Source organism: Colossoma macropomum, unplaced genomic scaffold (assembly GCF_904425465.1).
Source record: "Colossoma macropomum unplaced genomic scaffold, Colossoma_macropomum, whole genome shotgun sequence".
Classification (NCBI taxonomy): domain Eukaryota; kingdom Metazoa; phylum Chordata; class Actinopteri; order Characiformes; family Serrasalmidae; genus Colossoma; species Colossoma macropomum.
This window is the reverse complement of record NW_023494808.1, coordinates 7,899,543-8,043,721: the sequence shown is the minus strand read 5'-3', so window position 1 is coordinate 8,043,721 and position 144,179 is coordinate 7,899,543. Positions and strand designations below refer to the sequence as shown.

At 39.6% G+C, this 144,179-nt stretch overlaps 6 protein-coding genes across 6 annotated transcripts in view; 5 read left to right on the top strand and 1 right to left on the bottom strand.

Moving 5' to 3' along the window:
- Positions 1-647, top strand: part of LOC118797951 (CMRF35-like molecule 8) — a 1,604-nt gene extending 957 nt beyond the window's left edge. The window contains exons 2-3 of the mRNA XM_036557250.1: positions 64-375; positions 490-647. Of these exons, the coding sequence (XP_036413143.1) occupies positions 64-375; positions 490-647 (470 nt within the window). The remainder of the gene's footprint in view (positions 1-63; positions 376-489) is intronic.
- Positions 648-32,731: 32,084 nt separating this feature from the next.
- Positions 32,732-36,026, top strand: LOC118797950 (CMRF35-like molecule 8). Its single transcript, XM_036557249.1, has 5 exons — positions 32,732-32,884; positions 33,719-34,027; positions 34,141-34,329; positions 35,493-35,545; positions 35,955-36,026. Exons 1-5 carry the CDS (start codon positions 32,836-32,838, stop codon positions 36,024-36,026), a joined length of 672 nt encoding a protein of 223 aa, XP_036413142.1. The 5' UTR covers positions 32,732-32,835.
- Positions 36,027-45,273: 9,247 nt separating this feature from the next.
- On the top strand, positions 45,274-48,577 carry LOC118797831 (CMRF35-like molecule 6). Its single transcript, XM_036557105.1, has 4 exons — positions 45,274-45,305; positions 46,086-46,397; positions 46,511-46,699; positions 48,314-48,577. Exons 1-4 carry the CDS (start codon positions 45,281-45,283, stop codon positions 48,451-48,453), a joined length of 666 nt encoding a protein of 221 aa, XP_036412998.1. The 5' UTR covers positions 45,274-45,280; the 3' UTR covers positions 48,454-48,577.
- Positions 48,578-56,840: 8,263 nt separating this feature from the next.
- Positions 56,841-60,384, top strand: LOC118797829 (CMRF35-like molecule 6). The gene is made up of 4 exons (XM_036557102.1): positions 56,841-57,085; positions 57,866-58,177; positions 58,291-58,479; positions 60,092-60,384. The coding sequence occupies exons 1-4, from the start codon at positions 57,037-57,039 to the stop codon at positions 60,229-60,231; spliced, it is 690 nt and encodes a 229-aa protein (XP_036412995.1). The 5' UTR covers positions 56,841-57,036; the 3' UTR covers positions 60,232-60,384.
- Positions 60,385-70,087: 9,703 nt separating this feature from the next.
- LOC118797828 (CMRF35-like molecule 6) lies at positions 70,088-75,646 on the top strand. Its single transcript, XM_036557101.1, has 6 exons — positions 70,088-70,180; positions 70,992-71,300; positions 71,414-71,602; positions 72,702-72,806; positions 74,845-74,894; positions 75,191-75,646. Exons 1-6 carry the CDS (start codon positions 70,132-70,134, stop codon positions 75,311-75,313), a joined length of 825 nt encoding a protein of 274 aa, XP_036412994.1. The 5' UTR covers positions 70,088-70,131; the 3' UTR covers positions 75,314-75,646.
- Positions 75,647-78,791: 3,145 nt separating this feature from the next.
- LOC118797949 (adhesion G protein-coupled receptor L4-like) lies at positions 78,792-140,196 on the bottom strand. The gene is made up of 20 exons (XM_036557248.1): positions 140,118-140,196; positions 133,950-134,003; positions 130,961-131,335; positions 130,795-130,854; positions 128,160-128,579; positions 122,599-122,787; positions 88,195-88,275; positions 87,915-87,980; positions 86,745-86,776; positions 86,545-86,622; positions 86,256-86,442; positions 85,878-85,991; positions 85,385-85,566; positions 83,180-83,347; positions 81,450-81,656; positions 80,077-80,309; positions 79,807-79,873; positions 79,457-79,551; positions 79,074-79,230; positions 78,792-78,905 (listed from the first exon to the last, which is right to left on the bottom strand). The coding sequence occupies exons 1-20, from the start codon at positions 140,146-140,148 to the stop codon at positions 78,792-78,794; spliced, it is 2,910 nt and encodes a 969-aa protein (XP_036413141.1). The 5' UTR covers positions 140,149-140,196.
- Between the last annotated feature and the right edge of the window lie 3,983 nt (positions 140,197-144,179).

The window sequence follows — 144,179 nt, the reverse complement described above, 5'->3', positions numbered from 1 at the left end:
CTGTGTTTTCTTTTAGGCTACTTTAATTGCACATATGTTTTTCTGTGTGTGTATTTGTGACAGAAGTGACTGTTGAGGCGTCAGATATCAGAGTGTCAGGACAGGTTGGAGGATCAGTGGAGATCCAGTGTTCTCAACTGTTTGCTGACACCAACACAAAGTATTTCTGCAGAGATCCATGTAAAGAAGATCAGCACAATTTGATTAAATCTGGTCAGTCACCTACTGGAAGATACAGACTGGAGGATTCAGGGAATGGAGTCTTCACTGTGGTCATCACTGACCTCCAAAAATCAGACAATGGAACTTACTGGTGTGGAGTGGAGAGATATCTGAAGGACACATATCACAAGGTGCTACTCACAGTTACAGATGGTAATGGACCTTTATTAAACTGCCCTTCACGCATGACTTCATTAGTGTGTTTTTGTGAATATTAATCATATAACTTGGAAATAACATTTGTTTATCTACATTTCTCAAATGCAGCTCCCTCCCCCGACACATACCCACCCAAAGCTAGTATAACAGCAGCTGCTGTAAGAACAGCGAGATCTAATGAGATCTTCACCTCCTCTTCATCCACTGTCCCTCCCTCCACCACCTCACCATCCAGCACCCAGGACAAACAACAGAGTCCAACGTAAGCGCACAAATATTCACCAGAATTTCTTGCACAAGGACTCTGTGCATAGCAGAGGTACCCAAATGTTTTGTCTTGAGAGGCCGACCAACCTGTGTGCATTTTTCACCAAGGCCCTGTAGGAATATTGTTTCATTCCACTGTAAACTTCTGTATGGCTGGGGTGCCAAAGTTCTTCCTGATCTTGATCTTGAATAAGTCCTAACCGGTAGCAACATATGTGTTGTTACATCTGCACAAATGGGGAGGCAATGCTCTTATGCCCTTATTAAGCCTTGACAGTCAAATAGTTGGTAGATAACTGGTTGATACTGAATACTTTATTAAGAAATTACCAGGGTAAATTTAACATTTTGCAAAGCATTTTCACCTTACATGCATCATAATCTTGGGCACAATTCTGAGCATGAACACTGGGTCTATATGGAATGTGCATATTAATGAACTCAATAATTAATATACCCCTGTAAAGCTTTTAGTAAGCCTTAACTAGCTAGAAAAGAATTGGCTGCTTATTACTGGCTTATTAAACAATAAACAAAATTAACACTTTCTTTGTAACTGTTAACTAGAAATCTAAGGTTTAAAAGGTTAAATTTGATGCAATCAATTAATTACTAAATAGGAAAATAAAGAGGAATCAAAATGAAACCCCAAAATAAGACACCATAGCCTGGACAATTCTGATCTTTGTTTGTAGAGGCAAATTGTTGCATTAGAAGATCTTTTCAAGCTTTTTCATTCTTATTCATTGCCCACTGACAATCTGTAGCATATTTCTCAAGTGCTGGATCCTCTGCTCATCATAATTATTCTGTGTAGGCAAAATCTGCACAGTATTTCCACATCTTCTCCATCAGTGGTAAACTTAGCTGTCTTTCCTGTTGTCATAACCTCGTTTGTCCTCATATTAAGCTGAAGTCCAATGTTTTCACTCTGCTCTTTATTCTAGTTCCTGCTTAATGAATCAGTAAAGAACAGCCAGTTAAATACCAGCTGCTGACTTTTTAAGCTTTAACAATGACTTTATTAGGACATTATCAAGACACTAAATACTGATGTTGTAAAAAAAAACATGTATTATATAACATTACACTATGTTCTTAAAAAAATAAAAATGATAAAATGGTTATTTGGAGACTTTGGATGATTTGGGTTCACTGTAAAAGATTTGAAGAAAGTAGAAGAAACATTTTCAAGCTTTTCTCTTGAAACCTTTACATTATGTGAAGGTTATTTAAAATTCATATTTACAAAGAAGATCAAATGGAATGTCCTCCTCCTGTAAACAGCCTTGGTCTATAGGTTTAGTTTATTTTTCCTCTTTCATTTTTCAGGTCCTGAATCATATATTGTGTATGCAGAGGTAGAGAGAGTTCAGACTGAAGTAAGTGGGCTGTAATATGTTCTATTTTCACAGAGTTTTCTTGTCTAGATTGTGTGTGTAGTGACATGGTCCTTATTTTGCTGTCACTTTCCTCAAATGCAGCTTAACAGTTTAAGGTTTTCATTTCTCACCCCTTTATCTTTCTTTAACCACTCACACCAAGAAACACAAACCACATGTAATGCAGTCTGCCAACCAGCATAAAACTGCTGTCACTAAGGAAGCGAACCCTACCTTTGAACGTTTTGTGTTGCTCCCCCTAGTGGGCGAACCAGCCAATAACTTATATATGTTTAACTCTGTCTTTACTCAGTATCTTAAGGTCAACCAACCAAAGAGATCGTCACAATCATCCACTGCAGAATTTGAGACTCTGGAGAACCCGCTGTACGGCACCTGGACCTGAAGGAAAGACTAGATTCAAACATCTACTCTCAATGCCTACTGACATACTTACTAATCACTCTGATAACCCGCTCATCATGTTGCAGGAATCTTCTCATGCTTATGTAGTTTAGAGCTGTTAAGTATCAAAATCAGATATGCTGATGTTAAAGCATCTCATTTTTGTTTCAGTGTCAAATGTAGCTCATATTAGGGGAAATGCCCATAATAAATCCATACATTTAATAAATTCACTTGCATGTTTATTGTAAAATATTTGGAAAACTTTCAGTACATAAAACTACTGAGAATGTCTGCCAGTAACAAACATCTCTTCCTGAACTGTTATAATTCTTTCAGTGTGATGTATTTGTATGAATGTGGAGGAACTGTTCTGATTATATGTCAAACTCACTGTGAAAACCTTGCTTTAAAAGGTGGCCCAGAATTCTGTTGGACAAACATGATGAATGTTAATATTATTCGCTAAATATAAATATTAATGAGTAAATTAATACATACAGTACTGTGGAAAGCAAGAGACCAACTTTTATGTATTTGTCTTTCAGTCAAAACAAGTGTTTTGACCCTTGCCTTGGTTCCTAGTTATTTGTCACTGAGTACAGGAAGTTTGTCTCCACACCATGGGCAGATATTTAATTTTACTGACAACAAACAAAAAAGGAGCAATTGCTGAAGGGGACACCAAAGGTGCCAGCAAAAATACTGTTAGCTCACTGAATTTGAGCGTGGTACTGTAATAGGATGCTACCATTGCAATGAGTAAGTTTGTGAAATTTCAGCACAAAAACTGTGCCAGGAGCTTCATAGCATGGGTTTCCATGGCCAACCAGCTGCATGCAAGCCTAACATCACCAAGCACAACGCCAAGCGTCAGATGGAGTGATGTAAAGCAGCTGACACTGGACTCTGGAGCAGTGGAAATGTATTCCGTGGAGTGACCAATCACACTTCTCTATCTGGCAGTCTGATGGACGAGTCTGGGTTTGGTGAATGCCAGGAGAACGTTACCTGCCTGACTGCACTGTGCCAACTGTAAAGAACTTGACTGGCCCACTCAGAGCCCTGATCTCAACCTCATCAAGCACCTTTGGAAATAAAATAGAGTGGAGATTGTGAGCCAGGCCCTCTCATCAAAGATCAGTGCCTGACTTCACAAATGCACTTCTGGATAAATAGGCAACAATTCCCACAGACACACTCCAAAATCTCTATCTTGTAGAAGCTAGAACAGTTATAGCTGCAAAGTGGGGACCAACTCCATATTAATGCCTATGATAAAAGCTTCTGTCAGGGCGTAGGTGTTCCAAAACTTTTGTCCATAAAGTGTATATAAAGGTTTTTGTATGCTAAACCAGCAATGCCAAGAATGGCCTGTAGGTGGCAATGTTGGTCAATGTGTAAAAGTCATGCCATGTTTTGGGTTGTTTTGTGCTTCAACACGGGAAGAACTGGAGAGTTGGGCTGGAGCACTTGAGCGGAGCAGACGTGCCACAGGCTCTTCCCCCTTTTATAAAAATAAAAATTAACACAAATTTTCATGGTGACTGTATACATTTTTTCATATTATTGATATTCTCACAATGAAGAAGCTCACATACATACTGCAAAGCAAAAACTGATCTTGTACTGAAATTTAAAGGGACAATGTAAAATAAAATTATAAGCCTTGTGGCCTAATACAAGATATACAGTACTGACAGGAGAGACTGAGAAAGAGAGTGAAACTTGTTTCCTGGTCTAAACCACACATTTGTGGTCAAGACGATGCTGCTGTTTGTCTGTCTGTTCCTCATTAAGACGCCACAATACAGAAACAAAGAAAGACACAGAAAGGTCACAAAAAGCTTCTGATGTTAACAAAACTACTGAAAGAGAATACATCGATCCAGAATGGTCAGAATGAGGTGCTTTTGTATGGTCATCTGGATTCTTCTCTCTGGTAAGTCCTGACGTGCATACAAGAATAAACACAGAATGTACGTCTAAGTGCAAAAAAGTTTACATCTGTAATATTTTCATGGTAATGTTGAGAGAGACTGTAGAGCATTTATCTGAACGCTGAGAGACTGTATGGTGATGCAGTTAACAGCAGAATGATAAAGTGCAGCTGACTCTGCTAACAGAAAAAGAAGCCAGACAAGCCCGTGTACAATCAACCTCAATGTGCTCAGAGAAAATCTGTATAATTATCACAAACTACATTAATGCACAATACTCAATTTCTCTCAAACATCAAAGATTTCAGCTGTTTTTGACTTCTGCAGTTTGTCAAGTTTGTGCGCTGATGTCTCTACATTGTATGCATGTGTAAATACTGTATAATTAAGTGTATTTAACCCCTTATTACACAATTCTGTAACCTAAGAAAAGTTCTATTAGTTTGCATTGAAGTCCCTGTAGTTCATGAATAATAAGCCTTAGTATGCAATAAGCCTGAAATGTAAGGGGTTAATCTGTGTATATAATGTTCCATGTTATTTAGCTACTGAAACACCCAAATTTCCCCTTGAGGATTAATAAAGTCCGTCCAGCCATCCACATATTTCATATAGTAACTGTATTTATACAATAAAGCAAACATGTTTAAGCCTGAAGCAACAGTCGTGTACATGATGGCAGCACTAATAGCACTCTAAACCACACTGACTCTGCAGCCAAAGCAGTTCTACAAAGTTTACAGTTCTACAAACTCCGCCTCTAACGCTTTGTCATTTCCTCTGAATCGTCAAACATGTGAGGAGAGAGCTGTATGACTGGACCTTAAACCTTAATGGCCTTTGTTTGATGAACCTGTGTTTTCTTTTAGATTACTTTAATTGCACATATGTTTTTCTGTGTGTGTATTTGTGACAGAAGTGACTGTTGAGGCGTCAGATATCAGAGTGTCAGGACAGGTTGGAGGATCTGTGAAGATCCAGTGTTCTCACCTGTTTGCTGACACCAACACAAAGTATTTATGCAGAGATCCATGTAAAGATCAGCACATTTTGATTAAATCTGGTCAGTCACCTACTGGAAGATACAGACTGGAGGATTCAGGGAATGGAGTCTTCACTGTGGTCATCACTGACCTCCAGAAATCAGACAATGGAACTTACTGGTGTGGAGTGGAGAGATATATGAAGGACACGTATCACAAGGTGCTACTCACAGTTACAGATGGTAGTGAGCCTTAATTAAACTGCACTTCACACATGACTTCATTAGTGTGTTTTTGTGAATATTAATCATATAACTTGGAAATAACATTTGTTTATCTACATTTCTCAAATGCAGCTCCCTCCCCCCACACATACCCACCCAAAGCTACTCCAACAGCTGCTGCTGTAAGAACAGCGAGATCTAATGAGATCTTCACCTCCTCTTCATCCACTGTCCCTCCCTCCACCACCTCACCATCCAGCACCCAGGACAAACAACAGAGTCCAGCGTAAGCGCACAAATATTCACCAGAATTTCTTGCACAAGGACTCTGTGCATAGCAGAGGTACCCAAATGTTTTGTCTTGAGAGGCTGACCAACCTGTGTGCATTTTTCACCAAGGCCCTGTAGGAATATTGTTTCATTCCACTGTAAACTTCTGTATGGCTGGGGTGCCAAAGTTCTTCCTGATCTTGATCTTGAATAAGTCCTAACCGGTAGCAACATATGTGTTGTTACATCTGCACAAATGGGGAGGCAATGCTCTTATGCTCTTATTAAGCCTTGACAGTCCAAAAGTTGGTAGATAACTGGTTGATACTTAACACTTTATTAAGAAATTAAAAGGGTAAATTTAACATTTTGCAAAGCATTTTCACCTTACATGCATCATAATCTTGGGCACAATTCTGAGCATGAACACTGGGTCTATATGGAATGTGCATATTAATGAACTCAATAATTAATATACCCCTGTAAAGCTTTTAGTAAGCCTTAACTAGTTAGAAAAGAATTGGCTGCTTATTACTGCCTTATTAAACAATAAACAAAATTAACACTTTCTTTGTAACTGTTAACTAGAAATCTAAGGTTTAAAAGGTTAAATTTGATGCAATCAATTAATTACTAAACAGGAAAATAAAGAGGAATCAAAATGAAACCCCAAACTAGGACACCATAGCCTGGACAATTCTGTCTAAAAATCTGTTTGTAGAGACAAATTGTTGCATTAGAAGCTCTTTTCAAGCTTTTTCATTCTTATTCATTGCCCACTGACAATCTGTAGCATATTTCTCAAGTGCTGGATCCTCTGCTCATCGTAATTATTCTGTGTAGGCCAAAGCTGCACAGTATTTCCACATCTTCTCCATCAGTGGTAAACTTAGCTGTCTTTCCTGTTGTCATAACCTCGTTTGTCCTCATATTAAGCTGAAGTCCAATCTTTTCACTCTGCTCTTTATTCGAGTTCCTGCTTAATGAATCAGTAAAGAACAGCCAGTTAAATACCAGCTGCTGACTTTTTAAGCCTTAACAATGACTTTATTAGGACATTATCAAGACACTAAATACTGATGTTGTAAAAAAAAACATGTATTATATAACATTATACTATGTTCTTAAAAAAATAAAAATGATAAAATGGTTATTTGGAGACTTTGGATGATTTGGGTTCACTGTAAAAGATTTGAAGAAAGTAGAAGAAACATTTTCAAGCTTTTCTCTTGAAACCTTTACATTATGTGAAAGTTATTTAAAATTCATATTTACAAAGAAGATAAAATGGAATGTCCTCCTCCTATAAACAGCCTTGGTCTATAGGTTTAGTTTATTTTTCCTCTTCCATTTTTCAGGTCCTGGATCATATACTGTGTATGCAGAGGTAGAGAGAGTTCAGACTGAAGTAAGTGGGCTGTAATATGTTCTATTTTCATAGAGTTTTCTTGTCTAGATTGTGTGTGTAGTGACATGGTCCTTATTTTGCTGTCACTTTCCTCAAATGCAGCTTAGCAGTTTAAGGTTTTCATTTCTCACCCCTTTATCTTTCTTTAACCACTCACACCAAGAAACACAAACCACATGTAATGCAGTCTGCCAACCAGCATAAAACTGCTGTCACTAAGGAAGGGAACCCTACCTTTGTACGTTTTGTGTTGCTCCCCCTAGTGGGCGAACCAGCCAATAACTTATATATGTTTAACTCTGTCTTTACTCAGTATCTTAAGGTCAACCAACCAAACAGATCATCACAATCATCCACTGCAGAATTTGAGACTCTGGAGAACCCGCTGTACAGCACCTGGACCTGAAGGAAAGACTAGATTCAAACATCTACTCTCAATGCCTACTGACATATTTACTAATCACTCTGATAACCCGCTCATCATGTTGCAGGAATCTTCTTATGCTTATGTAGTTTAGAGCTGTTAAGTATCAAAATCAGATATGCTGATGTTAAAGCATCTCATTTTTGTTTCAGTGTCAACTGTAGCTCATATTAGCGGAAATGCCCATAACAAATCCATACATTTTAATAAATTCACTTGCATGTTTATTGTAAAATATTTGGAAAACTTTCAGTACATAAAACTACTGGGAGTCTCAGACTGTAAACAAACATCTTTTCCTGAACTGTTATAATTCTTTCAGTGTGATGTATTTGTATGAATGTGGAGGAACTGTTCTGATTATATGTCGCTTTAAAAGGTGGCCCAGAATTCTGTTGGACAAACATGATGAATATTAATGTTATTCACTAAATATAAATATTAATGAGTAAATTAATACATGCAGTACTGTGGAAAGCAAGAGACCAACTTTTATGTATTTGTCTTTCAGTCAAAACAAGTGTTTTGACCCTTGCCTTGGTTCCTAGTTATTTGAAACTGAGTACAGGAGGTTTGTCTCAACACCATGGGCAGATATTTCATTTTACTAACAATAAACAGGAAAAAGAGCAATTCCTGAAGGGGACACCAAAGGTGCCAGCAAAAATACTGTTAGCTCACTGAATTTGAGCGTGGTACTGTAATAGGATGCTACCATTGCAATGAGTAAGTTTGTGAAGTTTCAGCACAAAAACTGTGCCAGGAGCTTCATAGCATGGGTTTCCATGGCCAACCAGCTGCATGCAAGCGTAACATCACCAAGCACAACGCCAAGCGTCAGACGGAAAGCAGCCGACACTGGACTCTGGAGCAGTGGAAATGTATTCTGTGGAGTGACCAATCACACTTCTCTATCTGGCAGTCTGATGGACGAGTCTGGGTTTGGTGAATGCCAGGAGAACGTTACCTGCCTGACTGTATTGTGCCAACTGTAAAGAACTTGACTGGCCCACTCAGAGCCCTGACCTCAACCTCATCAAACACCTTTGGAAATAAAATAGAGTGCAGATTGTGAGCCAGGCCCTCTCGTCAAAGATCAGTGCCTGACCTCACAAATGCACTTCTGGATAAATAGGCCACAATTCCCACAGACACACTCCAAAATCTCTATCTTGTAGAAGCTAGAACAGTTATAGCTGCAAAGTGGGGACCAACTCCATATTAATGCCTATGATAAAAGTTTCTGTCAGGGCGTAGGTGTCCCAAAACTTTTGTCCATAAAATGTATATAAGGTTTTCGTATGCTAAACCAGCAATGCCAAGAATGGCCTGTAGGTGGCAATGTTGGTCAATGTGTAAAAGTCATGCCATGTTTTGGGTTGTTTTGTGCTTCAACACGGGAAGAACTGGAGAGTTGGGCTGGAGCACTTGAGCGGAGCAGACGTGCCACAGGCTCTTCCCCCTTTTATAAAAATAAAAATTAACACAAATTTTCATGGTGACTGCATACATTTTTTCATATCATTGATATTCTCACAATGAAGAAGCTCACATACATACTGCAAAGCAAAAACTGATCTTGTACTGAAATTTAAAGGGACAATGTAAAATAAAATTATAAGCCTTGTGGCCTAATACAAGATATACAGTACTGACAGGAGAGACTGAGAAAGAGAGTGAAACTTGTTTCCTGGTCTAAACCACACATTTGTGGTCAAGACGATGCTGCTGTTTGTCTGTCTGTTCCTCATTAAGATGCCACTATACAGAAACAAGCAAAGACACAGAAGGATCACAAAAAGCTTCTGATGTTAACAAAACTACTGAAATGCATCTATCCAGAATGATCAGAATGAGGTGCTTTTGTATGGTCATCTGGATTCTTCTCTCTGGTAAGTCCTGACCTGCATACAAGAATAAACACAGAATGTATGTCTAAGTGCAAAAAAGTTTACATCTGTAATATTTTCATGGTAATGTTGAGAGAGACTGTAGAGCTCTTATCTGAACGCTGAGAGACTGTATGGTGATGCAGTTAACAGCAGAATGATAAAGTGCAGTGGACTCTGCTAACAGAAAAAGAAGCCAGACGAGCCCGTGTACAATCAACCTCAATGTGCTCAGATAAAATCTGTATAATTATCACAAACTACATTAATGCACAATACTCAATTTCTCACAAACATCAAAGATTTCAGCTGTTTTTGTCTTCTGCAGTTTGTCAAGTTTGTGCGCTGATGTCTCTACATTGTAAGCATGTGTAAATACTGTATAATTAAGTGTATTTAACTCCTTATTACACAATTCTGTAACCTAAGAAAAGCTCTATTAGTTTGCATTGAAATCCCTGTAGTGCATGAATAATAAGCCTTAGTATGTAATAAGCCTGAAATGTAAGGGGTTAATCTGTGTATATAATGTTCCATGTTATTTTGCTACTGAAACACCCAAATTTCCCATTGAGGATTAATAAAGTCCGTCCAGCCATCCACATATTTCAGATAGTAACTGTATTTATACAATAAAGCAAACATGTTTAAGCCTGAAACAAAAGTTGTGTACAGGGTGGCAGCACTAATAGCACTTCAAACCACACTGACTCTGCAGCCAAAGCAGTTCTACAAAGTTTACAGTTCTACAAACTCCGCCTCTAACGCTTTGTCATTTCCTCTGAATCGTCAAACATGTGAGGAGAGAGCTGTATGACTGGACCTTAAACCTTAATGGCCTTTGTTGGATGAACCTGTGTTTTCTTTTAGGTTACTTTAATTGCACATATGTTTTTCTGTGTGTGTATTTGTGACAGAAGTGACTGTTGAGGCGTCAGATATCAGAGTGTCAGGACATGTTGGAGGATCTGTGAAGATCCAGTGTTCTCACCGGTTTGCTGACACCAACACAAAGTATTTCTGCAGAGATCCATGTAAAGATCAGCACATTTTGATTAAATCTGGTCAGTCACCTACTGGAAGATACAGACTGGAGGATTCAGGGAATGGAGTCTTCACTGTCGTCATCACTGACCTCCAGAAATCAGACAGTGGAACTTACTGGTGTGGAGTGGACAGATCTATGATGGACACATATCACAAGGTGCTACTCACAGTTACAGATGGTAATGAGCCCTAATTAATCTGCACTTCACGCATGAGTTCATTAGTGTGTTTTTGTGAATATTAATCATATAATTGGAAATAACATTTATTTATTTACATCTCTCACATGCAGCTCCCTCCCCCCACACATACCCACCCAAAGCTACTCCAACAGCTGCTGCTGTAAGAACAGTGAGATCTAAGTTCTTCACCTCCTCTTCATTCACTGTCCCTCCCTCCACCACCTCACCATCCACCACCTCCTCCTCCACACCTAAACCAGCATTTCCAGCTCAGCACAATGTCTCATCACCTACCAGAGGTATCTTCATCATTACTTATTAACTCTTCTTCACCTAAAAATGCATTCATATGATAATCATTTACAACATTATATTATAATGCCAGTCCATTTAGTTAGACAACATATATTTATAAATATGTTATAAAGTCAGAACTTCATAATAAGGCCCCAATTTCATGATAAAACATTAACCACTAAATAAATATTATTTAATCATTAAGAAAAAGGTTTATGCATCAAAAAGTAGCACTATATTAAATAACTATGTAATCATTTAAAACAAAATATAGATAATTTTAATATTATTCATGTTTTACTCATTTTTTATAATGAAAATAATTTATATTTGTATGACACTGCTAAAGGGTTAATAATTCAAGTGGTACTATTTATTTATGAATATGTAACTATTAAATAATTGTTAATCATTAATCATTGCATTTACTGAAAATAAAGATTTATTCAAAACTTATATCACCCATGTGAAAAAGTAATTGCCTCCCTAATAACTGGTTGTGCCATCCTTAGCAGTAACAATTGCAATCAAATGTTTGTGGTAACCAGTGATGAGTCTTTTACATCACTGTGGAGGAATTTTGTCCCACTCTTCTTTGCAGAATTGTATAAAGTAGGCTACATTTTAGGGTTTTCAAGCATGAGCTGCCCGTTTAGGGTCTTGCCACAGCATTTTAATGGGATTCAAGTCTTTGACTTGGCCACTCCAAAACCTTAATTTGGTTTCTTTTGAGCCATTCAGAGGTGGACTTGTTTGTGTCCTTCAGATCATTGTTCTGCTGCATAACCCAACTGCTCTTAAGCTTTAGGTTATTAACTTATCTAAGATATTTTCTGATAGAGAGCAGAATTCATGGTTCCATCAATCATAAAAAGTAGTCCAGATCCTGCAGAAGAAAAGCAGCCCAAGACCATCACACTACCACCACCATGTTTGACTGCTGGTATGATGTTCTTATGGAGGAATGCGCTGTTAGCTTCATGCCAGATCTAACAGGACTCATGTCTTCCAAAATGTTCCAACTTTGACTCATCAATCCAGAGAATAGTGTCCCAAAAGTCTTGGAGGTCGTCTAGGTGTGTTTTGGAGAATAAGAGCCTTTGTTTCCTTGTTGGTTATCAGTGGTTTGTGCCTTGCAGCTTTCCCATGGATGCCGTTTTTGTGCAGTGTCTTTCTTATTGTGGAATCATGTACATTGACCTTAACAGAGGCAAGTGAGGCCTGCAGTTGTTTGTCTGGGTTCTTTTGTGACCTCCAGGATGAGTCGTCAATGCACTGTTTCCTGGTTCAACACTGTTCCAAGTTTTCTTCATTTGTGGATAATTGGCTCTCACTGTGGTTCTCTGGAGTCTCAGAGCCTCAGGAATGACTTTGTAACCCTTTCCATACTTGTAGATTTCAATGACTTTATTTGACATCTGTATTTAAATCTCTTTAGAATGTGGCATGATGTGCTGCTTATTGAGACCTTCTAGCTGCTTCACATTGCCAAAGAGGTTCTGGTCATGGGATCTTAGATTCAACATGTCTAGCAGCAGTAGCTCAACATGATTCATAAGCCTCGGCCTTCTGACTCCCCCTTCCCTCATCTGACAAAACCCAGCCTAGTTTACCGTGTCCTCTCCTAAAGTATTGCAAAAGTTAAGAAACAAAAAATAACATTAATAATGTTAATAATTAAACTTTAATAATTATAATTAATAATTAATAATTAAACAATAACAAAATTCAGCCTTAGAAATGCAATAAGCAAACAGCTCAGAGAGGGTTATCACCTAAACAAAATAGCTAATTTCTTAAGCAAAATGAAAATCCTCCTTACAAATAATCACATATTAAGCAAGCTTTGTGTGCACTTCAGAGGAATATGGAGATGACGGGCCAGGGTTCAAAATGCATGACAGTCACAGCCTCCTACCACACAAAACCAACATACAAGCCGTCACATCACGACAGCGTGCACACAGCCAAGCAGCCAGGAGCGTCAGATACACTATCGTCAGAACAATGAACGATAATTCCACATAATAGCTATTTTCCCAAATAAACCTTTTCATTACACAGACAGTGTCAGCGGCAACCGGAATAAAATCAGCTGGCACTGTAAGATTTTATTCTTTAATCAGGGCATTCCTTGAAAATGAAGTCCATCCTCCTGTCCTTTTGGATAAAGTGGTTGATGGCAGGGTCATGCAACTAATCCTTTGCTTTTAAATTCATCAACAATTCCTTTCTCAGTGAAAATTAAGGCCAAGTCTGACAGTTGGGCCTGCTCAGTCGTGTTCCTCGGGAAGGTTTTTATGCGCTTCAGCACAGAGAATGACCTCTCTATAGAAGCAGTGGACACAGGGGTGATGGGATAAGGCATGCGAGAGTGAACACTTGTGTCATGGTTTCTTTCAGGTCTTTTTTAAAGAAGAAAGTGATGAATTTTGGCTGGGCTGTTACCCACAAAGTTAGAGTTCTGGGTAGGTTTGAGGCTGATCAAAATATGCACCATAGCTCTCCATCAAATTTGAAAGTACACCTTCAAAGACACCACAGTTCTTCCTAATCTTTTCTTTATGAGCAATGACATCCAAGCGTTGTTGTTCATCCAGCTGGAGCTCTGGTGCCCCCTAATGTTTTAAGATGAATAGTAACTTTTAGATGACCAGAAGCATTCTGATGGTGATGAGCTGACTTGGATAAACTTCCTAAATCACAAAATCCATCTCTGGCCCGGGGCCGACTCTCCGCACCAAGCAGCAAGCAATTCCAGCAGTAAAGCTTTTGCTCCTTGGTCAATCCTGTCATCCAGGGGTATCGTGTGTAATTGCTGGAGATGAAATGCCTCTCAAGCACCAAAGTAAGCTCTGATGTAGGTCGTCCTTTGCAGATTAACTGCAACCTTTTATTAAAAGTTAATCTAGAAAATAGTATGGATATTAAATTCGCAACAATGTCCTCCTCACTAGCAGAAACACGACTCTTGGCTTCCATCATGAACCAACACCATTCTTTGTGTCCCTTTAGCAGGTGGAACTTGTCATAAAGTTAGAGATAACAAAGCTGACCCATTTAGAGAGAAGAAATTATCGGTCATTTTTACTGTCATTTGATATTGGTCTCCCATTGAATTACCATTGCTTGGCCCTCTGTAAATTTATAGCTGGACCACTAATCACCAACATTATTTCCAGCAACAGCAGAGGTGGCGAAATTCTGATAGAGAGACAAAGAGGGCTGATAGAGCGCCTCCCTATCCCTTCACATTCCAATACAAATTGAATAGGCAGGTTAGAAGGATTTCTTTGTTTGGTTTTGCGTTTGTTTAGATATTGATGATCAAATTATAAGTAGATAAAATTAGAATTGTGGGTGGAGGTCATGACAATTCCCCACTGTCTGGTAGTAATCATGCCTGGGTGTGGCTAGTGAAATTGAACCCAATAGTCAATTGAATTTGGTTAACTGCTTAATTTAGTAGCTAAGGGGGCAATTACTTTTTCACCTAGGGCCAGGTGGGGCAGAAGAGCATTTTTCCTTCAATAAATTAAACTAACACTTAAAAACACCATTTTGTGTTTATCTTTGTCTAATAGTAAAATCAGTTTGATGATCTGAAACATCCAAGTAAGACAAATATGCAAAAGTAGAAGAAACTGGAAAGGAAGCAAATACTTTGTCACAGCACTGTACCTGTTAAAATGGTCAGTGAATGCAGATGTATGCACATCATAGGCGGACCTAAAAAACTGGCACTCACTGTTGGAAGAAAAACTTATATCTCCAAAATGGTAACTTTACAGGAAAAGGGAAAAACCTACTTTACTTTGAATGTACATTAATGGAACTAGACTTTTTTCCAAGTCATTTTGGACCATTCCTTTTGGTCCATTCCTCATGAAATTTACACACAATGTAAAGGGCAAAATGCATTTTTGTAAAACTGAAAAATGGAATGGAGAACCTCCAATAATACAATGGCAATAAACTATTGCCAATTATTGCCTTTCTCTTGCTGTTTCAAGGCTACTTTATTATCTTCACTTTCTTTAAGCCTCAAGACATCAGTACTGGGAGGGTCAATGCAAAATATTAGAGACCACTCTCAGTGTAATCCTGTTTTTTTTGTTGGCGGGGGTGATCTTTGTTCAGGGACTCCTTTGTATGTTGCTGCTGGACTTGTCACTATGATGATTGTATTCAGCATTGCTGCTGTCATCTACACTGTTAGAGGATCACAAAGGCACTCAAAAGTAAGTACACAATGTTCAGTCATGAAGATTATTATTCGATTATTGTTCTATTAAAATATTCTATACTTTTAAGACAATATTCTCCTATGTGATGTATATGTCAGTTGACAATAGAAAGACTAATACTTTTATATATATATATATATATATATATATATATATATATATATATATACTGATCAGGCATAACATTATGACCATTTCTCTGCATGCTTTGTTAGCCCCCTTTTACCCTGCTCTTCAGTGGTCAGGACCCCCATGGACCCTCACAGAGCAGGCACTATTTGGGTGTTGTGCTGGTATGAGTGGATCAGACACAGCAGTGCTGCTGGAGTTTTTAAACACCTCAGTGTCACTGCTGGACTGAGAATAGTCCACCAACCACAAATATCCAGCCAACAGTGTCCTGTGGGCAGCTTCCTGTGACCACTGATGAAGGACTAGAGGATGACCAACACAAACCGTGCAGCAGCAGATGAGCTATCGTCTCTGACTTTACGTCTACAAGGTGGACTGACAAGGTAGGAGTGTCTAATAGAGTGGACAGTGAGTGGACACAGTGTTTAAAAACTCCAGCAGCACTGCTGTGTCTGATCCACTCATACCAGCACAACACACACTAACACACCACCACCACCACGTCAGTGTTACCGCAGTGCTGAGAATGATCCAGCACCCAAATAGTACCTGCTCTGTGAGGGTCCATGGGGGTCCTGACCACTGAAGAACAGGGTAAAAGGGGGCTAACAAAGTATGCAGAGAAACAGATGGACTACAGTCTGTAACTGTAGAACTACAAAGTGCACCTATACAGTAAGTGGAGCTGATAAAATGGACAATGAGTGTAGAAACAAGGAGGTGGTCATAATGTTATGCCTGATTGCTATATATATATATATATATATATATATATATATATATATACATATATATATATATATATATATATATATATATATATATATATATATATATATATGTGTGTGCAGCTATCTACTCAAATGGGTACCAAACTTGCTGCCCTCTTCAGGTTAAGTCATTGAATCACTCTAGATAATTATCTGAAGATCATATCTAGTAATGTTGGTTAATTGTTTCAGTTAATTGTTTCCTCAACAGCTTCAAAGTGATCTAAATTCAGCGATGTCCTCCACTGCTGGTCTAGAAGAAGAAGATCGACACTCACCGGTCAGTTTTACTGTCAGCAACTGCTCTGCTAGCTTCACCTCAGAGACTCCCAACAACCAAGCTTTGGACAACCTGCTGTACTCCGTAGAGGAAGGACAACTCACACATGTGCTCTACAGCTTAGACTGCTAATTATTTATCTTTCACCACAGTCGAGATGTGCAATATACAAGGATTGATTACATTTTTTTTTGCATTGATTTCAAAATTCTTTTACTGACATATAAAGCTCTAAACAGCCTCACCTCTCAGTACGTGAGTGAACTTATCTCTTATTATGAACCATCATGCCGACTTAGATCACAAGGTGCTGGTCTTTTCATGCAAAGCCCCTCAGCTTTGGAGTAATCTTCCAGTCAGTGTTCGGGACTCAGACACAACCTCAGTCTTTAAGTCGAGGCTAAAACCTACTTGTTTAGTCGAGCCTTTGGTAATTAGTTTTCCCTGTTAGATAAAAGGTGCAGATCTGGGGGTTCATGGTCATAGATTATTACGGTAAACTGGGAGTGTTGGTGCTGTCGTCCTGCTGCTCTCACGCATTCACTCAAGTTTGTTAAACGTGGAGCGGAGAGGAGCTGACATCTCGGGGACTGCTCGCCAGCTTTCTGGACTAGGTTGACCACCATGGAGCTTCTCGCTGAACAGCACTGTACAAACCTCACATGCATGAATTGACCTTTCTGATGATGCTGCTGCTGCACAGACTCAAACTATTTCATTATAACCATTGCTTCACCTTTTTTTCCCGTTTCTGTATTTTAATATTTTATACTAACGTTGTTTGCTATCCGATGTGGTCCAGAGGAGGATGGGTTCCCCTTTTGAGTCTCGGTACCTCTCAAGGCTTCTTCCTCTTGCTTTCAGGGAGTTTTTCCTTGCCACTGTTGCCATTGGCGACGCTCATGGGGGCTCGGACCCAGATTTTTCTGTAAAGCTGCATTGCGACAACGCCTGTTGTAAAAAGCGCTATATAAATAAACTTTGACTCGACTTGACTTGAATGAAAATAAACATTAAGCATATCTGTTAGGCCTATTGGCTGCACAAGAAAAGTAAATGATCGCATATGAATTCAGGAAAAGGTCATTGCTAGCTCACTTCCTTTTTGCATATTTTACCTTAGAATTGGTGGACGTTTGGGCTTTTGGTGCACTGGAAAGAACTTCTGTAATTTCTACAACAAAGTACTGTGTTCAAGCCAGTACGAGATTACAAATGTGTTTTACTAATTTTTTACAGCATCCTGCATTGAATTCTGAGAAAAGCATTTACAGTACAGGCAGATTATATTGTATCAAACACTTTTTTGTTTGGCTGCTGTAATATTATTATTAATATTATTATACAGTTCCTGTGTTCTTATGTTTTACCTTTTTCATTACTCTTTTAAGTCCTTGTTTTCAGTTCTAATGCTTGGGTACTTAGCAAATAAGCATCACCTCATTGTACTCAGAGTATGAATAAAGGTTGACTGATTGATTGATTGGTTGACTGATTATTGTATCAGTCAGATTTTGCAGAAGGTTTTGGACCTTGTCAAATGTCTTTGTGTAGTAGCGTAAAATGATCATTATGCTGAATAAGATATGATGACGATAGAAGATAATTCACTCACATCCTTGGAAGACACACACTTCACCAATTTTTGACCGAGTTCTCACTAAATTCTTTCAACGCACTCACAATCATCACAACCACATTACAAAATGTCATTATTTGTCAATACATAGTAGACTGTAGAAACTTTGTAAATATCTTTTCAGTATCTGAGTACCACAAATACAGTAATGCTAATTTCAGCTAGCTATGGGATTTAATCTCCATGGGATTTGCAGTGCCATGTTATTGCTAAGCTAACAGTGGTGTACATTTACTTGACCAAAGATATATAGTACTTTGAGGTTAAGATGATGCTGGTGTTCAGCTGTTAGTTCCGCATTTAGAGGCTACACTAAAGAAGCAAGCAGAGACACAGACACCTCACTAGTCAGGGTCTAACAAGGGTCAAGCAAGAAGCTTCTGAAATTAACAAAACTGAGAATATTTCTAGAGATCAAAATGATGTACTTTTGTGTGGTCAACTGGATTCTTCTCTTTGGTCAGTCCTGACCTGCATATAAGAATACATACCAAGTAAAGTCTAAGACCAAAGCAGTTTACATCTTTAATGCTTTTTCCGCTGACACAGCTCACGCTCCACTTCCAACATTGTGCAGACCTCCTCCTTATTCAGTGCTGCTGTCCATGTCTTAGGCATCCTCCATTATCCAATGTGTCATCAATGCCAATGAGGGTGCTCCTGATGTGCCCCACCCATGACTCTTGAATATCCATCCACTGGTACTGGTGCTGCATGTTCAGCTCCTCCCACACTGGTGACTTCACGCATGTGTTCAGCTCCTCAAGTGCTGCTGGTTTCCCCTATGAAACACGTAGGTCCCCCACCAGGGTGACTTGACTCTCTGCCTCGACTCCACCGCTGGCTGGCGCATGCCACTCTATTTGCCTCTTCTCCAAGCCCAGCATTACCTTCTTGAGGTCAAGGATGACTCCAGCCGCAACTAGGAAGTCCAAGCCAAGTATGCACACATCCCATATGGGCACAAGCCAGAACTCGTGTACTCAGCTCAGACCCCTCAGGATGATCGGGACTTATTTTCTCCCCATCATGTTGACTCACTTGGTGGTTGGTAATCCAGTGCCAACTCCTGCACCGCCCTCTCGAATGCTGGGTGTGCCTGCTGGACCATTGTGCTTAACCCCATTGCCAGTACACCTAGAAGTAGCTTCCTAACTGACAGCACCTCTGCCACCTGCCCAAACTACCACTGGAGAGACGTGGTCAATGCTGCTAGCACAGGCAAATTTACGGCTCCCTGTTATGTTTATTACATATGATGTTACATTTATTACAAAATGATCACTTTTTCTGTACTGAATGCATGAAGAAATTTGACCAAAGATGTATGAAAGGAATGAAAAAATATCAAAGATATGTATGTACAAACCAGTCATTCTTTGGTCACAGAAGTCTATTCAATATAATGAATATATTATAAATAAATGGACAGTGACCTGTGTGTAATTATACAGTGTCTATAAACACATTAACGATAACATAAACATTCAAGATTCCATCACTGAGTGCTTCAAGTAAAGTGACTGATATTTAATGTTATTCTTTTTTGTAAATAAACTGTAATGTACTTCATTTTTGTGATGTGAAGGAGAAACAGTTTATACCAAACTAATTACTGTAATTTAAAAACATCCCTTTCTTAATTTCTCAAAACTCAGAAAAAAGATTGCACATTTGTTTTGTACATTAAGGAATATTGTTTTGAACATGTTTTCCCTACAATGTCCAATAATTAACTGAATGCACAAGTGGCAGCTTGAACAGAGATTAATAATTGGTTTATAAGCATTCTCACAAACATTGTTACCATGTTCATAATACTTAAGAACACATTTATAACTAGTTATGAATACAAGCTTAATAGAAGGTTTTACACAAAATACGCACGTGTGCAATTTTACAGAGGCTCACTACCATCTGTAACTGTGAGAAGCACTTTGTGATGTGTGTTCTTTATCTTTCTCTCCACGCCACACCAGTAAGTTCCAGTGTCTGATTTCTGGAGGTCAGTGATGACCACAGTGAAGACTCTGTTCCCTAAATCTTCCAGTGTGTATCTTCCAGTAGGTGACTGACCAGACTGAATCAAAGTGTGGTGATATATGCAGGGATCCTCCAACATGTCCTGACACAGAAAAACAAACGCAAGTGTTACATTATTTCCTACAACAAAGTCAACCACAAAGACCAAAGAACTGCTTCGGCTGCAGTGCCTGCGTAGCTGCTGATGCTATTTATTGTGCCATCCTGTTTGTTGTTGCTTTCCTGTTTAAGCATAGTTCACACAGAACATTATAAACACACAATACACCTTATTATATAGTTTGTCTATAGTTACACATGTACACAATGTAACAAATCATTACACTAACAAGACAAAGTGCAGAAGACAAAATCAGCCTAAACATTCACATTCAGTGGTTTGTGTGAAATGTATATGTGTATGTAGTCTATGATATATATCTCCATTTTTGATGATTTTCAGTGTTTGACAAAATTTGTTGGCCTTTACATTGTGTGTAAATTTCATTATAGATGCACCAAAAGTAATGGCCCAAAATTACTTGGAAAAATGTCTGGTTCCATTGACTTACATTAAAAGTAAAGTAGGTTCTTTCCATCTCTTGTAAAGTTACAATTTTGGAGATATCAAATGTAAGATATACAATACTAAGGAGAGAAAGAGACAGAGAGAGAATGCAACTTCCTTCCTGGCCTGAATCACTTATGTGAGGTCATCAGGAAATTTTATTCAGTTGTCAGTTCCTCATTAGGACGCCACGCTTAAGAAGCAAGCAGAGACACATTCAGACAACCAGGCAGACTCTGACAAGGGTCAAACAAGAAGCTTCTGGAATTAACAATACTTCTGATCAAAATGATGTTCTTTTTTGGGGTCATCTGCTTTCTTCCCTCTGGTAAGTCCTGACCTGTACATAAGAATACATACAGAACGAAGTCTAAGAACAAAGTAGTTTACATCTCCAGTGGCTTCATGGTAATGTTGAGTAAGGCTGTAGAGCTGTTAGCTGAACTCTGAGAGTCTGTGTGGTGGTGCAGTTAATATTAGAATGGAGCAATGCAGCTGACTCCATTAGAGGAAAAGAAAGAGGAAAGAGGAAAAGCGAGACAAGTATTCACAATACTCCATTTCACACAGACAACTGAATGTGAATGTTTAGGCTGATTTTGTGTACTGTGTACATGTAAACCATGCTTAAACAGGAAGCCAACAGCAAACAGGATGGCACAATAAATAGCATCAGCAGCTACACAGGCACTGCAGCCAAAACAGTTCTTTGGTCGTTGTCATTTCCTCTAGACCTACACATTAAGAGGAGGAGGCCCAGTGAGAGTTGACAGTTTGTGATGGACTTTGTTGTAAGAAATAATGTAACATTTGTGTTTCTTTTTAGGCTGTTATATTAATTGTATGCATGTTGTTTAGTGTGCATATTTGTTACAGAAGTGACTGGTCAGCTGTCAGTTATCAGTGTGTCAGGACATGTTGGAGGATCAGTGAGGATCCAGTGTTCTCACCTGTTTGTTGACAACAACACAAAGTATTTCTGCAGGGATCCCTGTATATATCACCACATTTTGATTCAGTCTGGTCAGTCACCGACTGGAAGGTACACACTGGAGGATTTAGGAGTGGTCTTCACTGTGACCATCACTGACCTCCAGACATCAGACACTGGAACTTACTGGTGTGGAGTGGAGAGATCGATAAAGAACACACATCACAAAGTGCTCCTCACAGTTACGGATGGTAATGTCTGCAAAACCCACTATTAAGCTTGTATTCATAGCCAATTATAAATGTGCTCATAGGTTTTTTAACTTGGTAATAATGCTTTGTCAGAATGCTTATAAACTAATTAATTATAAATCTCTATTTTAGTCCAACTAACTCAAGCTGCCACTTGTGTATTCAGTTAATTATCGCACATTGTAGGAAAAAAGTATGTTCAAAACAATATTCCTTAATGTACAAAACAAGTGTGTGATCTTTTTTCTGAGTTTTGAGAAATTAAGAAATGGATGTTTTTAAATTACAGTAATTAGTTTCGTATGAAATGTTTCCCCTTCACATCACAAAAATGAAGTACATTACAGTTTATTTACAAAAAAAGAATAACATTAAATATCAGTCACTTTACTCGAAGCACTCAGTGATGGAATTTTAACTGTTTATATTATCATTAATATGTATTATAGACACTGTATAATTACACACAGGTCATTGTCCTTTTATATATAGTACATTCATTGTAATGGATATTTACACTTGTGTTGTTTGTAATTGACCAAAGAATGAATGTTTGTACAAATACCTTGTTTATGAGAATCTATGAACACATTCATTACATGTTGTAATGCATTCATAAGGCATCGTAAACATGGCTATAAATGTTTATGAAAATGCATTACCCTTCATAACATGTGTTAGGCTTCATTCTTCATGGGCCAAAATACTGCAGACTTAAACACAGGACACTGCCTATTTAAGCACACCTGATTCAGCTCATCAGCTTATTCACAAGGCCTTCGTGAACTGAGTTCAGAGCATTAGATGAGGGTAAACGCTGATCTCCACAGCACTTTGGCCAGGAAGGTCCCCAGTTTGACATGCCTGCTTTAAAGCCATGCTTATTATGCATCATAAAAAGTTAACATATTGCATTATAAGTCATGTTTATAACACTAAGTTGTATTTGTCAGCTGTAAGTAAAGTGAAGCGTACTGTACTAAAGGCTCCTCCAGCACTAAAACAGAGGATTCAAGTTGAAGTATTTACTGAAGTATTTACTGACACACTGTAACATAGAAAGTAAAGCACATTACAGGTTTCAGATGTCAGATTTTAAACTAGTGCTGCTATTAGTAATATTTTACCCAACTTGGAAAGTCAGTCAATGTACATCACTGTTAGCTTGGTGCTAACTTAACAATGTATATCCAATAGAATGCTGTTAGACATTAGCATTACTGTAGTTTAGTGTAGTGATGTTACAAGTTTTCTAGTGGGTAATGTTAGAACCAGTGAGGGAGGAAATCACTCTCCAGACTCCACAGTAACGTCATGCTAAGTGTGATGACAGAGGGGGTTCAGCGGAGGGGCTGAATGGGTACTTTAATTGCTGTGGTGTAATTTTTAAAGTTAGAGCGCTGATTAAAGAAAGCACACTGTAATAATAACTCTGTGCTGGACAGCTTGTTTGGGGCATCTGAATAATGAGGACTGAAGCACCAAAGGTCCAGCACTAACAACACCCATTATGTAAAATAAAATATCGGAAATGTGATGGTGTAAATAAACTTATATGTCTCACTTTATACTCTGCAAGCTGGGGCTGGCTTCTTTGGCACTGACAATATAAGCTGTTATGAACACTACTTATAATGCACTATTTTAACAATTCATAATGCATAATAAATACTTACAGTCATGTTTATAAAGCCTTGTGAATGCATCATAACATGAATGTTTTTATGGATGTCCATAGACATGGTATTCAAAAAATGTGTTACTGAATTATGGTATAAAGCATAATTAGAGTTTATAAATATGCCTACAAAGCATCGTTACCATGTTACAAAGACTAAAAGTGCATTTTAATGGGATATAAATACAGGCTACATAAAAAGTGTTACTGATATTTATTTATCTATCTATCTATCTATCTATCTATCTATCTATTTATTTATTTATTTATTGAATACTAAATACTATCTCTTGGAAATAACACTTTTCTCATCTCTCACAAACACATGCACTGCCTCCCCTTACATATTTCCATCCAAAGCTCCTTCAACAGCAGATCCTGTTAGAACAGTGAGATCCAGTGAACCTACAAGTAATGTAACTTCTTGAACCTTTTAATTTAGCAACAATACTGATTTCACACTTCAGATGAACTGATTTCTTTTCTCTCTGATTCCATGTCTTGCTCTCCTGAAGTTCTAACTGCCCCATTGAGAAATCAGGTGAGTATGATTCCAATAAAATATTTGCATTCATTTGCAGATTGACTATTATCCATAGAAACGACTATCCTTATTGATTCATCTATTTTAATAGTATTTTTCAGACATCATGGCTGGTATAGGTGTTGCAGGCACAGCAGCGTTGCTGGATTTTTGATGTACGCTCACTGGCCACTTCATTAAACTACCTGCCATGGTGTACACTAAGATATGGAAGCTTGTGCTACAAGCACAGTTTGTGGTAGCCATCCTCTAGTTCTTCATCAGTAGTCAGTTTCTGCTGTTGTGCTGAAAATGTTCCACTATCCAAATAACACAAGATAAGAGATAAGATAATCCTTTATTTGTCCCGCAATGGGGAAATTATCAGTGTTACAGCAGCAAAGGGAGAGCAAGGCACTCAAGAAAAAAGAAAAGAAGTAAGAAGAAGAGAATTAACAAGAAAGTTTAAAGGGAGTTTTCAACTGCAATCAATTTTAACCTGAAATGATATTGACTGTGTCAACAAAGGCTCAGGGTAAGACTTCAACAAAGTTTGAATGAATCAAGCAGATGAAACCAACTTTTTATTCTTGCTTTTTTTCATATTTTTATGGAAAAATAAATAAAATGCAAAATAAATAGTGTGACTAGTAGTTTACTTGCCTAAAATCTCCATTTTCAAATCCTTACATCAGTGGCAGCATTCTTGTTCACAAAAATTTATGAGTTTTTGACCTCATTTTGACACCATAGAATATCTTTTACCAGACTGTCACTTGTTACTAGCCCACTTAAATGCAGAAATGCTGGTAGTTAAACAGAGCTGACAATGTTCCATGCTGAAAGCAAACAGAATATCACCTTTCTTTACTCATCATAATCAACTTTCATGGGAGTTTCAAATCATAGTCTATCTAATTTAATGCGACACGGCATCCACATATGTACAAGTGCTGGGTGAAGACTTGCACAAGGTTGGGCGAGTCATAGCAACAGCCATGAACAAAAATTCAACAGATGAAAATAACCCTAAATTTTTCAGTGACCATCCCAAAAATTGACCAATTATATATACAACCCCAACAATGTTGGGACGCTGTGTAAAATATGAATAAATTTAAATAAAAACAGAATGATTTGCAAATCTCATTGACCCATATTTTATTCACAATAGAGCATAGAACACATATCAGATGTTGAAAGTGAGACTTTTTACCATTTCATGAAAAATATTAGCTCATTTAGAACTTGATGGCAGCAATGCATCTCAAAAAAGTTGGGACAGGGGCAACAAAATGCTGGAAAAGTAAGCAATACTAATAAAAAAAAACAGCTGGAGGAGCAATTTGCAACTAACTCGCATGACTGGATCTAAAAAGAGCATTTTAGAGAGGCAGAGTCTCTCAGAAGCAAAGATGGGCAGAGCTTCACTAATCTGCGAAAAACTGCATCTAAAAATAGTGGAACAACTTCAGAAAAATGTTCCTCAATGTAAAACTGCAAAGACTTTGAATATCCCTACCATCTACAGTACATAATATCATCAAAAGATTCAGAGAATCCGGAGAAATCCCTGTACACAAGATTCAAGGCTGACGGTCAATATTGGATGCTCATGATCTTCAGGCCCTCAGGCGGCACTGCATTAAAAACAGGCATGATTCTGTACTGGAAATCACTGCATGGGCTCAGAAACACTTCCAGAAATCACTGTCTGCCTATGTGTATATTTACATTTGTCTCCCAGACTTGTGGGTTAGAATAAAGGGGGCATAATTAAGTGTACTAAGGTTACAGCCATACATTCGCCATTAGAGATCAGGATATTCTTACAGTCTAGTAAAAAATGAGCATACAGGTATATACGAATATGATGGGTATACCTGTTAAAATGGCCAATGAATGTAGATGTACGCACATCAGAGGTAAACCTAATAAACTGCCATTCAGTTTATACCACTGTATTTAGAGTGTCATCCTATAAATGTACAAAATTTAGAATTCCAAACAAAATCTGTACTAACATATTCCATTATACAACCTCCATTAAATCTCTGATTCCTGATGAAGACATTGCTAATAAACGATTGGCAATTATTACCTTTTGTCTCGTGCTCTTTCAGGGCTACGTCATTATCTCCACTTTCTTTCTGTCCCAAGATATCAGTACTGGGAGGGTCAAAGAACTGCTCAGTGACCATTTCATGGAAAATGCTGAGACTACTCTCAGTGTAATCTTTTTTTTTGGGTTCTTTGTTTAGGGACTCCACTCTATATTGCTGCTGGGCTTATTGTGATTATTGTATTCAGCATTGCTGCTGTGATCTACACTATTAGAGGCCCAACAAGGCACTCAAAAGTAAGTGTGCAATATTCAGTCATGAGGGTAAAATTGTGATGTATGTGTCAGTTGATGGTAGAAATATTAATTATTTTTCCAGCTGTCTACTCAAATAGGTACAACACTATTGCTGCCCTCTTCGGGGTAAGTCACTGACTCACTCTAGATTGACTCTAATTATCTGAAGAATATATCTGGTAATGTTGGTTAATTTTTTCAGCCTTAATAAAAAATAACTTCACTATAAACTTAACAAATCAGCCCATCAGTAATTAAGCAAGATTTTTTTTTCACTGTCACAAGAGAATAAACAGCCATAACAGTGTAAGCAGACAGTCCAGGTTAAAGACCCAATTTAAATAGAGAACTGATAAAAGACCAAGTGAGGGGCAGATTCAGAGATCAGTACCCATAACAGTGTTAGGCAAAGTAGATTTAAAGGACAGCATAGTATGAATAACCCTGTCCTAGATCCACTCCTAACCAACCATACTCACCAAGAAGTATCAAATATGGTGTAAAGTCACAACAAATGAGTTTAGAACCAGCGTTATCTTGACAAAGCTCAATGTATTATATTTTACTGAATCCATATATCATTCATTTACTTTCCTCAACAGCTTCAAAGTGATCTAAATTCAGCGATGTCCTCCACTGCTGGTCTAGAAGAAGATGATCTACACTCACACGTCTGTTTTACTGTCAGCAACTGCTCTGCTAGCTTCACCTCAGAGACTCCCAACAACCAAGCTTTGGACAACCTGCTGTACACTGTGGAGGAACGACTACTCACACATGTGATCTACAGCTTAGACAGCTAGTCATTCATTTTTCACTACAGTCAAGATGTGCAATACAAGAGAAATAATAATAATACATTAAGAACATCTGTTAGCTTTATTATGTTTAAAAAAAGAAATAATCAAATTTGAATTCCTGGAAATTGTCACTGTTGTATTGTTTTATTTTTTGCCTGTGTTATTTTAGAAAAATGTGAGCTTTTGTGTGCCATAAAGAATTTCTGTAATTTCTAAAGTAATATACTCAGTTTAAACCAAACTATAAATATGTTTACATTTTACAGAGCATTCTACACTGGATTCTAGAAAAAAAACATTTACAGTTAAGGTAGTTTATACTTTATCAAACATTGTATGGCTACTGTAATATTATACTAACAAAAATGTAGTAATACATCAGTCCATGCAGTACCATCAGCTTTACTGTAAAACTAGGAACCAAAAGTACTTTTCTGGCATAGAAAAAAAAAAAAACATCATCTTCACTGCAATTTCACTTCAATTCAGTTTTTTCAGTTTTCCATTGTTTAGAGCTACATTAGATGTTCCACGAAAGCTACACTGTGTTTTGAGGATTTAAATATTAAACTTGCTGCTGAGCTGCATTAATATATGTGAACCAGAGTGAATGTAACAGGTTTATGCAAACAAGTATGATATTGTTTATTACAAATAAGTTCTTTATTTGTCCAGCAGGAGGTGCTAGAATGCTGTCAGCATAATAATCGTCAGAGAGTAGAGGAGAATGTCCTCTCATCTTACCACACATCTGCAGAAATAAAGAAAATCAGCATTAGATAAATCCTCTCTACCTCATTTGTAGCTTCCCTCATGATAGCACATATTTGGTGACAAGGATTACAATGGACTGCAAACTGATGGGCTGTGTGAAAGCTGTGGTATGCAATTGAAAAGAGCCCTAGCAAAAAACAGAAAGGTGAGCTAGCCAACACAAACAACCGCACAATAAAGGTTTGCACAGATTATGCAAAAATTTAAGTTCACTTCCAGAATTTGCAGAACTAGAGAAAGCATGGCAGACTATTCAGCAGAATTCTAAAAAATTGGCACAGTGCTGCAACTAAGGTGAGGCTTTGAAACAGATGTTGAGGAATTGGCGATTGTGCAGTGTGAGTAATGACAGGATACAAAGGCGGCTGTAAGCAGAAGTGGATTTAACATTCAAGAAAGCCTTATAAATAAGATAGGCAATGAAATCAGCCAACAAAGATATCAGAGATCCACACAGACACCTTCCTGAGGATCCAGTAGCTACAACTTGGATATGTACAAAGCATGCAACATAGCATTGTGTCCTCGGCAGAGAATAGTTCTATTCTTAAAGGGGCAAGCAGGGCTCAGAGGAGAGGAAAAGTGGCAGATATATAGATGCTGGCAAAAATCACACTATTTAAAGTGTAACACAGCGACTACTAAGTCGAATAGCACACAAAGCAGTCAATGGAACAGAGTTGACATTTGAGATTGACACAGACTGCACAGTAACAGTTACTGGCATGTTGGCATTACTCCAATATGTGGTAAAAAGGCATAGTTCCAGAGTTGGAACACTCCTCCCTGCAGTTGAAAATAAGTAAAGGAGAGAAATTAGGGGTGCTGAGTGTGACACAAGTGACAGTAGAGACCCAGTGAGCAGAAACAAAACACTGCCCAAGATAGCACTAAAAGGGGACAGGGCAAACTTACTTGGTAGAGGGTGGCTTAAAGAGCTTTCATTGGAGACTCAACCAAACAACAAAGTGGTGGTGAAGTTCAAGCTAAAGCTAGATGAGGTTTTAGAAAAGTATGCTGAAGTATTCAAAGAAGGACTGGGGCAAAAACAGCACTAAACCCCAAATCCAAGTAGACAATGAAGCAGAATTATTCAGGTTAGTAGAAGAGAAAATCACTAAACCTGTTTTCAGAGTGGGCTGCTTCTATTGTCCCTGTCATTAAACTCAATAAGTATGTAAGGATGTGTGGATTATAAGCTCACGGTCAATATAACATTCAGCGTTACACCATCCCCAACAGTGAAGATCTGTTTGCCCACTTAGCTGAAGGAGAGCATTTCTCTAAATTCAACATGAGCCATGCCTATCAAGAGATAGTGCTTAATGAAAGTTCAAGGAAACATGTCACCATCAACACACACCAAGGATTGTACACACACTCCAGACTACTTTGGGTTTCCTCTAGCCCAGCTATTTTTCAGAGAACCATGATAGGGATTCTAAATGTCATAGTGTACCTGCACAATATCCTGGTCAGCAGTCCAACCAAAGAAGAGCATCTACAGAACCTGGAAGAGGTACTGCAGAAACTAGAGAGCAGTTGCCTGAGGTTCAAATGAAGCAATAGCACATTTTGGGGAAAAAGAGACCTACATGCAGCAAATGTGAAAGTAGCAGTGATCAAGGAAGCATCTGCTCCATGCAGTGTTGCAGAATTAAAGGCTTACCTTGTGCTCTTAAATTATTATCATTGATTTCTTCCTAAGCTGGATAAGAGCATAGTAATGCTGATGCTTTGACTGCCCTTAATGGAAAAGGGGGAACACCTATCAGAGGAGAACACAGAGAGAGGGCTTCTTCTGGCAGAGAGTGATGTTCCCCTTGTGTCAGCTGAGCAGGTGAGAAAATGGACTGATCGAGATGCAGTTCTTATTAGAGTAAGAGAGTATGTTCTTAGAGGGTGGCTGAGGAAAGTAGACAATGCTGCTTTTAGCTTTGATGAATTAAGCATACTGGGTGGATGTTATGGGGAGCCAGAGTAATTATTCCAACATCCGGGAATGAAACAGCTACAACAGTCTCACCCATTTACTCGAATGACAGGATTAGCAAAAGTTATGTCTGGTGGCCTAACCTGGATGCAGAGATTGAGACCTTTGTGAAGTCATGTTGAGGCTGTCAAAAGAATTAAAAACCTTACCCCAGTGGCTCCGATAGATGCATGAGAGTGGCTGGAAAAGCCAAAGAGAAGGGTGCATGTAGATTATGTCGGACCTTAGAGGGGGAAAATGTTTCTCTGTCTCATAAATGCCGGCTTTAAATATGTTGGAGGCCTAGCCACTGAACAAATCCATATCTTCAGTCACTATTGATTGCTTAAAGAAATGCTTCAGCCAACATGGAGTATCAGAAATGGTAGTTCCGGAAAACAGCACTTGTTTCATGAGCATAGAAATACATAGAAATGGCATTTTATACTTAACTATAGCTTTGTACCATGCATCTTTAAATTTCTTGTTGAGAGACCTGTACAGTCTTTCAAGGAATTGATGGAAAAGATCAAAGGAGATAATGTTGAAACCAAAGTAGCACATGCTATGTTCAATTACCAAATTTCTGCTCAATCCAAAACAGGTACACCTCCAGCAGAGTTTTTGAACGGCTGAAAGTTGTGATCTGAGCTCAACCTCATTCGCTCTGATTTCCGAAGACAGGTACAAAACAAGCAGCAGAAACAAAAACTGTACCACAATCAACATACCAGAGAAAGAAGTGTACAGGTGGTTGACAGAGTGGATACATGAAACTTTTCCTCAGGTCCCACTTGGATACTAGGAAAAGTGGACAAAAAGACTACTGTCTTCTCACATCTCTTCTGTTCTCTAGGCTGACACTGCCTGGCAGTGTCAGCCTAGAGAACAGAAGAGATGTGAGAAGACCGATTGATCAAGTGAGACACAGGTACTGATTTGTCTCTCATAGCAGCTGAAGTATCTTATCCCCTACTTGTTGATGCCAGCAGTCCAGCTACAGCTCTTGAACCTCCTGCATGTCATCTCCAGAACATAGTATAGGGATGAGCACACAGGCATCAGAAGCAAGTGTGTCCAGTTCCTCTGTAGAGACTGAGCAACCAGAAATAAGAAGGTCCCAGAGAAACAATAAATATGTCATGGGACTCACAGGGATGGAGCCAGTCTACCCAAAATCCCTAGAGCAGTTCCTTTTGAATAGTTAAAAATAAAAAGAAAATGTGATAAATAGACAAGTATCAGAGGGAAGTGCATGTAGTAACCCTAAATCTGCAGTAGAACTCATTCAGGTCATTGGTGACCTGGTGGTCATTCTGGAGAAGGGTAATTTTTCTCACCTTGTGGTTGTTGGAGGCCTTTCCAGACTGAAGTAAGCAGCAATGTGGCTTTTCAGCTTTTTAGAGCATTTCTTCTTTGCTGCTTTAATCCCTTTGTCCAGCTTGTATTTGGCCTCTTTGTAGAGAATTCTGTCCTCACTCCTGAATGTTGCCTCCTTTTCCCTCCAAAACTGTCTGAGTTCAGCTGAAAACTATGGTCGCTGTAGCATTTCACTTGTAATTATGTCTTTTTTATGAATTAAATCTTAATATTTTTCCCAAAATTACATCACGGCAGCCATTTTACACACAGTAATAAAAAAGTTTATACTATAGAACTAAATACTTAAGAACAGTTAATCTTAAATATTATATTATAGAAATGCTACTGTTACCATCTGCAAAAGATATATGTCTGGCATTTGTAACAAACCAAACCACTTGAAAATCGGTCAAATATTTAGTAAGTTATGATGATTTTTATTATGGATCTCCAGCCTCCTTTGACATACATGCATTTGTTACCAAAAAATGTCTGCTTCCCAAACAATACAGTTCTATTCAGTTTTTATTTGATCTGATAGCGCTGACCCTCAGATGGTCTCAGGTATGAGCCACACTGAATGCTTGATTTCTAGATACAGAAAGTAACACTCAAATGATCAGCCACAAACAGGAAAAAAACAATGAATAGAAATCTAAATATTTTTTCCCTATAAGTTGTTCAGTCTTTTATCAGTGTGGATATGAGGTGTATTTTTGGCTGCTTGCAAACTAATTGTAGTCTTTTGCCATCTACAAACAAATAGTACTGTAGTGTGTTCAGGGAATGTGTTTGGGGTAATTCAGGAGGTTGTTATGCTGGGGGACTCTTGTTTTGAAGAGAAGCATTGGGAGCTGCCATGTTTGGGGCTGCTTTATGCTTCAACACAGGAAGAACTGGGGAGCTGGGCTGGAGCGCTTGAGCAATTTGGACACGCCATGCCCCCCCCCCCTTTCGGCAGGGGTGTGTGTATGTGTGTGTGTATATTGGGGGGGTCTAGGCATTACACAGAGCACAAATATCTGTATTGGATGTGGGAGAAACTTCATCAAAAATATATAAGAATAAAACTTTACACAAATTTTCATGGTGGCTGTACACATTTTTCTTATCATTGATATTCTCACAATGAAGAAGCTCACAAACATACTGTGAAGCAAAACCTGATCTTGTACTGAAATTCAAAGGCACGATGTAAAATCTAATTAAAAGCCTTGTGGCCTAATACAAGATATACAGTACAAACAGAGAGACTGAGAAAGAGAGTGAAACTTGTTTCCTGGTCTAAACCACAAATTTGTGGTCAAGGCGATGCTGCTGTTCAGCTATCAGTTCCTCCTTAAGATGCCACAATACAGAAAGAAGCAAAGACACAGAAGGATCACAAAAAGCTTCTGAAACTACTGAAAGAGAATACATCTATCCAGAATGGTCAGAATGAGGTGCTTTTGTGTGGTCATCTGGATTCTTCTCTCTGGTAAGTCCTGACCTGCAAACAAGAATATATACAGAATGTATATCTAAGAGTAAAGTAGTTCACTTCTCTAATATCTTCATGGTAATGCTGACTGAGGCTGTAGAGCTCATATCTGAACCCTGAGAGACTGTATGGTGATGCAGTTAATAGCAGAATGATAAAGTGCAGCTGACCCTGCTAACAAGAAAACAAGCTTGACAAGCCCGTGTACAATCAGCCTCAATGTGCTCAGAGAAAATCTGTATAATTATCACAAACTACATTAACTGACAATACTCAATTTCTCCCAAACAACAAAGATTTCAGCAGTTTTTCTCTTCTGCACTTCGTCTTGTTCATGCACAGGTGTCCCTACATTGTATGCATGTGTAAATACTGTGTAATTAAGTGTATTTAATCTGTTTATATAATGTTTATATGTTTATCTATAATTTATAGGATGTTCCATGTTATTTAGCTACTGAAGCACCTAAATTTCCCCTCGAAGATTGATAAAGTCTGTTTGTCCGTGTCCAGCCATCCACATATTTCACATAGTAACCGTATTCATAAAGTGAACATGTTTAAACAGGAAATAAAAGTTGTGTACAGGGTGGCAGCACTAATAGCACTCTAAACCACACTGACTCTGCAGCCAAAGCAGTTCTACAAAGTTTACAGTTCTACAAACTCCGCCTCTAACGCTTTTGTCATTTCCTCTGAATCGTCAAACGTGTGAGGAGAGAGCTGTATGACTGGACCTTAAACCTTAATGGCCTTTGTTGGATGAACCTGTGTTTTCTTTTAGGTTACTTTAATTGCACATATGTTTTTCTGTGTGTGTATTTGTGACAGAAGTGACTGTTGAGGCGTCAGATATCAGAGTGTCAGGACAGGTTGGAGGATCAGTGGAGATCGAGTGTCCTCACCTGTTTGCTGACACCAACACAAAGTATTTCTGCAGAGATCCATGTAAAGATCAGCACAATTTGATTAAATCTGGTCAGTCACCTACTGGAAGATACAGACTGGAGGATTCAGGGAATGGAGTCTTCACTGTGGTCCTCACTGACCTCCAGAAATCAGACAATGGAACTTACTGGTGTGGAGTGGACAGATATCTGAAGGACACATATCACAAGGTGCTACTCACAGTTACAGATGGTAATGAGCCTTTATTAAACTACACTTCACGCATGAATTCATTAGTGTGTTTTTGTGAATATTAATCATATAATTGGAAATAACATTTGTTTATTTACATCTCTCATATGCAGCTCCCTCCCCCCACACATACCCACCCAAAGCTACTCCAACAGCTGCTGCTGTAAGAACAGTGAGATCTAAGTTCTTCACCTCCTCTTCATTCACTGTCCCTCCCTCCACCACCTCACCATCCACCACCTCCTCCTCCACACCTAAACCAGCATTTCCAGCTCAGCACAATGTCTCATCACCTACCAGAGGTATCTTCATCATTACTTATTAACTCTTCTTCACCTAAAAATGCATTCATATGAAAATCATTTGCAACTCTTCATAATAGCAGTCAATTTAGTTAGACGACATGTCTTTATAAATATGTTATAAAGTCAGAACTTCATAATAAACATTAACCACTAAATAAATATTATTTAATCATTAAGGAAAGGCTTTATGCATCAAAAGTATCAGTATAGTAAATAACTATGTAATCATTTAAAACAAAATATACATAATTAATTGCTAATTATTAGGAATTTTTATGCAAATAAGAAAATGTTTAATATTATTCTTTTTTTTAATTCATTTCTTACAATGAAAATAATTTTAGACACCGCTAAAGGGTTAATAATTCAAGTGGTACCATTAACTTATGAATATGTAACTACTAAATAATTGTTAACGTAATCATAAAGATTTATTCAAAACCTATATCACCAATGTGAAAAAGTAATTGCCTCCCTAATCCCAATAACTGGTTTTGCCATCCTTAGCAGTAACAACTGCAAATGTTTGTGGTAACCAGTGATGAGTCTTTTACATCACTGTGGAGGAATTTTCTCCCACTCTTCTTTGCGGCAATTTTTAAATTTGGCTACATTAGAGAGTTTTCAAGCATGAGCTGCCCGTTTAAGGTCCTGCCACAGCATCTTAATGGGATTCAAATCCCATCAGCCACTCCAAAACCTTAGTTTGGTCTCTTTTGAGCCATTCAGACATTGACTTGTTTGTGTCCTTCAGATCATGGTTCTGCTGCATAACCCAACTGCTCTTAAGCTTTAGGTTATTAACTTATCTAAGATACTTTCTGATAGAGAGCAGAATTCATGGTTCCATCAATCATAACAAGTCGTCCAGATCCTGCAGAAGAAAAGCAGCCCAAGACCATCACACTACCGCCACCATGTTTGACTGCTGGTATGATGTTCTTATGGCAGGATGCAGTGTTAGCTTTATGCCAGATGTAACAGGACCCATGTCTTCCAAAATGTCCTTTTGGATGAAGTGGTTGATGGTGGGGTCATGCAACTGATATTTTGCTTTTAAATTCATGAACAATTCCTTCTCAATGGAAATTAAGGCCAAGTCTGACAGTTGGGCCTGCCCAGTTGTGTTCCTCAAGAAGGTTTTATGTGCTTCAACACAGAGAATGACCTCCCTACAGAAGCAGTGGACACAGTGATTGCCAGCATGAGGCATGTGAGAGTGAACACTTGTGTCATGGTTTCTTTCAGTTCTTTTTAAAGAAGAAAGTGATGAATCGGCTGGGCTTTTACCCACAAAGTTAGAGTTCTGTGTAGGTTAGAGGCTGATTGAAATATGCACCGTAGCTCTCCATCAAATTTGAAAATACAGCATTGGAAAAATGGTAACTGTGATGCCTGAACTGTTATGGGTCCCGAAGGGCCAGGAATGCAAGCTTTTTGTGGTCCCTAAAGTGGTTGGCAAACTGAGGTAGGAGGCTGTGAATTACGCTGCTGTAGAGCTCCTTGTACTGTGCAGAAATGTCTCTTTGAGCCCCACGGCCAAACAGAGGGCCAACCAAAGTCAGGGCTTCTTCATAGATGCTGTCAAACTTCTCTTTCTCCCATTCAGTTGTCCTGTGTAGCCCATCCACTCTGGCCAGGGAAAACTGGATATCGAGGCTTTTGTTCTGGAGAATACCAAAGACACCATCTGAATATGAGAAGATGCCGTGGAAGGTTTTCAACCAAAAACAGAAATGGAAGCTGTGAAGGAGGGTGATGAATCCATCAGCGCAATGGACAGTGTCATCATCAAACTCCATGTGGTGGTCTATGATGTGTTCAAACACCTAGGAGAGTTACATGACTTTTATTGTACAGAAACAACATCCTTCAATAAACTTTGAGAATATTTACTTTAAATTTTTTCTTTAATATCAATGCTGTCATCCATTCTTTACATGCTGGATGATAGTTGCACATGTAGGCTTCCATGAGTAGCTCCTACTCACTGGTAATTCAATTCTCGTTTCGTGTGCAGGCTTGTGCAAAGTGGTCAGTAAATGAATAAGTAAGTAAATATTTATTTATTTTTATTTACCTATCTGAATTTCCTGAACATCTCGGGAAATTGCTCCCGCTGTGCACACCAATCGAGAATTGAAATACCAGTGAGTAGGAGCTACTCATGGAAGCCTACATGTGCAACTACCATCCAGCAGTTTGGTGTGCTTTGCTAATCAGCTGAAAAAAAAAAGCCAAGCCAGAAAGATGCGAAAAGAAGACCTTGTGCTCTCTTATCTTGGAGGCTCCCTGTGCGATGATGAGATTTAGAATGTGGACATAGCAGTGAACAAAGAGGGCCTGACTAATGGTTTCCTTCACTTTCGCTTACACCCCATTCAAACCAGATTCCATAATGGCTGCTCCATTGTAACACTGAGTGAACACTTTGCGCAGGCCTGCAAGAACTCCAGCAGCCATGTAGCTATGACCTCTGCTCATCTGTCTTCTGTCACGTCATCCAAATTGAAAAAGAATTCTTTTACCTCCTCAGTCACATAACGAAGCACTTATGACATCTGGGCAACGTTGCTAATGTTTGTTGTCTCTTTCAACATGACAGCCATGAAAGGTGCCTTTCTCACCTCTTCCTTCATGCTATCTGTGATGCTAGCAATAGTGCTGATCAGGTTGTTCTGACTTTTTTAATAATGGCCACTGAAGACTTTTGATGTGGCAAGGTGAGTGCTCAGGTCGTGGTCATATTCTGATGTTAAGTCCTGCAACTTCAGGTAATTCTCCTTGTTTGATGCGCCTGCTCCTTCATTGTGATCTCGGAAAAGCATCTCCCGCTTGCCCAAGACCACGCAGTTAATAAGGCCTTTCAAAATACCCCGGTTTACCTTTCGATTATGAGTGATGACATCCAAGCGTTGTTGTTCATCCAACTGGAGCTCTGTTGCCCCCAATTTTTTTAGGGTGAATAGTAGCTTTTAGATTACCCGAAGCGTTCTGATGGCAATGCGCTGGCTTGGATAAACTTCTTAAATTACGAAATCCATCTTTGGCCCAAGACCCACTCTCCGCACCAAGCAGCAAGCAACTCCAGCAGTAAAGCTTTTGCTCCTTGGTCAATCCTGTCATCCAGGGGTATCACGTGTAATTGCTTTGCACCACGCATGAAGCTCTGGTGTACGTCATCCTTTACAGACAAACTCCAACTTTTCATTAAAAGTTAATCTATGAAATGGCATGGAGAATAAATTCACAGCGATGTCCTCCTCACTCCCGGTAATGCTACTCTTGGCTTCCATCATGAATCAACAAACTAGCTAGCTTTTTTTTGCTAGCTTCCCCACGGTGGGTGGAACTGTCATTTGAAATTGGTTTCTCATTGAATTACTATTGCTTGGCCCTCTGTAAATTTATAGCTGGACCACCATTATCTTCACTTTCTTTCTGCCCCAAGACATCAGTACTGGGAGGGTCAATGCAAAATACTAGAGAATACTTTCAGTGTAATTCTGTTTTGTGGTGGGGGGGGGGTCTTTTTAGGGACTCCTTTGTATGTTGCTGCTGGACTTGTCACTATGATGATTGTATTCAGCATTGCTGCTGTAATCTACACTGTTAGAGGATCACAAAGGCACTCAAAAGTAAGTACACAATGTTCAGTCATGAAAGTGAAATTGTTATATTAAAATATTCTATACCAAGACCAGTGAGCAGATCCGGAGATCAGTAGGCCGGCGACAGGATGGGGGTGGACCTCAAAGTGTGACTCATTTATCTTATAGATCAGCTACCCATAACAGTGTTAGGCAAAGTAGATTAAAAAGACACCATAATATGATTAACCCTGTCCTAGATCCATTCTTAACCAACCATACTCACCAAGAAGTATCAAATATGGTTTAATGTCACAATAAATTTAGAACCAGCGTTATCTTGACAAACCTCAATGTAGTATATGTTACTGAATCCATACATCTTTCATTTACTTTCCTCAACAGCTTCAAAGTGATCTAATCTCAGCAATGTCCTCCACTGCTGGTCTAGAAGAAGAAGATCTACACTCACACATCTGTTTTACTGTCAGCAACTGTTCTGCTAGCTTCACCTCAGAGACTCCCAACAACAAAGCTTTGGACGACCTGCTGTACTCTGAAGAGCAACGACTACTCACACATGTGATCTACAGCTTAGACAGCTAATTATTTATCTTTCACCACAGTCAAGATGTGCACTAGAAGAGGAATAAAAATTAAACATTAAGAACATCAGTTACCTCTATTACGTATTTAGATTATTATTACTATTATTATTTATTAGGATTTAAATTTGAATTCCTGGAAATAGTCGCTGTTGTATTGTTTGCAACAAGAACTCCTGTTTTATTTTAGAAATGGTGAGTTTTTGGTGTGCCATAAAAAAGCTGTAATTTCTATTGTGGTGTACTGAGTTTTACATTTTATACAGCATTCTACACTGGATTCTAGAAAACCTTTTACAGTTACGGTAGTTTGTACTGTATCTTATTGTATCTAAACATCTTATTATATGGCTACTGTAATGTTATACTAACACAAATGTAGTAATACATCAGGCCGTGCAGTACTAACAGCTTCACTGTACAACTAGGCACCAAAAGTACTTTCTGGCATAGAAAAAGACCATCATCTTCACTGCAATTTCATTTCAATTCAGTTTTTTTTTAGTTTTCCATTGTTTAGAGCTGCACTATTATGTTAAAACTGCAAGAAGTGACCCTGTAAAGCCTGAAATAGTAATTTTGCACAATTACATATTCACACTAGATGTTCCATGAAATCCTCAAAACTTACATTGTACAGCTTTAAATGTTAAACTTGCTGCTGAGCTGCATTAATATATGTGAACCAGAGTGAATGCAACAAGTATAATATTGTTTATTACAAACAACTTTGTGTCCAGCAGGAGGTGCTAGAATGCTCTCAGCATAATAACCCTCTGAGAGTAGGGGAGAAGTCCTCTCATCTTACCACACATCTGCAGAATTAAAGGAAATCAGTGTTAAATAAATCCTCTCTACCTCATTTGTAGCTTCCCTCATGATACAATGGGCTGCAACCTGATGGGCTGTGTGAAAGCTTTGGTATGCAGAGCCCTAGCAAAAAGCAGCAGGGTGAGCTGGCCAACACAAAGGACTGCACGATAAAGGTTTGCACAGATTTACCTGCAACTGCCTGGAAATGAAAATGTGATTCTTTTTGATAGTAATTCCCAATCAAGGGAGAAATACTGCAAAATGTGGGACTATTTTTGTCTGGCTAATGATGTTGCAGATGGTGATAAGACTGATAAAAGAAGACCATTCTATTGTGTGGTATGGGTGCTACTACATACTGTCTAATGAGAAGCTTGTTGTACCCATAAAAGCCAAGTGACAAAATGTACAAAGAGCTGGTGGACTTACTCAAAGCTCATTTTAACCCTAAGCCTCATGAAATTATGCAGAGAACTATGGCGAGGCTCTGAAACAGATGTTGGCGATTGTGCAGTGTGAGTAATGACAGGATACAAAGGCAGCTGTAAGCAGAAGTGGATTTAACATTCAAGAAAGCCTTATAAATAAGCTAGGCAATGAAATCAACACCTTCCTGAGGATTCAGTAGCTACAACTCGGATATCTGAAGGGCATGCAACAGTCGATGGAACAGAGCTCATAGTTTCAGTCATTAGCAAAGAGCATTACTCCAAGATGTGGTAAAAAGGCATAGTTCCAGAGTTGGAACACTCCTCCCTGCAGCTGAAAACATATAAAGGAGAGAAATTAGGGGTGCTGAGTGTGACACAAGTGACAGTAGAGACCCATTTAACAGACACTGGTCGTGGGTCAAACTAACTTGGTAGAGGGTGGCTTAAAGAGCTTTCATTGGAGACTTAACCAAACAACAAGGTGCTGGTGAAGTCCAAGCTAAAGGTAGATGAGGTTTTAGAAAGGTATGCTGAAGTATTCAAAGGAGGACTGGGGCAAAAACAGCACTGAACCCAACATCCTAGTAGACAAGGAAGCACAACCTATCTATACAGTGAGACCAGTCCCATAAGCAGTGAAGCCCTTGGTAGAGCAGGAGGTTAGTAGAAGAGAAAATCATTGAACCTGTATTCAGAGTGGGCTGCTCCTATTGTCCCTGTCATTAAACTCAATAACTATGTAAGGATTTGTGTGGACTATAAGCTCACTGTCAATATAGCGTCCAGCAATGCTCCATCCCCAGCACTGAAGATCTGTTTCGACAACTTAGCTGAAGGAGAGCATTTCTCTAAACTTTACATGAGCCATGCCTATCAATGGATGGTGTTTGATGAAAGTTCAAGGAAACATGTCACCATCAACACACACCAAGGATTGTACACACACTCCAGACTACTTTGGGTTTCCTCTAGCCCAGCTATTTTTCAGAGAACCATGAAAGGGATTTCAAATGTTACAGTGTACCAGCATAATATCCTGGTCAGCAGTCCAACCAAAGAAGAGCATCTACAGAATCTGGAAGAGGAACTGCAGAAACTAGAGAGCAGTGAACTGAGGTTCAAAAGAAGCACAAGCACATTCATCAAGGAAGCACCTGTTCTGTGCAGTGTTACAGAATTAAAGGCTTACCTTGGGCTCTTAAATTACTATCACTGACTTCCTCCTAAGTTGGATAAGAGCATAGTAATGCTGATGCCTTGACTGCCCTTGATGAAAAAGGGAAACAACTATCAGAGGAGAACACAGAGAGAGTGCTTCTTCTGGCAGAGAGTGATGTTCCCCTTGTGTCAGCTGAGCAGGTGAGAAAATGGACTGATCGAGATGCAGTTCTTATTAGAGTAAGAGAGTATGTTCTTAGAGGGTGGCTGAGGAAAGTAGACAATGCTGCTTTTAGCTTTGACAAATTAAGCATAATGGGTGGATGCATGTTATGGGGAGCCAGAGTAGTTATTCCACAATCCTAGAGGGCAGCTGTAATGAAACAGCTACAACAACGTCACCCAGGAATTACTTGAATGATGGGATTATCAAGACGTTATGTCTGGTGGCCTAACCTGGATGCAGAGATTGAAACCTCTGTGAAGTCATGTTGAGGCTGTCAAGAGATAAAAACCTTCCCCCAGTGGCTCCATTACATCTGTGAGAGTGGCTGGATAAGCCAAAGAGAAGGGTGCATGTAGATTACATCAGACTTAGGATGGGGAAAATGTTTCTCTGTCTCATAAATGCCGGCTCTAAATGGTCGGAGTGAAATTACAATAAAAATACAGTAGTAGAACAAAGAATAAAAAATAATGTATAATAAAGAGCCACAGAGGAGATAAAGAGATGTGTGAATATGTACATATACAGATAAAATATCTATACATAAACAGGTCTGAGTAGACATATACTATAAAAGCTACTGTATTCAGAATTTTACAGAATGATATGAATATTTACAAATAGACTGTCTGTACAGTTGTGCAAATAGTCATTTTGTTGTAGATGAGTTACTGTAACACAGCAAGGAGGTTTGACTGTTTAGTTGTAGTTTAAAGTGCGAGGTGTCCACAGTGGTGAATAGGTGCCACAGCTCTGAGGAAAAAGCTGTAACTGTGTCTGGTTATGCTTGTTTTGATAGCCCAGAATCTTCTACTAAAGGGGAGTGTCTGAAAAAGGTGATGTCCATGATGAGACAGGTTATCTTTTACCAGTACTCCTTATCACTCTGCTGTTGTAAATGTACTGAAGTGTTGGCAGACTACATCCAACGATCCACTCCGCTGTCCCGATTATGCACTGGAGTTTGGCACATTATTGTGAGGTGGAGTAAACAAACTAGATGGTTATGGATGATGTGAGAATGGAATCGATGATCATGTGTAGAACTTGTTCAACAGGCCCTGCAGCAATTGTCTCAGGAGGAATATTCTCTGCTATGCTCTCTTGGCTATGGAGAATGTGTTTCTCTTCCACTTCAGGTCCCTGAACATGGTGGTGCTCAGGAGCTTCAGTGGAACCTGCAAAGTCATTGATGTTAATGGGGGGTAGAGAGGGAGGGTTGCACCTGAAGTCCACCACCAACTGTACAGTGTTTTGTTTGCTGAGCTTCAGGCTGCTGCTGCACTAGGAGATCAGCTGCTCGACTTCCTTTCTGTAGGCAGAGTCATCACCATTGACTGTGGGGCCCACCACAGTGGTGTCATGTGCAAACTGCAGGATCTTCACAGCTGGTTCCATAGAGGCATAGTCACTAGACTTAACAGAGAAGGGATCAGAGCACACAACCTTGTGGTACTCCAGCACTAAGGGTCCAGGGGTCTGATGTGTGTTTTCCTAGCCTCACCTGCTGTCGCCTATTTGTCAGGAAGTCTGTGATGCACCATCAGATGGGATCTGCCAAAGACAGCTGGCACTATGGTGTAGAAAGAATGTAGGTTCCAAGACTGTCGAGATGTTGTAGTAAAAAGTGCAGGGCCAAGTTGACCATGTTGTCAATGCACCTGTTAGCTTTGTCCATGAATGGTAGAAGATCCAGCAGAAGGTTTGAAATGGCCTTCAGGTGGGCTAGGACCAGGCATTCAAAGACCTTCATGACTACAGAGGTCAGGGCTACTGGCCTGTAGTCATTTCCTGGGGACTGGAATGATGGCAGATGTTTTGAAGCATGTAGAATCAGAACAAAGTTCAGGTGATTTGTTGAAGATGTTGGTGAAAATTATTGCTAGTTGGTCACAGCAGAGCTTTGGGGTGAGAGTCCGTCCGGCTCTTCTGTCTCCTGAAAAGCCTGGTAAAGTCCTGTTTGTTGATTTTGAGATGAGCTAGGGGCAGATGTGAGAGAGCTGGGGTGGGGAAGTAGGGTGGGGGGAATGGCAAACAATGAAGATTGTCTTTTGTGCCTTCAAATCTGCAGTGCAACTCATTCAGGTCATCAGCAACCTGGTGGTTATTCTTGAGAAGGGTACATTTTTTTGCCTTGTAGTTGTTGAATTCTTGGAGGCCTTTCCAGACCGAGGTAGCAGCAATGGGGCTTTTTAGAGCATTTCTTCTTTGCTGCTTTAATCCCTTTGTCCCGCTTGTATTTGGCATTTTTGTAGAGAATTCAGTCCTCACTCCTGACTGTTGCCTCCTTTTCCTCCAAACCTGTCTGAGTTTAGCTGAAAACTAAAGTTTGTCTCTGCTATATTTCCCTTGCGCTGCAGTTGAAATGCAGCTGTCCTCTCAGAAACTGATGTATGACATCACAGTATCTGTGTATTCACCAATACTGTCTGATGCTTCTTCAGAAACAGTCCAGTTTGTGGATTCAAAGCAGCCCTGTAGCTTTTCAGTGTCTCCACTGGTCCACCTTTTCACAGTTGTGATGACAGGCTTGTTAGATTTTGAAGCTTACTGAATATTTTAACACAGTGTTTGTTGTAATTTTGTCTTTTTTATGAATTAAATCTTCATTTTTTTCCAAAATTACATCACAGCAGCCATTTTACACACAGTAATAAAAAGGTTTATACTATAGAACTAAATACGTAAGGTGGGTTAATCTTAAATATTATATTATAGAAATGCTACTGTTGCCATATACAAAAGGTACATGTCTGGCATTTGTAACAAACCAAACCACTTGAAAATCGGTCAAATATTTAGCAAGTTATGATGATTTTAGTTATGGATCTCCAGCCTCCTTTGACATACATGCATTTCATTTGAGAAAATGCCTGCTTTCCAAACAATACATTTCTATACTAGTACATAGTACACTAATGTGCGTTCATATGTGGTGCACTACCTTTGGGAAAAGGGCTTTCATTGAAAAACATGTTAACACGAGTCAAACATGGTTGTATTGTGTTGCTCACATGTTAATTGTATGTTAATTATACATAATTATATGTAAAATATGTTATTTACAATTTTGCACCTTTGTTCTTTTGCATGTGTAAGCTGCTAAATAAGCCGTGCCCACCAGCACAGAGCGTCAGTTTATGTAGTGCCTCTTAAATCTGGCTCAATGTATTCTTACATTCACTGGTGTCTTTTAGCTTGAAATTCATCTGGTGCAGTTTATATTTGATCTGATGGGCTGACCCTCAGATGGTCTCAGGTATGAGCCACACTGAATGCTTGATTTCTAGAAACAGAAAGTAACACTTAGATGATCAGCCACAAACAAGACAATTAATAAAAACATTTTCCCTACAAGTTGTTCCGTCTTTTATCAGTGTGGATATGAGGTTTGTATTTGGCTGCTTGCAAACTAGTTGTAGTCTTTTGCCATCGACAAACAAATAGTACTGTAGTGTGTTCAGGAAATGTGTTTGGGGTAATTCAGGAGGTTGTTATGCTGGAGGACTCTTATTTTGAAGAGCAGCATTGGGAGCTGCCATGTTTGGGGCTGTTTTATGCTTCAACACAGGAAGAACTGGGGAGCTGGGCTGGAGCGCTTGAGCAATGTGGACACGCCATGGGCTCTCCCCCCTTTTGGCAGGGGTGTGTGTGTGTATTGGGGGGGGTCTAGGCACTACACAGAGCACAAATATCTGTATTGAATGTGGGAGAAACTTCATCAAAGATATATAAGAATAAAATTAACACAAATTTTCATGGTGGCTGTACACATTTTTCTTATCATTGATATTCTCACAATGAAGAAGCTCACAAACATACTGTGAAGCAAAAAATGATCTTGTAATGAAATTTAAAGGTACGATGTAAAATCTAATTAAAAGCCTTGTGGCCTAATACAAGATATACAGTACAGGCAGAGAGACTGAGAAAGAGAGAGAAACTTGTTTCCTGGTCTAAACCACAAATTTGTGGTCAAGGCGAGGCTGCTGTTCAGCTGTCAGTTCCTCCTTAAGATGCCACAATACAGAAACAAGCAAAGACACAGAAAGATCACAAAAAGCTTCTGAAACTACTGAAAGAGAATACATCTATCCAGAATGGTCAGAAATGAGGTGCTTTTGTATGGTCATCTGGATTCTTCTCTCTGGTAAGTCCTGACCTGCAAACAAGAATATATACAGAATGTATATCTAAGAGAAAAGTAGTTTACATCTCTTATATCTTCATGGTAATGCTGAGAGAGACTGTAGAGCTCATATCTGAACCCTGAGAGACTGTATGGTGATGCAGTTAATAGCAGAATGATAAAGTGCAGCTGACCCTGCTAACAAGAAAACAAGCTTGACAAGCCCGTGTACAATCAGCCTCAATGTGCTCAGACAAACAACAAAGATTTCAGCAGTTTTTCTCTTCTGCACTTCGTCTTGTTCATGCACAGGTGTCCCTACATTGTATGCATGTGTAAATACTGTGTAATTAAGTGTATTTAATCTGTTTATATAATGTTTATATGTTTATCTATAATTTATAGGATGTTCCATGTTATTTAGCTACTGAAGCACCTAAATGTCCCCTCGAAGATGGATAAAGTCTGTTTGTCCGTGTCCAGCCATCCACATATTTTACATAGTAACCGTATTCATAAAGTGAACATGTTTAAACAGGAAACAAAAGTCGTGTACAGGGTGGCAGCACTAATAGCACTCTAAACCACACTGACTCTGCAGCCAAAGCAGTTCTACAAAGTTTACAGTTCTACAAACTCCGCCTCTAACGCTTTTGTCATTTCCTCTGAATCGTCAAACGTGTGAGGAGAGAGCTGTATGACTGGGCCTTAAACCTTAATGGCCTTTGTTGGATGAACCTGTGTTTTCTTTTAGATTACTTTAATTGCACATACGTTTTTCTGTGTGTGTATTTGTGACAGAAGTGACTGTTGAGGCGTCAGGTATCAGAGTGTCAGGACATGTTGGAGGATCAGTGGAGATCCCGTGTTCTCACCTGTTTGCTGACAACAACACAAAGTATTTCTGCAGAGATCCATGTAATGAAGATCAGCACATTTTGATTAAATCTGGTCAGTCACCTACTGGAAGATACAGACTGGAGGATTCAGGGAATGGAGTCTTCACTGTGGTCATCACTGACCTCCAAAAATCAGACACTGGAACTTACTGGTGTGGAGTGGACAGATATCTGAAGGACACACATCACAAGGTGCTACTCACAGTTACAGATGGTAATGAGCCTTTATTAAACTACACTTCACGCATGACTTCATTAGTGTGTTTTTGTGAATATTAATCATATAATTGGAAATAACATTTGTTTATTTACATCTCTCATATGCAGCTCCCTCCCCCCACACATACCCACCCAAAGCTACTCCAACAGCTGCTGCTGTAAGAACAGTGAGATCTAAGTTCTTCACCTCCTCTTCATCCACTTTCCCTCCCTCCACCACCTCACCATCCACCACCTCCTCCTCCACACCTAAACCAGCATTTCCAGCTCAGCACAATGTCTCATCACCTACCAGAGGTATCTTCATCATTACTTATTAACTCTTCTTCACCTAAAAATGCATTCATATGAAAATCATTTGCAACTCTTCATAATAGCAGTCAATTTAGTTAGACGACATGTCTTTATAAATATGTTATAAAGTCAGAACTTCATAATAAACATTAACCACTAAATAAAGATTATTTAATCATTAAGGAAAGGCTTTATGCATCAAAAAGTAGCACTATACTAAATAACTATGTAATCATTTAAAACAAAATATACATAATTAATTGCTAATTATTAGGAATTTTTATGCAAATAAGAAAATGTTTAATATTATTCTTTTTTTTAATTCATTTCTTACAATGAAAATAATTTTAGACACCGCAAAAGGGTTAATAATTCAAGTGGTACCATTAACTTATGAATATGTAACTACTAAATAATTGTTAACGTAATCATAAAGATTTATTCAAAACCTATATCACCAATGTGAAAAAGTAATTGCCTCCCTAATCCCAATAACTGGTTTTGCCATCCTTAGCAGTAACAACTGCAAATGTTTGTGATAACCAGTGATGAGTCTTTTACATCACTGCGGAGGAATTTTCTCCCACTCTTCTTTGCGGCAATTTTTAAATTTGGCTACATTAGAGAGTTTTCAAGCATGAGCTGCCCGTTTAAGGTCCTGCCACAGCATCATAATGGGATTCAAATCCCATCAGCCACTCCAAAACCTTAGTTTGGTTTCTTTTGAGCCATTCAGACATTGACTTGTTTGTGTCCTTCAGATCATTGTTCTGCTGCATAACCCAACTGCTCTTAAGCTTTAGGTTATTAACTTATCTAAGATACTTTCTGATAGAGAGCAGAATTCATGGTTCCATCAATCATAACAAGTAGTCCAGATCCTGCAGAAGAAAAGCAGCCCCAGACCATCACACTACCACCACCATGTTTGACTGCTGGTATGATGTTCTTATGGCAGGATGCAGTGTTAGCTTTATGCCAGATCTAACAGGACCAATGTCTTCCAAAATGTCCTTTTGGATGAAGTGGTTGATGGCGGGGTCATGCAACTGATATTTTGCTTTTAAATTCATCAACAATTCCTTCTCAATGGAAATTAAGGCCAAGTCTGACAGTTGGGCCTGCCCAGTTGTGTTCCTCAAGAAGGCTTTTATGTGCTTCAGCACAGAGAATGACCTCCCTACAGAAGCAGTGGACACAGTGATTGCCAGCATGAGGCATGTGAGAGTGAACACTTGTGTCATGGTTTCTTTCAGTTCTTTTTAAAGAAGAAAGTGATGAATCGGCTGGGCTTTTACCCACAAAGTTAGAGTTCTGTGTAGGTTAGAGGCTGATTGAAATAAGCACCGTAGCTCTCCATCAAATTTGAAAATAAAGCATTGGAAAAATGGTAACTGTGATGCCTGAACTGTTATGGGTCCCGAAGGGCCAGGAATGCGAGCTTTTTGTGGTCCCTAAAGTGGTTGGCAAACTGAGGTAGGAGGCTGTGAATTACGCTGCTGTAGAGCTCCTTGTACTGTGCGGAAATGTCTTTTTGAGCCCCACGGCCACACAGAGGGCCAACCAAAGTCAGGGCTTCTTCATAGATGCTGTCAAACTTCTCTTTCTCCCATTCAGTTGTCCTGTGTAGCCCATCCACTCTGGCCAGGGAAAACTGGATATCGAGGCTTTTGTTCTGGAGAATAGCAAAGACACCATCTGAATATGAGAAGATGCCGTGGAAGGTTTTCAACCAAAAACAGAAATCGAAGCTGTGAAGGAGGGTGATGAATCCAACAGCGCAATGGACAGTGTCATCATCAAACTCCATGTGGTGGTCTATGATGTGTTCAAACACCTAGGAGAGTTACATGACTTTTATTGTACAGAAACAACATCCTTCAATAAACTTTGAGAATATTTACTTTTATTTTTCTTTAATATCAATGCTGTCATCCATTCTTTACATGCTGGATGATAGTTGCACATATAGGCTTCCATGAGTAGCTCCTACTCACTGGTAATTCAATTCTCGTTTCGTGTGCAGGCTTGTGCAAAGTGGTCAGTAAATGAATAAGTAAGTAAATACTTATTTATTTTTATTTACCTATCTGAATTTCCTGAACATCTCGGGAAATTGCTCCCGCTGTGCACACCAATCGAGAATTGAAATACCAGTGAGTAGGAGCTACTCATGGAAGCCTACATGTGCAACTACCATCCAGCAGTTTGGTGTGCTTTGCTAATCAGCTGAAAAAAAAAAGCCAAGCCAGAAAGATGCGAAAAGAAGACCTTGTGCTCTCTTATCTTGGAGGCTCCCTGTGCGATGATGAGATTTAGAATGTGGACATAGCAGTGAACAAAGAGGGCCTGACTAATGGTCTCCTTCACTTTCGCTTACACCCCATTCAAACCAGATTCTATAATGGCTGCTCCATTGTAACACTGAGTGAACACTTTGCGCAGGCCTGCAAGAACTCCAGCAGCCATGTAGCTATGACCTCTGCTCATCTGTCTTCTGTCACATCATCAAACTTGAAAAAGAACTCAGTAACACTTTCTATGAATGTCACCTTTGTAAGCATCTATAAACACATTCATAACATGTTATAATGCATGCATAAGACATTATGAACATAGCTATAAGTATTTATAAAAATACATTATACATTATAGCCATGTTTAATAATGCATAATGCATTATAAGTACTGATCATAACAAATTATAAGAGCTCATAAATTTTATTTGTCTGCTCTAAGTAAAGTGAAGCGGACTGTACTAAAGCCTCCTCCAGTGTTCAGAGTGAGGCTTCAAGTTAAAGTATTTACTGAAGGATTTACTGAAACACTAAAACATTCACAGTAAAGCACATTACAGGCTTCAAATGTCAGAGTTTAAATTAGTGCTGCCATCAGTGTTTTACCCAATGTGGGAAAGGTAATGTTCACCACCGTTAGCTTGGTATTTGTCTTTACTTTACACTCTCCAAGCTGGGACTGACTTCTTTGGCACTGACATTATAACATGTTATTAACACTATTTATAATGCATTATATTAACAATTCATAATGCATAATAAACATGGCTATAAAGTGTAATTCAGTGTAATTCTTTTTTATAAATATTTATAACCATGTTTATAATGCCTTATGAATACATTATAACATGTTATTAATGTGTTTATAGATGCTTACAAAGGTGACATTTATAGAAAGTGTTACCAAGAATTATTTTACCTCCTCAGTCACATGATGAAGCACTTATGACATCTGGGCAACGTTGCTAATATCTGTTGTTTCATTCAACATGACAGCCATGAAAGGTGCCTTTCTCACCTCTTCCTTCATGCTATCTGTGACGCTAGCAATAGTGCTGATCAGGTTGTTCTGAATTTTTTAATAATGGCCACTGAAGACTTTTGATGTGGCAAGGTGAGTGCTCAGGTCGTGGTCATATTCTGATGTTAAGTCCTGCAACTTCAGGTAATTCTCCTTGTTTGATGCGCCTGCTCCTTTATTGTGATCTCGGAACAGCATCTCCCGCTTGCCCAAGACCACGCAGTTAATAAGGCCTTTCAAAATACCCCGGTTTACCTTTTGATTATGAGTGATGACATCCAAGCGTTGTTGTTCATCCAACTGGAGCTCTGGTGCCCCCAAATTTTTTAGGGTGAATAGTAGCTTTTAGATTACCCGAAGCGTTCTGATGGCAATGCGCTGGCTTGGATAAACTTCTTAAATTACAAAATCCATCTTTGGCCCAAGACCCACTCTCCGCACCAAGCAGCAAGCAACTCCAGCAGTAAAGCTTTTGCTCCTTGGTCAATCCTGTCATCCAGGGGTATCATGTGTAATTGCTTTGCACCACGCATGAAGCTCTGGTGTACGTCATCCTTTACAGACTAACTCCAACTTTTCATTAAAAGTTAATCTATGAAATGGCATGGAGAATAAATTCACAGCGATGTCCTCCTCACTACCGGTAATGCTACTCTTGGCTTCCATCATGAATCAACAAACTAGCTAGCTTTTTTTTGCTAGCTTCCCCACGGTGGGTGGAACTGTCATTTGAAATTGGTTTCTCATTGAATTACTATTGCTTGGCCCTCTGTAAATTTATAGCTGGACCACCATTGTCTTCACTTTCTTTCAGCCCAAAGACATCAGTACTGGGAGGGTCAATGCAAAATACTAGAGAATACTCTCAGTGTAATTCTGTGGTGGGGGGGGGGTCTTTTTAGGGACTCCTTTGTATGTTGCTGCTGGACTTGTCACTATGATGATTGTATTCAGCATTGCTGCTGTCATCTACACTGTTAGAGGATCACAAAGGCACTCAAAAGTAAGTACACAATGTTCAGTCATGAAGGTGAAATTGTTATATTTAAATATTCTATACCAAGACCAGTGAGCAGATCCGGAGATCAGCAGGCCGGCGACAGGATGGGGGTGGACCTCAAAGTGTGACTCATTTATCTTATAGATCAGCTACCCATAACAGTGTTAGGCAAAGTAGATTAAAAAGACACCATAATATGATTAACCCTGTCCTAGATCCATTCTTAACCAACCATACTCACCAAGAAGTATCAGATATGGTGTAAAGTCACAATTAATGAGTTTAGAACCAGCGTTATCTTGACAAACCTCAATGTATTATATTTTACTGAATCCATATATCATTCATTTACTTTCCTCAACAGCTTCAAAGTGATCTAAATTCAGCGATGTCCTCCACTGCTGGTGTAGAAGAAGAAGATCTACACTCACACGTCTGTTTTACTGTCAGCAACTGCTCTGCTAGCTTCACCTCAGAGACTCCCAACAACCAAGCTTTGGACGACCTGCTGTACACTGTGGAGGAACGACTACTCACACATGTGATCTACAGCTTAGACAGCTAATTATTTATCTTTCACCACAGTCAAGATGTGCAATAGAAGAGGAATAAAAATTAAACATTAAGAGCATCAGTTACCTCTATTACGTATTTAGATTATTATTACTATTATTATTTATTAAAAAAAAAAAAGGATTTAAATTTGAATTCCTGGAAATAGTCGCTGTTGGGTTGTTTACAATAAGAACTCCTGTTTTATTTTAGAAATGGTGAGTTTTTGGTGTGCCATAAAACTGTAATTCTACTGTGGTGTACTGAGTTTTACATTTTATACAGCATTCTACACTGGATTCTAGAAAACCTTTTACAGTTAAGGTAGTTTGTACTGTATCTTATTGTATCTAAACATCTTATTGTATGGCTACTGTAATGTTATACTAACACAAATGTAGTAATACATCAGGCCATGCAGTACCAACAGCTTCACTGTACAACTAGGCACCAAAAGTACTTTCTGGCATACAAAAAGACCATCATCTTCACTGCAATTTCACTTCAATTCAGTTTTTTCAGTTTTCCATTGTTTAGAGCTGCACTATTATTTATTTATTTTTTATTTTTTTTGTTAAAACTTCAAGGAGTGACCCTGTAAAGCCTGAAATAGTAATTTTGCACAATTACATATTCACACTAGATGTTCCATGAAATCCTCAAAACTTACATTGTACAGCTTTAAATATTAAACCTGCTGCTGAGCTGCATTAATATATGTGAACCAGAGTGAATGCAACAAGTATAATATTGTTTATTACAAACAACTTTGTGTCCAGCAGGAGGTGCTAGAATGCTCTCAGCATAATAACCCTCTGAGAGTAGGGGAGAAGTCCTCTCATCTTACCACACATCTGCAGAATTAAAGAAAATCAGTGTTAAATAAATCCTCTCTACCTCATTTATAGCTTCCCTCATGATGCAATGGGCTGCAACCTGATGGGCTGTGTGAAAGCTTTGGTATGCAGAGCCCTAGCAAAAAGCAGCAGGGTGAGCTGGCCAACACAAAGGACTGCACGATAAAGGTTTGCACAGATTTACCTGCAACTGCCTGGAAATGAAAATGTGATTCTTTTTGATAGCAATTCCCAATCAAGGGAGAAATACTGCAAAATGTGGGACTATTTTTGTCTGGCTAATGATGTTGCAGATGGTGATAAGACTGATAAAAGAAGACCATTCTATTGTGTGGTATGGGGGCTACTACATACTGTCTAACGAGAAGCTTGTTGTACCTGCAAAAGCCAAGTGATAAAATGTACAAAGAGCTGGTGGACTTACTCAAAGCTCATTTTAACCCTAAGCCTCATGAAATTATGCAGAGATTTAGGTTCAATTCCAGAGTGTGCAGAACTAGAGAAAGCAAGGCAGACTATTTAGCAGAATTCTAAAAGAATTGGCATGACACTGCAACTATGGCGAGGCTCTGAAACAGAGGTTGGCGATCCCGCAGTGTGAGTAATGACAGGATACAAAGGCAGCTGTAAGCAGAAGTGGATTTAACATTCAAGAAAGCCTTATAAATAAGCTAGGCAATTAAATCAACACCTTCCTGAGGATTCAGTAGCTACAACTCGGATATCTGAAGGGCATGCAACAGTCGATGGAACAGAGCTCACAGTATCAGTCATTAGCAAAGAGCATTACTCCAAGATGTGGTAAAAAGGCATAGTTCCAGAGTTGGAACACTCCTCCCTGCAGCTGAAAACATATAAAGGAGAGAAATTAGGGGTGCTGAGTGTGACACAAGTGACAGTAGAGACCCATTTAACAGACACTGGTCGTGGGTCAAACTAACTTGGTAGAGGGTGGCTTGAAGAGCTTTCATTGGAGACTCAACCAAACAACAAGGTGCTGGTGAAGTCCAAGCTAAAGGTAGATGAGGTTTTAGAAAGGTATGCTGAAGTATTCAAAGGAGGACTGGGGCAAAAACAGCACTGAACCCAACATCCTAGTAGACAAGGAAGCACAACCTATCTATACAGTGAGACCAGTCCCATAAGCAGTGAAGCCCTTGGTAGAGCAGGAGGTTAGTAGAAGAGAAAATCATTGAACCTGTATTCAGAGTGGGCTGCTCCTATTGTCCCTGTCATTAAACTCAATAACTATGTAAGGATTTGTGTGGACTAGAAGCTCACTGTCAATATAGCATCCAGCAATACTCCATCCCCAGCACTGAAGATCTGTTTCAACAACTTTCAAATTTCTCTAAACTTTACATGAGCCAAAGAGAAGGGTGCATGTAGATTACATCAGACTTAGGATGGGGAAAATGTTTCTCTGTCTCATAAATGCCAGCTCTAAATGGTCGGAGTGAAATTACAATAAAAATACAGTAGTAGAACAAAGAATAAAAAAAAATAATGTATGACAAAGAGCCACAGAGGAGATAAAGAGATGTGTGAATATGTACATATGCAGATAAAATATCTATACATAAACAGGTCTGAGTATACATATACTATAAAAGCTACTGTATTCAGAATTTTACAGAATGATATGAATATTTACAAATAGACTGTCTGTACAGTTGTGCAAATAGTCATTTTGTTGTAGATGAGTTACTGTAACACAGCAAGGAGGTTTGACTGTTTAGTTGTAGTTTAAAGTGCGAGGTGTCCACAGTGGTGAATAGGTGCCACAGCTCTGAGGAAAAAGCTGTAACTGTGTCTGGTTATGCTTGTTTTGATAGCCCAGAATCTTCTACTCACAGTGGTGTCATGTGCAAACTGCAGGATCTTCACAGCTGGTTCCATAGAGGCATAGTCACTAGACTTAACAGAGAAGGGATCAGAGCACACAACCTTGTGGTACTCCAGCACTAAGGGTCCAGGGGTCTGATGTGTGTTTTCCTAGCCTCACCTGCTGTCTCCTACTTGTCAGGAAGTCTGTGATCCACCATCAGATGGGATCTGCCAAAGACAGCTGGGGCAGCTCTGGCACTATGGTGTAGAAAGAATGTAGGTTCCAAGACTGTCGAGATGTTGTAGTAAAAAGTGCCAAGTTAACCATGTTGTCAATGCACCTGTTAGCTTTGTCCATGAATGGTAGAAGATCCAGCAGAAGGTTTGAAATGGCCTTCAGGTGGGCTAGGACCAGGCATTCAAAGACCTTCATGACTACAGAGGTCAGGGCTACTGGCCTGTAGTCATTTCCTGGGGACTGGAATGATGGCAGATGTTTTGAAGCATGTAGAATCAGAACAAAGTTCAGGTGATTTGTTGAAGATGTTGGTGAAAATTATTGCTAGTTGGTCACAGCAGAGCTTTGGGGTGAGAGTCCGTCCGGCTCTTCTGTCTCCTGAAAAGCCTGGTAAAGTCCTGTTTGTTGATTTTGAGATGAGCTAGGGGCAGATGTGAGAGAGCCGGGGTGGGGAAGTAGGGTGGGGGGAATGGCAAACAATGAAGATTGTCTTTTGTGCCTTCAAATCTGCAGTGCAACTCATTCAGGTCATCAGCAACCTGGTGGTCATTCTTGAGAAGGGTACATTTTTTTGCCTTGTAGTTGTTGAATTCTTGGAGGCCTTTCCAGACCGAGGTAGCAGCAATGGGGCTTTTTAGAGCACTTCTTCTTTGCTGCTTTAATCCCTTTGTCCCGCTTGTATTTGGCATCTTTGTAGAGAATTCAGTCCTCACTCCTGACTGTTGCCTCCTTTTCCTCCAAACCTGTCTGAGTTTAGCTGAAAACTAAAGTTTGTCTCTGCTATATTTCCCTTGCGCTGCAGTTGAAATGCAGCTGTCCTCTCAGAAACTGATGTATGACATCACAGTATCTGTGTATTCACCTATACTGTCTGATGCTTCTTCAGAAACAGTCCAGTTTGTGGATTCAAAGCAGCCCTGTAGCTTTTCAGTGTCTCCACTGGTCCACCTTTTCACAGTTGTGATGACAGGCTTGTTAGATTTTGAAGCTTACTGAATATTTTAACACAGTGTTTGTTGTAATTTTGTCTTTTTTATGAATTAAATCTTCATTTTTTTTCCAAAATTACATCACAGCAGCCATTTTACACACAGTAATAAAAAGGTTTATACTATAGAACTAAATACGTAAGGTGGGTTAATCTTAAATATTATATCATAGAAATGCTGCTGTTGCCATATACAAAAGGTACATGTCTGGCATTTGTAACAAACCAAACCACTTGAAAATCGGTCAAATATTTAGCAAGTTATGATGATTTTAGTTATGGATCTCCAGCCTCCTTTGACATACATGCATTTCATTTGAGAAAATGCCTGCTTTCCAAACAATACATTTCTATACTAGTACATACTACACTAATGTGCGTTCATATGTGGTGCACTACCTTTGGGAAAAGGGCTTTCATTCAAAAACATGTTAACACGAGTCAAACATGGTTGTATTGTGTTGCTCACATGTTAATTGTATGTTAATTATACATAATTATATGTAAAATATGTTATTTACAATTTTGCACCTTTGTTCTTTTGCATGTGTAAGCTGCTAAATAAGCCGTGCCCACCAGCACAGAGCGTCAGTTTATGTAGTGCCTCTTAAATCTGGCTCAATGTATTCTTACATTCACTGGTGTCTTTTAGCTTGAAATTCATCTGGTGCAGTTTATATTTGATCTGATGGGCTGACCCTCAGATGGTCTCAGGTATGAGCCACACTGAATGCTTGATTTCTAGAAACAGAAAGTAACACTTAGATGATCAGCCACAAACAAGAAACAATTAATAAAAACATTTTCCCTACAAGTTGTTCCGTCTTTTATCAGTGTGGATATGAGATTTGTATTTGGCTGCTTGCAAACTAGTTGTAGTCTTTTGCCATCGACAAACAAATAGTACTGTAGTGTGTTCAGGAAATGTGTTTGGGGTAATTCAGGAGGTTGTTATGCTGGAGGACTCTTATTTTGAAGAGCAGCATTGGGAGCTGCCATGTTTGGGGCTGTTTTATGCTTCAACACAGGAAGAACTGGGGAGCTGGGCTGGAGCGCTTGAGCAATGTGGACACGCCATGGGCTCCGCCCCCCCCTTTTGGCAGGGGTGTGTGTGTGTATTGGGGGGGGTCTAGGCACTACACAGAGCACAAATATCTGTATTGAATGTGGGAGAAACTTCATCAAAGATATATAAGAATAAAATTAACACAAATTTTCATGGTGGCTGTACACATTTTTCTTATCATTGATATTCTCACAATGAAGAAGCTCACAAACATACTGTGAAGCAAAAAATGATCTTGTAATGAAATTTAAAGGCACGATGTAAAATCTAATTAAAAGCCTTGTGGCCTAATACAAGATATACAGTACAAACAGAGAGACTGAGAAAGAGAGTGAAACTTGTTTCCTGGTCTAAACCACTAATTTGTGGTCAAGGCGAGGCTGCTGTTCAGCTGTCAGTTCCTCCTTAAGATGCCACAATACAGAAACAAGCAAAGACACAGAAAGATCACAAAAAGCTTCTGAAACTACTGAAAGAGAATACATCTATCCAGAATGGTCAGAATGAGGTGCTTTTGTATGGTCATCTGGATTCTTCTCTCTGGTAAGTCCTGACCTGCAAACAAGAATATATACAGAATGTATATCTAAGAGAAAAGTAGTTTACATCTCTTATATCTTCATGGTAATGCTGAGAGAGACTGTAGAGCTCATATCTGAACCCTGAGAGACTGTATGGTGATGCAGTTAATAGCAGAATGATAAAGTGCAGCTGACCCTGCTAACAAGAAAACAAGCTTGACAAGCCCGTGTACAATCAGCCTCAATGTGCTCAGACAAACAACAAAGATTTCAGCAGTTTTTCTCTTCTGCACTTCGTCTTGTTCATGCACAGGTGTCCCTACATTGTATGCATGTGTAAATACTGTGTAATTAAGTGTATTTAATCTGTTTATATAATGTTTATATGTTTATCTATAATTTATAGGATGTTCCATGTTATTTAGCTACTGAAGCACCTAAATGTCCCCTCGAAGATGGATAAAGTCTGTTTGTCCGTGTCCAGCCATCCACATATTTTACATAGTAACCGTATTCATAAAGTGAACATGTTTAAACAGGAAACAAAAGTCGTGTACAGGGTGGCAGCACTAATAGCACTCTAAACCACACTGACTCTGCAGCCAAAGCAGTTCTACAAAGTTTACAGTTCTACAAACTCCGCCTCTAACGCTTTTGTCATTTCCTCTGAATCGTCAAACGTGTGAGGAGAGAGCTGTATGACTGGGCCTTAAACCTTAATGGCCTTTGTTGGATGAACCTGTGTTTTCTTTTAGATTACTTTAATTGCACATACGTTTTTCTGTGTGTGTATTTGTGACAGAAGTGACTGTTGAGGCGTCAGATATCAGAGTGTCAGGACATGTTGGAGGATCAGTGGAGATCCAGTGTTCTCACCTGTTTGCTGACAACAACACAAAGTATTTCTGCAGAGATCCATGTAATGAAGATCAGCACATTTTGATTAAATCTGGTCAGTCACCTACTGGAAGATACAGACTGGAGGATTCAGGGAATGGAGTCTTCACTGTGGTCATCACTGACCTCCAAAAATCAGACACTGGAACTTACTGGTGTGGAGTGGACAGATATCTGAAGGACACACATCACAAGGTGCTACTCACAGTTACAGATGGTAATGAGCCTTTATTAAACTACACTTCACGCATGACTTCATTAGTGTGTTTTTGTGAATATTAATCATATAATTGGAAATAACATTTGTTTATTTACATCTCTCATATGCAGCTCCCTCCCCCCACACATACCCACCCAAAGCTACTCCAACAGCTGCTGCTGTAAGAACAGTGAGATCTAAGTTCTTCACCTCCTCTTCATCCACTTTCCCTCCCTCCACCACCTCACCATCCACCACCTCCTCCTCCACACCTAAACCAGCATTTCCAGCTCAGCACAATGTCTCATCACCTACCAGAGGTATCTTCATCATTACTTATTAACTCTTCTTCACCTAAAAATGCATTCATATGAAAATCATTTGCAACACTTCATAATAGCAGTCAATTTAGTTAGACGACATGTCTTTATAAATATGTTATAAAGTCAGAACTTCATAATAAACATTAACCACTAAATAAATATTATTTAATCATTAAGGAAAGGCTTTATGCATCAAAAAGTAGCACTATACTAAATAACTATGTAATCATTTAAAACAAAATATACATAATTAATTGCTAATTATTAGGAATTTTTATGCAAATAAGAAAATGTTTAATATTATTCTTTTTTTAATTCATTTCTTACAATGAAAATAATTTTAGACACTGCTAAAGGGTTAATAATTCAAGTGGTACCATTAACTTATGAATATGTAACTACTAAATAATTGTTTACGTAATCATAAAGATTTATTCAAAACCTATATCACCAATGTGAAAAAGTAATTGCCTCCCTAATCCCAATAACTGGTTTTGCCATCCTTAGCAGTAACAACTGCAAATGTTTGTGATAACCAGTGATGAGTCTTTTACATCACTGCGGAGGAATTTTCTCCCACTCTTCTTTGCGGCAATTTTTAAATTTGGCTACATTAGAGAGTTTTCAAGCATGAGCAGCCCGTTTAAGGTCCTGCCACAGCATCTTAATGGGATTCAAATCCCATCAGCCACTCCAAAACCTTAGTTTGGTTTCTTTTGAGCCATTCAGACATTGACTTGTTTGTGTCCTTCAGATCATGGTTCTGCTGCATAACCCAACTGCTCTTAAGCTTTAGGTTATTAACTTATCTAAGATACTTTCTGATAGAGAGCAGAATTCATGGTTCCATCAATCATAAAAAGTAGTCCAGATCCTGCAGAAGAAAAGCAGCCCCAGACCATCACACTACCACCACCATGTTTGACTGCTGGTATGATGTTCTTATGGAGGAATGCGCTGTTAGCTTTATGCCAGATCTAACAGGACCCATGTCTTCCAAAATGTCCTTTTGGATGAAGTGGTTGATGGTGGGGTCATGCAACTGATATTTTGCTTTTAAATTCATCAACAATTCCTTCTCAATGGAAATTAAGGCCAAGTCTGACAGTTGGGCCTGCCCAGTTGTGTTCCTCAAGAAGGTTTTATGTGCTTCAACACAGAGAATGACCTCCCTACAGAAGCAGTGGACACAGTGATTGCCAGCATGAGGCATGTGAGAGTGAACACTTGTGTCATGCTTTCTTTCAGTTCTTTTTAAAGAAGAAAGTGATGAATCGGCTGGGCTTTTACCCACAAAGTTAGAGTTCTGTGTAGGTTAGAGGCTGATTGAAATATGCACCGTAGCTCTCCATCAAATTTGAAAATACAGCATTGGAAAAATGGTAACTGTGATGCCTGAACTGTTATGGGTCCCGAAGGGCCAGGAATGCAAGCTTTTTGTGGTCCCTAAAGTGGTTGGCAAACTGAGGTAGGAGGCTGTGAATTACGCTGCTGTAGAGCTCCTTGTACTGTGCGGAAATGTCTCTTTGAGCCCCACGGCCACACAGAGGGCCAACCAAAGTCAGGGCTTCTTCATAGATGCTGTCAAACTTCTCTTTCTCCCATTCAGTTGTCCTGTGTAGCCCATCCACTCTGGCCAGGGAAAACTGGATATCGAGGCTTTTGTTCTGGAGAATACCAAAGACACCATCTGAATATGAGAAGATGCCGTGGAAGGTTTTCAACCAAAAACAGAAATGGAAGCTGTGAAGGAGGGTGATGAATCCATCAGCGCAATGGACAGTGTCATCATCAAACTCCATGTGGTGGTCTATGATGTGTTCAAACACCTAGGAGAGTTACATGACTTTTATTGTACAGAAACAACATCCTTCAATAAACTTTGAGAATATTTACTTTTAATTTTTTCTTTAATATCAATGCTGTCATCCATTCTTTACATGCTGGATGATAGTTGCACATGTAGGCTTCCATGAGTAGCTCCTACTCACTGGTAATTCAATTCTCGTTTCGTGTGCAGGCTTGTGCAAAGTGGTCAGTAAATGAATAAGTAAGTAAATATTTATTTATTTTTATTTACCTATCTGAATTTCCTGAACATCTCGGGAAATTGCTCCCGCTGTGCACACCAATCGAGAATTGAAATACCAGTGAGTAGGAGCTACTCATGGAAGCCTACATGTGCAACTACCATCCAGCAGTTTGGTGTGCTTTGCTAATCAGCTGAAAAAAAAAAGCCAAGCCAGAAAGATGCGAAAAGAAGACCTTGTGCTCTCTTATCTTGGAGGCTCCCTGTGCGATGATGAGATTTAGAATGTGGACATAGCAGTGAACAAAGAGGGCCTGACTAATGGTTTCCTTCACTTTCGCTTACACCCCATTCAAACCAGATTCCATAATGGCTGCTCCATTGTAACACTGAGTGAACACTTTGCGCAGGCCTGCAAGAACTCCAGCAGCCATGTAGCTATGACCTCTGCTCATCTGTCTTCTGTCACATCATCAAACTTGAAAAAGAACTCAGTAACACTTTCTATGAATGTCACCTTTGTAAGCATCTATAAACACATTCATAACATGTTATAATGCATGCATAAGACATTATGAACATAGCTATAAGTATTTATAAAAATACATTATACATTATAGCCATGTTTAATAATGCATAATGCATTATAAGTACTGATCATAACAAATTATAAGAGCTCATAAATTTTATTTGTCTGCTCTAAGTAAAGTGAAGCGGACTGTACTAAAGCCTCCTCCAGTGTTCAGAGTGAGGCTTCAAGTTAAAGTATTTACTGAAGAATTTACTGAAACACTAAAACATTCACAGTAAAGCACATTACAGGCTTCAAATGTCAGAGTTTAAACTAGTGCTGCCATCAGTGTTTTACCCAATGTGGGAAAGGTAATGTGCACCACCGTTAGCTTGGTATTTGTCTTTACTTTACACTCTCCAAGCTGGGACTGACTTCTTTGGCACTGACATTATAACATGTTATTAACACTATTTATAATGCATTATATTAACAATTCATAATGCATAATAAACATGGCTATAAAGTGTAATTCAGTGTCATTCTTTTTTATAAATATTTATAACCATGTTTATAATGCCTTATGAATACATTATAACATGTTATTAATGTGTTTATAGATGCTTACAAAGGTGACATTTATAGAAAGTGTTACCAAGAATTATTTTACCTCCTCAGTCACATGATGAAGCACTTATGACATCTGGGCAACGTTGCTAATGTCTGTTGTCTCATTCAACATGACAGCCATGAAAGGTGCCTTTCTCACCTCTTCCTTCATGCTATCTGTGACGCTAGCAATAGTGCTGATCAGGTTGTTCTGAATTTTTTAATAATGGCCACTGAAGACTTTTGATGTGGCGAGGTGAGTGCTCAGGTCGTGGTCATATTCTGATGTTAAGTCCTGCAACTTCAGGTAATTCTCCTTGTTTGATGCGCCTGCTCCTTTATTGTGATCTCGGAACAGCATCGCCTGCTTGCCCAAGACCATGCAGTTAATAAGGCCTTTCAAAATACCCCGGTTTACCTTTCGATTATGAGTGATGACATCCAAGCGTTGTTGTTCATCCAACTGGAGCTCTGGTGCCCCCAAATGTTTTTACGGTGTATAGTAGCTTTTAGATTACCCAAAGCGTTCTGATGGCAATGCGCTGGCTTGGATAAACTTCTTAAATTACAAAATCCATCTTTGGCCCAAGACCCACTCTCCGCACCAAGCAGCAAGCAACTCCAGCAGTAAAGCTTTTGCTCCTTGGTCAATCCTGTCATCCAGGGGTATCGCGTGTAATTGCTTTGCACCACGCATGAAGCTCTGGTGTACATCATCCTTTACAGACTAACTCCAACTTTTCATTAAAAGTTAATCTATGAAATGGCATGGATAATAAATTCACAGCGATGTCCTCCTCACTACCGGTAATGCTACTCTTGGCTTCCATCATGAATCAACAAACTAGCTAGCTTTTTTTTGCTAGCTTCCCCACGGTGGGTGGAACTGTCATTTGAAATTGGTTTCTCATTGAATTACTATTGCTTGGCCCTCTGTAAATGTATAGCTGGACCACCATTGTCTTCACTTTCTTTCAGCCCAAAGACATCAGTACTGGGAGGGTCAATGCAAAATACTAGAGACTTCTCTCAGTGTAATTCTGTTGGTGGGGGGGGTCTTTTTAGGGACTCCTTTGTATGTTGCTGCTGGACTTGTCACTATGATGATTGTATTCAGCATTGCTGCTGTAATCTACACTGTTAGAGGATCACAAAGGCACTCAAAAGTAAGTGCACAATATTCAGTCATGAAAGTGAAATTGTTATATTAAAATATTCTATACCAAGACCAGGTGAGCAGATCCGGAGATCAGCAGGCCGGCGACAGGATGGGGGTGGACCTCAAAGTGTGACTCATTTATCTTATAGATCAGCTACCCATAACAGTGTTAGGCAAAGTAGATTTAAAGGACAGCACAGTATGAATAACCCTGTCCTAGATCCACTCCTAACCAACAATACTCACCAAGAAGTATCAAATATGGTGTAAAGTCACAATTAATGAGTTTAGAACCAGCGTTATCTTGACAAAGCTCAATGTATTATATTTTACTGAATCCATATATCATTCATTTACTTTCCTCAACAGCTTCAAAGTGATCTAAATTCAGCGATGTCCTCCACTGCTGGTCTAGAAGAAGAAGATCTACACTCACACATCTGTTTTACTGTCAGCAACTGCTCTGCTAGCTTCACCTCAGAGACTCCCAACAACCAAGCTTTGGACGACCTGCTGTACTCTGAAGAGCAACGACTACTCACACATGTGATCTACAGCTTAGACAGCTAATTATTTATCTTTCACCACAGTCAAGATGTGCACTAGAAGAGGAATAAAAATTAAACATTAAGAACATCAGTTACCTCTATTACGTATTTAGATTATTATTACTATTATTATTTATTAAAAAAAAAAAAGGATTTAAATTTGAATTCCTGGAAATAGTCGCTGTTGTATTGTTTGCAACAAGAACTCCTGTTTTATTTTAGAAATGGTGAGTTTTTGGTGTGCCATAAAAAAGCTGTAATTTCTATTGTGGTGTACTGAGTTTTACATTTTATACAGCATTCTACACTGGATTCTAGAAAACCTTTTACAGTTATGGTAGTTTGTACTGTATCTTATTGTATCTAAACATCTTATTATATGGCTACTGTAATGTTATACTAACACAAATGTAGTAATACATCAGGCCGTGCAGTACTAACAGCTTCACTGTACAACTAGGCACCAAAAGTACTTTCTGGCATAGAAAAAGACCATCATCTTCACTGCAATTTCATTTCAATTCAGTTTTTTTTAGTTTTCCATTGTTTAGAGCTGCACTATTATTTTTTATTTTTTTGTTAAAACTGCAAGAAGTGACCCTGTAAAGCCTGAAATAGTAATTTTGCACAATTACATATTCACACTAGATGTTCCATGAAATCCTCAAAACTTACATTGTACAGCTTTAAATGTTAAACTTGCTGCTGAGCTGCATTAATATATGTGAACCAGAGTGAATGCAACAAGTATAATATTGTTTATTACAAACAACTTTGTGTCCAGCAGGAGGTGCTAGAATGCTCTCAGCATAATAACCCTCTGAGAGTAGGGGAGAAGTCCTCTCATCTTACCACACATCTGCAGAATTAAAGGAAATCAGTGTTAAATAAATCCTCTCTACCTCATTTGTAGCTTCCCTCATGATACAATGGGCTGCAACCTGATGGGCTGTGTGAAAGCTTTGGTATGCAGAGCCCTAGCAAAAAGCAGCAGGGTGAGCTGGCCAACACAAAGGACTGCACGATAAAGGTTTGCACAGACTTACCTGCAACTGCCTGGAAATGAAAATGTGATTCTTTTTGATAGTAATTCCCAATCAAGGGAGAAATACTGCAAAATGTGGGACTATTTTTGTCTGGCTAATGATGTTGCAGATGGTGATAAGACTGATCAAAAAGGCCATTCTATTGTGTGGTATGGGTGCTACTACATACTGTCTAATGAGAAGCTTGTTGTACCCATAAAAGCCAAGTGACAAAATGTACAAAGAGCTGGTGGACTTACTCAAAGCTCATTTTAACCCTAAGCCTCATGAAATTATGCAGAGAACTATGGCGAGGCTCTGAAACAGATGTTGGCGATTGTGCAGTGTGAGTAATGACAGGATACAAAGGCAGCTGTAAGCAGAAGTGGATTTAACATTCAAGAAAGCCTTATAAATAAGCTAGGCAATGAAATCAACACCTTCCTGAGGATTCAGTAGCTACAACTCGGATATCTGAAGGGCATGCAACAGTCGATGGAACAGAGCTCATAGTTTCAGTCATTAGCAAAGAGCATTACTCCAAGATGTGGTAAAAAGGCATAGTTCCAGAGTTGGAACACTCCTCCCTGCAGCTGAAAACATATAAAGGAGAGAAATTAGGGGTGCTGAGTGTGACACAAGTGACAGTAGAGACCCATTTAACAGAAAACACTGGTCGTGGGTCAAACTAACTTGGTAGAGGGTGGCTTAAAGAGCTTTCATTGGAGACTTAACCAAACAACAAGGTGCTGGTGAAGTCCAAGCTAAAGGTAGATGAGGTTTTAGAAAGGTATGCTGAAGTATTCAAAGGAGGACTGGGGCAAAAACAGCACTGAACCCAACATCCTAGTAGACAAGGAAGCACAACCTATCTATACAGTGAGACCAGTCCCATAAGCAGTGAAGCCCTTGGTAGAGCAGGAGGTTAGTAGAAGAGAAAATCATTGAACCTGTATTCAGAGTGGGCTGCTCCTATTGTCCCTGTCATTAAACTCAATAACTATGTAAGGATTTGTGTGGACTAGAAGCTCGCTGTCAATACAGCGTCCAGCAATACTCCATCCCCAGCACTGAAGATCTGTTTTCCCATTTAGCTGAAGGAGAGCATTTCTCTAAACTTTACATGAGCCATGCCTATCAATGGATGGTGTTTGATGAAAGTTCAAGGAAACATGTCACCATCAACACACACCAAGGATTGTACACACACTCCAGACTACTTTGGGTTTCCTCTAGCCCAGCTATTTTTCAGAGAACCATGATAGGGATTCCAAATGTTACAGTGTACCAGCACAATATCCTGGTCAGCAGTCCAACCAAAGAAGAGCATCTACAGAACCTGGAAGAGGAACTGCAGAAACTAGAGAGCAGTGAACTGAGGTTCAAAAGAAGCACAAGCACATTCATCAAGGAAGCACCTGTTCTGTGCAGTGTTACAGAATTAAAGGCTTACCTTGGGCTCTTAAATTACTATCACTGACTTCCTCCTAAGTTGGAAAAGAGTATAGGTATGCTGATGCCTTGACTGCCCTTGATGAAAAAGGGAAACAACTATCAGAGGAGAACACAGAGAGAGTGCTTCTTCTGGCAGAGAGTGATGTTCCCCTTGTGTCAGCTGAGCAGGTGAGAAAATGGACTGATCGAGATGCAGTTCTTATTAGAGTAAGAGAGTATGTTCTTAGAGGGTGGCTGAGGAAAGTAGACAATGCTGCTTTTAGCTTTGACAAATTAAGCATAATGGGTGGATGCATGTTATGGGGAGCCAGAGTAGTTATTCCACAATCCTAGAGGGCAGCTGTAATGAAACAGCTACAACAACGTCACCCAGGAATTACTTGAATGATGGGATTATCAAGACGTTATGTCTGGTGGCCTAACCTGGATGCAGAGATTGAAACCTCTGTGAAGTCATGTTGAGGCTGTCAAGAGATAAAAACCTTCCCCCAGTGGCTCCATTACATCTGTGAGAGTGGCTGGATAAGCCAAAGAGAAGGGTGCATGTAGATTACATCAGACTTAGGATGGGGAAAATGTTTCTCTGTCTCATAAATGCCGGCTCTAAATGGTCGGAGTGAAATTACAATAAAAATACAGTAGTAGAACAAAGAATAAAAAATAATGTATAATAAAGAGCCACAGAGGAGATAAAGAGATGTGTGAATATGTACATATACAGATAAAATATCTATACATAAACAGGTCTGAGTATACATATACTATAAAAGCTACTGTATTCAGAATTTTACAGAATGATATGAATATTTACAAATAGACTGTCTGTACAGTTGCGCAAATAGTCATTTTGTTGTAGATGAGTTACTGTAACACAGCAAGGAGGTTTGACTGTTTAGTTGTAGTTTAAAGTGCGAGGTGTCCACAGTGGTGAATAGGTGCCACAGCTCTGAGGAAAAAGCTGTAACTGTGTCTGGTTATGCTTGTTTTGATAGGCCTGAATCTTCTACCAGAGGGGAGTGTCTGAAAATGGTGATGTCCATGATGAGACAGGTTATCTTTTACCAGTACTCCTTATCACTCTGCTGTTGTAAATGTACTGAAGTGTTGGCAGACTACATCCAACGATCCACTCCGCTGTCCCGATTATGCACTGGAGTTTGGCACATTATTGTGAGGTGGAGTAAACAAACTAGATGGTTATGGATGATGTGAGAATGGAATCGATGATCATGTGTAGAACTTGTTCAACAGGCCCTGCAGCAATTGTCTCAGGAGGAATATTCTCTGCTATGCTCTCTTGGCTATGGAGAATGTGTTTCTCTTCCACTTCAGGTCCCTGAACATGGTGGTGCTCAGGAGCTTCAGTGGAACCTGCAAAGTCATTGATGTTAAGGGAGGGTAGAGAGGGAGGGTTGCACCTGAAGTCCACCACCAACTGTACAGTGTTTTGTTTGCTGAGCTTCAGGTTGCTGCTGCACTAGGAGATCAGCTGCTCGACTTCCTTTCTGTAGGCAGAGTCATCACCATTGGCTGTGGGGCCCACCACAGTGGTGTCATGTGCAAACTGCAGGATCTTCACAGCTGGTTCCATAGAGGCATAGTCACTAGACTTAACAGAGAAGGGATCAGAGCACACAACCTTGTGGTACTCCAGCACTAAGGGTCCAGGGGTCTGATGTGTGTTTTCCTAGCCTCACCTGCTGTCTCCTATTTGTCAGGAAGTCTGTGATGCACCATCAGATGGGATCTGCCAAAGACAGCTGGGGCAGCACTATGGTGTAGAAAGAATGTAGGTTCCAAGACTGTCGAGATGTTAATATTAAAATTAATGTTAGTAAAAAGTGCCAAGTTGACCATGTTGTCAATGCACCTGTTAGCTTTGTCCATGAATGGTAGAAGATCCAGCAGAAGGTTTGAAATGGCCTTCAGGTGGGCTAGGACCAGGCATTCAAAGACCTTCATGACTACAGAGGTCAGGGCTACCGGCATGTAGTCATTTCCTGGGGACTGGAATGATGGCAGATGTTTTGAAGCATGTAGAATCAGAACAAAGTTCAGGTGATTTGTTGAAGATGTTGGTGAAAATTACTGCTAGTTGATCACAGCAGTGCTTTAGGGTGAGAGTCCGTCTGGCTCTTCTGTCTCCTGAAAAGCCTGGTAAAGTCCTGTTTCTTGATTGTGAGATGAGCTAGGGGCAGATGCGAGAGAGCCAGGGTGGGGAAGTGGGGTGGGGAAGTAGGGTGGGGGGAATGGCAAACAATGAAGATTGTCTTTTGTGCCTTCAAATCTGCAGTACAACTCATTCAGGTCATTAGTGACCTGGTGGTCATTCTTGAGAAGGGTACATTTTTTTGCCTTGTAGTTGTTGAATTCTTGGAGGCCTTTCCAGACCGAGGTAGCAGCAATGGGGCTTTTTAGAGCATTTCTTCTTTGCTGCTTTAATCCCTTTGTCCAGCTTGTATTTGGCATTTTTGTAGAGAATTCAGTCCTCACTCCTGATTGTTGCCTCCTTTTCCTCCAAACCTGTCTGAGTTTAGCTGAAAACTAAAGTTTGTCTCTGCTGTATTTCACTTGCGCTGTAGTTGAAATGCAGCTGTCCTCTCAGAAACTGATGTATGACATCACAGTATCTGTGTATTCACCAATACTGTCTGATGCTTCTTCAGAAACAGTCCAGTTTGTGGATTCAAAGCAGCCCTGTAGCTTTTGAGTGTCTCCACTGGTCCACCTTTTCACTGTTGTGATGACAGGCTTGTTAGATTTTGAAGCTTACTGAATATTTTAACACAGTGTTTGTTGTAATTTTGTCTTTTTTATGAATTAAATCTTCATTTTTTTCCCAAAATTACATCACAGCAGCCATTTTACACACAGTAATAAAAAGGTTTATACTATAGAACTAAATACGTAAGGTGGGTTAATCTTAAATATTATATTATAGAAATGCTGTTGCCATATACAAAAGGTACATGTCTAGCATTTGTAACAAACCAAACCACTTGAAAATCGGTCAAATATTTAGCAAGTTATGATGATTTTAGTTATGGATCTCCAGCCTCCTTTGACATACATGCATTTCCTACGAAAAAATGCCTGCTTTCTAAACAATACATTTCTATACTAGTACATACTACACTAATGTGCGTTCATATGTGGTGCACTACCTTTGGGAAAAGGGCTTTCATTCAAAAACATGTTAACACGAGTCACACATGGTTGTATTGTGTTGCTCACATGTTAATTGTATGTTAATTATGCATAATTATATGTAAAATATGTTATTTACAATTTTGCACCTTTGTTCTTTTGCATGTGTAAGCTGCTAAATAAGCCGTGCCCACCAGCACAGAGCGTCAGTTTATGTAGTGCCTCTTAAATCTGGCTCAATGTATTCTTACATTCACTGGTGTCTTTTAGCTTGAAATTCATCTGGTGCAGTTTTTATTTGATCTGATAGCGCTGACCCTCAGATGGTCTCAGGTATGAGCCACACTGAATGCTTGATTTCTAGAAACAGAAAGTAACACTTAAAAGATCAGCCACAAACAAGACAATTAATAAAAACATTTTCCCTACAAGTTGTTCCGTCTTTTATCAGTGTGGATATGAGATTTGTATTTGGCTGCTTGCAAACTAGTTGTAGTCTTTTGCCATCGACAAACAAATAGTACTGTAGTGTGTTCAGGAAATGTGTTTGGGGTAATTCAGGAGGTTGTTATGCTGGAGGACTCTTATTTTGAAGAGCAGCATTGGGAGCTGCCATGTTTGGGGCTGTTTTATGCTTCAACACAGGAAGAACTGGGGAGCTGGGCTGGAGCGCTTGAGCAATGTGGACACGCCATGGGCTCCGCTTTTGGCAGGGGTGTGTGTATTGGGGGGAGTCTAGGCACTACACAGAGCACAAATGTCTGTATTGAATGTGGGAGAAACTTCATCAAAGATATATAAGAATAAAACTTTACACAAATTTTCATGGTGGCTGTACACATTTTTCTGATCATTCATATTCTCACAGTAAAGAAGCTCACAAACATACTGTGAAGCAAAAACTGATCTTGTAATGAAATTCAAAGGGACAATGTAAAATCAAATTAACAGCCTTGTGGCCTAATACAACATATACAGTACAAACAGAGAGTCTGAGAAAGAGAGTGAAACTTGTTTCCTGGTCTAAACCACTAATTGTGGTCAAGGCGATGCTGCTGTTCAGCTGTCAGTTCCTCCTTAAGATGCCACAATACAGAAACAAGCAAAGACACAGAAAGGTCACAAAAAGCTTCTGAAACTACTGAAAGAGAGTACATCTATCCAGAATGGTCAGAATGAGGTACTTTTGTATGGTCATCTGGATTCTTCTCTCTGGTAAGTCCTGACCTGCAAACAAGAATATATACAGAATGTATATCTAAGAGTAAAGTAGTTCACTTCTCTAATATCTTCATGGTAATGCTGAGTGAGGTGGTAGAGCTCATATCTGAACCCTGAGAGACTGTATGGTGATGCAGTTAATAGCAGAATGATAAAGTGCAGCTGACCCTGCTAACAAGAAAACAAGCTTGACAAGCCCGTGTACAATCAGCCTCAATGTGCTCAGAGAAAATCTGTATAATTATCACAAACTACATTAACTGACAATACTCAATTTCTCACAAACAACAAAGATTTCAGCAGTTTATGTCTTCTGCACTTTGTTTTGTTCATGCACAGGTGTCCCTACATTGTATGCATGTGTAAATACTGTGTAATTAAGTGTATTTAATCTGTTTATATAATGTTTATATGTTTATATATAATTTATAGGATGTTCCATGTTATTTAGCTACTGAAGCACCTAAATTTCCCCTCGAAGATGGATAAAGTCTGTTTGTCCGTGTCCAGCCATCCACATATTTTACATAGTAACCGTATTCATAAAGTGAACATGTTTAAACAGGAAATGAAAGTTGTGTACATGAAACCACACTGACTCTGCAGCCAAAGCAGTTCTACAAAGTTTACAGTTCTACAAACTCCGCCTCTAACGCTTTGTCATTTCCTCTGAATCGTCAAACGTGTGAGGAGAGAGCTGTATGACTGGACCTTAAACCTTAATGGCCTTTGTTGGATGAACCTGTGTTTTCTTTTAGATTACTTTAATTGCACATCTGTTTTTCTGTGTGTGTATTTGTGACAGAAGTGACTGTTGAGGCGTCAGTTATCAGAGTGTCAGGACATGTTGGAGGATCTGTGAAGATCGAGTGTTCTCACTACTTAGCTAGAACCAACACAAAGTATTTCTGCAGAGATCCATGTAAAGATCAGCACAATTTGATTAAATCTGGTCAGTCACCTACTGGAAGATACAGACTGGAGGATTCAGGGAATGGAGTCTTCACTGTGGTCATCACTGACCTCCAGAAATCAGACAATGGAACTTACTGGTGTGGAGTGGACAGATATATGAAGGACACATATCACAAGGTGCTACTCACAGTTACAGATGGTAATGAGCCTTTATTAAACTGCCCTTCACGCATGACTTCATTAGTGTGTTTTTGTGAATATTAATCATATAATTGGAAATAACATTTATTTATTTACATCTCTCATATGCAGCTCCCTCCCCCGACACATACGCACCCAAAGCTACTCCAACAGCTGCTGCTGTAAGAACAGTGAGATCGAAGTTCTTCACCTCCTCTTCATCCACTGTCCCTCCCTCCACCACCTCACCATCCACCACCTCCTCCTCCACACCTAAATCAGCATTTCCAGCTCAGCACAATGTCTCATCACCTACCAGAGGTATCTTCATCATTATTTATTAACTCTTCATCATCTAAAAATGCATTCATATGATAATCATTTGCAACATTTTATAATGCCAGTCAATTTAGTTAGACAACATGTCTTTATAAATATGTTATAAAGTCAGAACTTCATAATAAACATTAACCACTAAATAAAGATTATTTAATCATTAAGAAAAAAGGTTTATGCATCAAACAGTATCAGTATAGTAAATAACTATGTAATCATTTAAAACAAAATATAGATAATTAATTCATAATTATTAGGAATCTTTATGCAAATAAGAAAATGTTCAATAATAATATTTTTTTACTCATTTCTTACAATGAAAAATAATTTTAGACTATTGTATGACACTGCTAAAATAATTAAAGTGGTACCATTTATTTATGAACATGTTACTATTAAATAATTGTTAACTTAATTATTGCATTAAGATTTATTCAAAACCTACATCATCCATGTGAAAAAGTAAGTGCCTCCAAAACCTAATGACTGGTTGTGCCACCCTTGGCAGTAACAACTGCTATCATACATTTGCGAAAACTTGCGATAAGTCTTTTACATCGCAGTGGAGGAATTTTGGCCCACTTTTCTTTGCAGAATTATTTTAATTCAGCTACATTGGAGAGTTTTCAAGCATGAACTTCCCTTTTAAGGTCTCACCACAGCATCTCAATGGGATTCAAGTCAGGACTTTGACTCGGCCAGTGTGGCAGTAATCATGCCTGGGTGTGGCTAGTGAAACTGAACCCAATAGTCCATTAAATTTGGTTAGCTGGTTGATTTAGTAGCAGAGGGGGCACTTACTTTTTCACATAGGTAGGGCTACAAAGCATTTTCAATAAATTTAACTGTCATTTAAAACATGATGTGTTTACTTGGGTTATCTTTGTCTAATATTAAAGTAGTTTGATGATCTGAAACATTCAAATGTGACAAACATGCAAAATTAGAAGAAATTAGGAAGGGGCAAATACTTTTTCACAGCACTGTATTTTATGACTTAATATCATAGATTTGTGTTGATGGAGGCCGCAATGTTTCAAAATGTTCCCATTAAAATGTGTACATGTTTTTACATGACTTACAGACACCCTAATGTACACCGCTGCTGGGCTGGTTGTCATGGTGATCATATTTGGGCTGTGCCTCACTGTACTCTGTAAGTTTAATAGAGCAACCAGTGAAATCAAAGGTAAGTGCACAAACAAACACCTTACAGCTAAATCCACAAACAAGCACTCTCTCTATAGCAGGGGTGCCAAGACTGTCTCTCTTGTTTGTTGTGGGCCGAGGGCCAAAAGGTCAGGACAGCATGCAAATATTCTATAGACGCCCTCAGGAGAGCTTGTTTAATACTAAGGTAACAGTATCTGCAGTATTTGTGGAGAGATTGAATATTGTTTCCTGTAAGAACAATATATATATATATCAAATTTGAAGAACATTGATTAAATAAAAACCTAACCTTTATTTGAAGTACAATGGTTGGAAAAAACTCTAAATCTTATCAGGCAATAATTATTTTTCTCAAATTTGTGTGCCACAATTATTACTTTTTGGACCCCCACCCCCTCTACTTTGCCAAGATGACAGCTCTGACTCTTCTCCCATAATGCTTAATGAGACTGGAGAACACATGGCCAAGGTTCTGCAATCATCCCTCTTTACAGACCCTCTCCAGATCCTTCAGATTCTGAGGTCCACACTGTGGACTGTCCTCTTCAGCTCATCCCAGAGGTTTTCTTTGGGTTTTAGGTCAGGGATCTGGGGTGGCCATGGCAAAACCTTAATTCTGTGGTCAGTGAACCATTTTTGTGTTGAATTTGAGCTTTGGATCATCATCCTCCTGAAAGATCAAAATGATGGCCCAGTTTAAGCTTATTGGCTGAGGCAGTCAGGTTTTGATTTTATTTCTGCTGGTACTTGATGGAGTCTGTGATATCATGGATCTGAATATACTATCATGGGCCTTTGGAAGAAAAACGGCCCCACAGTATCACAGATCCACCACCACACTTCACAGTAGGGATGAGGTATTTTGCTGCATGGCTATCTTTGTGTCCACTCCAAACTCACCTCTGGTGTTTGTTGCCAAAAACCTTTATTTTGGTCTCATCTGACCACAAAACACTTAAAGTTCCAGTAAACTGCAAGAGCTTGAGTTTATTAGTCCTTCACAGCAGTGGTTTTCTTCTGGCAACCCCCCCAAACAACTTGTGGTCATATAGGTGGTGTTTGATTGTAATTTGGGAGACGTTCTGACCCCAAGACCTTACTAATGTCGCCAATTCACCATTTGTGATCTTTAGAGATTCTTTGCACTTGCACCGTCCTTCTCCTTTTGCGTTACTCTCAGACCGCATGGTGTAGCAAGGTTACCAGCTAACATGTGACCTGTTAGCTATTTTCTTGTAGCCATTTCCTAATTTTGTGCAGCTCAACAATGTTTTGTCATCCATCATTGCTGTTTTCTCTGGTCTTTCTCATAGTGATGGATGATTGAGGGAATTTGGCCTGTGTTTCACCTCATGTATATTCCCCAGTGAATCAGGAAGTCACAGCTGACCATTTAGTGAAAGTTCTTTCCAATCATTATACTTTAAATAAAGGTTAGATTTTTGCTTCCATTTTGAATGAAAGATCTAAAATGTTTTGTGTGTCTGTTTAGATTAATGTTACATTAGTTTTGAAGTAAAATGAAGGATTGGGTGTCTCCTAGCCTCCTGAATCCCAAGACTTTTTAGAAACAACAAATCTACTGTTTTCTTTTTTTTTTTACCTTTCACAAGAGAACCTTCTAGAAGGACATACATACAAAAACATTTCCTGTAATGAAATCAATACAGGATTCAGAGTTCAGAAACTTTGTTTAACTTGGTCTTGGAGGTAGTGACCATCTGTGTCTTGCCAGCTGCTATGTTTGTTTTTGTTTATGAAAAAAAAAGCATTCTTTTAAATGATCAACGACTATAAAGATTGAGTTCTGTAGAAACATATAAAAGCATGTGTGGTGTCATGCCTGCTTCTATAGAGCCAGAATACTTGGGAAAAATGTTTAGTACACGATGGTTTAGACCCATAGAATTGATAGATAATTTATGTATAGCTGAAATTGAATCCAATGAAGCATAATTTCTATAATACATTAACAAATTAAATAATATATATGTATTAAATATATATATATTATATATATATATATATATATATATATTCCCTCTACATTTCAGGTCCTGGCAAAGATGTTGTCTATGCAGAAGTTAAGATACCCCAGACTGAAGTAAGTCATCAATAATATGCTCTGTTTTCATTTACTTCCCTTGTATTTTTCCCTAACCAGTTATACTAAGAAAGGCACACCATGTGTCATGTTATATAATGTACCAAAACCAAAATGCTCTTACTAGTTTATGAAATGCTGCTGCTGTTAGTTATGAAGAGAACTCAGCATTAGCTTTATGCACCCTAGTGTGTGGCTCCCTCTAGTGGACAACCAGTATCTCGCTGCATCTAGTTTTTAATGGATCATGAAATAATTTATACCTAATTATCTCTTTCTTGACTCAACACCTGAAGATCAACCAGCCAAGCAGCGCAGCCTCCTCTACTGCAGAAGAGGCTCTGGAGAACCCGCTGTACAGCACTGTGGAACTGGACAAGGAAAGACTAGATTCCCAAATTTATTCTTTAGCTCAGTAACCTGACTACTAATTACTCTGATAGCCTATTTATTCATCATATTGCATGAGTCATCTAATGCTCATGTAGTTTGGAGATACCCAATGTTTGATGAGATCTGCTGATGTGAAAGCATCTAATTTTTGTTGCAGTGTCGTATGTAAGTCATATATTTTAAATCTAATGTTTTAAGTAGTCAATAGCTTCTGAATAAATAGTAATTTAATGTATTTGTTGATTCAAAAAAGGGCTTTACTTGCCGGAGAACTTTCTCATTTTTGGTTTCTTTGGTCTAATGTAATTATGTAAGCAGTTCCAATTCTCTATTCCAAACTCAAGGCAAGAAAGAGTACTGCCACCATCATGTTTCACAGTTGGAATGACTATTATGCTGGACTACAGAGTTCAGTTTTCTCAATTAAGCCATAAAGTTCTGTTTACATTATCGATCCACATTTTTATCCCAGCAGTCTTTAGGAAACTTTAAACAGACAGTAGTGTTCATCCTGGAGAGCAATGACTGCCTTTATGCCATCCTCCTGAAACACACAATTCTTTGCCTTGATCGGGTGCCACTGCTCGCCAGCCCTCTGGACCGGCTTGACCACCATCAAGCTCCATGCTGTACTACGCCGTGCAAACCTCACCCTCATAACCTGACCCCAATGATGCTGCCGCCGCTGCTGCTGCATGAACTAAACTAATCAAATTAATCATTGCTCCACCTGTTTTCCCCGTTTTTGTACTACCAATGTTTACTATCCGGTGTCGACCAGAGGAGGATGGGTTCCCCTTCTGAGTCTTGGTTCCTCTCAAGGTTTCTTCCTGTTTCTCTTAGGGAGTTTTTCCTTGCCACTGTCGCCACTGGCGACGCTCATGGGGGCTTGGACCCGGATTTCTTTCTGTAATGTTGATTTCCTTGTAAAGCTGCTTTGTGTCAACACCTGTTGTAAAAAGCGCAATATAAATAAACTTTACTTACTTACTTATTCAGTGCTGTCTGATGGTGGAGTCATGAACACTGACAGTAGCCAGTGCAAGAGATCAGGCTGTATACTCTGGCGTTCATGGTTATCTCTCAGAATATTATACACTTTTTTTGTGATTGTTGTTGGATGACTAACCCAGAAAAGATAACAACAGTGTTTTTTTCTCCATTTGTTCAGTATTTGCCTTGGTGAACGATTAGTGAACCTCCAGCCTGATGAACATTGACAGCTCACAGGCATGCAGTGCAGACAGTCCACTGAACATCAGTACTGCTCAAATATGCAAGATCCAGAAAAAGATAAAAATATATACTGAAAAATATACATATACCATTATACTGATCAACTGTAAATACTTCTTGATGAGATGAAGAAAGACTACCTTCATATTCACTCCATATGCATAACTTCTTAAAACTCACCATACCCATAGTGCACAGAACAGTGTAAACCCTAGTGCTCTTTACCTCGTACTAAGGGGCTGTCATAAATGATATAATGCTCTGACCTGGAAGGGTAAAATATATTGGTAAATATAATTTAAAAAATCACAAAACATTCAATTAAGGCAAAAAAAACAGAGCAGTTGTAACCATTCAGCAGTGTTCAGATTTGTGTGGATTAAACTGGTAAAAGAAGTTTTATTATCTCTAAGAAAGCTCGTTGTCAATACACAGGCAGGGGTCAAACCCAGAGAATGGAGAATGATCACAATGGTGATCATAACACCAGGCGGACAAAACCAAAAGGACAAGGCAAAAGACGTGGTCGAAAAACAGGCAAGCAAGTTCCAAAAACACAGATCCAAAATACAGGGCAACGGTACAAAAAGGGGCAGGCAAAAGACAAAGTAACAAACAAAGCAAAGGTCGGATAATCAGAAGTATACAGGTAGAAATAAACGCTCAGGAAACAATACCTCACACTGATCTACCTACAGCCTGGGCTTAAATACTAAGCTAAACAGATCATATGAACACAGGTGAAGCAGGTTTAATACTCAGGAGACTGTGAGCGCTGACAGGTGCGTGAGACTTTGTCAGAAGTCACGTGATCCCAGATTGACTTGTGGGTATTGGAGTCTATCTCTGACTCCGACTCGGAATGACGTTTCTCAGTCACATGATCTCCCAGAGTATTCTGGGAAATGAAGTCTGTCTCTTCCTGAGAGTTTGTTAAATGCGTGACAGCAATACAAAAGAATAATATAAAAGATACACTTAACATAATAATAATAAAGAATTTGACAAGAAAATATTAACCAAATAAAACCATTAAAATTATTATTGGTATTTATTATTATCAGTTTTACGTTATTAAGACATGAGATAGAGAGATTAATTGTCAATCTGAACCTCCAAAAATAAAAGTATGGCCTGTACACTATTTTTTTTTTTTTTCCATAACCTACTAGGATATCAGAAAGTAGATATAGTCACAGCATTTAAAACAAATGTGAAAATATGGTTAGTGTGTAGGTCTGAAATAACTACTTATTTGACTTAGAAAAGGTCATGGATAACCATAAACCTATAGTGGGTGAATAAAAAGAGAAATTTAAAAACATTTTTTTTTCTAATAAAACCTGAGCTAATGAGTGACTGTGATGGTGAAAAGGTAGCATTAGCAGCTCATGATATAATACAGTATAATATTAATGCTAGTCACTTGTGCAGGTAAAGGGTGGGTCATGAGTGTTTGTGTTGGGGGCAAAGAGGCTCTGCAGTGGTTTTCAGCAGCTCAGGTTTCATTAGTCCATGCGTGACTGATGGAGTTGTTTTTGCATATGTAAAGAAACACTGTTAGTATATGTATCTGGAGAACAATACAAACAAATCTATCTTCCTGGTGCCTCCATATCTCAAAACCACATAAGACAGATCAGGTTCACTGAACCTGTATTTCAGTGTAGGATTTCACTGGTTGTTCTGATGACACTTGATTATCTCATATAATAAGAATACCAGGCTCGGAAATGATATATCAGCAGAGACAGATGCAAAACAGTTGAGGATTTAAAACCAATACTATATACCTCAATGGAAAGAAGTCAGTTGCACTTAGAATTTGGTTTAATAATGAACTATTGCAGCCTGCCTTGAAGGAGAGCAGGAGGTTCGGGTGGTGACAAGCAAAGACACAATAAGAAATCCAACGATCAACATTCAGATGTTTAAGGGGGTCTAATTTATCTAATAGGAAAATTCTTGCGTACACAATGTTGTAGGAATCGGGAATTTAGGGGCTGATATAAATAATTTTAATAGGATAGACAAACTTGCTTTGCAATAGGCTTTTTTTTCCTACTAGATTTACCTGGAAAGGAATAAAGTCTACATAATCTATAATAAGAAAACAGTATTTTATTATTCATTGTACTTTGAATGACTGATTCAGTCTTTTTCTGCCGTCGAGCAAATTTAATTTGTGTCTGGAATACATTTTTGTTCACTTTTTGCAGTAAATTATTTAGGATTATTATCATCCAAAAGGGTTATTATTATCATCCTTTAAAGAGATTGTAAACAACGAGCTTCTTTCCCTCTATTCTGATCGTCTGTCGTAGTTGGAGGTTTGAAGTGGGGACAAAAAGTTGTCAGCCATTTCCAGTACTGCTGTCTCACCTGCAGGTAGAGGTAAAGTGAAGGAAGTAAAAAGTGCCCAATCTAAATGAAGCAATGAAGGTAGTAGAAGGTTGTGTCATCCAGAAAGAATTTGGGTGACACAGACTTCCAATATTTGTTAGCTACATTGGCCTCATAGACCTGGTACAAAACAAAGAGGTGGCTGACCTCGTGGTTGAAGACACAGTGGACCAGGAAGATGAAGGTGCCCTGCTGGGAGTTGAGGAACAGGAAGATAATCTCCAACACCTTACTGCCGTTTACGAAGAAACCCAGGATCCAGGGACAACCGAGGATGACAATCAGGGTTTTAAAGACAAGAGTTCTACAGAGCAGAGAGAGAGAGAGACAGAGAGAGAGAGAGAGAGAGAGAGAGAGAGAGAGAGAGAGAGAGAGAGAGAGAGAGAGAGAGAGGGAGAGAGAGGTTGAAGAATGTGTTATTCCTTCTGTGTATTTGTTCTTCATTTTATACATTAATATTTCAATTTTAATCCCAGAATGTTTTGTGTGTGTGAATGTCAGAATGTGAGAATGAGATGCGCGTTTATTACTTGATTTCTTTGATTTTGGAATGTTCAGTGTTCAGTCCTGCCAGGGTGTTTCTGAGAGTGATGATGATGATGATGATGAAGAGGATCAAGTTGAGCTGTAAATGTGGTGAATAAGTACACTGAATACATCAGTGCTATAATGAGCAATATAAATTTACACCTGGCTGGCTGCACGTTCTCATTCCAGCCAAGCAGGAGAGCAGCTTAGGAAAACAATTCATTAAAAATTGGAATCACATGTAATTCGGTTTGACTGCAGTGAAATCCTGCTATCATGCCAGCTCTATGCAGATAAGACTGGACAGCCCTTTACTTCAGCATACTGTAGGGATGGCTATATCAGAACCTACTGTAAGAATAAGACACACTGGACCCAGAAAACTCCACACAAAGTTCCTGTCTGTCTTAATCCAGCACCTGCAAACAGGTAAACATGGAATACATTGTCATCTCTAGTTCTTGTGGTGTGAATCTGACACACTACTAGAAGTCTATGCATAATAATCAATGCACATTTATAATGAATTCATATTCACACACTCTGGATAAAGAATCAACAAAATTTTAACTATGAAAAATAAACCCCATCTGATGGAACCACGCCCACTCTCCACACTCACTGTTCACTGCCGTATCCATCAGGAACCAGTCCAGCAGACACGCCCACCACAGTCAGAGGAATGACGTATCCAATCACTGTCAGATATTTCCAATTAAGCATTTTGTTCTGCTTTGATCTGATGTTTGTGAGGTTCTTCACTGAGAGGAAGAGCAGCACAGCTTCAATGAACATCCACACAAAAGCAGAGAGAAAGAGGAAGTGCAGAACACCTGCCAGCACTGCACACGCCAACTGTGGAGAGAGAGAGAGAGAGAGAGAGAGAGAGAGAGAGAGAGAGAGAGAGAGACTACTGTTGGCATTCTATTTGAATTATACAGATTTACTTTATCACCTTGGCCTCCACAGAATTGTATTGCTTTTTTTTATCAACAGCTATTCAACAGCTTTATATTGGATTCTTGCTGGTTTGTTTTGTGTCTTTTGTAGTAAATTTTGAACTTTCTTGGTCAGCATGGCAGTTTTTCCATTGTTGACCAAGAACAGGCTGAGAGAGTTTGTGCCACTGTGGCGGAGGTTGGGTGGGCTGTGACCTGGAAGACTTTAGGTTGTGGTTGGGAGAGTTTTGTCTCAACCAGGTGGTGACCTGTACACCTATCAGGTATAACATTATGAGCACCTCCTTGTTTCTACGCTCATTGTCCATTTTATCAGCTCCCCTTACTGTGTAGGTGCACTTTGTAGTTCTACAGTTACAGACTGTAGTCCAGATAGTCAGACACAGCAGTGCTGCAGGAGTTTTTAAACATCTCAGTTTCACTGCTGGACTGAGAATAGTCCACCAACCAAAAATATCCAGCCATGGATGACCAACACAAACTGTGCAGTAGCAGATGAGCTATTGTATCTGACTTTACATCTACAAGGTGGACTGACAAGATAGGAGTGTCTAATAGAGTGGACAGTGAGTGGACACAGTGTTTAAAAACTCCAGCAGCACTGCTGTGTCTGATCCACTCACACCAGCACAGCACCGACTAACACACCACCACCACATCAGTGTCACTGCAGTGCTGAGAATGATCCACCACCCAAATAGTACCTGCTCTGTGAGGGTCCATGGGGGTCCTGACCACTGAAGAACAGGGTAAAAGGGGGCTAACAAAGTAGCAGAGAAACAGATGGACTACAGTCTGTAACTGTAGAACTACAAAGTGCACCTATATAGTAAGTAGAGCTGATAAAATGGACAATGAGTGTAGAAACAAGGAGGTGGTCATAATGTTATGCCTGATCAGTGTATGTATGTGTATTATTTGTGTTCTTGATTTGTAATTGGACTTGCTATTATCATAATTGTAAGCGTCCACGGGTTTGAGAAAGGTGCTAGATAAATGAAACTGATGAGTATAAACATGGTGTACTTATTCTCACCTGAATCATCAGTATGTACTGCAGTAATTCCTGTGTGAGAAGGAAGAGGAGGTGAGCCAGAAACAGGCTGATGCACAGGTTTATCAGAGGAGCGGCGTTAACTCTCAGGTGTTGACGACAAAGAGCAAAGGTCAACAGAGCCAAGCTCAGAAACACCAGGCCCACTGCCACAGCCAGCGTGTTGAGCAGCTCCAAGAGCGGGTCACTCTGGAAATCAACAGTTAGTACTGCTTATTTCTACTTGCAATAAAATCTCAACACCTGAATTGATTTATTTTAAAAGAAGATTAAATAATTAAGAAAAATAAGAAAATATATTTTAGCTGACTATTTACTTTTGAAGAACGTTATAGAAGACAAGATGCAAATTGGTTTGCACCTGTATTCAAGTCAAACAAAATTTTAAGATAAGGATTTTGCTTTTAAAAACATGCTAAAGAAAGATTGTGAAGGTTGATGTAACATGTAACATGACCCAAAAAGTGGTTGGTATAGTGTAGTGGGTAATACCTCTGCCTTCTACCCTGTACACTGGAGTTCAACCCCCTACACTACACCAATAAGAGTCCTCAGGCAAGACTCCTAACACTACCTTCACCTACCTGTGAAAAATGTAAATTGCTCTGGAAAAAAGCTTCTGACAAATGCCATAAATGTAAAAAAATCTCAGAAATCAATGCTGCTGAGAAGCACCAGCCGTGTGTATTAAGTCACATCGTCTTCTCTTGGTATATCCATGTTTTTTTTTTTGTTTTTTTTTTTTTAAAGAATATTATTTGTATACAAAAATGAAAGAATTTTGAGTACACTCTGAGGATCTTAATTGACTTATTAATTGATTAAAGTTTTTTAAAAGCCTTAAAAATATTAGATTATATCTGTACTTTTAGTGATTTCAAATGAAACAGACGTAACCAATACTGTGTTTAAAATACATAAATACATTTGATAAACATTTTGTGTGCCACATATATATTACATTTCAAATAATACTTTATACAACTGTGCTGTGGACAACTGCAATTGTTCTGTCTGTGTGTGTCATTTATTTATTTTATCTATTGTTTTAATTTATTCTTTTTATTTTAACATTTGTTGTAATTTTTTACCATTTTTGTTTTACAAATTAAAAAGAAAAGATTCAAAAATTGAAGCGGCTTTGTTCTTTTATTTATATGATCCTCACTGTTTTATGCATTTTGTGCCCTTTTTCTATTATTATTGTTATTTGTTGGATTTTTTTATTAGTTGTTGTTCTATTCTTGATGATCTTTTTTACTTATCCTTCTCTGTTGTCTTTACTTTAAAGCACTTTCAGCTGCATTTAATGTATGAAAGGTGTCATGTAATTAAAGCCTTTAGTAAAATTATTATTATTAATTCATTTACCTTGAAAAGCTCATATTATTTAAATATTGTTTAAAAAAAAATTGAGGTGAGAAGTTAAAACTGTGTGGTGCTGTCAGTCCATACAGTCCTCCAACCTTCCATACAATACCAACATCTGAAGCTAGCCACTACATCTTTTCAAACAGATGCTAACACAACATCACTAGACAGTTCAACATGCTTGGATGAGAACACTATCACTCCTACCCACCTAGTGAGAGTAAGGCCAGTTATGCTCACTAGTACTCACTGGGGATCAAACTCATGATCTACACATGATAACAACAATGCCTCATTAGTTGCACCACTGCAATAGTTTTTAAAGCTTTGACTGATCTTACATCATCTCCTTTAGGTGGGTTAGTCTGCATGATGAGAGCAAAGGTTGACAGGTGAACACAGGAGCAAACAGAGTGGCTGCTGTTGGTCTGGAGGAGGGAACACACATCTACAGCCCATTCAGTGTTATTCCAGTACACACAGGACAGCACACTGTTAGGGTCAATTTCCTAGACAAAACAGAAGAGAGACGATTATGTCTCATGTAATATTTATGATAGACTTTTAGGACCTCTCTACATGTAGAAACTGAGCCACCGCCAAGTTTAAACTAACACTATTTCTACAGCCTATAGACATAGCATTAGCCTAAGGCAGCCTAAATATTTGTGTAAATGTGTTTGTGGTTAATTAGTTCAAACTTATACTGAAAATATGAAAACAATCTAATCTTTATTTGATGTAAATTTAGTCTATAAAGATATTATTATGTAGTATGGAAGTCCAGAGAGGCCTTGGGGTAGTCATAATTTTCTAGATTGTTATCTTGAGATCACAACTTAACTATATTGTGATCTTAAGATAACAAAAGTTGTCATCCTGAAATCACAACTTAATTATCTTGTGATCTTGAGATGAGAAAGGTTGTTATCTTGAGATCACGACTTAATTATATTGTGATCAAGACAACAAAAGTTGTCTTGAAATTATGACTTAATTATATCGTGACCTGGACATAACAAAAGTTGCTATCTTGACATCATGACCTAATTATATTGTGATCTCGACATAACAAAAGTTGCTATCTTGAGATCATGACTTAATTGTGTTGTGATCTCAAGATAACAATCCAGAAAATTATAGCCACAGCACATGGAAACACAACAGGCTCATTGCTGTTAAACTGCATAACAAATAATGTTCTCATGTAATGGTTGATCAGATTAGACAATACAGAATCTGAGCCCTCTATACAGAATCTCTACAGATCCTCCAGGATCATACATTCTCTCTTAGGGACGCTTCTCTTCAGGTCACCCCACATGTTTTCAGGGGGGTTAGGTCATGGGACTGAGATGGCCATGTCAAGGGCTTGATTCTGTGGTCACTGAACTATTGTTTTGTAGATTTGGATGTATGTTTTGGATCGCTGTCCTGCTAGAAGATCAAACCATGACAGAATTTTAGCTTCCTGGCAGAGGCAGCTAGATTTTCATTTAAAACAGGGGTGTCCAGTCTTTTCCACAAAGGGCCGGTGTGGGTCCAGGTTTCCATTCCAGACAAGAAGAGCACTCGTCAGTCTCAGTATTTAAACAAATGAGCATGTGTGCTCCTGCTTTGTTGCAATGAAAACCTGGCCATTGGCCCTTTGCGGATAAGATTGGAGACCCCTGATTTAAAATCTCCAGGTACTTTATCAAGTCCACGATGCCATAACAAGGTTCACAGGGCCAACAAAAACAGCCCTAAAATAACAGATTCTCCATTGTACTGTTATGGATACTTTTCTGAATAACCATTCTTTTTTTGGTCAAACCCACATTAAGTTTTTGTTGCCCAAAATTTCACATCTGACTGTAGAACCTGGCTCAAGTCAAAGTTCTACCACTTTCTATTGAACTCCAAATGTTTGGAGTGGTTAGATGGAAAAAAGTTCTGCTCTGGCATGCTGTCCAAATAGTTTGCTGGCATAAAAGTGGCATCTAAGTGCAGTTGTTGAGCTTTTGGTGATGCAGAAATGCTATGAACTAATGCAAATTTCTAACCGTGATCCGATTTTTTATGCCTTTATTTTCTCTATTGTCCTATTTTTCTCTATTGTCTCTATTGTGCATGGGGGGCTATATTAAACATACATCCTCTACCTGGTAGGTTCAGTACTCTCACAACTCATTGTTTCAAACTCCTTAATTAATCTTGATCATATGGAAAATAAATACATGGCCCAAATTGTGTTTTATTGTAATGTTGTGTGTAAACAAACTAACTATTGTGCGCTGAACAAGTGGAAGACCTTTCAGAAGGTGCAGAGCAGAGATATAAGAACCACTGATTAACTGACTATGAGGGCTTGTTGTACTAAGCTTTTTATGCCAGTTTCAGTTATAAATTGGATGCAACCTGCCAAACATGATATACTGCACTAGAACACGATCTTAAAGCCACAGTCTGTGGGCCATGGGCATGGAAAATGCAAACAAAACATTAAACAGTACATTTTAAAATGAAGCTGGTTTTATTCAAGATTAAAACATCAGAAAACTCACTGCAGTGTGTTTCAGGGTGAAGTTGACCGGTGTGGGGAGCTGTGTGTTAGTGGTTTTGGGCAGTGTTGCTGACATCACATTTGACACCATGTTATTTACTGTGTTGGTAGATGTTTTGAAGAGACTGGGTTTCAGCATGCTTGACATGTTAGTGAAGCTCATGAAGGCCACAGCAGCTGATCCTGAAGCACAGCAAAATATCTATGTCATATAATCAGACATGTCCACTCAGGACTTTGCACTTCATTGCTGAGGTTTTTTTCAGTAATCCATAAAATGTGATGAATCTTAACAAACAACCATCATGAATAAGCAGCCTTGTGCTTTCTCCTCTCTATGCATACATTAATTTATGCTGTGGCTTAAATGATGAGTGGACTATTCTGATTTTGTGTGCAAATATCTCAGTAATCCAGTGGTTCCTAACTTAACACTTAGTCAAATGGTGTTTTCCCAAAAGGCTTGCAAAAACATGAAAAGATTCCTACTATACCGTTGTTATTCATTAAAATCTGCATAAGGTCGATATCCATCTGTGCACTGTTTATGCTGAGCTGCAGGATTTCTTTCAAGGAGGCTTTCGGTCCAGCTGCAAAGACCTGAACATCTGAGAAATATAAACATCAGTCATAAACCATATACTATGGTCATAGATGCTAAATCAAATAAAAATGATTTCTTTCTGCAAGCATTTTCTTAAAAGTGAGTGGCGATAGTTAAACTTCGATATCTGTTGAAAAGTGAGAGCTATTTATCTGCACACACAAAACAATTGTTGATCTTGGCAAAAAATTGATCATGCTGAAAGATCCAGGGGTGGAAATAGTGAGTATAAATTTTTATTTATCTATTTACTTATGTAGTCATTTACCTAAGCCATTTAGAGAGATGTTAACTGAGTCGGTGGTCTCTGTTGGCTTCACCAGTGTAGACAACAGTTTCTCAGTCCTATTCAGCACTGTGTTCCCATAAGATGCCAGTATATCCAGACTTAATATTTCAACCTTCAGAAGCTGCTCCTGGGCATTCAGCACCATGTCTATATACTTTATTACTACCTGTTTAATAATCAGAGAGAAATTTACATACATTAACACATTGCATACAAAGGATGATGGATGACTCTTTTATTACTTGATCTTCTTTGTTCCACTACTTACGTCTGGTGAGAGCACTTGAACGGTGATATTCTCAATTTGGCTAAAGAGACTGTCTGCACAATTTGTTGTGAAATTGTCCTAAAATGAGAAGTCATATAAGTCACTGTTTTATTAGGTATGATTGTGCCAAATCTTTGTCATTGTATAAAGGTCAGAAATTATAGTTATCAGGCATTACTTGTAAATAAATCGCCACAAACCTTGCATTCCTCAGACACCGTGATATTTGGATCTGAAAGAGGTGAATCGACAAGAGAATATACAGCAGTCTCTGTAGCACAGTGTTAGGCTAACATATCCAATGAGCTCATGTTTCAAATTTTGGAAGTCTTTTGAATTGCCCTCTTTGAGATTAATAAAGTACTCCAAATTTGAATCTGAATTTGCATAGTGTACCAATACCTACAACAATTGCTTTTGCTAAATTAAAGGCTCATTTGCTAATATGTAAAAATACCATCCTGGAATGCAAATTCATTTCAAAAGTTATCCAAACAGTAAAGTGCATTAGACAGTCATACATGTAACTTTATTTCCCTATATATATATATATATATATATATATATATATATATATATATATATCAGGCATAACAAAGTATGCAGAGAAACAGATGGACTACAGTCTGTAATTGTAGAACTACAAAGTGCACCTATATAGTAAGTGGAGCTGATAAAATAAGCGTTGAAACAAGGAGTAATATTACATTAGGAATAATGTTATGCCTGATCGGTATATATATATATTGTTCCAGGCTGATGGTAGTGTTCGTGTCTGGCATAGACTCCATGAAGCCTTGGACCCCAGTGTTGGGCAGGCTAGTGGTAATTCCATACTGGTGTGGGGTGTGTTTTCATGGTATGGGTTAGGTCCACTCATTTGCAGCCCTTCATAAACTTCATGTACCCCTGCAGTGATGGGATATTCTAGCAGGATAATTCACCATGCCACCAGGCCCAAGTTGTCCAGAAGTGGTTTGAGTAGCATTCTGGAGAGTTCGGACAAATGGTTTGGCCTGCACATTTGCTCCAGTTGAACATTTATGGGATGTGGTGGAGAGTTCCATGACTTTTGGTTTGTCAGTGTAAATAATTATCAAATGAAGATTTGAAACTAATTATGTATGAATTACCCATACGGCTCTACAGACACATGACAAATTAAAACAGATGCAAGTAGTATTGTAGGGCATACAGTAGTGTGACTAAATTTTTTAAAAAATTGTCCCCTACACTAGATATTTATATTTTTTAATGAAATCAAATGCATATTTGACTCTGAAGCTTAAAATATACCATTGCCTACCATGTTAATCTATTTGACAAGTTATTAACACATAACAATTTTGAGAATCCCTCTGGAAACCTACTTGTTCTGTTCAGTTGACTGCTATCGTCCAGTGTTGTTGTTGTGATGGACATAGCAGTGCTCATATCTGAAAAGAGGGCATAAAATAACCATGCATGCTTGATAATTGCTAGTAACACACCAAATAAGCACAATCTAAAGCTAATTACACAACGGATCAAAACCAAGAAATAATGAAACAGTGGTTTTAAACCCATAACAATGCATATCCTTTGACCCCATATAGAAAACCAAAATGGCAACAAACACTGTGTTAATTTAGAACCCCCCTGACAACTTACTTGTCATGTACAGATCAGAGCTAGTGGTCAGTTTAGTGCTACTGCGTGTTGTTGTAGAGATCGGCATTATGGTGGTCACATCTGAAGAGATGGTATAAAACAAACTGTGAGCCTGATAATTGCTAGTAATGAAACAAAAAAAATCACAGTGTAAAATTTATAAATCAATTAGAGTACCTGCACAGTAAGCTGAATCATAAAAACGTGTAATAAAAAACTCATAGACATAATAGTTTCCTGGACATGCTTTGACTCGAACTGGAGTGGATCTGTAGTAACAGCAGTCAGTTCCTGACCTCCCACAGACTCGGAGAACAACTATTCCATTTGACATCTGAGGGTGAGAACTGTTCAGCCACAGAGACGTTGCAGTACCACATTTGGACAAAGCAACACAGCTTTCTGGAATACGGATGTTCATCCCTTTATAGAGCAGCAGGTACCAGCCGTTCCCATTGAAGGATCTGTCACAATTGGTCCCTCCAGTTGCATTAGTTCCTCTCCAGGGTTGATCCAGAGATGTTCCTCTCCAGGGTTGATCCAGAGATGTTACATACCACTATCCCATGACTAGTGGCTTGTCAATGTAGTATTGTACCATGGCGAATTTCTCCAAGAACCATGGTGGAGTCAGAAGTCTGGCCCATAACTGTATTATTACTCAGTTTTGATCAGTTGTTTAATTGATCCACGGGTGCTTAATGATCTTGACCGTTGGCGTCTGGCTAGAATTGTCCGTGAGAACAGACAAGCGACTCTGGCGGAAATCACATCCACATTCAGTGCAGGAGGCCCCACACACATATCCTGCAGGTCAGTGCAGCATTCTTTGTTTCCATGGGGTAGGGGAGCAGAAGGCCCACCAGAGTGCCTCTGTTAACACCACAACACAGCATCTGACCTGGGCTCGTGAGGTTGCTACTTGGACCCTAGAGAACTGGCAACATGTGGCATGGTCCGATGAGTCATGGTACCGATTGTTTCAGGCTGATGGTAGTGTTCCTGTGTGGCACAGACTCCATGAAGCCTTGGACCCCAGCGTTGGGCAGGCTAGTGGTGATTCCATACTGGTGTGGGGTGTGTTCTCATGGTATGGGTTAGGTCCACTGGTCCACCTAGACATGTCATTGACCGTTTCACTGCTTGGTGACAATTTGCAGCCCTTCATAAACTTCATGTACCCCTGCAGTGATGGGATATTCTAGCAGGATAATTCACCATGCCACCAGGCCCAAGTTGTCCAGAAGTGGTTTGAGTAGCATTCTGGAGAGTTCGGACAAATGGTTTGGCCTGCACATTTGCTCCAGTTGAACATTTATGGGATGTGGTGGAGAGTTCCATGACTTTTGGTTTGTCAGTGTAAATAATTATCAAATGAAGATTTGAAACTAATTATGTATGAATTACCCATACGGCTCTACAGACACATGACAAATTAAAACAGATGCAAGTAGTATTGTAGGGCATACAGTAGTGTGACTAAATTTTTTAAAAAATTGTCCCCTACACTAGATATTTATATTTTTTAATGAAATCAAATGCATATTTGACTCTGAAGCTTAAAATATACCATTGCCTACCATGTTAATCTATTTGACAAGTTATTAACACATAACAATTTTGAGAATCCCTCTGGAAACCTACTTGTTCTGTTCAGTTGACTGCTATCGTCCAGTGTTGTTGTTGTGATGGACATAGCAGTGCTCATATCTGAAAAGAGGGCATAAAATAACCATGCAAGCTCGATAATTGCTAGTAACACACCAAATAAGCACAATCTAAAGCTAATTACACAACGGATCAAAACCAAGAAATAATGAAACAGTGGTTTTAAACCCATAACAATGCATATCCTTTGACCCCATATAGAAAACCAAAATGGCAACAAACACTGTGTTAATTTAGAACCCCCCTGACAACTTACTTGTCATGTACAGATCAGAGCTAGTGGTCAGTTTAGTGCTACTGCGTGTTGTTGTAGAGATCGGCATTATGGTGGTCACATCTGAAGAGATGGTATAAAACAAACTGTAAGCCTGATAATCGCTAGTAACAAAAAAAAAAATAAATCACAGTGTAAAGCTTATAAATCAGTTAGAGTACCTGCACAGTAAACTGCATCACAAAAAGGTGTACTAAAAAACTCATAGACATAATAGTTTCCTGGACGTGCTTTGACTTGAACTGGAGTGGAGCTGTAGTAACAGCAGTCAGTTCCTGACCTCGCACAGACTCGGAGAACAACTATTCCATTTGACATCTGAGGGTGAGAACCGTTCAGCCACAGAGAGGTTGCAGTACCACATTTGGATAAAGCAACACAGCTTTCTGGCATACGGATGTTCATCCCTTTATAGAGCAGCAGGTACCAGCCGTTCCCATTGAAGGATCTGTCACAATTGGTCCCTCCAGTTGCATTAGTTCCTCTCCAGGGTTGATCCAGAGATGTTCCTCTCCAGGGTTGATCCAGAGATGTTACATACCACTATCCCATGACTAGTGGCTTGTCAATGTAGTATTGTACCATGGCGAATTTCTCCAAGAACCATGGTGGAGTCAGAAGTCTGGCCCATAACTGTATTATTACTCAGTTTTGATCAGTTGTTTAATTGATCCACGGGTGCTTAATGATCTTGACCGGTGGTGTCTGGCTAGAATTGTCCGTGAGAACAGATAAGCGACTCTGGCGAAAATCACATCCACATTCAGTGCAGGAGGCCCCACACACATATCCTGCAGGTCAGTGCAGCATTCTTTGTTTCCATGGGGTAGGGGAGCAGAAGGCCCACCAGAGTGCCTCTGTTAACACCACAACACAGCATCTGACCTGGGCTCGTGAGGTTGCTACTTGGACCCTAGAGGACTGGCAACATGTGGCATGGTCCGATGAGTCATGGTACCGATTGTTTCAGGCTGATGGTAGTGTTCCTGTGTGGCACAGACTCCATGAAGCCTTGGACCCCAGCGTTGGGCAGGCTAGTGGTGATTCCATACTGGTGTGGGGTGTGTTCTCATGGTATGGGTTAGGTCCACTGGTCCACCTGGACATGTCATTGACCGTTTCACTGCTTGGTGACAATTTGCAGCCCTTCATAAACTTCATGTACCCCTGCTTAATTTGATAATTCACCATGCCACCGGGCCCAAGTTGTCCAGAATTGGTTTGAGCAGCACTCTGGAGATTTCGGACAAATGGTTTGGCCTGCACATTTGCTCCAGTTGAACATTTATGGGATGTGGTGGAGAGTTCCATGACTTTTGGGTTGTCAGTGTAAATAATTATCAAATGAAGATTTTGAACTTATTAACCCATATGAAAAGCCAAAATTGAAACAAATTTTATATTAATTACCCATGAAGTTCTATAGACACATGGCAAATGAGACCACATTTAAAGTAGATGCAAGTAGTATTATAGGGCATACAGTGGTGTGACCAAACTGTTTTTTAAAAGATTGTGCTCTATATGAGATATATATATTTTTAATGAAATCAAATGCATATTTGACTCTGAAGCTTAAAATATACCATTGCCTACCATGTTAATCTATTTGATAAGTTACTAAAACATAACAATTTTGAGAATCCCTCTGGAAACCTACTTGTTCTGTTCAGTTGACTGCTATCGTCCAATTTTGTTGTTGTGATGGACATAGCAGTGCTCATATCTGAAAAGAGGGCATAAAATAACCATGCAAGCTTGATAATTGCTAGTAACACACCAAATAAGCACAATCTAAAGCTAATTAAACAACTGATCAAAACCAAAAAATAATGAAACACTGGTTTTAAACCCATAACAATGCATATCCTTTGACCCTATATAGAAAACTAAAATGGCAACAAACACTGTGTTAATTGAGAACCCCCCCGACAACTTACTTGTCATGTACAGATCAGAGCTAGTGGTCAGTTTAGTGCTACTGGCTGCTGTTGTTGTAGAGATCGGCATTATGGTGGTCACATCTGAAGAGATGGTATAAAACAAACTGTAAGCCTGATAATTGCTAGTAACAATCACAGTGTAAAGCTTATAAATCAGTTAGAGTACCTGCACAGTAAACTGCATCACAAAAAGATGTACTAAAAAACTCATAGACATAATAGTTTCCTGGACATGCTTTGACTTGAACTGGAGTGGATCTGTAGTAACAGCAGTCAGTTCCTGACCTCCCACAGACTCGGTGAACAAACTATTCCATTTGACATCTGAGGGTGAGAACCGTTCAGCCACAGAGAGGTTGCAGTACCACATTTGGATAAAGCAACACAGCTTTCTGGCATACGGATGTTCATCCCTTTATAGAGCAGCAGGTACCAGCCGTTCCCATTGAAGGATCTGTCACAATTGGTCCCTCCAGTTGCATTAGTTCCTCTCCAGGGTTGATCCAGAGATGTCCCTCCAGGGGTAGAGATGTTCCTCTCCAGGGTTGATCCAGAGATGTTACATACCACTATCCCATGACTAGTGGCTTGTCAATGTAGTATTGTACCATGGCAAATTTCTCCAAGAACCATGGTGGAGTCAAAAGTCTGGCCCATAACTGTATTATTACTCAGTTTTGATCAGTGGTTTAATTGATCCATGGGTGCTTAATGATCTTGACCGTTGGCGTCTGGCTAGAATTGTCCGTGAGAACAGACAAGCGACTCTGGCGGAAATCACATCCACATTCAGTGCAGGAGGCCCCACACACATATCCTGCAGGTCAGTGCAGCATTCTTTGTTTCCATGGGGTAGGGGAGCAGAAGGCCCACCAGAGTGCCTCTGTTAACACCACAACACAGCATCTGACCTGGGCTCGTGAGGTTGCTACTTGGACCCTAGAGAACTGGCAACATGTGGCATGGTCCGATGAGTCATGGTACCGATTGTTTCAGGCTGATGGTAGTGTTCCTGTGTGGCACAGACTCCATGAAGCCTTGGACCCCAGCGTTGGGCAGGCTAGTGGTGATTCCATACTGGTGTGGGGTGTGTTCTCATGGTATGGGTTAGGTCCACTGGTCCACCTAGACATGTCATTGACTGTTTCACTGCTTGCTGACAATTTGCAGCCCTTCATAAACTTCATGTACCCCTGCTTAATTCGATAATTCACCATGCCACCGGGCCCAAGTTATCCAGAATTGTTTTGAGCAGCACTCTGGAGAGTTCGGACAAATGGTGTGGCCTGCACATTTGCTCCAGTTGAACATTTATGGGATGTGGTGGAGAGTTCCATGACTTTTGGGTTGTCAGTGTAAATAATAATCAAATGAAGATTTTGAACTTATTAACCCATATGAAAAGCCAAAATTGAAACAAATTCCATATTAATTACCCATAAAGCTCTATAGACACATGGCAAATGAGACCACATTTAAAGTAGATGCAAGTAGTATTATAGGGCATACAGTGGTGTGACCAAACTGTTTTTTAAAAGATTGTGCTCTATATGAGATATATATATTTTTAATGAAATCAAATGCATATTTGACTCTGAAGCTTAAAATATACCATTGCCTACCATGTTAATCTATTTGATAAGTTACTAAAACATAACAATTTTGAGAATCCCTCTGGAAACCTACTTGTTCTGTTCAGTTGACTGCTATCGTCCAATGTTGTTGTTGTGATGGACATAGCAGTGCTCATATCTGAAAAGAGGGCATAAAATAACCATGCAAGCTTGATAATTGCTAGTAACACACCAAATAAGCACAATCTAAAGCTAATTAAACAACTGATCAAAACCAAGAAATAATGAAACAGTGGTTTTAAACCCATAACAATGCATATCCTTTGACCCCATATAGAAAACCAAAATGGCAACAAACACTGTGTTAATTTAGAACCCCCCTGACAACTTACTTGTCATGTACAGATCAGAGCTAGTGGTCAGTTGAGTGCTACTGCCTGCTGTTGTTGTAGAGATCGGCATTATGGTGGTCACATCTGAAGAGATGGTATAAAACAAACTGTAAGCCTGATAATTGCTAGTAACAAAAAAAAAAAATCACAGTGTAAAGCTTATAAATCAATTAGAGTACCTGCACAGTAAACTGCATCACAAAAAGGTGTACTAAAAAACTCATAGACATAATAGTTTCCTGGACATGCTTTGACTTGAACTGGAGTGGAGCTGTAGTAACAGCAGTCAGTTCCTGACCTCCCACGGACTCGGAGAACAACTATTCCATTTGACATCTGAGGGTGAGAACCGTTCAGCCACAGAGAGGTTGCAGTACCACATTTGGATAAAGCAACACAGCTTTCTGGCATACGGATGTTCATCCCTTTATAGAGCAGCAGGTACCAGCCGTTCCCATTGAAGGATCTGTCACAATTGGTCCCTCCAGTTGCATTAGTTCCTCTCCAGGGTTGATCCAGAGATGTTCCTCTCCAGGGTTGATCCAGAGATGTTACATACCACTATCCCATGACTAGTGGCTTGTCAATGTAGTATTGTACCATGGCGAATTTCTCCAAGAACCATGGTGGAGTCAGAAGTCTGGCCCATAACTGTATTATTACTCAGTTTTGATCAGTTGTTTAATTGATCCACGGGTGCTTAATGATCTTGACCGTTGGCGTCTGGCTAGAATTGTCCGTGAGAACAGACAAGCGACTCTGGCGGAAATCACATCCACATTCAGTGCAGGAGGCCCCACACACATATCCTGCAGGTCAGTGCAGCATTCTTTGTTTCCATGGGGTAGGGGAGCAGAAGGCCCACCAGAGTGCCTCTGTTAACACCACAACACAGCATCTGACCTGGGCTCGTGAGGTTGCTACTTGGACCCTAGAGAACTGGCAACATGTGGCATGGTCCGATGATTCATGGTACCGATTGTTTCAGGCTGAGGGTAGTGTTCCTGTGTGGCACAGACTCCATGAACCCTTGGATCCCAGCGTTGGGCAGGCTAGTGGTGATTCCATACTGGTGTGGGGTGTGTTCTCATGGTATGGGTTAGGTCCACTGGTCCACCTAGACATGTCATTGACTGTTTCACTGCTTGCTGACAATTTGCAGCCCTTCATAAACTTCATGTACCCCTGCTTAATTCGATAATTCACCATGCCACCGGGCCCAAGTTATCCAGAATTGTTTTGAGCAGCACTCTGGAGAGTTCGGACAAATGGTGTGGCCTGCACATTTGCTCCAGTTGAACATTTATGGGATGTGGTGGAGAGTTCCATGACTTTTGGGTTGTCAGTGTAAATAATAATCAAATGAAGATTTTGAACTTATTAACCCATATGAAAAGCCAAAATTGAAACAAATTCCATATTAATTACCCATAAAGCTCTATAGACACATGGCAAATGAGACCACATTTAAAGTAGATGCAAGTAGTATTATAGGGCATACAGTGGTGTGACCAAACTGTTTTTTAAAAGATTGTGCTCTATATGAGATATATATATTTTTAATGAAATCAAATGCATATTTGACTCTGAAGCTTAAAATATACCATTGCCTACCATGTTAATCTATTTGATAAGTTACTAAAACATAACAATTTTGAGAATCCCTCTGGAAACCTACTTGTTCTGTTCAGTTGACTGCTATCGTCCAATGTTGTTGTTGTGATGGACATAGCAGTGCTCATATCTGAAAAGAGGGCATAAAATAACCATGCAAGCTTCATAATTGCTAGTAACACACCAAATAAGCACAATCTAAAGCTAATTAAACAACTGATCAAAACCAAGAAATAATGAAACAGTGGTTTTAAACCCATAACAATGCATATCCTTTGACCCCATATAGAAAACCAAAATGGCAACAAACACTGTGTTAATTTAGAACCCCCCTGACAACTTACTTGTCATGTACAGATCAGAGCTAGTGGTCAGTTGAGTGCTACTGCCTGCTGTTGTTGTAGAGAGCGGCATTATGGTGGTCACATCTGAAGAGATGGTATAAAACAAACTGTAAGCCTGATAATTGCTAGTAACAAAAAAAATCACAGTGTAAAGCTTATAAATCAATTAGAGTACCTGCACAGTAAACTGCATCACAAAAAGGTGTACTAAAAAACTCATAGACATAATAGTTTCCTGGACATGCTTTGACTTGAACTGGAGTGGAGCTGTAGTAACAGCAGTCAGTTCCTGACCTCCCACAGACTCGGAGAACAACTATTCCATTTGACATCTGAGGGTGAGAACCGTTCAGCCACAGAGAGGTTGCAGTACCACATTTGGATAAAGCAACACAGCTTTCTGGCATACGGATGTTCATCCCTTTATAGAGCAGCAGGTACCAGCCGTTCCCATTGAAGGATCTGTCACAATTGGTCCCTCCAGTTGCATTAGTTCCTCTCCAGGGTTGATCCAGAGATGTTCCTCTCCAGGGTTGATCCAGAGATGTTACATACCACTATCCCATGACTAGTGGCTTGTCAATGTAGTATTGTACCATGGCGAATTTCTCCAAGAACCATGGTGGAGTCAGAAGTCTGGCCCATAACTGTATTATTACTCAGTTTTGATCAGTTGTTTAATTGATCCACGGGTGCTTAATGATCTTGACCGTTGGCGTCTGGCTAGAATTGTCCGTGAGAACAGACAAGCGACTCTGGCGGAAATCACATCCACATTCAGTGCAGGAGGCCCCACACACATATCCTGCAGGTCAGTGCAGCATTCTTTGTTTCCATGGGGTAGGGGAGCAGAAGGCCCACCAGAGTGCCTCTGTTAACACCACAACACAGCATCTGACCTGGGCTCGTGAGGTTGCTACTTGGACCCTAGAGAACTGGCAACATGTGGCATGGTCCGATGATTCATGGTACCGATTGTTTCAGGCTGAGGGTAGTGTTCCTGTGTGGCACAGACTCCATGAACCCTTGGATCCCAGCGTTGGGCAGGCTAGTGGTGATTCCATACTGGTGTGGGGTGTGTTCTCATGGTATGGGTTAGGTCCACTGGTCCACCTAGACATGTCATTGACTGTTTCACTGCTTGCTGACAATTTGCAGCCCTTCATAAACTTCATGTACCCCTGCTTAATTCGATAATTCACCATGCCACCGGGCCCAAGTTATCCAGAATTGTTTTGAGCAGCACTCTGGAGAGTTCGGACAAATGGTGTGGCCTGCACATTTGCTCCAGTTGAACATTTATGGGATGTGGTGGAGAGTTCCATGACTTTTGGGTTGTCAGTGTAAATAATAATCAAATGAAGATTTTGAACTTATTAACCCATATGAAAAGCCAAAATTGAAACAAATTCCATATTAATTACCCATAAAGCTCTATAGACACATGGCAAATGAGACCACATTTAAAGTAGATGCAAGTAGTATTATAGGGCATACAGTGGTGTGACCAAACTGTTTTTTAAAAGATTGTGCTCTATATGAGATATATATATTTTTAATGAAATCAAATGCATATTTGACTCTGAAGCTTAAAATATACCATTGCCTACCATGTTAATCTATTTGATAAGTTACTAAAACATAACAATTTTGAGAATCCCTCTGGAAACCTACTTGTTCTGTTCAGTTGACTGCTATCGTCCAATGTTGTTGTTGTGATGGACATAGCAGTGCTCATATCTGAAAAGAGGGCATAAAATAACCATGCAAGCTTGATAATTGCTAGTAACACACCAAATAAGCACAATCTAAAGCTAATTAAACAACTGATCAAAACCAAGAAATAATGAAACAGTGGTTTTAAACCCATAACAATGCATATCCTTTGACCCCATATAGAAAACCAAAATGGCAACAAACACTGTGTTAATTTAGAACCCCCCTGACAACTTACTTGTCATGTACAGATCAGAGCTAGTGGTCAGTTGAGTGCTACTGCCTGCTGTTGTTGTAGAGAGCGGCATTATGGTGGTCACATCTGAAGAGATGGTATAAAACAAACTGTAAGCCTGATAATTGCGAGTAAAAAACAATCACAGTGTAAAGCTTATAAATCAATTAGAGTACCTGCACAGTAAACTGCATCACAAAAAGGTGTACTAAAAAACTCATAGACATAATAGTTTCCTGGACATGCTTTGACTTGAACTGGAGTGGAGCTGTAGTAACAGCAGTCAGTTCCTGACCTCCCACAGACTCGGAGAACAACTATTCCATTTGACATCTGAGGGTGAGAACCGTTCAGCCACAGAGAGGTTGCAGTACCACATTTGGATAAAGCAACACAGCTTTCTGGCATACGGATGTTCATCCCTTTATAGAGCAGCAGGTACCAGCCGTTCCCATTGAAGGATCTGTCACAATTGGTCCCTCCAGTTGCATTAGTTCCTCTCCAGGGTTGATCCAGAGATGTTCCTCTCCAGGGTTGATCCAGAGATGTTACATACCACTATCCCATGACTAGTGGCTTGTCAATGTAGTATTGTACCATGGCGAATTTCTCCAAGAACCATGGTGGAGTCAGAAGTCTGGCCCATAACTGTATTATTACTCAGTTTTGATCAGTTGTTTAATTGATCCACGGGTGCTTAATGATCTTGACCGTTGGCGTCTGGCTAGAATTGTCCGTGAGAACAGACAAGCGACTCTGGCGGAAATCACATCCACATTCAGTGCAGGAGGCCCCACACACATATCCTGCAGGTCAGTGCAGCATTCTTTGTTTCCATGGGGTAGGGGAGCAGAAGGCCCACCAGAGTGCCTCTGTTAACACCACAACACAGCATCTGACCTGGGCTCGTGAGGTTGCTACTTGGACCCTAGAGAACTGGCAACATGTGGCATGGTCCGATGAGTCATGGTACCGATTGTTTCAGGCTGATGGTAGTGTTCCTGTGTGGCACAGACTCCATGAACCCTTGGATCCCAGCGTTGGGCAGGCTAGTGGTGATTCCATACTGGTGTGGGGTGTGTTCTCATGGTATGGGTTAGGTCCACTGGTCCACCTAGACATGTCATTGACTGTTTCACTGCTTGCTGACAATTTGCAGCCCTTCATAAACTTCATGTACCCCTGCTTAATTCGATAATTCACCATGCCACCGGGCCCAAGTTATCCAGAATTGTTTTGAGCAGCACTCTGGAGAGTTCGGACAAATGGTGTGGCCTGCACATTTGCTCCAGTTGAACATTTATGGGATGTGGTGGAGAGTTCCATGACTTTTGGGTTGTCAGTGTAAATAATTATCAAATGAAGATTTTGAACTTATTAACCCATATGAAAAGCCAAAATTGAAACAAATTCCATATTAATTACCCATAAAGCTCTATAGACACATGGCAAATGAGACCAAATTTAAAGTAGATGCAAGTAGTATTATAGGGCCTACAGTGGTGTGACCAAACTGTTTTTTAAAAGATTGTGCTCTATATTACAAATATATATATTTTAATGAAATCAAATGCATATTTGACTCTGAAGCTTAAAATATACCATTGCCTACCATGTTAATCTATTTGATAAGTTACTAAAACATAACAATTTTGAGAATCCCTCTGGAAACCTACTTGTTCTGTTCAGTTGACTGCTATCGTCCAGTGCTGTTGTTGTGATGGACATAGCAGTGCTCATATCTGAAAAGAGGGCATAAAATAACCATGCATGCTTGATAATTGCTAGTAACACACCAAATAAGCACAATCTAAAGCTAATTAAACAACGGATCAAAACCAAGAAATAATGAAACAGTGGTTTTAAACCCATAACAATGCATATCCTTTGACCCTATATAAAAAAACAAAATGGTAACAAACAGTGTGTTAACTGAGAAGCCCCCTGACAACTTACTTGTCATGTACAGATCAGAGCTAGTGGTCAGTTCAGTGCTACTGCCTGCTGTTGTTGTAGAGATTGGCATTATGGTGGTCACATCTGAAGAGATGGTATAAAACAAACTGTAAGCCTGATAATTGCTAGTAACAAAAAAAATCACAGTGTAAAGCTTATAAATCAATTAGAGTACCTGCACAGTAAACTGCATCACAAAAAGGTGTACTAAAAAACTCATAGACATAATAGTTTCCTGGACATGCTTTGACTCGAACTGGAGTGGATCTGTAGTAACAGCAGTCAGTTCCTGACCTCCCACAGACTCGGAGAACAACTATTCCATTTGACATCTGAGGGTGAGAACCGTTCAGCCACAGAGAGGTTGCAGTACCACATTTGGATAAAGCAACACAGCTTTCTGGAATACGGATGTTCATCCCTTTATAGAGCAGCCGGTACCAGCCGTTCCCATTGAAGGATCTGTCACAATTGGACCTTCCAGTTGCATTAGTTCCTCTCCAGGGTTGATCCAGAGATGTTCCTCTCCAGAGTTGATCCAGAGATGTTACATACCACTATCCCATGACTAGTGGCTTGTCAATGTAGTATTGTACCATGGCGAATTTCTCCAAGAACCATGGTGGAGTCAAAAGTCTGGCCCATAACTGTATTATTACTCAGTTTTGATCAGTTGTTTAATTGATCCATGGGTGCTTAATGATCTTGACCGTTGGCGTCTGGCTAGAATTGTCCGTGAGAACAGACAAGCGACTCTGGCGGAAATCACATCCACATTCAGTGCAGGAGGCCCCACACACATATCCTGCAGGTCAGTGCAGCATTCTTTGTTTCCATGGGGTATGGGAGCAGAAGGCCCACCAGAGTGCCTCTGTTAACACCACAACACAGCGTCTGACCTTGGCTCGTGAGGTTGCTACTTGGACCCTAGAGAACTGGCAACATGTGGCATGGTCCGATGAGTCATGGTACCGATTGTTTCAGGCTGAGGGTAGTGTTTGTGTGTGGCACAGACTCCATGGAGCCTTGGACCCCAGCGTTGGGCAGGCTAGTGGTGATTCCATACTGGTGTGGGGTGTGTTCTCATGGTATGGGTTAGGTCCACTGGTCCACCTGGACATGTCATTGACCGTTTCACTGCTTGGTGACAATTTGCAGCCCTTCATAAACTTCATGTACCCCTGCAGTGATGGGATATTCTAGCAGGATAATTCACCATGCCACCAGGCCCAAGTTGTCCAGAAGTGGTTTGAGTAGCATTCTGGAGAGTTCGGACAAATGGTTTGGCCTGCACATTTGCTCCAGTTGAACATTTATGGGATGTGGTGGAGAGTTCCATGACTTTTGGGTTGTCAGTGTAAATAATTATCAAATGAAGATTTTGAACTTATTAACCCATATGAAAAGCCAAAATTGAAACAAATTCCATATTAATTACCCATAAAGCTCTATAGACACATGGCAAATGAGACCAAATTTAAAGTTGATTCAATTAGTATTATAGGGCCTACAGTGGTGTGACCAAACTGTTTTTTAAAAGATTGTGCTCTATATTACAAATATATATATTTTAATGAAATCAAATGCATATTTGACTCTGAAGCTTAAAATATACCATTGCCTACCATGTTAATCTATTTGACAAGTTATTAACACATAACAATTTTGAGAATCCCTCTGGAAACCTACTTGTTCTGTTCAGTTGACTGCTATCGTCCAGTGTTGTTGTTGTGATGGACATAGCAGTGCTCATATCTGAAAAGAGGGCATAAAATAACCATGCATGCTTGATAATTGCTAGTAACACACCAAATAAGCACAATCTAAAGCTAATTAAACAACGGATCAAAACCAAGAAATAATGAAACAGTGGTTTTAAACCCATAACAATGCATATCCTTTGACCCTATATAAAAAAACAAAATGGTAACAAACAGTGTGTTAACTGAGAAGCCCCCTGACAACTTACTTGTCATGTACAGATCAGAGCTAGTGGTCAGTTCAGTGCTACTGCCTGCTGTTGTTGTAGAGATTGGCATTATGGTGGTCACATCTGAAGAGATGGTATAAAACAAACTGTAAGCCTGATAATTGCTAGTAACAAAAAAAATCACAGTGTAAAGCTTATAAATCAATTAGAGTACCTGCACAGTAAACTGCATCACAAAAAGGTGTACTAAAAAACTCATAGACATAATAGTTTCCTGGACATGCTTTGACTCGAACTGGAGTGGATCTGTAGTAACAGCAGTCAGTTCCTGACCTCCCACAGACTCGGAGAACAACTATTCCATTTGACATCTGAGGGTGAGAACCGTTCAGCCACAGAGAGGTTGCAGTACCACATTTGGATAAAGCAACACAGCTTTCTGGAATACGGATGTTCATCCCTTTATAGAGCAGCCGGTACCAGCCGTTCCCATTGAAGGATCTGTCACAATTGGACCTTCCAGTTGCATTAGTTCCTCTCCAGGGTTGATCCAGAGATGTTCCTCTCCAGAGTTGATCCAGAGATGTTACATACCACTATCCCATGACTAGTGGCTTGTCAATGTAGTATTGTACCATGGCGAATTTCTCCAAGAACCATGGTGGAGTCAGAAGTCTGGCCCATAACTGTATTATTACTCAGTTTTGATCAGTTGTTTAATTGATCCATGGGTGCTTAATGATCTTGACCGTTGGCGTCTGGCTAGAATTGTCCGTGAGAACAGACAAGCGACTCTGGCGGAAATCACATCCACATTCAGTGCAGGAGGCCCCACACACATATCCTGCAGGTCAGTGCAGCATTCTTTGTTTCCATGGGGTATGGGAGCAGAAGGCCCACCAGAGTGCCTCTGTTAACACCACAACACAGCGTCTGACCTTGGCTCGTGAGGTTGCTACTTGGACCCTAGAGAACTGGCAACATGTGGCATGGTCCGATGAGTCATGGTACCGATTGTTTCAGGCTGAGGGTAGTGTTTGTGTGTGGCACAGACTCCATGGAGCCTTGGACCCCAGCGTTGGGCAGGCTAGTGGTGATTCCATACTGGTGTGGGGTGTGTTCTCATGGTATGGGTTAGGTCCACTGGTCCACCTGGACATGTCATTGACCGTTTCACTGCTTGGTGACAATTTGCAGCCCTTCATAAACTTCATGTACCCCTGCTTAATTCGATAATTCACCATGCCACCGGGCCCAAGTTGTCCAGAATTGGTTTGAGCAGCACTCTGGAGATTTCGGACAAATGGTTTGGCCTGCACATTTGCTCCAGTTGAACATTTATGGGATGTGGTGGAGAGTTCCATGACTTTTGGGTTGTCAGTGTAAATAATTATCAAATGAAGATTTTGAACTTATTAACCCATATGAAAAGCCAAAATTGAAACAAATTCCATATTAATTACCCATAAAACTCTATAGACACATGGCAAATGAGACCAAATTTAAAGTTGATTCAATTAGTATTATAGGGCCTACAGTGGTGTGACCAAACTGTTTTTTAAAAGATTGTGCTCTATATTACAAATATATATATTTTAATGAAATCAAATGCATATTTGACTCTGAAGCTTAAAATATACCATTGCCTACCATGTTAATCTATTTGACAAGTTATTAACACATAACAATTTTGAGAATCCCTCTGGAAACCTACTTGTTCTGTTCAGTTGACTGCTATCGTCCAGTGTTGTTGTTGTGATGGACATAGCAGTGCTCATATCTGAAAAGAGGGCATAAAATAACCATGCATGCTTGATAATTGCTAGTAACACACCAAATAAGCACAATCTAAAGCTAATTAAACAACGGATCAAAACCAAGAAATAATGAAACAGTGGTTTTAAACCCATAACAATGCATATCCTTTGACCCTATATAAAAAAACAAAATGGTAACAAACAGTGTGTTAACTGAGAAGCCCCCTGACAACTTACTTGTCATGTACAGATCAGAGCTAGTGGTCAGTTCAGTGCTACTGCCTGCTGTTGTTGTAGAGATTGGCATTATGGTGGTCACATCTGAAGAGATGGTATAAAACAAACTGTAAGCCTGATAATTGCTAGTAACAAAAAAAATCACAGTGTAAAGCTTATAAATCAATTAGAGTACCTGCACAGTAAACTGCATCACAAAAAGGTGTACTAAAAAACTCATAGACATAATAGTTTCCTGGACATGCTTTGACTCGAACTGGAGTGGATCTGTAGTAACAGCAGTCAGTTCCTGACCTCCCACAGACTCGGAGAACAACTATTCCATTTGACATCTGAGGGTGAGAACCGTTCAGCCACAGAGAGGTTGCAGTACCACATTTGGATAAAGCAACACAGCTTTCTGGAATACGGATGTTCATCCCTTTATAGAGCAGCCGGTACCAGCCGTTCCCATTGAAGGATCTGTCACAATTGGACCTTCCAGTTGCATTAGTTCCTCTCCAGGGTTGATCCAGAGATGTTCCTCTCCAGAGTTGATCCAGAGATGTTACATACCACTATCCCATGACTAGTGGCTTGTCAATGTAGTATTGTACCATGGCGAATTTCTCCAAGAACCATGGTGGAGTCAGAAGTCTGGCCCATAACTGTATTATTACTCAGTTTTGATCAGTTGTTTAATTGATCCATGGGTGCTTAATGATCTTGACCGTTGGCGTCTGGCTAGAATTGTCCGTGAGAACAGACAAGCGACTCTGGCGGAAATCACATCCACATTCAGTGCAGGAGGCCCCACACACATATCCTGCAGGTCAGTGCAGCATTCTTTGTTTCCATGGGGTATGGGAGCAGAAGGCCCACCAGAGTGCCTCTGTTAACACCACAACACAGCGTCTGACCTTGGCTCGTGAGGTTGCTACTTGGACCCTAGAGAACTGGCAACATGTGGCATGGTCCGATGAGTCATGGTACCGATTGTTTCAGGCTGAGGGTAGTGTTTGTGTGTGGCACAGACTCCATGGAGCCTTGGACCCCAGCGTTGGGCAGGCTAGTGGTGATTCCATACTGGTGTGGGGTGTGTTCTCATGGTATGGGTTAGGTCCACTGGTCCACCTGGACATGTCATTGACCGTTTCACTGCTTGGTGACAATTTGCAGCCCTTCATAAACTTCATGTACCCCTGCTTAATTCGATAATTCACCATGCCACCGGGCCCAAGTTGTCCAGAATTGGTTTGAGCAGCACTCTGGAGATTTCGGACAAATGGTTTGGCCTGCACATTTGCTCCAGTTGAACATTTATGGGATGTGGTGGAGATTTCCATGACTTTTGGGTTGTCAGTGTAAATAATTATCAAATGAAGATTTTGAACTTATTAACCCATATGAAAAGCCAAAATTGAAACAAATTCCATATTAATTACCCATAAAACTCTATAGACACATGGCAAATGAGACCAAATTTAAAGTTGATTCAATTAGTATTATAGGGCCTACAGTGGTGTGACCAAACTGTTTTTTAAAAGATTATGCTCTATATGAGATATATATATATATATATATTTAATGAAATCAAATGCATGTTTGACTCTGAAGCTTAAAATATACCATTGCCTACCATGTTAATCTATTTGATAAGTTACTAAAACATAACAATTTTGAGAATCCCTCTGGAAACCTACTTGTTCTGTTCAGTTGACTGCTATTGTCCAGTGTTGTTGTTGTGATGGACATAGCAGTGCTCATATCTGAAAAGAGGGCATAAAATAACCATGCAAGCTTGATAATTGCTAGTAACACACCAAATAAGCACAATCTAAAGTTAATTAAACAACTGATCAAAACCAAGAAATAATGAAACAGTGGTTTTACACCCATAACAATGCATATCCTTTGACCCCATATAGAAAACCAAAATGGCAACAAACACTGTGTTAATTTAGAACCCCCCTGACAACTTACTTGTCATGTACAGATCAGAGCTAGTGGTCAGTTGAGTGCTACTGCCTGCTGTTGTTGTAGAGAGATGTTACACATTTAAAGTAGATGCAAGTAGTATTATAGGGCATACAGTGGTGTGACCAAACTGTTTTTTAAAAGATTGTGCTCTATATGAGATATATATATTTTTAATGAAATCAAATGCATATTTGACTCTGAAGCTTAAAATATACCATTGCCTACCATGTTAATCTATTTGATAAGTTACTAAAACATAACAATTTTGAGAATCCCTCTGGAAACCTACTTGTTCTGTTCAGTTGACTGCTATCGTCCAATGTCGTTGTTGTGATGGACATAGCAGTGCTCATATCTGAAAAGAGGGCATAAAATAACCATGCAAGCTTGATAATTGCTAGTAACACACCAAATAAGCACAATCTAAAGCTAATTAAACAACTGATCAAAACCAAAAAATAATGAAACACTGGTTTTAAACCCATAACAATGCATATCCTTTGACCCTATATAGAAAACTAAAATGGCAGCAAACACTGTGTTAATTGAGAACCCCCCCCGACAACTTACTTGTCATGTACAGATCAGAGCTAGTGGTCAGTTTAGTGCTACTGGCTGCTGTTGTTGTAGAGAGTGGCATTATGGTGGTCACATCTGAAGAGATGGTATAAAACAAAGTGTAAGCCTGATAATTGCTAGTAACAAAAAAAAATAAAAATCACAGTGTAAAGCTTATAAATCAGTTAGAGTACCTGCACAGTAAACTGCATCACAAAAAGATGTACTAAAAAACTCATAGACATAATAGTTTCCTGGACATGCTTTGGCTTGAACTGGAGTGGATCTGTAGTAACAGCAGTCAGTTCCTGACCTCCCATGGACTTGGAGAAAAACTATTCCATTTGACATCTGAGGGTGAGAACCGTTCAGCCACAGAGAGGTTGCAGTACCACATTTGGATAAAGCAACACAGCTTTCTGGCATACGGATGTTCATCCCTTTATAGAGCAGCAGGTACCAGCCGTTCCCATTGAAGGATCTGTCACAATTGGTCCCTCCAGTTGCATTAGTTCCTCTCCAGGGTTGATCCAGAGATGTTCCTCTCCAGGGTTGATCCAGAGATGTTCCTCTCCAGGGTTGATCCAGAGATGTTACATACCACTATTCCATGACTAGTGGCTTGTCAATGTAGTATTGTACCATGGCAAATTTCTCCAAGAACCATGGTGGAGTCAAAAGTCTGGCCCATAACTGTATTATTACTCAGTTTTGATCAGTGGTTTAATTGATCCATGGGTGCTTAATGATCTTGACCGTTGGCGTCTGGCTAGAATTGTCCGTGAGAACAGACAAGCGACTCTGGCGGAAATCACATCCACATTCAGTGCAGGAGGCCCCACACACATATCCTGCAGGTCAGTGCAGCATTCTTTGTTTCCATGGGGTAGGGGAGCAGAAGGCCCACCAGAGTGCCTCTGTTAACACCACAACACAGCATCTGACCTGGGCTCGTGAGGTTGCTACTTGGACCCTAGAGAACTGGCAACATGTGGCATGGTCCGATGAGTCATGGTACCGATTGTTTCAGGCTGATGGTAGTGTTCCTGTGTGGCACAGACTCCACGAAGCCTTGGACCCCAGCGTTGGGCAGGCTAGTTGTGATTCCATACTGGTGTGGGGTGTGTTCTCATGGTATGGGTTAGGTCCACTGGTCCACCTAGACATGTCATTGACCGTTTCACTGCTTGGTGACAATTTGCAGCCCTTCATAAACTTCATGTACCCCTGCTTAATTCAATAATTCACCATGCCACCGGGCCCAAGTTGTCCAGAATTGGTTTGAGCAGCACTCTGGAGATTTCGGACAAATGGTTTGGCCTGCACATTTGCTCCAGTTGAACATTTATGGGATGTGGTGGAGAGTTCCATGACTTTTGGGTTGTCAGTGTAAATAATTATCAAATGAAGATTTTGAACTTATTAACCCATATGAAAAGCCAAAATTGAAACAAATTTTATATTAATTACCCATAAAGTTCTATAGACACATGGCAAATGGTTGCAGTACCACATTTGGATAAAGCAACACAGCTTTCTGGCATACGGATGTTCATCCCTTTATAGAGCAGCAGGTACCAGCCGTTCCCATTGAAGGATCTGTCACAATTGGTCCCTCCAGTTGCATTAGTTCCTCTCCAGGGTTGATCCAGAGATGTTCCTCTCCAGGGTTGATCCAGAGATGTTCCTCTCCAGGGTTGATCCAGAGATGTTACATACCACTATTCCATGACTAGTGGCTTGTCAATGTAGTATTGTACCATGGCAAATTTCTCCAAGAACCATGGTGGAGTCAAAAGTCTGGCCCATAACTGTATTATTACTCAGTTTTGATCAGTGGTTTAATTGATCCATGGGTGCTTAATGATCTTGACCGTTGGCGTCTGGCTAGAATTGTCCGTGAGAACAGACAAGCGACTCTGGCGGAAATCACATCCACATTCAGTGCAGGAGGCCCCACACACATATCCTGCAGGTCAGTGCAGCATTCTTTGTTTCCATGGGGTAGGGGAGCAGAAGGCCCACCAGAGTGCCTCTGTTAACACCACAACACAGCATCTGACCTGGGCTCGTGAGGTTGCTACTTGGACCCTAGAGAACTGGCAACATGTGGCATGGTCCGATGAGTCATGGTACCGATTGTTTCAGGCTGATGGTAGTGTTCCTGTGTGGCACAGACTCCATGAAGCCTTGGACCCCAGCGTTGGGCAGGCTAGTGGTGATTCCATACTGGTGTGGGGTGTGTTCTCATGGTATGGGTTAGGTCCACTGGTCCACCTAGACATGTCATTGACCGTTTCACTGCTTGGTGACAATTTGCAGCCCTTCATAAACTTCATGTACCCCTGCTTAATTCGATAATTCACCATGCCACCGGGCCCAAGTTGTCCAGAATTGGTTTGAGCAGCACTCTGGAGATTTCGGACAAATGGTTTGGCCTGCACATTTGCTCCAGTTGAACATTTATGGGATGTGGTGGAGAGTTCCATGACTTTTGGGTTGTCAGTGTAAATAATTATCAAATGAAGATTTTGAACTTATTAACCCATATGAAAAGCCAAAATTGAAACAAATTTTATATTAATTACCCATAAAGTTCTATAGACACATGGCAAATGGTTGCAGTACCACATTTGGATAAAGCAACACAGCTTTCTGGCATACGGATGTTCATCCCTTTATAGAGCAGCAGGTACCAGCCGTTTCCCATTGAAGGATCTGTCACAATTGGTCCCTCCAGTTGCATTAGTTCCTCTCCAGGGTTGATCCAGAGATGTTCCTCTCCAGGGTTGATCCAGAGATGTTCCTCTCCAGGGTTGATCCAGAGATGTTACATACCACTATTCCATGACTAGTGGCTTGTCAATGTAGTATTGTACCATGGCAAATTTCTCCAAGAACCATGGTGGAGTCAAAAGTCTGGCCCATAACTGTATTATTACTCAGTTTTGATCAGTGGTTTAATTGATCCATGGGTGCTTAATGATCTTGACCGTTGGCGTCTGGCTAGAATTGTCCGTGAGAACAGACAAGCGACTCTGGCGGAAATCACATCCACATTCAGTGCAGGAGGCCCCACACACATATCCTGCAGGTCAGTGCAGCATTCTTTGTTTCCATGGGGTAGGGGAGCAGAAGGCCCACCAGAGTGCCTCTGTTAACACCACAACACAGCATCTGACCTGGGCTCGTGAGGTTGCTACTTGGACCCTAGAGAACTGGCAACATGTGGCATGGTCCGATGAGTCATGGTACCGATTGTTTCAGGCTGATGGTAGTGTTCCTGTGTGGCACAGACTCCATGAAGCCTTGGACCCCAGCGTTGGGCAGGCTAGTGGTGATTCCATACTGGTGTGGGGTGTGTTCTCATGGTATGGGTTAGGTCCACTGGTCCACCTAGACATGTCATTGACCGTTTCACTGCTTGGTGACAATTTGCAGCCCTTCATAAACTTCATGTACCCCTGCTTAATTCGATAATTCACCATGCCACCGGGCCCAAGTTGTCCAGAATTGGTTTGAGCAGCACTCTGGAGATTTCGAACAAATGGTTTGGCCTACACATTTGCTCCAGTTGAACATTTATGGGATGTGGTGGAGAGTTCCATGACTTTTGGGTTGTCAGTGTAAATAATTATCAAATGAAGATTTTGAACTTATTAACCCATATGAAAAGCCAAAATTGAAACAAATTTTATATTAATTACCCATAAAGTTCTATAGACACATGGCAAATGAGACCACATTTAAAGTAGATGCAAGTAGTATTATAGGGCATACAGTGGTGTGACCAAACTGTTTTTTAAAAGATTGTGCTCTATATGAGATATATATATTTTTAATGAAATCAAATGCATATTTGACTCTGAAGCTTAAAATATACCATTGCCTACCATGTTAATCTATTTGATAAGTTACTAAAACATAACAATTTTGAGAATCCCTCTGGAAACCTACTTGTTGTGTTCAGTTGACTGCTATCGTCCAGTGTTGTTGTTGTGATGGACATAGCAGTGCTCATATCTGAAAAGAGGGCATAAAATATAACCATGCAAGCTTGATAATTGCTAGTAACACACCAAATAAGCACAATCTAAAGCTAATTAAACAACTGATCAAAACCAAGAAATAATGAAACAGTGGTTTTAAACCCATAACAATGCATATCCTTTGACTGCATATAGAAAACCAAAATGGCAACAAACAATTGAGAACCCCCCTGACAACTTACTTGTCATGTACAGATCAGAGCTAGTGGTCAGTTGAGTGCTACTGCCTGCTGTTGTTGTAGAGATCGGCATTATGGTGGTCACATCTGAAGAGATGGTATGAAACAAACTGTGAGCCTGATAATTGCTAGTAACAAAAAAAAATCACAGTGTAAAGCTTATAAATCAATTAGAGTACCTGCACAGTAAGCTGCATCACAAAAAGGTGTACTAAAAAACTCATAGACATAATAGTTTCCTGGACATGCTTTGACTCGAACTGGAGTGGATCTGTAGTAACAGCAGTCAGTTCCTGACCTCCCACAGACTCGGAGAACAACTATTCCATTTGACATCTGAGGGTGAGAACCGTTCAGCCACAGAGAGGTTGCAGTACCACATTTGGATAAAGCAACACAGCTTTCTGGAATACGGATGTTCATCCCTTTATAGAGCAGCAGGTACCAGCCGTTCCCATTGAAGGATCTGTCACAATTGGTCCCTCCAGTTGCATTAGTTCCTCTCCAGGGTTGATCCAGAGATGTTCCTCTCCAGGGTTGATCCAGAGATGTTACATACCACTATCCCATGACTAGTGGCTTGTCAATGTAGTATTGTACCATGGCGAATTTCTCCAAGAACCATGGTGGAGTCAGAAGGCTGGCCCATAACTGTATTATTACTCAGTTTTGATCAGTTGTTTAATTGATCCATGGGTGCTTAATGATCTTGACCGGTGGTGTCTGGATAGAATTGTCCATGAGAACAGACAAGCGACTCTGGCGGAAATCACATCCACATTCAGTGCAGGAGGCCCCACACACATATCCTGCAGGTCAGTGCAGCATTCTTTGTTTCCATGGGGTATGGGAGCAGAAGGCCCACCAGAGTGCCTCTGTTAACACCACAACACAGCATCTGACCTTGGCTCGTGAGGTTGCTACTTGGACCCTAGAGAACTGGCAACATGTGGCATGGTCCGATGAGTCATGGTACCGATTGTTTCAGGCTGATGGTAGTGTTCCTGTGTGGCACAGACTCCATGAACCCTTGGATCCCAGCGTTGGGCAGGCTGGTGGTGATTCCATACTGGTGTGGGGTGTGTTCTCATGGTATGGGTTAGGTCCACTGGTCCACCTAGACATGTCATTGACTGTTTCACTGCTTGCTGACAATTTGCAGCCCTTCATAAACTTCATGTACCCCTGCTTAATTCGATAATTCACCATGCCACCGGGCCCAAGTTATCCAGAATTGTTTTGAGCAGCACTCTGGAGAGTTCGGACAAATGGTGTGGCCTGCACATTTGCTCCAGTTGAACATTTATGGGATGTGGTGGAGAGTTCCATGACTTTTGGGTTGTCAGTGTAAATAATAATCAAATGAAGATTTTGAACTTATTAACCCATATGAAAAGCCAAAATTGAAACAAATTCCATATTAATTACCCATAAAGCTCTATAGACACATGGCAAATGAGACCACATTTAAAGTAGATGCAAGTAGTATTATAGGGCATCCAGTGGTGTGACCAAACTGTTTTTTAAAAGATTGTGCTCTATATGAGATATATATATTTTTAATGAAATCAAATGCATATTTGACTCTGAAGCTTAAAATATACCATTGCCTACCATGTTAATCTATTTGATAAGTTACTAAAACATAACAATTTTGAGAATCCCTCTGGAAACCTACTTGTTCTGTTCAGTTGACTGCTATCGTCCAATGTTGTTGTTGTGATGGACATAGCAGTGCTCATATCTGAAAAGAGGGCATAAAATAACCATGCAAGCTTCATAATTGCTAGTAACACACCAAATAAGCACAATCTAAAGCTAATTAAACAACTGATCAAAACCAAGAAATAATGAAACAGTGGTTTTAAACCCATAACAATGCATATCCTTTGACCCCATGTAGAAAACAAAAATGGCAACAAACACTGTGTTAATTTAGAACCCCCCTGACAACTTACTTGTCATGTACAGATCAGAGCTAGTGGTCAGTTGAGTGCTACTGCCTGCTGTTGTTGTAGAGAGCGGCATTATGGTGGTCACATCTGAAGAGATGGTATAAAACAAAGTGTAAGCCTGATAATTGCTAGTAACACAATCACAGTGTAAAGCTTATAAATCAATTAGAGTACCTGCACAGTAAACTGCATCACAAAAAGGTGTACTAAAAAACTCATAGACATAATAGTTTCCTGGACGTGCTTTGACTTGAACTGGAGTGGAGCTGTAGTAACAGCAGTCAGTTCCTGACCTCCCACAGACTCGGAGAACAACTATTCCATTTGACATCTGAGGGTGAGAACCGTTCAGCCACAGAGAGGTTGCAGTACCACATTTGGATAAAGCAACATAGCTTTCTGGCATACGGATGTTCATCCCTTTATAGAGCAGCAGGTACCAGCCGTTCCCATTGAAGGATCTGTCACAATTGGTCCCTCCAGTTGCATTAGTTCCTCTCCAGGGTTGATCCAGAGATGTTCCTCTCCAGGGTTGATCCAGAGATGTTCCTCTCCAGGGTTGATCCAGAGATGTTACATACCACTATTCCATGACTAGTGGCTTGTCAATGTAGTATTGTACCATGGCAAATTTCTCCAAGAACCATGGTGGAGTTAAAAGTCTGGCCCATAACTGTATTATTACTCAGTTTTGATCAGTGGTTTAATTGATCCATGGGTGCTTAATGATCTTGACCGTTGGCGTCTGGCTAGAATTGTCCGTGAGAACAGACAAGCGACTCTGGCGGAAATCACATCCACATTCAGTGCAGGAGGCCCCACACACATATCCTGCAGGTCAGTGCAGCATTCTTTGTTTCCATGGGGTAGGGGAGCAGAAGGCCCACCAGAGTGCCTCTGTTAACACCACAACACAGCATCTGACCTGGGCTCGTGAGGTTGCTACTTGGACCCTAGAGAACTGGCAACATGTGGCATGGTCCGATGAGTCATGGTACCGATTGTTTCAGGCTGATGGTAGTGTTCCTGTGTGGCACAGACTCCATGAACCCTTGGACCCCAGCGTTGGGCAGGCTAGTGGTGATTCCATACTGGTGTGGGGTGTGTTCTCATGGTATGGGTTAGGTCCACTGGTCCACCTAGACATGTCATTGACTGTTTCACTGCTTGCTGACAATTTGCAGCCCTTCATAAACTTCATGTACCCCTGCTTAATTCGATAATTCACCATGCCACCGGGGCCAAGTTGTCCAGAATTGGTTTGAGCAGCACTCTGGAGAGTTCGGACAAATGGTGTGGCCTGCACATTTGCTCCAGTTGAACATTTATGGGATGTGGTGGAGATTTCCATGACTTTTGGGTTGTCAGTGTAAATAATTATCAAATGAAGATTTTGAACTTATTAACCCATATGAAAAGCCAAAATTGAAACAAATTCCATATTAATTACCCATAAAGCTCTATAGACACATGGCAAATGAGACCACATTTAAAGTAGATGCAAGTAGTATTATAGGGCCTACAGTGGTGTGACCAAACTGTTTTTTAAAAGACTGTGCTCTATATTACAAATATATATATTTTAATGAAATCAAATGCATATTTGACTCTGAAGCTTAAAATATACCATTGCCTACCATGTTAATCTATTTGATAAGTTAGTAAAATATAACAATTTTGAGAATCCCTCTGGAAACCTACTTGTTCTGTTCAGTTGACTGCTATCGTCCAATGTTGTTGTTGTGATGGACATAGCAGTGCTCATATCTGAAAAGAGGGCATAAAATAACCATGCAAGCTTCATAATTGCTAGTAACACACCAAATAAGCACAATCTAAAGCTAATTAAACAACTGATCAAAACCAAGAAATAATGAAACAGTGGTTTTAAACCCATAACAATGCATATCCTTTGACCCCATATAGAAAACAAAAATGGCAACAAACACTGTGTTAATTTAGAACCCCCCTGACAACTTACTTGTCATGTACAGATCAGAGCTAGTGGTCAGTTGAGTGCTACTGCCTGCTGTTGTTGTAGAGCGCGGCATTATGGTGGTCACATCTGAAGAGATGGTATAAAACAAACTGTAAGCCTGATAATTGCTAGTAACAAAAAAATAAAAAAATAAAAATCACAGTGTAAAGCTTATAAATCAATTAGAGTACCTGCACAGTAAACTGCATCACAAAAAGGTGTACTAAAAAACTCATAGACATAATAGTTTCCTGGACGTGCTTTGACTTGAACTGGAGTGGAGCTGTAGTAACAGCAGTCAGTTCCTGACCTCCCACAGACTCGGAGAACAACTATTCCATTTGACATCTGAGGGTGAGAACCGTTCAGCCACAGAGAGGTTGCAGTACCACATTTGGATAAAGCAACACAGCTTTCTGGCATACGGATGTTCATCCCTTTATAGAGCAGCAGGTACCAGCCATTCCCATTGAAGGATCTGTCACAATTGGTCCCTCCAGTTGCATTAGTTCCTCTCCAGGGTTGATCCAGAGATGTTCCTCTCCAGGGTTGATCCAGAGATGTTACATACCACTATCCCATGACTAGTGGCTTGTCAATGTAGTATTGTACCATGGCGAATTTCTCCAAGAACCATGGTGGAGTCAGAAGTCTGGCCCATAACTGTATTATTACTCAGTTTTGATCAGTTGTTTAATTGATCCACGGGTGCTTAATGATCTTGACCGTTGGCGTCTGGCTAGAATTGTCCGTGAGAACAGACAAGCGACTCTGGCGGAAATCACATCCACATTCAGTGCAGGAGGCCCCACACACATATCCTGCAGGTCAGTGCAGCATTCTTTGTTTCCATGGGGTAGGGGAGCAGAAGGCCCACCAGAGTGCCTCTGTTAACACCACAACACAGCATCTGACCTGGGCTCGTGAGGTTGCTACTTGGACCCTAGAGAACTGGCAACATGTGGCATGGTCCGATGAGTCATGGTACCGATTGTTTCAGGCTGATGGTAGTGTTCCTGTGTGGCACAGACTCCATGAACCCTTGGACCCCAGCGTTGGGCAGGCTAGTGGTGATTCCATACTGGTGTGGGGTGTGTTCTCATGGTATGGGTTAGGTCCACTGGTCCACCTAGACATGTCATTGACTGTTTCACTGCTTGCTGACAATTTGCAGCCCTTCATAAACTTCATGTACCCCTGCTTAATTCGATAATTCACCATGCCACCGGGGCCAAGTTGTCCAGAATTGGTTTGAGCAGCACTCTGGAGAGTTCGGACAAATGGTGTGGCCTGCACATTTGCTCCAGTTGAACATTTATGGGATGTGGTGGAGATTTCCATGACTTTTGGGTTGTCAGTGTAAATAATTATCAAATGAAGATTTTGAACTTATTAACCCATATGAAAAGCCAAAATTGAAACAAATTCCATATTAATTACCCATAAAGCTCTATAGACACATGGCAAATGAGACCACATTTAAAGTAGATGCAAGTAGTATTATAGGGCCTACAGTGGTGTGACCAAACTGTTTTTTAAAAGACTGTGCTCTATATTACAAATATATATATTTTAATGAAATCAAATGCATATTTGACTCTGAAGCTTAAAATATACCATTGCTACCATGTTAATCTATTTGATAAGTTAGTAAAATATAACAATTTTGAGAATCCCTCTGGAAACCTACTTGTTCTGTTCAGTTGACTGCTATCGTCCAGTGTTGTTGTTGTGATGGACATAGCAGTGCTCATATCTGAAAAGAGGGCATAAAATAACCATGCAAGCTTGATAATTGCTAGTAACACACCAAATAAGCACAATCTAAAGCTAATTAAACAACTGATCAAAACCAAGAAATAATGAAACAGTGGTTTTAAACCCATAACAATGCATATCCTTTGACCCCATATAGAAAACAAAAATGGCAACAAACACTGTGTTAATTTAGAACCCCCCTGACAACTTACTTGTCATGTACAGATCAGAGCTAGTGGTCAGTTGAGTGCTACTGCCTGCTGTTGTTGTAGAGCGCGGCATTATGGTGGTCACATCTGAAGAGATGGTATAAAACAAACTGTAAGCCTGATAATTGCTAGTAACAAAAAAATAAAAAAATAAAAATCACAGTGTAAAGCTTATAAATCAATTAGAGTACCTGCACAGTAAACTGCATCACAAAAAGGTGTACTAAAAAACTCATAGACATAATAGTTTCCTGGACATGCTTTGACTTGAACTGGAGTGGAGCTGTAGTAACAGCAGTCAGTTCCTGACCTCCCACGGACTCGGAGAACAACTATTCCATTTGACATCTGAGGGTGAGAACCGTTCAGCCACAGAGAGGTTGCAGTACCACATTTGGATAAAGCAACACAGCTTTCTGGCATACGGATGTTCATCCCTTTATAGAGCAGCAGGTACCAGCCATTCCCATTGAAGGATCTGTCACAATTGGTCCCTCCAGTTGCATTAGTTCCTCTCCAGGGTTGATCCAGAGATGTTCCTCTCCAGGGTTGATCCAGAGATGTTACATACCACTATCCCATGACTAGTGGCTTGTCAATGTAGTATTGTACCATGGCGAATTTCTCCAAGAACCATGGTGGAGTCAGAAGTCTGGCCCATAACTGTATTATTACTCAGTTTTGATCAGTTGTTTAATTGATCCACGGGTGCTTAATGATCTTGACCGTTGGCGTCTGGCTAGAATTTGTCCGTGAGAACAGACAAGCGACTCTGGCGGAAATCACATCCACATTCAGTGCAGGAGGCCCCACACACATATCCTGCAGGTCAGTGCAGCATTCTTTGTTTCCATGGGGTAGGGGAGCAGAAGGCCCACCAGAGTGCCTCTGTTAACACCACAACACAGCATCTGACCTGGGCTCGTGAGGTTGCTACTTGGACCCTAGAGAACTGGCAACATGTGGCATGGTCCGATGAGTCATGGTACCGATTGTTTCAGGCTGATGGTAGTGTTCCTGTGTGGCACAGACTCCATGAACCCTTGGACCCCAGCGTTGGGCAGGCTAGTGGTGATTCCATACTGGTGTGGGGTGTGTTCTCATGGTATGGGTTAGGTCCACTGGTCCACCTAGACATGTCATTGACCGTTTCACTGCTTGGTGACAATTTGCAGCCCTTCATAAACTTCATGTACCCCTGCTTATTCGATAATTCACCATGCCACCGGGACCAAGTTGTCCAGAATTGTTTTGAGCAGCATTCTGGAGAGTTCGGACAAATGGTGTGGCCTGCACATTTGCTCCAGTTGAACATTTATGGGATGTGGTGAAGAGTTCCATAACTTTTGGTTTGTCAGTGTAAATAATTATCAAATGAAGATTTTGAACTTATTAACCCATATGAAAAGCCAAAATTGAAACAAATTCCATATTAATTACCCATAAAGCTCTATAGACACATGGCAAATGAGACCAAATTTAAAGTAGATGCAAGTAGTATTATAGGGCCTACAGTGGTGTAACCAAACCTTTTTTTAAAGACTGTGCTCTATATTACAAATATATATATTTTAATGAAATCAAATGCATATTTGACTCTGAAGCTAAAATATACCATTGCCTACCATGTTAATCTATTTGATAAGTTAGTAAAATATAACAATTTTGAGAATCCCTCTGGAAACCTACTTGTTCTGTTCAGTTGACTGCTTATGTCCAGTGTTGTTGTTGTGATGGACATAGCAGTGCTCATATCTGAAAAGAGGGCATGAAATAACCATGCCAGCTTGATAATTGCTAGTAACACACCAAATAAGCACGATCTAAAGCTAATTAAACAATTTATCAAAACCAAGTAATAATGAAACAGTGGTTTTAAACCCATAACAACACATTTCCTTTGACCCATATAGAAAACAAAAATGGCAACAAACACTGTGTTAATTTAGAACCCCCCTGACAACTTACTTGTCATGTACAGATCAGAGCTAGTGGTCAGTTGAGTGCTACTGCCTGCTGTTGTTGTAGAGCGCGGCATTGTGGTGGTCACATCTGAAGAGATGGTATAAAACAAACTGTAAGCCTGATAATTGCTAGTAACAAAAAAATAAAAAAATAAAAATCACAGTGTAAAGCTTATAAATCAATTAGAGTACCTGCACAGTAAACTGCATCACAAAAAGATGTACTAAAAAACTCATAGACATAATAGTTTCCTGGACATGCTTTGACTTGACTGGAGTGGAGCTGTAGTAACAGCAGTCAGTTCCTGATCTCCCACGGACTCGGAGAACAACTATTCCATTTGACATCTGAGGGTGAGAACCGTTCAGCCACAGAGAGGTTGCAGTACCACATTTGGATAAAGCAACACAGCTTTCTGGCATACGGATGTTCATCCCTTTATAGAGCAGCAGGTACCAGCCGTTCCCATTGAAGGATCTGTCACAATTGGTCCCTCCAGTTGCATTAGTTCCTCTCCAGGGTTGATCCAGAGATGTTCCTCTCCAGGGTTGATCCAGAGATGTTACATACCACTATCCCATGACTAGTGGCTTGTCAATGTAGTATTGTACCATGGCGAATTTCTCCAAGAACCATGGTGGAGTCAGAAGTCTATCCCAGTCTTGGACCCCAGCATTGGGCAGGCTAGTGGTGATTCCATACTGGTGTGGGGTGTGTTCTCATGGTATGGGTTAGGTCCACTGGTCCACCTGGATACGTCATTGACCGTTTTACTGCTTGGTGACAATTTGCAGCCCTTCATAAACTTCATGTACCCTCGCAGTGATGGGATATTCTAGCAGGATAATTCACCATGCCACCGGGCCCAAGTTGTCCAGAATTGGTTTGAGGAGCATTCTGTAGTGTTCGGACAAATGTTGTGGCCTGCACATTTGCTCCAGTTGAACATTTATTGGATGTGGTGGAGAGTTCCATGACTTTTGGTTTGTCAATGTTAATAATTATCAAATGAAGATTTTAAACTTATTAACCCATATGAAAAGCCAAAATTGAAACAAATTCCATATTAATTACCCATAAAGCTCTATAGACACATGGCAAATGACACCAAATTTAAAACAGATGCAAGTAGTATTGTAGGGCATACAATAGTGTGACCAATCTTTATTTTTTAAAGATTGTGCTCTGTGTTATATATATTTGTTTTTAATGAAATCAAATGCATATTTGACACTGAAGCTTAAAATGTACCATTGCCTACCATGTTAATCTATTTGACAAATTATTCAAACATAACAATTTTGAGAATCCCTCTGGAAACCTATTAGTTCTGTTCAGTTGACTGCTATCGTCCAGTGTTGTGGTTGTTGTAGCGAACACTGGCTCAAACTTTACCCCCAATCTGAGTGTTTCTAACGTGTCAACAACCCAAAAGTTAAGGGCCTCTTGGTTCCAGCGAGTCTGGAGTTGAAAGTGTAAATCTGTCGACTTAACACTCCTAACCCTAAAATTTACGACTGAATCAAGAACCAGAACCCCTCTCCCTCGACCCAAAGGGCAACAGAACACCTCCCTGGAATATTGGCCACATGGCCCTCCAAAGTCCTGTGGACAACTTTATCTTTAAGTACCAGATAGAACATTTCTAAGGTATATGTCAACTCCAAACTGCAACCATTCATTAGAACTCTTTTTACCTAAACTAGACATACCAAGAACGGAACCAATACGACAATCTGGACTGCAAATTTCAACTTTCTAAATCCCCTAGGGATCTCAAGCATGGACCCACAGCACCCCCAAGGGGTGAAACCGCAAATTACCACATCACCACCGTAAGGACATGTGCTTACATGGAACCCGAGAAACTCCTTGCTTTGTCTGCTTGATTATCAATGTTTATATAATCTGTAAGCAATACTTCATGTTGTATTAATCTTGTTGTTGGGTAGTACCTTAATTTTACCTGTATCTTTTTCTGCTATTAAGTGCTAGAAATACGTAGTGTATAACTTTGATAACAGACAGACCCAACCATTTAATTGCTATGAGTTTAGACCTTTGACCAATATGTATCCTGAATGTGGTTTTCTTTTCTTTTCTTCCTTTGTTTCTTTTCTTTTATTGTCGATTTTATTTCTTCATGCATTGAGTCATATTCAGATATTATAGGCAAATATTACCTGTGTTCTTTAACATATGTTGTGTATCAGGTAACAAGGGTTAAACTCTCTCTTAGAAACATACCTGAATATCCTAGTTGTCCATTCCTTGATTTTGAAAGGTAAATCAACTTGATGATATAGGAATGTTTCTTTTTTTTGCTTAAACTAGCTGAAACAAAGGAGGCAGTGATTCTGGGGAAGGCATTCCTAAAATTATGCACAACTAATCAGAGTTTGAAACCATGAGTAGCTAGTTAACCTTAGGTGAGGAGAACCTATCAGCACTCTGGCTCCACCTCCAAAGGGTAGGGCCTCCAGCCGAGCAAAACCAGAGTGCACCGCAAATTTCAGTTGTTCAGTTCAGAGTCCTGTGTTCTCAACAAGAGGAGAACTAAATTTCTAAGTTTGTGCTGGCCTTGGTCAGAAAGACAGGTCAGAAGTATTAGAACGCTAAATTTTCAGATCTGAAACCTTTGTTTGTTTTGTAACTTGCCTGTTCGTCTACACACCTTAAGTTTGAACCACCCTCAGAGAGGGAAGGTGGATATTTCTTGTCTGGCCAGGCAGAATATATCCATAACTTTCGATTCTGCTAAAGAGAGGTATTTAGTTAAATTAGTATCACCAGCCTCAGAACCCTGATTGCAACCTGAACCTCGCCAGCGGTGTGGGAGCAGTTCTGACGCCACGGAGACCCAGCATCGCACCCAGAGCCACGCATTGATCTGTGAACAGATCGGCCATCGAGCTCCACAGTCAGACGGCCACGAGACGCCACCGCCCAATCACTGACGGAAAGGCGCATGCCCGCACGGAGATGCAGTATCCACGGCCAGCGAGGAGATCAACCACCGCGTGAGCTCCAGCTTTCGATCGAGTCCGTCCTGAGACGACCCCTCCTGAAGTCAGCCCCCGAACCCAACGTAAGCTGGTTCCATCAATTTGCAATCAGGGCCCTGACGCCAACTTATTTAATAGGAGAACTTTTAATAGGTACATCCAGCCATATAGTTATTCACATCCATACTTAGTTTAATTCCCTAGAGGCTCTCCCAAGCGACTTCCCAAACCACACTGCCTCATACCATTTAGCCGTGAATCACTCTAACTTATTTGTGCTATTTTGTCTTTTTGACTTTCATTACTATCACTTTGTTTTGTTTTGTTTTCTGGTTTTATTTTCTAATGTTTATCATTGAATGTAGTCCAAAAGTAGTTTGATATTTAGCCAATAAATTCCCTTTTCTGAAGCATTCTTGGAGCGTTTCTCTCTCTTGCCCTGGTCTGTAGACTTCAAATAAATCTGGGTTACCCCACACCCTCACATAAGGTTCTAGCAATAATAACATTAAAAATTGCAAAACCTGTTACATTGTTGTCATGGACATAGCAGTGCTCATATCTGAAAAGAGGGCATAAAATAACCATGCAAGCTTGATAATTGCTAGTAACACACCAAATAAGCGTAATCTAATGCTAATTAAACAATTGATCAAAACCAAGAAATAATGAAACAGTGGTTTTAAACCTATAACAACACATATCCTTTGACCCCATATAGAAAACCAAAATGGCAACAATGTATTAATTGAGAATCCCCCTGACAACTTACTTGTCATGTACAGATTAGAGCTCGTGGTCAGTTTAGTGCTACTGGCTGCTGTTGTTGTAGAGATTGGCATTATGGTAGTCACATCTGAAGAAATGGTATAAAACAAACTGTAAGCCTGATAATTGCTAGTAACAAAAAAAAAAAATCACAGTGTAAAGCTTATAAATCAATTAGAGTACCTGCACAGTAAGCTGCATCACAAAAAGGTGTACTAAAAAACTCATAGACATAATAGTTTCCTGGACATGCTTTGACTCGAACTGGAGTGGAGCTGTAGTAACAGCAGTCAGTTCCTGACCTCCCACAGACTCGGAGAACAACTATTCCATTTGACATCTGAGGGTGAGAACCGTTCAGCCACAGAGAGGTTGCAGTACCACATTTGGATAAAGCAACACAGCTCTCTGGCATACGGATGTTCATCCCTTTATACAGCAGCCGGTACCAGCCATCCCCGTTAAAGGATCTGTCACAATTGGTCCCTCCAGTTGCATTAGTGCCTCTCCAGGGTTGATCCAGAGATGTGTAGCTGTTGCAAGGATCATAGCTAGGAGTGTCCAAAGCAACTGTCATGAAAAGAGTTGAAGATATGCAGCAATGTCAATTACTTATCTTTAGTTATTTTTAGTTATGCCACTGATTCACATCATTTCTTACACATGATTTCTGTGCTGCACACAGTTTGAAATTCACGTGACAATCCTTCATTTGCTGTGGTAGCCAAAGATATGTTGATGTTCACGTTATATATCTTTACCCTTCTCTAGCCAATCAGTGTCATAGCTATTCAACACTGCTTACCACTGTAAACTTTCCCTATATCAGTCTTTTTGATTGTTCTACTGTAACGGATCTTTGCTTGCCTGCCCCTGACACCACTTCACCTCTGCCCTTAATTCCTACTGCTTGTTGTTATTGGCAGTCTGTTGTGTGAAGCTGTCTATCAGTCTATTCTGTTAGCTGGAAATGCTACCATCATCTGAGGCACACTGATACTTGCCTGTAGCATATGTGAATACAGATAATTCCACTGAACTAGTTCAATGTTAGAGTTGAAAACACATTGTGGACTTTTGACTGACTTGGATTTTAGAATAAAATCTATTTGCTTTAAGTGAAATGTGTTGATAGTGACTGTTTTGGTAGTGACCATTTTAGCTAATTTTAAGCAGAAGTCAAAAACGTTAGCCAGTAAATGACTAGCAATGAATTGCTTTAAACAGATGCACATACATAAAACCATAATATTTGTCACTAGAATGCATAATTGCAGAAAATATTTGTTTCAGTAGTGACAGTTCTTAATGTTCCACACCGATTTTCAGACTTTGGGACACATTTGCTTCAAAACAACAGGATCTAACTCCTCACCATCTGGCCATGAGGGACAGGGATGCAGTCTCACTTCCGGCTCTAAAATACAGGGTTGTGGCTAAAATAAGACTCTATCTTTTGATGGTGACATGAAAATTAGAAACACGAAAATTAAACTCATAATAAATCAACTTCCCTTCAAAAGAAATAAAAATAATCATTAAGAATGCGAAAAAGTAATTATTATTCTCACAAGTTGAAATAAAGGGTTAGGATTTGGGACAGCCACCTCCCAATAGAAAGCATATTGACTTTGTATGCATTTTAATTATTACAATCACTGTTAATGCCTTGGGTTTCACTAAATCATAATGAATTTGGTAGAATGGCCCATATTAGGCATATTAAGATAGTTTGACACCTTTTGCATTTTGGTTTTGACTTTGTTGTGACAGCTAGTATTCTACAATGCAGTGCAGTGTTGTAAAAGTGCACAAGAGACCAAAGTAGAATAGGCTTGTCTGGGTCACAGCTTGAAACTACTTTTGCCTGTTCTGTATAAATCCTGTAATGGACAAAGTACATGTAATCATGTAATCTATTGCTGTACATAATCTCCATTTTTTATAATATGTCAGTCACTGTACTTCTAACTCTGGATGTTTTTCACTATCTTTCTATGATGTGGGGAGAAGTGGGGTATGTATGTGACTTAAATCCAACAGAATGACAGAATTCTGTCCGAGAATATAGAGAAGGCACTGCACCAGGCCTGACTGGACTTAACAGAAGTAAACAATAGACGGGTAAGTAGTATAAACAGTAGACAGGTAAGCGCTTTTCATGATATAGACAATGCCTCTTCCATTGCTACCATTTCCCTCTCTCTCTCTGCTGTCTTAATACTAAAGCTTCTGCCAGCTGTGAAGGGAGAACTTGCTCCAATAACATTATTAGTGTCATCAAACTCTGTGTAATTAATAAATCAAAGGAAAATGTGCGCAGTCAAAACCCCAATAATTTAATTCACATACTCTTTAAAAAGACCAGTCCCCCCCAAACAGAAAGCAGAAAATTAAACCTCGCACTACTCAACGTAAGGTCACTTAATAACAAAACCCTGCTGATTAGAGAAGTTATTAAAGAGCATAAGCTAGATTTTATGTTTCTCTCAGAAACATGACTTAGTGATAATGGCACAACAACTCAACTTGAAGCTGCTCCTGAAAGGTACAGATTTATGCATACAGTAAAAAAGGGCAGACAAGGAGGAGAATTGGCCTGCATTTATAATAGTGACTTTAACTGCAAAAAATACCACTATTGGTGAATTCATGTCTTTTGAGTATGTTGCAATCATCCATCAGATAGTAGTGTATTATAAATTATTAGACTTCTAGAGACATTTGATTTGAAGCAGCACATGGGCAGCTTTACCCAGAAGCTTGGTCACATCTTGGATCTGGTGATCACTAAAGGTTTAATCACAAACGTGTCCCAAATCTCTGAAGTTTTCATATCAGATCATTTCTGTATTTTCTTTAAATCAATTTAGAAGTAAGGAGGAAAGTACCTGAAAAGTACTTGAAAAAGCGTTACATTGACTCAGAAACAGTTCAGAAGTTTAAAAGCTTTTATAATAGTTCTGTGAATACATATATGACTTCTTCCTGTATTGATCTGGTCTATGATCTAAGTGCTAGATTACGGGAAACCCTTGACATTCTCACTCCAGTCAAATGGAAGAAAAACTTGCATACTCATAAAAATCCATGGATAAATGCAGGAATACACCAGTGTGATAAAGCGTGTCCCTCGACCCAGCAGTATGCTGTGGCAGGAGACACACCTTATGGGTAGCGTCGGGCAAGAAGTCCAAGTAACTGGAATGAATACAGCTTGTTCAAGAGTTCTTCTCCCCGTCACCTTTATTTACACACCAACATTATTTACATATTTACACGCGCATACACAATAAACGAAAACAAAATGAAGACAAAACAAAAATGGTCTCTACAGCTATGAGACTGACTAATGCCTACAAAGTCATATAGGTCTTTCACTCGCATCACCTTCAATCTTCCACCAAGCTGAAAGAAGGGATTTCTGCACCCCCCAGTAATGCTGCTTATATATGGGGTGCTCCTCCTCTAGAATAAACCAATACTTCAGGTATTTAAATATATTTACATTCAACAGTAAATATATTTCATGCTCTTCACTTATTCTTCATAGTTACATTTACGATGTCATTAATATATATATATATATATATATATATATATATATATATATATATATATATATATATATATACATATATATTTACAATACAGTGTACACTTATTAAACCATTTCCTTTTCTTACAGGTTTTGTCCCTCCCTCCTCTTCTACAGAGGATGGACTCACCCAGGTAAGTAACACAGCTGAACCCATTAAGTTCCCTTTTACTCCACAAAGCAAAGATAATCAGTCCTCAGGTAAGTACAGGTAAGTATATACAACCAGTCTTTATGCTGTGATGTGTAAGGGGGTACCTTACATCATCACAACCAGCTTAAGATAAATTGTCATAAATCAGAGCATTTATGGAGGAAAACTAAACTAAACTGCAGGTACATTATGATTTACTCAAAGAGCAGATCTCAATCTATAATAATGCTGAAAATATCCAGACAGTCATACCTCTCTAGTGTAATTAATAGACATAAAGATAATACCAAAATCCTTTTTTCCACCATAGACCAACTAATTAACCCCAGCTTTTCTGCTAGTGCGTCTCATGGTGATTTGTCTTCTAAAATCTGTGAAGAGTTCACAATTCATTTTCAAAATAAAATAGACCTGATACGACAGGGTATAGCTCAGCCAGCTGAACAAGCTCCAATAATGTTCCTGATAAGCCACCTACATCAGTAATGACATCTTTCTCTGTTATCAATCATCAGGAGCTTACGACTGTTATAAACAAACTAAGTTCATCCACATGTGATCTTGACCCTGTTCCTACTTCATTCCTCAAGATGATTTTTGATTGGGTTCACAATGATGGTTTAACTATTGTAAATTGTTCTCTGTCAACAGGTGTTTTTCCAGATGCTTTTAAATCTGCCCTGGTGAAGCCTCTGTTAAAAAAAAAGAATAGCATGGATCCTTCCATTCTAAATAATTTTAGACCCATTTCAAACTTATCTTTTTTTTAAGTAGTCTTAGAAAAAGTTGTTTTCAAACAAATAAAAGCATATCTAATATCAAACAAGTTATATGAAAAGATTCATTCAGGTTTTCGTTCTAGCCATAGTACAGAGACAGCACTGATTTGCATTATGAATGAGCTCAGGCTCAGTGCTGTTGCACAAAATCCTTCTATTCTGGTTTTATTAGATCTTAGTGCAGCTTTTGACACAAGACTTTAATCCAGCAACTTGAATGCTGGGTCGGCCTCTCAGGCACAGTTTTAGAATGGTTCAAATCATATTTAGGTAAAAGACAATTCATGTTTTCACTTGGGAATCATTCATCAAAAAGACTTGGCATTTCTTGTGGAGTCCCTCAAGGTTCAGTTTTAGGGCCTTTGCTATTCTCTTTGTACATACTATCTCTAGGTGTTGTCATTGGGAAGCATAAGTTTTCATAGTTATGCTGAAGACACCCAGTTATACATCAAGACTCTGTAGACAGACTAACCAGCTGTGTATCAGATGTCTGTGTTCTCAGTGGATGTCACAAAATGTTCTACAATTAAATCATGAAAAAAAACTGAAATATTGATCAGAAACTAAGAGAAAAATGCTTTAGGAGAAACTTGGCTCTTTAGCTTCATATACCAAACCTGAAGTATGAAACCTGGGTGTGATCTTAGACCCTGAGCACTGTTTTATCCTGCATATAAATGCAGTCACTAAAGTAGCATTCTGTCATTTGAGAAATATCACTGAAGTTCGGTTATTACTATTTTAGAGTGACACAGAGAAATTAGTTCATGCATTTGTTACAAGCAAACTTGATTACTGTAATGCTCTTCTTACAGGACTTCCTAAGAAAACAATATCCTATATAAAAATATAAAAATCCTTTGCAACTTGTACAAAATGCAGTTCTGCTACTAGTTTTTAAGGCTCTAAATGACCTAGCACCTGCATACATCACAGAGTGTCTGTCTGTTTATGCTCCAACATGTGATCTTAGATCTGCAGATACTGGCCTTCTGCAAATACCTTAAGTAAAATACAGAAAACATGGAGAGACTCGTTCAGTTATTGTGCTTCTAAACTGTTTAACTCAATTCCACCGTTTAACAGACAGCCAAGCTCAGTTCACACTTGTAAGAAGCATCTAAAAATGTATCTCTTTAACTTAGTGTTTAATTAAGCTCTATGTCTCATCCTATTTATCTTTTTAATGTAATCTGTCACTTTCTTATGATGGTGGTTTTTGATAGTAAATAAAATGGCTATATTTGTGTTGTACATATTGTGATCCCTGACTTCTATCACCACCACTGTAAAGAAACCAAATATGAGGTGAGCAACTTGTTTAACATCTGACAAACATTTTTGCAGCAAACAAAATGAAGCTTTAGATAATAACTGGAAATGCAACTACATAATTGACAGATTTTACCTGTGCAGTATGTAGGCCTTGGAAATAACACAGCTGGCTGGACGAGTCTATAGACATAGAACTGTCCTGGGCAGGCTTTGACTTGGATTGAGTTTGATCTGTAGGAATTACATTGCCTGCCATCAGTCACATAGCCATACGATCCATAGATTTCTCGGGTGACAATGCCATCCTGTGTTTGTGGGTGAGATCCTCCAAGGAAAAGTGGTGTGTAACCACCACATACAATGTAATTCGCACACCAATCAGGTTCAGGAATCTGAGCATTTTTTCCCTGAAGATATAGCCGATACCAGCCATTCCATTTTGCAACTGTGTCATCATGACCACGGTATATTGTGTAGACTAGACCATCCATTATCCTCCATTCATCGTCAAGAACATTGTAGACACTGCAAGGGTCAAACACAGCATAGTCTGCTGTGGAGACAAAGTTATTAGACAAATTATTTGCTATGAGTAAAGCTTATTGCTGTAATCTTGTATACACTATATGGACAAAAGTATGCGGACACCTAATTACTAGTTCCAGGTTTTTCAGGCACATTCATTGTGAACAGGTGTATAAAATAAAGCAGGCAGCCATGCATTCTCCATAGACAAACATTGGCAGCAGAATGGGTCATACTGAAGAGCATAGTGACCTGGGCCTGCCAGTGGGCTCAAAGTCCCCTGCAGCAGAAACTGGCTCTTGGTATGTGGAATGTAACCTCACTGGGCGGGGGCGGGGGCGGGGGGGGGTGGTCAGAGCTTGTGCAGGAGGTTGAGAGATATTAGATATAGTTGGGCTCACCTCCACCCACAGTGTTGGCTCCGAAACAAAGCTCCTTGATAGGGGTTGGTCCCTTTCCCACTCAGGAGTTGCACAGGGTGACAGGTGCCGGGCAGGTGTGGGAATACTCACAAGTCCCCAACTGGCTGCTGTGCAGTTGGAATTCGTCCTGGTGGACAAGAGCATTGCCTCAATGTGAATTAAAACCGCAGGGAGGAAAACTCTGACTGTTGTGTGTACTTATGCACCAAACAACAGTTAGGAGTATTTGGCCTTCTTGGAGTGAGTGGGTGGGGTACTGGAAAGGGCCCAACCTACAGACTCCATAGTCTTGCTGGGAGACTTTAATGCTCATGTTGGCAATGACTGGGAGACCTGGAGAGAGGTGATTGGGAAGAATGGCCTGCCCAAGTATAACTCAAATGGTGAATTGTTATTGGACGTCTATGCTAGGCATGGATTCTCCATAACAAATACCAAGTTTGAACACAAGGATGTTTATAAGTGTTCATGATACCAGAGCTCCTTGTGTCAAAGGTCAACAATTGACTTTTCATCTGACTTAGGACCATATGTTCTGGACACTTGGGTGAAGAGAGGTGCTGAGCTTTCATTTCACCAACTCACCATCGATTGAAAGCTCAGATGGCGGGGAAGACTGATGGTCAGACCCAGTAGGCCCAAGCAAATAGTGAGGGTGTGCTGGGAACAATTGTAAGAGGCCCCTATTCAGAATAATTTTAACTCCCACCCACGGGAGAGCTTTTGTCATGTTCTGGAGGAGGTAGAGGAAATGGAGTCTGAATGGACCCTGTTCAAAACCTCTATTGTGGAAGCTGACAGACATAGCTGTGACCAAAAGCTTGTTGGTGTCTGTCAGAGCAATAACCCAAGAACCCTCTGGTGGACTCCACTGGTGAGGGAGGCTGTCAAGCTCAAGAAAGAGGCCTTTAGGGACTGGATGGCCCGGGGGACTCCCAACTCAGCAGATGGGTAGCGACAGGCAAAAAAGGCAGCAGTGGCAACGGTGGTGGAAGCAAAATCCAGGGCATAGGAGGAGTTTGGCGAGGCCAGGGAAAAAGATTTTTTTTAGGCTTCAAGGAGGTTCTGGACAACTATCCAGCAACTCAGGAATGATCGGGGTGGCTTTGCCTGAGATATATTCGGCAGGGGTGGAGAAACTCAGTCAGGGCCAGAGGCTTCTGGCGTGTCAGGTTTCATTTCCCTGGTGGAGGTCACTGTGGTAGTTGGCAAGCTCCTCAGTGGCAAAGCACCAGGAGTGGATGAGATTCGCCTGGAAAGGCTCTGGATGTCGTGGCTGACACCCCTCTGCAATATTTCATAGACCTTGGGAACAGTACCCTTGGACTGGCATACTAGGATGGTGGAGACTGGAGGGTGTGTGGCAACTACCACGATATCACACTGCTCAGCCTTCCTGGGAAAGTTTATGCCAAGGTGCTGGAAAGGTGACTCCGACTGATAGACGAACCTTAGATTGAGGAGGAACAATGCGGATTCCATCCAGGCTGTGGAACTATGGACCAGCTTTTCACCCTTTTCGACATTACACATGTTCTTCCACACATATCATGCAATCATACATTTCCACCAGAATAGTCTCTATGTCCCAAACCTTATATATTTCAGTTTCAGTACTTCAAATAATATCCTGATATCCTATGTGACAAAGACGTTTAACTGTCCTCTAACCGCTGAGTTGTATTTTTCATTAGCCTGACACTAATAGTGGTTCATCTGTTAAAAATGGCTTTGAAAACAAGTAATATACAGTATATTTATTTGGAAAATGAGAATATATATTCAGAATCCAAAAAATTAACAGATCTTTTTGACACCTACTAGATACTGAAGTAACGGTTGCAGTTGTTGGGGCGATGTTTGGAGTGATGGTATTCACATCTGGAAAAAAACTGACATATTAAAACAAATAAAGGCCATATAAGCAACACTAACACCATTATCAGCACTCTTAGCTAATGCTTGTAAAATCAACACATCAAAATACCTGCACAGTATGCTGCAGAGCAGGTAGTCTTGACAAACTCATAGACATAATAATTTCCTGGGCATGCTTTGACTCTAATTGGGGTGGAAACAGAGGCGCAGCAGTCAGTTCCTGACCTCCCACAGACCCTGCGAGTAACTATTCCATCCACTATCTGAGGGTGAGGATCATTCAGCCACAGAGTGATATCAGTACCACATCTGTACTCATTAACACAGCTCTGTGGCATACGGATGTTCATCCCATAATACAGCATCCGGTACCAGCCAGTCCAGTTGAATGGGCGGTCACAAATGTCCAGTTGGATGGTTGTATTCGTGGCTCTCCAAGGATTGTCTAGAGCAGTGTAGTTGTTGCAGGGGTCATCAAAAGTAGCTGTTGTTGAAAATAATTTAAAAATGCATCAGTAGGGAAATGTTTCCAGTAACATCCAAACCAATAAAAGGTTTCCAGGCAATATTTTTACTAATTTAGAGGAATTGTAAACTGTTGTCTGGTTGAAAAAGGATTCTGTCTGTAATATCACACTGGGTACTGGCTCTGCTAAGACACTGTTAAAGTGTAAAACAAAGTAAAGTGCATCACTGTGTGGTACAACAGGCGTGCACACTCTATAATCAGACAGTGCCATGTCAAAACCCTACTGAAATATCTGAAATAATTACTATATGACCACCATTAACAACAGCAGCATTAGCAGTGGCTGTGGACATACTGTGAAATGCACCAGATCTTCATGTTGCACTTTTCATGCTGGTGGCAGCTCAAAGTATTTTAAAAACAGGGATAAAGCTAAACAGTGTAAGAAGAAATTAAAAGAAAAAAATTATGAAAAATAGTAGAAAAAGTAGTAAAAAAGGATACAGATCAAATTAAAAAGATAAATACCAAGAGATAAAGAGTTTTATTTATTAGAATTGAATGTTATTTTTTTTTTTATTTCTTAGAATTAAATGCTAATCTGGTTCTTTAGTATATAAATGGTTCAAATTAATAAGATTAATCACTGTGTAAAAGGCATAAAAGAGTAGATGTTGATTAACTTTCTCCTACTCAACTCAGACAAAACAGAGATTCTTCTTCTTGGTCCAAAGCTACTACAAACCAACTGTCTAATTTAAAACTTAAACTTAATAAGTTTCTCAGTTGAATTAGGTGCATCTGTAAAAACCTTGGTATCACGATTCTATAAGATCTGTCCTTCGATGCAGATTAAACAAATATTACTAGAATAGCTTTCCTCCATCTACGCTATACTGCAAAATTAAGAAATGCACTGTATCTACAGGATGCAGAAAACCTAGTTCAAGCATTTATTACCTTAAGCCTGGATTACTGTAATGCCCTGTTGTCTGGATGTTCCAGCAAAAGCTTCAAAAGCTTCAACCAGCTTAATTCAGAATGTGGTATCCATAGTCCTTTCAAGAACTTGAAAGTTTGACCATATCAGTACAGTTTTATCAAACCTACACTGGTTGCCAGTGAAATTCTGCATTGAGTACAAAATGATTTTACTGGCACATGAAGCTCTAAATGGCCCCTTAGTACCTGAGTGATCTCTTATTATGAACCATTACGCCTACCTAGATCACAAGGTGCTGGCTTAATATTGACACCTAGAATTAATAAAGTTAATCAGGGGGGAGAGCCTTCTCCTACAATGTCCCAAAACTTTGGAATAATCTTCCAGTTAGTGTTGGGGACTCAGACACAGCCTCAGTCTTTAATCTAAGTTAAAAATGTACTTGTTTTGTTGAGCCCTTAGTAATTAGTTTTATTCTGTTAGATAAAAGTGCTGTTACCTTTCTGGCTCTCCCTCTTAGTGAGGCTGTAATAGCTCGACCTGCCAGAGTCTCTGCTGTTCTCTGTTAAGCCTGTAAACTGTAATCAGTTGGTATTAACAGAACTAACTGCCTGTGTGTTTCTTTGCCAAACTGAACGACTGCCCATCCTGTGTGATCTGATATCGTTGCTTTATCTGCCTTGAGCGGGTGCCCACTGCTCACCAGCCTTCTGAACTAGTTTGACCACCATGGAGCTTGCTCCTGTACAACAGTGTGCAAACCTCACCTGCATGAACTGACCCTCCTGTTGATACTGCTGCTGCACAGCCTATGTATTCATAGCCCTTGCTTCACCTGATTTTTTCCCTTTTCCATATCTTATACTAATGGTAAAACCCTATTCTTTGTTCATGTTGCTTGTGTTATTGTTTGCAATCTGATGTTGACCTGAGGAAGATGAGTTCTCCTTTTAAGTCTTGGTACCTCTCAAGGTTTCTTTCTTTTGCTCTTAGGGAGTTTTTCCTTGCCATCATCACCTTTGGCTCACAGGGGCTTGGACACAGATTTTTTTTGTAAAGCTGCTTTATGGCAATGCCTGTTGTAAAAAGTGTTTTATAAATAAACTTTGATATGACTTGACATACCGCGACCCAGAAGGATAAGCGGTTTAGATGATGGATGGATGGATGGATGGATGACTTGACATCTATATAGAACCATTAACACTCAAAGAACCCTTTGTATGATTAAAAGGTTCTTCACATCATGAAACTGTTTGTCAGATTGCAGATTACAGAATGCTATAGATGGTTCTATATATAGAACCTTTTTGAACCAAAAAGGTTCTGCTACTTTTACAATATCAACCTGTAACAATAGAAGAACCCATTTCCCAAAGAACATTTTAATCATGCAAACACTTGTGTTCATGGTTCTACATAGACCCATTTTCTTTACTAAAGAATTTTCTTTAACCATCTTTTTAAGTGTGTACAAATGCAGATAATTGACCTATACACCTGATCTCCTGTCAGTTTGTGCAATCAAGAATGATCAGCTCTATTTTAATTCACTTTCTCTTTAAATCTATTTACTCTGTATTAAATTCAATAAAGGCTTTATTGACATAAACACCTAAATTGAACTTTTAAGAAACATGTATCATTTTAGCCAAACCTCCTTAGTAGACTGCAGGTTTTACTTACAATTGTTTTGAGTGTTAGTCTGTGTGATTGTAGTTATTAGAACCACAGTGACCCCTGGTGGAAAGATAAAGAATTATTGAATGTAGCTGTGGAGAAAACATTCAGAATTCAAGATTCAAGCAAAACATTAAGAGCCCCAGAGGGGACAGGGTTAAAAATAAAAATTATTATGAGGAAGCTAGTAGGCTAATAACTCACTGAAACTCTCTGATGTGTTCTGATGTGCTTAGATTGAAGTGATAATGGACAGAGATGTGCTCTATAGGTTTGATTTTGGGTGTATGTGTTATGAGGACACTATAGCTTCCCTTCACAGCGGGGCATCATAATGAGCAAACGACTCATAGATTCACTGATGCAGCTGCAGTTTGGTGAAATGAAGGAAGACAATCAACTATAACCACAACCTTCACTAAACTGTATTTTCTAATTATGATATTTAACAGAGATGAAGCCAAAATGCAGCCAGTCAGTACTGTTTTATTCACGTATAAAGCTGCAATGTTGGGGGCCGTCACGAAATGTGAAGCATCACTGTTTCAACAAATTAAATACACACAAAATGTCTATCTATCTTGCAAAGCAACAGCCTAGAAATGCATCTGTGGAAACATATGCAGCTAGAAACATTTTTAAAAGAAATTTAAAATAAAACAGAAAACTTAAAAGTTTATGGTAAAATAAAATTAAGTTGCTGAGTGAATTAGCAGTGAGCAACTACAGTAATCAATGAAGCACAATTAACTGAATGCAACAAGGTGACTGACTAGTCCCACACAAGGAATGAACTGGCATTCCTCATTGGAAACACTGTGATTTAAGGGGATAAGCCATGAGGCACAGAGGCCGTGTGGAGTAGTAGAGGCTTGAGAGCATGGGGAAAAAATAGAGAAATAAAGTTGCTCCTAGCAGGGATGCGGGAGGAGCTAAATAGTGTGCTACTTTTTGTAACTAAATACAAATTTCTGTAGCTAATAGCTGTAGCCGCTACAGTCTTATGAAATGTAGCCAATAGCTGTAGCGCGTACAAATTTTTGTGTAACTATAGCTATAATGTTTGCTACAATTTCGCAGCAGGCTTCAGGCAATCCACACAAAATTTGAACATAGAACATGGTCGTTAACTGGGCTAGTGGCGATTGTGCAATCCTGACTGAGCCGCGGACAGTTCGAGCAAATGGTCACACACTGATCATCCCTTACTAGTTGGCTTAGCTCAGGGGTCGGCAACTGAAATGTTAAGAAGAGCCATTTTGCGCTTTCAACAAAAATGAAACCACCTTTGGAGCCATTACCATGTTATATTTACCATCATGCCTGTAAATACGTCTCAGTATGTGCTGATGTGCTACAACACCGAAAATATTATAAAAACACAGACTTATTTTGCTCTGCTTTAAGCTTTAGGTCAGTTGTAGCCACTTTTCTTGCACCTCAGTTAGGAAACTTTTACGCAGAAGTAGTTTGCTGTAAAATGTTTCTCAACATTTGACTTTTTACGAGGCTAAAGTCAGCTTCTCATTCACCAGCTTCTTGTTAGAATTGTCCCATTCCACCATAAATGGTGCCTGAGGCACCAGAATGTACTGCTGCGCCATTTAAGCTGGAACGGGAATATTTGAATGAGAAGCTGGCGCAAGAGAAGCTGACTTCATGACTTAGTGTTTGACAGTTTCTTGTTGCAGATTAATATTAGTATCAGGAAACCAGCTGGAGTGATTATAAATGGAAATAAGTCCATTCATCTCCAAATTATCGATGTTCTTTCTCTTCACCATTTCCTTAGCTACGAGCTAGGTGAGGTTGTCTGCGTCACTGTGTGACCAGTAGTCTGCACATCCATCTTCAGTGGTAAAGTTGGGTGAATTAGGAGTTACAGGAGATACATTGACCCCAGTGTTTAAGACCATTTATTGTGAAAACTGTGTTAGAACTGTGTGTTATAATGATCAGCAAAGCTTTATTTTACAGCAAAGGAAGATTGTTATTTTACCTAAAAATCTAATTCTGCTGTGGAGCTGCAAAAGGGCAGTAAAAGAGTTGTGTGTTGCTGACCCCTGGCTTAGCTAAAGTGGAAAAAACATTTTCATAATGGACTATTACTAATAGTACTGCACAGAGCCAGGGACAGAATTTTGAGGCTTAAGTGTTGCTGAAGTTTAACAAAGGACTCTGAATGTCATGTCTGCACATATCTTGCTGAAATGCTTAAATTGGAGCAGTTTTATTTGCACAAAATTGTTTGGTTTGTATTTGGTTATTTTTGTTGATTTTTATTAGGAAAAACCTGGAATATCAGATATTACCATGTTAAACATGAGGCATGTGCACACAGCAAAATGAACTCAGGACTGAGCAGGGTGTCATGTGTGAGCTGTCCTTAAATCAACCGAGCACAGATGATCATTGTCAGCCCTGGCACCAGCAGATGGGCTGTGGGGACTTCAACCTCTGGCTCCTGCTTGGGGGGCATGGATGGAGAATACCAAAACTGGCACTCAAAGGGAGACATCCCCAGTGAAGTGTGCCATAGGATGTTATGGCCAAAACAGGTGCTCAGACCATGTACATGATCTAGAGGAGACTAGACACCTGATTGTCCGCTCTAGGTCCTGATTATTCCTATCAGTCTGCCCATTAGACTGGGAGTAGAAACCCAAGGAAAGAATCACCAAAGCCCCTGGCATTTGGCAAAAAGCCTACCAGAACTGACTAGTGAACTGAGATCTGCGTTCAGACACCATGTTGGTTGGAAATCCATGGAACCTCACCACGAGCTGTGATAGTAGTGAGGCTGCCTCCTTTGCCAATGGTCTTCCAGTTTGCAGGCCTTGGAAAACTGGTCTATCACAACCATAATCACTGTGTTGCCCTTGGATGATGTAATCCAGGAAGGGATGAAATCCAGGGAGATGTGGAAGCAGGGTCAAGATTGTATGGGAAGGGATGGAGCAAGCTTGCCAGTCAAATTCTAGCCTCCTTGTTCTGAGGGATACCTGGCAGGCTGCTACAGAGGCAGAGGCCACCAGAAGTGTCTCCGTAAGAACTCAAGTATGCAAGTTGCCTCCGGATGGCACATAAAAGGGGATGTGTACCCCAACTTTAGCTCAGACAGAGGAAAGAATGTACTGCCGACCTGAGGTCCCAGGAATAATTGGCTCTAGAGACTGATCAGTGGGTGGCACAACCTACTGTCTGGAGAACACATCAGGCTTGAGATTTTTTGAGACCGGCCGATACAATAGCAGGCTAAACATATTGCACACCTGGCCTGGCATGGATTTAGATGCTTGGCCTGTTAAATGTAGGCCAAGTTCTTGTGATCCATCCAGACCAGGATAGGATATTCCACACCCTCCAGCCTCCACTCATTCTGCACCAGTTGCATCACCAGGAGCTCACATTATAATTATGCTCTGCAGGGGTGAGGCGGTAAGAAAAGTATGTACAGGGATGGAGTTTGTGGTCAGTCTCAGAGTGCTGGGACAAGACTTCCCCTTCGCCAACATTGGACGCATCAAGCTTTACTATGAATGGTACAGCAGAGTCAGGGATCTGCAGAACTGGCACAGAAGTCAGGCCACGCTTCAAGTCTTCAAAAGCCTTCTGGGCTTCCGGGGTGCACTGGAGCCACCTTTGGGTAGAGCACAAGGAAGTGGGGCATGGCCATTCCACAACAGCCTTGATCTTGGCTGGGTCCATGCTCAACCAGCCTTTAGATAGCACAAAGCCCAAAAAAGTGACCGATTGAACATGTAAGAGGGATTTTTCCAGCTTCACATAGAGATGATTCTCAAGCAGAAGCTGAAGAAACCACCAGACATGAAGCACATGTTTGTCTACTGAATGGCCATAATGAGAATGTTGTCAAGGTGGATGAACACGTAGTGGTTCAGAGCATCATGCGGGACCTCAATAAACATTAGGAGACTGTGGGGCATTCATGAGCCCAAACAGCATTACAGTGTACTCGTAATGCCCAATAATGTTATAATGTGGTCTTCCATTCATCCTCAGGGCACACTGCGCAGGTCCAGCTTAATAAAAACTAAGGCCTGCTGCAGTGCCTTGAATGCTGAGGTCATTAACGGCAAGGGGCAGTGGTCTTTGACTGTAATTTTATTGAGGCCCAGTAATCAGTGCAGGGTCTAAGACTGCCATTCTTCTTATCAACAAAGAAAAACCCAACCCCAGCAGGTGAGGTGCATGGCTGGATAAGGCCCAGGGCCAATGCCTCCTTGATATACTCTTCCATGGCTGTTCGTTTGGGGCCCGAAAGAGAGAAAACAGCCACACTTGGAGAGGGGTAGTGCCAGGGAAGAGGTATATGGCATAGTTGTAAGACCGATGAGGAGGCAAGACTTGGGCTGGAATCATGATCTAATTGGAGGTTGTGGTGGGTCCTTCTTCCACCAACTCAGGGGATTGGGCCCTAAGTGACCAGTTTGCCTGCACCTGCCTTCTCACATGCAGGAATCCCACCCTTGGTGGGAAAGACATGTATGCCCCAAAGGCATGGGCTGCTTGGCTGGTTTGGAGAAAGCAGGGGCTGATTGAGGCCCAGGGGTCCTTGGAATTGGGATACTGTACAAAGGGGGCATGGGACCCCAGCCTCTGCAGTGCTCTCGTAGTCAGTTATCCAGCTTCAAGGCCTGCTCTATCAATTTCAAATGGGTGCCTTTTAAGTGGCCAGCTTATATTTCACCTCACCACTGAGTCCCTGCTGGAAAGGCAGCCATTAGTGCCTTCGCATTTCAACGATTTCAAAGAGAGAAATAAGGTTGCACCTAGCGAGGCTCAAAGGAGCAACCTCGAGATGCAGAGGCAAGTACTTTACCATGAAGGAGAACGTCAAACAAAAGAAATGCCAGAGCAGTGACTTCAAAGAAAAGTGACTTCGGAAATCTGCAGGGGAGGAAGCCAATACAAAGGACAAATGAGGCTTTTTTATACTGACGCTCACAGTTTGACTCAGGAGGACCAAAGGCCCAGGACCCTTAGCTCAAGAGAACAATACCAGAGATTACCAGCTTTGCCAAGAGACACATGCACATGGCAACATAAACTCAGGACTAAGCAGTGAGTTGCATGTGAGCTCTCCTTAAATAAAGTTAGCACAGCTGATCATTGTCAGCCCTAATCAGCCAAGTTCTACTCTTTGTCTCCCTCTGGTGGCCAGGGGCAACCTAGCAGGAGACCCAAGACGTTACAGCAAAATAATTTTCAAAAACATTTTCTTTTACAGTCCATTAAGTTATAGTTATTAACAAGGCAATCAAGGCTATTCTACCAAAAATACCAAAAAAATCATATATGTTTAATAAATAAAAGCTTCAATTTGACTAAACTTATCATAAATAAAAGTACAGTTTTCGATGGGCTCTTAAAGCATAATACACAAAACCTATAACAAAACCAATCATAAATTGACAAATCTGAGTGGTAACTTTAGCTACTATAAGAATGCACAGGCCCATTCTGATTGGTCACTTGCACAAAGCATACCCACAGTTAATCAAAACAATGTAAAAATAAAATAAAATAAAATAAAAAATAAAATAAAAAGGGGGAAAGAAATATTCTGGAAGGTGAAATCATTGCACTTTAGTTTACCCTTGTCCAGCATAACTAAATATATAAATTTATTGGGCAAAAAACACAATTTTTTTCAGTAATAGGACCTTCCAGGACTGCAGCCTGACCACTGACTAAATGCTTTTAAAGCTGCACTAATGTAGCTGTATTGAGGATCATAGCATTCAGTAAATGCATAGCCTAAACTAACTAAAAACAGTAGTATCTTCTAGAAATAGATTACATTTAGGACCTAGTTTTGATCTCTCCAACTGAGCTCTTTTTTGATTATGACCAAATTGATGAGGACAAGATCAAACACACACTAGGTCAAAAAGTAAAATCAACAGCAGCAAGACATTAGACTGATTTCCCCAGATAACATTAAAACCACTATTAAAATGGCCTAAAAGAGTAAACAGATAAACGCTGAATACATTGTAATTATTGGAATAACTCTTAAGCTATGATCAATTAACAGTTTTAAAAGCAAAAGGAACCTTTACAGCTAAATATATAAACGGATTCTTCCCCACATATTTAAAACGTTTATTTACAATTTCACTATGCTCTATTATAAGAAAAAATACTCACATGCCAAAGAACCTATATTATTTTTGTTCATTTTTATTAATCTTCTGGGGAGATGTTCTTGTCTGCCAACCACATTGTAATGTGCCTTCTGATTTTCACAAGACGTGAAATGTTTTTTTCTTAAGTGTCATTAGTTCACATTTCTTTCCATAAACAAATTATGTGGTTTTTAAAATGTGTTCATTTCCTGTTGTGTCCTGTTGAAACAAAGGACTGTGTTCTGTTTGCCTTGGGCCTTTTGCATGTAACACATAGATGATAAATGTGATGTCTGTGAGTGATATGAAAATAGCTGCCATAAAATAATTTCAATAAATGAATTTGCATGTTTTATGAACATACTCAGCTAACTGCAGGGAAGGAGAAAAAAGGTCACATTTGACTGATATCAGTATATCATACAAATATAACCTGTAACAGCTTTGTTATAGGCTAAATGTCTTATTCATTTTTTATGTTTTGGCAGATCATCTTGCTTGTTTCAAGCATATTTTTTTTAAACAAACCAAATCATCTGCCAATATAGTGAGACCATTTCACTTAATGAAATTATGTGAAAGAAATAAAACATCTAGAAATGTGTCAAATAATCTTTCAGTACTCTTACACCTTGAATCATTTTTTAAAATTTCATTTTTAAAGTGTGTTAACTGATTTGTGAGTATAATGTCCTGATTTAATTTGATTTGTTGCTGACAGCAAATGAAAGCTGATATATAAACGATGTATTTATATATAAATATAAAAGACTGGGCCAATAGGAAAGAATTAAGAAATGGAAAAAGGCTATAGGGGATTGCTGAAATGTTATTTTTTAGCATTATTATTTTTCCTGCAAACTATAGCTAATGATGCAATGGGGAATATAGCAGTAATGCTAGTTCTGTTTGTTTGTGAATAAGGGGTGGGTGTTTGCATCTCTACGAAGAGAAAGGAAATTTGTACCCAGCTACTTTGTTAATCTATACCTGTGTTTGGTGACTGGCCTTGTTTTCAATATGTAAAACTGCAAAAGATCAGTAGATTAGATTATTACACTACCTCCCTGTTATATTCAGATTAGATTAGTCACATTCTACGTGACTCTCAGGCTCGTCTGCACATACCTCAGGCACCAACCCCAGGAAAGCGTGTGGATTTTAATCCGCTAATATGGTGAGTGTTCCCACAAAGGGAATGGTTTCGAAGTCAGTACTCCTCCCAGTTACCTTTCACTGCCGTCATATTTCTCTTGTTATTACAGTGTTGATTGACTCGGGAGCCAAACGGAACTTCCTCTGTTCTGACGTGGTGGCCCAATTTCAGATTCTGGTCCCGGATCTCCAGATCCCTCTCAAGGTCACCTCTCTGAATGGAGCACCAGTTGGATTGGATCCTGTTTCCTTTGTCACTGAACCTGTTCAACTAGAGACTAGCGTTCTACACAAGGAACTCCTGCCCTTTCTCGTTACTGACTCCTCCGAATTCACTGTGAATTCACTAATTCACAAATTCACTGCCTCTTCTTCCCACCACCCCACCTATCATTGAGTGAAAATGCTGCACTAGCTCAGAGACCCTCCCTAATACCACGTCACTCGATATGGAAGGAAAATGTGATACAATTCTCGTTCAGGTTGACTTTAAGACAATATTATAACACATTCTACAGTCACATTCTACATGACTGGCCTCAGGCGCCAAACCCAGGAAAGCGTGTGGATTTTAATCTGCTAATAGGGTGAGTGTTCCCACAAAGGGAATGGTTTCGAAGTCAGTATTAAGACAATATTAATATTAATATTAATATCCATTGTTGAGATGCCCCCAGACGAGGCATTAAACTGTAGTGGTGCACTAGAAACCTCACTTCAAACCAACTGAGGAACATCTGTCTGTTTGTTTAGGTGGAAGCTGGTTGTTTGGCTTTTTTGTCTCTGAATGGGACAGGCATGTTTCTTGTTTTCAAATGAAATATTCTGTAGCATTATATGTTTTGCAGAAAACTACCTTGGTTGCACATGGATCAGCTTTTCAGTGTCAGACAGAGACAATAAATTTTCTGACTTTTGAAGTGTTTTTTAAATGTAAAATGCTGCTTTAGTGAAACTTGTAATGTAACTTGTAATGAAATTCGAAATTTCAGATCAACGTCTATAAGAAGCTTCAGTTGTCTGACCTGTTTTCTGCGTGAAAGACAGTAAAACTAAATGAGATTGAGATTTGTCTGCCTTTGCACTCACTACCTGTAGCTAAGACTTGTATTATTGAACTGTATATATATATATATATATATATATATATATATATATATATATATTCACTTTTGTGAGATACTGTGTATATATATATTTATACGCAGTAAATATATATATATATATATATATATATATATATATATATATATATATATATATATATGTATACACAGTATCTCACAAAAGTGAATACACCCCTCACATTTCTGCAAATATTTTATTATATTTTTTCATGGGACAACACTATAGAAATGAAACTTGGATATAACTTAAAGTAGTCAGTGTAAAGCTTGTATAGCAGTATAGATTTACTGTCCCCTGAAAATAACTCAACACACAGCCATTAATGTCTAAATAGATGGCAACATATATATATATATATATATATATATATATATATATATATATATATATATACACATATATACATATATACAGCTAGCTTATTGTGTAAGAATGATATCATATGCTGTGTTTATATAATGGTACCAAGCAGGAGCATTTAAATAGTACCTTGCAGGACTCCACATAAAATGTTGATTTTGTGTGATTAATCAGACAATAAAAAGGTTCTATGTTTTAAAAATAATAAATCAGTTAAGAAATAACTCCATAACAAAGGCCAATTAAATGTTTCCATCTGTTAATTAGTTCACAAACTCAATACCACACCAGGCTCTAATGAACAATTCACAATGTTCAATATGTCATCTGATGTACAGTGAAATACACTTAAAGAAGCAAGAAATTGGCAATCAGTTTCTATTACATGTCAGGTTATGATGTATAAATGATTAAATGTAAGAGATCTTGAGCATAGCTTTGTTTAATATTTATAGGTTCACAAATCAAACAAACTTTATTACTGTAGCATTATTATATCTTATATCTAAATATGTTATATATCCTATATCTAAAACAAACATAAATATTTGCATGAAAGTATAATTTTATCTTCTGTTTTTAAAGACAATAAATGAGTAATGAGGGCCTTTTTGGAGCAATGCAATTTCAGAAGTTTTCCAGATGTTGTTTTTCCATGGCGTCGCTCTAAAGAACTCTTTTGGGCACGTTTAGGTTTAAGTGCAGACTGATGTAAATCTGCCAAGTGGTACATATTGACTGTTATATAAATCAGAGTAATTCAAATTTACAACAGATCACTATTTGTGAATAAACCTGTGAAAACCCACACAACAGCAGAGGAATTTGAAATTGATTTCCACATATAAGAAGAAACGTACTTGCAATGAAACACAAGTTACACTACAAAAAATACACGGTAACACTTTCTATGAATGTCACCTTTGTAAGCATCTATAAACACATTCATAACATGTTATAATGCATTCATAAGACATTATAATCATAGCTATAAATATTTATAAAAATGCATTATACATTATAGCCATGTTTATTATGCATTATGAATTGTTAACATAATACATTATAAGTACTGATCATAACAAGTTATAATAGCTCATAAGTTGTATTTGCCTGCTCTAAGTAAAGTGAAGCATACTGTACTAAAGCCTCCTCCAGGGTAATTTACTGAAGGATTTACTGAAACACTAAAACATACACAGTAAAGCACATTACAGGCTTCAAATGTCAGAGTTTAAACTAGAGCTGCCATCAGTGTTTTACCCAATGTGGGAAAGTTAATGTACACCACCGTTAGCTTGGTATTTGTCTTTACGCTCTCCAAGCTGGGACTGACTTCTTTAGCACTGGCATTATAACATGTTATTAACACTATTTATAATGCATTATATTAATAATTCATAATGCATAATAAGCATGGCTATAAAGTGTAATTCAGTGT

Bases quoted from the DNA above. Each gene is read 5' to 3' on its own strand.
- LOC118797828 (XM_036557101.1), top strand. From the start codon at position 70,132: ATGGTCAGAATGAGGTACTTTTGTATGGTCATCTGGATTCTTCTCTCT. The intron at 72,807-74,844 runs GTAAGTGCACAA...TCTACATTTCAG, and splicing joins AGCAACCAGTGAAATCAAAG to GTCCTGGCAAAGATGTTGTC. The intron at 74,895-75,190 runs GTAAGTCATCAA...CAACACCTGAAG, and splicing joins TTAAGATACCCCAGACTGAA to ATCAACCAGCCAAGCAGCGC.
- LOC118797831 (XM_036557105.1), top strand. From the start codon at position 45,281: ATGGTCATCTGGATTCTTCTCTCTG. The intron at 46,398-46,510 runs GTAATGAGCCTT...TCTCATATGCAG, and splicing joins GCTACTCACAGTTACAGATG to CTCCCTCCCCCCACACATAC. The intron at 46,700-48,313 runs GTATCTTCATCA...TCTCCCATTCAG, and splicing joins TGTCTCATCACCTACCAGAG to TTGTCCTGTGTAGCCCATCC.
- LOC118797829 (XM_036557102.1), top strand. From the start codon at position 57,037: ATGGTCAGAATGAGGTGCTTTTGTATGGTCATCTGGATTCTTCTCTCT. The intron at 58,178-58,290 runs GTAATGAGCCTT...TCTCATATGCAG, and splicing joins GCTACTCACAGTTACAGATG to CTCCCTCCCCCCACACATAC. The intron at 58,480-60,091 runs GTATCTTCATCA...TCTCCCATTCAG, and splicing joins TGTCTCATCACCTACCAGAG to TTGTCCTGTGTAGCCCATCC.
- LOC118797950 (XM_036557249.1), top strand. From the start codon at position 32,836: ATGGTCAGAATGAGGTGCTTTTGTGTGGTCATCTGGATTCTTCTCTCT. The intron at 34,028-34,140 runs GTAATGAGCCTT...TCTCATATGCAG, and splicing joins GCTACTCACAGTTACAGATG to CTCCCTCCCCCCACACATAC. The intron at 35,546-35,954 runs GTGAGAGTGAAC...TGTCCTGTGTAG, and splicing joins TGATTGCCAGCATGAGGCAT to CCCATCCACTCTGGCCAGGG.
- LOC118797949 (XM_036557248.1), bottom strand. From the start codon at position 140,148: ATGAACAAAAATAATATAGGTTCTTTGGCAT. The intron at 81,657-83,179 runs GTAAGATCAGTC...GTTGATTTCCAG, and splicing joins ACCCACCTAAAGGAGATGAT to AGTGACCCGCTCTTGGAGCT. The intron at 80,310-81,449 runs GTGAGAATAAGT...CTCTCTCCACAG, and splicing joins AGTACATACTGATGATTCAG to TTGGCGTGTGCAGTGCTGGC.